This window comes from Canis lupus, chromosome 1 (genome assembly GCF_011100685.1).
Source record: "Canis lupus familiaris isolate Mischka breed German Shepherd chromosome 1, alternate assembly UU_Cfam_GSD_1.0, whole genome shotgun sequence".
In the NCBI taxonomy this organism is placed as follows: domain Eukaryota; kingdom Metazoa; phylum Chordata; class Mammalia; order Carnivora; family Canidae; genus Canis; species Canis lupus.
Genome location: NC_049222.1, coordinates 102,531,472 through 102,660,707, shown reverse-complemented (window position 1 = coordinate 102,660,707; position 129,236 = coordinate 102,531,472). Strand labels below are relative to the sequence as shown.

Sequence of the window (129,236 nt, the reverse complement as noted above, 5' to 3'; positions counted from 1 at the left end):
TGTGGAAATATATTATGGCAGCTCTAGAAAAGAGCATATAATCCTGATGTATTATGTGGCTCAGCATCGATTTATATCCAGGACACTGAAAATTGATTGCTCCACGAAAATAATTGGGGGAGAGAGGTATTTGCCTACCATGACGATTGAAAAACCAAGAGGTTGCAGTGTTAATCCCTTTTGAGCATAGGAATAGTGAAAGTGGCAGCTTAGAGTGGCGTATAGTTGCTTCTACAGAACAGAACTCAAGAGTTGAGAAATGGATTGATGTTTTTCATTACAAGATTTAGGTTTCTATGATTCTTTCTGGATTATACACTAGTACGAATATTGGAAAAAACCAAACCCGTTCCACAGCTGCATGTATAACTTTGTCAACATGGAAATCTCCAGCAGTCAACTGGTACAAAAAAGTTACCTATTAATGCAACAAAATCATAAAGTCCAGAAACAGATACTATAATCTAAGAACAGAGTAGAGTCAGAGAAATTATCCAGGTTACAGTAACTTATTATTCAACAAGCAGCAGTGGAAGAACAGGTTGGGAATGGTATAATTTCCTGAATGCTATAAACTGAAGAAAATTTCAGAGGTGGTGGCAGTTATAGATCCAATAAAAGGATGCCCCATGAAGCAATCTGTCTGTGATCACCATAAAGTATCATACAAACCTTTTTCTTCCTCTGGCATCTCTGCTGCTTCTTGGTTTGGATCTTGGGGTCCCAATGCCTGTTCCATCTCTGAAACAAACAGTGATGGGATATTGAGATACCTAGGCTGAAAATGGCCAATGATACTCTCTACAGAGCCAACTATCACTCTGACAAGCTTAAGACTGAAGAGACAAAGGAATCACGTCTTCAGGTCCATCAACTCAGGTGCTCTGAACCCAGCCATCCCCTGTCAGGAATGCTCTCTCCCCATACCCATATGGCTCACTGCTTGACCTCCAAGTCTTTGCTCAATTTTAGCTTGATGGTGCTAGGCAGTCCTGATTAATACTGTACCTGATCCCTACAGTACATACCCAAGACTCTCCCCACTCACCTTTCTCTCTTGCCATTGCATTTGTCACCTCCTAACACACCACGTAGTATATGTATTTCTCACATTCAGTACCTCTCTTCCCACCCCACCCCCCACTGAAGGAGGGGCACAAATGAGTAGCCTCTGTTTGCTTACTTATCCCAAGCATGTAGAACAGTGCCCAGCTCATAGAAGCCACTTTAATATTTCTGTATACCAGAATACTAGAGAAATAAAAGCACCAATTGGGTTCTTTTTTTTTTAATTTTTAATTTATTTATGATAGGCACACAGTGAGAGAGAGAGAGAGGCAGAGACACAGGCAGAGGGAGAAGCAGGCTCCATGCATTGGAAGCCCGACGTGGGATTCGATCCCGGGTCTCCAGGATCGTGCCCTGGGCCAAAGGCAGGCGCTAAACCGCTGCGCCACCCAGGGATCCCCACCAATTGGGTTCTAACTCAAGCCTCACTCTGTATGTTTCACAAAACCACTCTGAATGTTCCATTCTTCATGAGCTACAAGGGCCCCTTCCAGGTCTAACTCACACAGCAATAATTCCTATTCCACTGCCCAGTGCTTAGCTGCTATGAGCCAATGTCCTGTAAGAGATAATAACTCTAAAGGAGACATGGCTCTTAACATTTATAATTCCATTGGTTGTCAAGGTTTGCAGGACTTGATCTGCATAGCTAGCTGGATCCTGGGCTTCCTCCTCATGCCCCAAGCTCCTTTTATCTGTACACCTTCTACATGGCACGTTGCATTCCTCTGTTGCACATAAACCCAGTGATGAGACCCCTCCAGATTACAGCTTTGCTACCACAAACCATAGCTTAACACATTAAATCGAAGGCTTTAGATATAGCTGGGGCTGCCTGTCAAAAGAGCCAGCATGACAGCCTAGAATTTAAGTCCAATTCCTTAAAAAAAAAAAAAAAAAATTCCCAGTTCTGACTTCCCTTCGTCTGTCTAGGAAAGTTTACTGAACTACAGATTTACCTACCCAAAGTCTGTTGAGGTAGTCCTGGGTAGGGTGGAAGGTACATGCAGTGAGAGGACAAAGACATTCTCAGTTGTGATACTACCCATCTGGCATTGTCCTCAGAGTAGCACCTGGAACCCAGAAAGAACTACCCTAAAGATAAATGAACATGTGAGAGCCTCTGGAGACCTGCTACCTGGATTCAAGTCACCTTGAGCAACTTGAGCTCTGGGTCCCCGTTTCCTTGTCTACAATACTGGAATAACAGGACCTCCTTCTTATGAGTGCAGTTAAAGACTACATTCAAATGCATAGGAGTCCGGATCCCTGGGTGGCGCAGCGGTTTGGCGCCTGCCTTTGGCCCAGGGCACGATCCTGGAGACCCGGGATCGAATCCCACGTCGGGCTTCCAATGCATGGAGCCTGCTTCTCTCTCTGCCTGTGTCTCTGCCCCTCTCTCTCTCTCTGTGACTATCATGAATAAATAAATAAAATCTTTAAAAAAAATGCATAGGAGTCATCAGGATCAATGCCTAGCTCTGAACAAGTACCAGCAAAAGTTAGGATGATTTTCCCCATGTCTTAGAGACAACTGGTTCCGCCATAAAGTCGCATATACACTCCTAAGGCTCACCAGATAAAAATCACATGGGTCTTTATTTTATAGGAAAATGGATCAGTAAAAAAAAAAAAAAAAAAAAAAAAAAAAAAAAAAAAAAAAAGAAAATGGATCAGTGATACATTAAAAAAAATGATGGAAACAAAACCAGTAGCACAGTTTTACCCTTATTCACTGGTTATGAAACACATCACCACTACAATACTACACAATACAACAGCACACCAGGTAGGTAGCTAACTACTGCAACGCCACCATAAACAGCATGCACTTTTTTTTTTTTTTTTGCACTTTACTTTTTAAAAATATTTTTAAAGGTCTGATGCTTGCTTGTGGATGTGGGAAGGGTTATAGCTTGTGAGGTTTTATAAAGTGGAAGGAGAGGATCTAAAATTAGTACATTTTGGGTGGGTGTGGCTCACGCTAGGGTAGCTGGTAGTTGTTTGAAGTATGTATGTGCATGTGTGCATTTTGTATATTCCTTCATGGCTTGGCTTAGCTGGGTCCAGTTTTGTTGGCATTTCCCTAGTGTTTCCCTTGCAGGAAAAAAAATCCTACATAAGCAAACATGAAACTCCTGTTATACTCAAATTACTAATACTACAGCGCATTGGAAGAAATGCACTGTACTTTTTTTAAAAAAAGATTTTATTTATTCATGAGAGAGAGAGAGGCAGAGACATAAGCAGAGGGAGAAGCAGGCTCCCTCCCTGTGGGGAGCCTGATACAGGACTCAATCCTGGGACTCCAGGATCACGCCCTGGGCCGAAGGCAGGCGCTAAACTGTTGAGCTACCCAGGGATCCCCGCACTGTACTTTCAAAAGATGATTTGCAACACAACTGAGTGTACCTCTTAGTTTCCTGTTTTTGCTTTGGATCACCATTCCTTCCCAGGATGGAACTCCAAATCTTTGTAGCTTTATACCTTTACCTTAAACTTTCATAGCCCACCAGGGAGATTCTTTTTTAGGTATAGCTAGCAATTTGGTATGACTCCATAAAAATCCAGCAGCAATCTCTTTGCTCCTATGAGCTCCAGGCAGATGTCTCTTTGTGCCCCTGTTCATCTGTCCATCCATCCCTCATGTGGACCCACTCACCATTCATCGTTGCTCCAATTTCCATACACAACGAAGTCAGATTCATGTTCTCAAAGATGCTGAGAGTCACTTCCCACATCTGTTTTTCTGAAAAGTATTCACTCAACAGACATAACAGATTAATGGGATCAATGGCTTTCAAGTTTGCCCAGGGGATCTTCCGGAAGTTCTCAAGCAGCAGCTGTGGGGACTGGAGACACAGCTTGAATTCCTCCAGCTGAGACTGATCCAGGCCCATCAAGTAAGACAGGAGCTTGTCATAGGAACCCTTGTCAACATAGATGTTCGCAGAGGAGCTCATCTTGCTCAACACACAAGATTTCTAGCTTTGCCCAAGAACTGTCACATCCACAAAACTGAGCCTGTAGAGAATAGAGTTGAAACCATAAGTCAGATTTCACCTCCTCCAAAAGAAACCTACATCCTTTTTCTACTTTCTCCCATAGCACTTCCTGCTACCTGTGTTTGTATACTTCTCTCTCAATGCTGCAAGAGTGTAAACTCCCTCGGGACACATGGTCTGTTGTGGCCTGCACCTCTGGTGCCTAGAGCAGTATCTGGCACACAGGACAGAATAGGAGATAGTGAACACATACTCTACACTATGATCCATCACCCTTGTTTCATTCTCTAAAACACCAGTGACACAATTATCACCAGTGACATGCCAATTATCTCTATTGTATAAAAGTAAAAATGAAATGACATCTTTGAATTACTATAAAGAAAAGAAACCCCACACTGCCATCTAGATTATATGTCCAATGAAAATATTTAAAAATGAAGGCAAAGGGGGCACCTGGGTGGCTCAGTGGTTGAGCATCTGCCTTTGGCTCAGGTCATGATCCCAGGGTCCTGGGATTGAGCCCCATATCAGGCTCTGCTCAGTGGAGAGTCTGCTTCTCCCTCTCCCCACTGCTCCACATGCTTGTACTCTCTTTGTCAAATTAATGAAGTCTTTTTTAAAAAAATTAAGGTAAAATACAGACTCTTAACTATTGAGAACAGATGATAGTGACCAGAAGGGAGATGTGTGGGGAATGGGGAAAACAGGTGATGGGGATGAAGGACACTCATTGTGATGAGCACCAGGTGATATAGGGAAGTGTTGAATGACTAATATGGATCTGAAACTAATATTACTGTATATTAATTGGAATTTGAATAAAAACTTTAAAAATGGGGATCCCTGGGTGGCTCAGGGGTTCAGTGCCTGCCTTTGGCCCAGGGCATGATCCTGGAGTCCTGGGATCAAGTCCCATGTCAGGCTCCTTGCGTGGAGCCTGCTTCTCCCTCTGCCTGTGTCTCTGCCTCTCTTTCTCTCTCTCTTTCTCTCTCTCTCTCTATATATATGTATAGATAGAGAGATATATATATATATAGAGAGAGAGAGAGATAGAGAGAGAGAGAGAGAGAGATATATATAGAGAGAGAGATATAGAGAGAGAGAGAGAGATATAGAGAGAGAGAGAGAGATAGAGAGAGAGAGAGATATAGAGAGAGAGAGATATAGAGGAGAGATAGAGATATATATATATAGAGATAGCTATATATCTCTATCTCTCGCCGCGCGCTCTCTCTCTCTCTCGCGCGCGCTCTCGCGCTGCTCTCGCGCGCTCTCGCGCGCTCTCGCGCGCTCTCGCGCGCTCTCGCGCGCTCTCGCGCGCTCTCGCGGCGCTCTCGCGCGCTCTCGCGCGCTCTCGCGCGCTCTCGCGCGCTCTCGCGCGCTCTCGCGCGCTCTCGCGCGCTCTCGCGCGCTCTCGCGCGCTCTCGCGCGCTCTCGCGCGCTCTCGCGCGCGCGCGCGCGCGCGCGCGCGCCTCTCGCGCGCTTCGCTAGCGCGCTCTTCTCAGCGCGCGCGCGCGCTCTCGCGCGCGCGCGCGCGCTCTCTCTCTCTAGCGCGCGCGCTCTCGCGCGCGCGCCGCGCTCTCGCGCGCGCGCGCGCTCTCTCTCTCTCTCGCGCGCGCTCTCGGCGCTCTCGCGCGCTCTCGCGCGCTCTCTCGCGCGCTCTCGCGCGCTCTCGCGCGCTCTCGCGCGCTCTCGCGCGCTCTCGCGCGCTCTCGCGCGCTCTCGCGCGCTCTCGCGCGCTCTCGCGCGCTCTCGCGCGCTCTCGCGCGCTCTCGCGCGCTCTCGCGCGCTCTCGCGCGCTCTCGCGCGCTCTCGCGCGCTCTCGCGCGCTCTCGCGCGCTCGCGCGCGCTCGCGCGCGCTCGCGCGCTCTCGCGCGCTCTCGCGCGCGCGCGCTCTCGCGCGCGCGCGCGCGCTCGCGCGCGCTCTCGCGCGCGCGCGCGCGCTCGCGCGCGCTCTCGCGCGCGCGCGCTCTAGCGCGCGCTCTCGCGCCGCGCGCGCTCTCGCGCGCTCTCGCGCGCGCGCGCGCTCTCGCGCGCGCGCGCGCGCGCTCTCGCGCTCTCGCGCGCGCGCTCTCGCGCTCTCGCGCTCTCGCGCGCTCGCGCGCTCGCGCGCGCGCGCGCGCGCGCGCGCGCGCGCGCGCGCGCGCGCTCGCGCGCTCGCGCGCTCGCGCGCTCGCGCGCGCGCGCGCGCGCGCGCGCGCGCGCGCGCGCGCGCGCGCGCGCGCCTCGCGCGCTCGCGCGCTCGCGCGCTCGCGCGCTCGCGCGCTCGCGCGCTCGCGCGCTCGCGCGCTCGCGCGCTCGCGCGCTCGCGCGCTCGCGCGCTCGCGCGCTCGCGCGCTCGCGCGCTCGCGCGCTCGCGCCGCTCGCGCGCTCGCGCGCTCGCGCGCTCGCGCGCTCGCGCGCTCGCGCGCTCGCGCGCTCGCGCGCTCGCGCGCTCGCGCGCTCGCGCGCTCGCGCGCTCGCGCGCTCGCGCGCTCGCGCGCTCGCGCGCTCGCGCGCTCGCGCGCTCGCGCGCTCGCGCGCTCGCGCGCTCGCGCGCTCGCGCGCTCGCGCGCTCGCGCTCGCTCGCGCGCGCGCGCTCGCGCGCGCTCGCGCTCGCTCTCGCGCTCGCGCTCGCCGCTCCTCGCGCTCTCGCGCTCGCTCTCGCGCTCTCGCGCTCGCTCTCGCGCTCTGCGCTCGCTCTCGCTCTCTCTCGCTCTCTCGCTCTCGCTCTCTCGCTCTCCTGCCTCCCTCCCCTCTTCCCCCCCCCCTTTAAAAATGAAGGTAAAACAAAGATGTTTCCAATCAAATACCGAGTTGCCAGGGGCTGGTGAGATGTTGGTCAAAGGTTACAAGTTTTCAACATGAATGGAACTGGAGAGTATTATGCTGAGTAAATTAAGCCCATTAGAAAGACAATCATCATATGATTTCACTCATACGTGGAATTTAAGAAATAGCACAGACGATCATAGGGGAAGTGAGGGAAAGCTGAATGGGAAGTCATCAGAGGGTGAAAAGTCATGAGAAACTCTTAACCATAGAAAACAAACAGAGGTGCCTGGGTGGATCAGTCTGTTTAGCATCTGCCTTCAGCTCAGATCATGATCCCAGGGTCCTGGATTTGAGCCCCACATGCGACTCTGTGCAGCAGGGAGCCCACTTCTCCCTCTTCCTCTACCACTGTGCCCCCTGCCTACTGTTCCCCTGCCTGTGCTCTCTTCTCCATCAAATAAATAAAATCTTAAAAACAAAACAAAACAGGTTTGCTGAAGGGAATGTGGATGGGGGGATGGGGTAACTGGGTGATGGGCATTAAGGACAACACATGATAGGATGAGCACTGGGTGTTCTACACAACTGATAGATTATTGAACATTACATCTGAGACTAATGATGTTAGTTCAGATAGCTTGGCTAACTGAATTTTTTTAAAAAAGAAAAAAGCTGGGCAGCCCCTGTGGCTCAGCGGTTTAGCGCTGCCTTCAGCCCAGGGTGTGATCCTGGAGACCTGGGATCGAGTCCCGCATCGGGCTCCCTGCGTGGAGCCTGTTTCTCCTTCTGCCTGTGTCTCTGCCTCTCTCTCTCTCTGTGTGTGTCTCTCATGAATAAGTAAATAAATATAATCTTTAAAAAAAAAAAGAAAAAGAAAAAAGCTGACGTGTGCTCCCCAAACAGAAAAAGGAAATAAAGCTGATGTTTCAAAAAAGAGGAATACAGAAGTGGTCACTGTGTGGATAAATGTGTAAGAATATTAACCCTTGACAACATATTGTGTTATATCAAAATAATAAATACATTAACACATTATAACATACATGGTAAAACAGAAACTGTGATAAGGATGAGAAGTAAAGGAAATGCAGATACTCCATGGTTCTTGTTATGATCAGTCATGACCTCGCAGGCAAACCACTAATCAGAGGTAAATACTGAACTCTCTACAGTAACCACTGTAACAAGAGAATGTGTAACAAAATATTCCTTCAGAAAATTAAGAATAAAAACACAGAAAACAAAGAGCAAGAGGACATACCAAAACCACAATGTGTTGGCAATCATAAAAACATAAATAAGATAAATACTGATTCAAGAAAACTACCTGTCAAACTGGATTAAAAACAAATGGCCAACAGACACATGAAAAAATGTTCCACATTACTTGGCATCAGGGAAATACAAATCAAAACCACAGTGAGATATCACTTTACACCAGTGAGAATGGCTAAGATGAACAAGACAGGAAACAGCAAATGTTGGAGAGGATGTGGAGAAAGGGGAACCATCTTGCACTGTTGGTGGGAATGCAAACTGGAGCAGCCACTCTGGATAACAGTGTGGAGGTTCCTCAAGACGTTAAAAAATAGAACTACCCTATGACCCAGGAATTGCACTAAGTATTTACTGCAAAGATACAGATACAGTAAAATGAAGGGCTAAATACCCAGTATATAAAAAGCACATAAGTATCAGAGCATAGAACATTTAAAGTAAGTTACTGTGAAAAAATGCAGTGTTCACACCTAACCAGAACTAGCAAATCTATAATATTATCTAAGTACATTTAAAGGTAAAATTATCACTAAACACATTTTATAACAGAACCAGTCCAGCAGGAAGATAGAGCAGTTCTAATTTTGTATGTACCTAATAATATAGCTTCAGTTACATAAAGCAAAAATATAAATAAAATGATTAATTGGGGGTTTAAACACAGATCTCAATAACTAAGGGAACAGGCAGGAGAAAAGATATAGAACATTTGAACCACATCATTAACCAATCCGACCTGATATATGCATATAGAACACTACCCCCAACAACTGTGATAAAAACATTCTAATTTTACTAATGGTCAGAACACTTCAAGATCCATGTCACAGGTGAGGTTATCCAAATGACTGACCCATGAACAGGACTCATCAGAAAATTTCCATTAGATCCACAAGAATTCTAAACCCCCAACTGGAGGAGTTAAAATGGGGAAGGGCTGACATCCAGTGTTGTCACTAATGTGGAGCTGGAGCAACCATGCCTTGCTTGTGGGAGCGTAAAATGATATGGCCATTTTGTACAACACCCTGGCAGCAAATCCTAGAGCTACATGTGCATAGATCCCGCAATTGCCCTCCCAGGCACATGTCCGAAAGACACGAACAAGAATGTTTACAGCAAAAAAAAAAAAAAAAAAGAATATTTACAGCAACTCTAGCTGGTAATAATCAAACACTTGGAAGAAGCCAAACATCCACCGATGTCGGAATGTCTTACATCCATACAGTGGTATTCTTTAGAGCAATAAATAAAAACAAACAACTGACAAATACAACAGCATGAATCAACCTCACATTACGTGGAGAAGAGATCAGATCACAAAAGGTACACACTGCATAATATCTTTATATGAAGCTCAGAAATTAATCCACCATGATAAAGTTTAGAATAGCTGTTAACTCTGGGGGAGCTTGGGAGGGACACAGGGAGGCATTCTAGGGTACTGGAAATATTCAGGGTTGTATGGGGGCAGGGTGCATTACAGTATATGTAAAAGGCATTAAGCTGCTATAAACGCAAATAAAATCAAAAGTTAACATTATTCTCACTCATGTAAAAGAGGGAAAGGACTTTCCTCATTTTTAAATTTCAGTCTTATTGAGGTATAATTTACAGAACTGTAAGATATTCAAGGTATATACTGTAGTGACTAATAATGTATACATTGTGAAGGATTCTCCCCATCAAGTGAATTAACACATCCATCTTGCTTATATTTTGTACATGTGAAAACATTCAAGTTTTACTCAGCAAATTTCAATTATACAATATGTTGTTATCAAGCGCAGTCATCATGTTTTACATTAGATCCTCAGACCTTATTCATCTTACAGCTGAAAGTTGAAGTCTTTACTATCTCCTTGCATTTTTTCCCATCCTCCAATCCCCTGCCACATGATGAACCTGGAAAACATTTTGCTAAGTGGAATAAGCTAGACAAATACTGCATGGCATCACTTACCTGTGTAATCTTAAACTTAAAAATAAGTCAAAAATAATAGAAACAGGAAGTAGACAAGTGATTGCCCCTTCCTTTCCTTAGGGCGTCTCTTTAGCAAATCTGTCATTGTAAATTCTTTCTCTACCTCTTCGAGATGCATGGAAAGGTCTTAAAAATCTAACTTGCCTCTTGCTGGCATTATCCCCTCTGAGCTGTAAATGCCAAGGAAGATAGCACCCCTATCCTTTGGTCTCCGGGACACTTTAATTTAGGTCCTGGTTCCAAGTTGTGATTACCTGCCTGTCCTAGAGAAGCTACACATTCTGTTACTTTTTTGGTGAAAGACCATTGACTCACACAAATGACCACCCCAATTACCAGGTACATTTAGGATGAAACACATGTATCAAATGTTGTCAACTCTTGTGCAAGTCCTGGTACTTAAAGACTAGTTATTGTTTATCTTGAAAACATGTATGTAACTGGCTGTATCTGCCCGGCTTTATGAGAAGGGCAAAATATCTATCTGCCTTTGTGTTCTCTTCAGTGAATTGCCTGTGACACACTTTGCAGTCTGACTTAATGCTTATCAATAATAAAACTTTTTTCTCTTTTAATTTTGTGCAGCAGTTTTCTGGGTTGGCAGGAGCTTTTAATTGTTTCCCCCAATGCTGTATACTCGTGATGTCTGTGCTTTACCTTTGATGAGTAATTGGTGAAGTTAAGGGTAGAATCACTAAATTGTACACCTGAAACTAGTATTACACTGTGTGTTAACTGGAATTTAAATAAAAACCTTTAAAAAGTCTGTGCTTTATCCACATTACATTTCAATAAAGAACCAAAGAAACCCAAGATTGCAAGAAGTTTAAGATCATTGTGTGTAACTGAAGAACCACACAGTAAGTCAGGAATAGCCTTGTGCATCTGAGCTTCTCCTCTGCTTTGCAGAATTACTTAATTACCAGGCTGTACCATGTACAGGTTGCCAAGATTCCCACAATTTCATATCTACACAGACGGAAAGTTTGTAACGTTCAACCTAATATTTGAGTGCCTACTTCATGCCAGTTCTGGGAGGCAAAATAAAAGCCCTGGTGCAAGCTCTCTAGTCTACAAAGGAAAACACTAAGATTTTGTCCTGCTCACCATTTTATTGCAACAGTGCCCAATGTACTACAGGCACCCAAATATTTGTTGAACAATGGTTAACACAAGGGGGAAAATATTCAACCTAACTTAGCTTGAATAGTCAAGAAAAGTAGGCAGTTACTCTATAATGCAGCCATTCCACTCCTGGCTATCCACCCCACAGACATGAAGACAGATGCTCAAACACTTGTACACATGTTCATAGCAGCACTACTCACAATACTCAGAACGGGGAAACAACTGTCTATCGACATGTAATGAGTGAAATGTGGTATATTCATTCAATGGAATATTATTCAATCAAAAAAAAAAAAGAAAAAAAAGAAGGTATCACGGGCAGCCCGGGTTGCTCAGCAGTTTAGCGCCGCCTTCAGCCCAGGGTGGGATCCTGGGGACCCGGGATGTAGTCCAACATTGGGCTCCCTGCATGGAGCCTGCTTCTCTCTCTGCCTCTCTGTGTAGGTGTGTCTCTCATGAATAAGTAAATAAAATCTTAAAAAAAAAAAAAAAAAGGAAGGTATCAGGTTCAGATACATGCTTCCATGTGAATGAACCTCAACAAACATTATGTTCAATGAAAGAAGTCAGACATTAAAAGACTACACGTTGGGATGCCTGGGTAGTTCAGAGGTTGAGCATCTGCCTTTGGCTCAGGGTGTGATCCCCCGTCTGCAGATCAAGTCCCTGCATCGGGCTCCCCACAGGGAGCCAGCTTCTCCTTCTGCCTGTCTCTCTCTCTAGGTCCCATCATGAAAAAAAAAAAAAATAAGTAAAATCTTAAAAAAAAAAAAAAAAAAAAGACATGTTATATGCTTCCATTTATACAAAATACACAGAATAGGTAAATCCATACAGACAAATCAGAGGGCCTGGGGCTGCAGGATAGGAAAACATGGGGTGACTGCCTAGTGGGTTCACATTCCATTTGGGAGTGATGAACAGGTTTAGGGGACCAAGGGGGATGGTTGCACAATGGTGAATGTACTAAATACCACAGAAATGAACACATTAAAATGGTTAATTGAAAATAAATAAATAAATAATAAAATAAAATGGTTAATTGTAGTGTGAATTTCAGTTCAATTAGAAAAAAAACTACAAGAAAAGTTTGATAGAAAGCATTTCGGATTAGACATTTAAGATGTATTAGTGGAAAAGTGGAGGGTGTGTGGAATAAGGAGGGGGTTCTAAGGCTGAAGAAATGCCCCCGGAGTAAGAATGTGCCAACAAAAGGGCGTGCAAACTACACTTGAATTTATTGAATTTAAAGGAACTTAAATTCACATGCATATTAAGATCACATGAGCAACTTTAAAAAGACAAGATTAGGGCAGCCCGGGTGGCTCAGTGGTTTAGTGCCGCTCTCAGCCCAGGGTGTGATCCTGGAGACGGGGGATCGAGCCCCATGTCAGGCTCCCTGCATGGAGCCTGCTTCTCCTTCTGCCTGTGTCTGTGCCTCTCTCATGAATAAATAAAATCTTTTAAAAAAAAAATAAAAAGACAAGATTAAGGTCTGTTCTGCCCCCACATCCTCAGGAATGCAGATGAAATCGGTCAGGAATGGGGCCCTACTGACAATATTCTCAGACGTTCCCCCCATGAACCAAAGATGCTGCCAGGCCTAAGGGAAGGGCTCTTTGTTGTTCAAATATCTGCTCCCTGAGCACAGGGGAGCTGGAATCAAAAAGAACACTAGAAATGGAGAAGCCACTTGATCTACTCGTCCTCAGTGGTTCATTCCCCAGATGTGAAAAAAGAAAACCATTAGGAATTTCTAAGTCTGTCTCTACCCTGTGAAAGACCCTTGGAACACCCTGAGTAGCAAACCTCAAGGACCCTCGGCTCTGCTTAAAGTTCACTGTCATCCCCTCAACCAGATGACAACCCCTGGGATGTGCAGTGTCCCTAAGATCAGTGATCAGGAGGAAGGAGAGGAGACAAGAGATCTACACACACACACATACCTTTTGTCATTTAAGAAGCAGGCACCTATTTCTACAAGAAAACCAGTAAAATGTCGACAGTACTGGATAACCCAGGTTCCTGATAACCCAAGGACCAATAGCTTTCAACCTCCCACTTAGAACCCGGGAGAGAATTCTGGGCAAGAATAAAGACAGAAGCTCTTGTGGCAGAAGATACTAGACTAGCATTGCCAGATGCAGTAAATAAAAATACAGGACACATATTTAAATCCAAGTAAGTCTGAATTGCAGGTAAGTGAGGAAGAATACTTGGGACATACTTAAACAGAAAAAAACTTATGTGTTGTTTATCTCCAACATTAATTCCAACTGATGCTGATGGCAGTTGAATTTTCAGTTGAAATATTTTCACAAATATTTGGGATATACATACAGTAAAAAAAAATTGTTGATCTGAAATTCCAGATACTGCCATTTCCGATTAAATTTGAGAACAAATGCCTTCTGGAACATAGACAAAAATAAAATTTGTTTAGCTGAAATTCTAATTTAACTGGACATCTTGTGTTTTCTCTGGCAAACCTATGCCAGACTCATGATCTGTGCTCCCATCCCCTCCCAGAAATAAGGAAGTCATAAATACCTGATTTGTTCCCTTATTAAAATAGTTACTCTTGTCCTAGAAAAGGGAGATTCAAGACTGTACTTAAATTCATGAGGTTCACCCTAAATGTGAATTAAAAAACAACAACAACAACAACATTGAGGAGCACCTGGGTGGCTCAGTAATTGAGCTCAGAAGGGTGTGATCCCAGGGTCCTGGGATCGAGTCCCACATCGAGCTCCCTGCAGGAAGCCTGCTTCTCTCTCTGCCTATGTCTCTGCCTCTCTCTCTGGGTCTCTTATGAATAAATAAAATCTTAAAAAAACAAAAAAAACAAACATTGAAGTGAATGTCACAAAGACATTTGAGAGATGGTGGGGGATGGGAGGGAGAATAAGCAGGAAAGAAAAAAAAAATCAATGCTCAGTTACATCTATTGTGGCCATTGAACAATCACAGTAATTAAGGTCTGCATTAATCACAACAGCCAATAAATATCTTGGAACAAAAATATCAGTGAATGAAGTGTGAGATAAATATATAGATCTATCTATCTATATATATATATATATACACACACACACACACACACACGCACTGCAATATTACTCAGACTTAAGAAAATAAATAAATAAAAGGAAATCCTGCTATTTGTGAACCTGGAGAACCTTCCACTAAGTGAAATAAGCTAGACACAGAAAGACAAATACTGTGTGACCTCACTTATACATGGAATCCGAAACCGTGGAACTCAGCAGCAGAGAGTAGACTGGTGGTTTCCAGGGGCTAGGGGAGGGAGAAGGAAGGGTTGATGGTTGAAGGATACAAAGCTACAGTCATGCTGGATGAAGAAATTCTGGAGAGCTAATGTGCAGCCTAGCACCTATGGCTAACAATACTGTATTTTATGCTTACAATATGCTAAGAGAGTAGATCTTTTATTAAGCCTTCTTATCACAAAAATAAGAGGGTGGGAGGAAGCTTTGGGCAATGATGGATAGGGTTATGGCCTTGACAGTGGTAATCATTTTACAGGTGTATACCTGTACCCAAACGCATTGAATTCTACATATTAACAAGTATTTACACATCAAAAAATGCCAACATACAGAACAGTGATCACAAATCCAAGCAACAAAAAATAAAGTATCAAAAAAAGTAAAAAGGTTATCTATTGAGAAATCTCTCTAGTTCAATTTTGTCAATCTTATAAATGAACCCCCAAATATCTCGAAGCTTATACACATTTATGACAAAAAAAAAAAACAAAAACAAAAAACAAAGACAGATCTACTGGTATTCCCCTCAGAGCTTGGACAGCCAGCACACTGGTTATCTTAAGCCCCAGGGAGCACTGGAGGAAACAGAAGAGGCTTGAGGCTACTGGTCTGCGGATTTGCCTCTCCCAAAAGGACATCCTTCAGAATGTTATTAAAACCCATCCCAGCAGCTCAAATTCACAGGATTAGCACTGAATGTAGCTGGAAGGAAAAGAGGGAGAAGAGAATGCTGGGAAGGAATTGGGAGCTTCTGGGGAAAAGCCCTATGAGGTATTAATAGGCAGGAGAAAGATCAGCAGGAAATCGGAGCTTTGATCAGCATCAAACTATCATCAAACACCTACCAGGAGCCAGGGGACATGCTGCTGTGAATGAGCAGATTACCCGAGTTTACAAACTCACCATGAAGATGCATGTTTGCAAAGTCTTTGTGTAACTTGTCCACTTCTCCACTAACTCTATTAAACACATACCATCTGCTGTTGTAGGTATAGTCAGTTCTCATTCACAGTCCTTGTGTTCTATAAAGTCACCAAGAACACTGAATTAGCAAATACTAAAGCATTGCTCCTGTAGCAAATACAGGTTTAGCATCCTGTAAGCCTCTAGTCATGGTATTTTTGTCAACCCATCATCATGTAGCCTTCTTTTCTTGGGTGTCTATTTAGGACACCTTATTCAACACCTACCGTTGGTTGATTTATGCTGACCTCATGGCCCACAGTACTATTCCTCATGCCTGAAGGAAAACCACCTAACACAGGTGTTTCTCTGTAGGGTACACAGCAGAGCCATCTTGAGCTGAAGAATACCAGACAGCACTTTGGCACTACACACAGAGGTTATAATAAATAGTACCGTCATCCCAAAAGAAACGCACAAAAATGCAAAAGACATGGCACCAAACAGACCTGCTAAAAGGACATCTACATTGGGGAATAAAAGCTAAAACAAAAAGGCAGAGCACTGGCTTGTCCAACTCCAGCTTGGAGCATTTCTCAAATCTTTCACCGTTCTGTGCATGTCCAAGAATGACAAGGGAAGCAAGACAGGCATTGATTTAGGGGAGGAGGATTACAAATACACTTTAGCAAGTAGGTGAATTCACAGATACAGAATCCATGAATAATGAGGACTGACTGTAATTAGTATTACAGTGTACTGAGTCTTAAACAGGATCCTACAGGGTGCCATGAGATCACACAGCCAGTAGAACAAGCGAGAGAAAAGAGAATGCTCAGTTACATCTATTGTAGTATCATATCTACTGAAGCCTCCATCCTTCAAAGGAGGCTTGCAGAATATATCAGATTGAATCAAGGAGAATGGAAGATAAGGGGCAGTGGTCAGTGAAAACCACAGAGGCAAAAGCCCCTGAAGGGAGAAGATAAAAGGATGCAGGAACCCAGTGGAAGTTCTCCAGGAAAACGAAAAGCTGGACACAGGTGCAACAGATTCCTGGTGCTGAAAAAGAAAGTGCCAGCAGCAAAATACAAATCAAAACCACAATGAGATACCACCTCACACCAGTGAGAATGATGAAAATTAACAAGACAGGAAACAACAAATGTTGGAGAGGATGTGGAGGAAGGAGAACCCTCTTGCATTGTTGGTGGGAATATGAACTGGTGCAGCCACTCTGGAAAACTACGTGGAGGTTCCTCAAAGAGTTAAAAATAGATCTGCCCTATGACCCAGCAATTGCACTGCTGGGGATTTACCCCAAAGATACAGATGCAGTGAAAATACGAGGCACCTACACTCCAATGTTTATAGCAGCAATGTCCACGATAGCCAAACTGTGGAAGGAGCCTCAGTGTCCATCGAAAGATGAATGGATAAAGAAGATGTGGTCTATATATACAATGGAATATTACTCAGCCATTAGAAACGACAAATACCCACCATTTGCTTCAACGTGGATAGAACTAGAGGGTATTATGCTAAGTGAAATAAATCAATCGGGGAAGGACAAACATTATATTATTTCATTCATTTGGGGAATATAAAAAATAGTGAAAGGGAATAAAGGGGAAAAGAGAGAAAAGGAGTGGGAAATATCAGAAAGGGTAACAGAACATGAGAGACACCTAACTCTGGGAAACAAACAAGGAGTGGTGGAAAGGAGGTGGACGGGGGGACTAGGTGACCGGCACTGAGGGAGGCACTTGACAGGATGAGCACTGGGTGCTATGCTATATGTTGGCAAATTGAACTCCAATTAAAAAAATATACCAAAAAAAAGGACAAACATTATATGGTTTCATTCATACGGGGAATATAAAAAATAGTGAAAGGGAATAAAGGGGAAAGGAGAGAAAAGGAGTGGAAAATATCAGAGAGGGTAACAGAACATGAGAAACACCTAATTCTGGGAAATGAACAAGGGGTGGTGGAAAGGGAGGTGGGCGGGGGGACGGGGTGACTGGGTGACCGGCACTGAGGGGGGCACTTGACGGGATGAGCACTGGGTGTTATACTATATGTTGGCAAATCGAACGAACCGCAATAAAAAAAAAAGAAAAAGAAATTAACTATATTTTTAAGGAAAAAGAAAAAAAAGTGCCAGCAACAAACTCTACCCAGCTCCTGGTAAACCACCATTCTCATTCTAGTATCTGCTTCTGTAAGTTTGATTCTTTTAGATACTTCTTAGAAGTGGAATCACGCAGCGTTTGTCTTTCTAGGAGGGGGAGAGACACTAGAGAAGGAAAATTTTGGAGTCACAGAGAGAAGAGACATCACTTACCAATCAGACTCCTAAGCTCATGCAACTTCCCAAGTGCTCAGATTCAGGGAACCTCCAAGAAGTAGCCAGCTGCACCTCCTCCGCAGCCTGTGATAGGTCCTCAGGCCCCTCCTCAGCCTATCAGGTCTCTCTCCAAGCTCCTAGATTATGGCTCACTTCTGACTCCTTCTAGCTAGGTTGAGAAGCCACCCAGGACCCAGCTGCCACACATAATCTCTGACAACTTCTCCAGGTGTAAATCATCACTAGTTGGGAAAGGGGAGGTACAGGTGGGTTTCTAATTAAAACTCATGCTGTCTTGGGGCACCTGGGTGGCTCAGTGGTTGAGCATCTACCTTTGGGCCAGGTTGTGATCTTTGGGTCCTGGGATCAAGTCCCACATTAGGCTCCCTTTGGGGATCCTGATTCTCCCTCTGCTTATGTCTCTGCCTCTCTCTGTGTGTCTCTCATGAATAAATAAATAAAATATTTTTTAAAGTGCTATCCTGACTTGAAGGGAATCTTCCACTCTAGCCAAAGGTCATTAATGTACCTCTTCTACCACCTGAGAGATCATGCAGCACAGTGAAAGAGGAATAAAGAGCCTGGGAGGGCCTAAAATAAAACCACAGACAGAACCACATCTAGTGGTCACTTCTCCCAATGCCAAGAAAACCACCTATGACACCATTCCATCACACATGTGAAGGCTTTTCCGCTGGAGTCAGGAACACGATGGGACAGTTTTAATGCCACTGTTACTTAAGTGTCTGTGGTATTAGCAAATTGAATCAGTGATTTTAACCAACTATTTTAAATTTAAATTAGCAATTTTAAATTGGAAATTAGGAAGCACTTGTAGAAAGGTATAAGAATTGGAAAGGAACAGGTAAAACCATATGTACAGATAACTTTACTGCATATCAGAACACTCAAAAGACTCAATGGAAAAAACTACTTCCAACATATATATTTATGTCATTTTCCTACATGCTGTGTCTCTGGGTCTGTGACAGGATCTGTTGTTTTCGGACCCAAACTGGGTCCTGGAGAAACTGAGACTCCCCTTTTATTTGGTAATATTATACTCCAGGTAGAGGAGATGGAAAATGTACAACGTCATCCAATAAATTGCTCTAGATGTCTTCAAGTGGGAGGTAACATGCTGGGACTGTTTACATGCCCTCTGTGAGTTTGGGAAGCTCTCTAAAACCATAATTTTCTAAGGTTGCTTATTCTTCTGAGTCTAAGAGGTAGGGGGCTATTTCCTTCTCAGATTGAAAGCACCTTCAGGGAACAAGTCTTGTAGCCTATTACCTTGGACCTGGGATGCTAAATGCTTTCAAACCTGTGTGTTGCAGGAGGATGATAGGATGATCATGTACTAGCCAATGGGAGAGAAGATGTTAACTGCCCTGATCACCAGAGCCTATTAGCTTTGGGGGCACGGCAAACCAAGTGCTTTTCTTTCTGTTTTGGGAGGTATACTTGACAGGAAGGAGCCAGGAGCCAAGGAGCCTAATTCCCTTGGGGTGAGTTGTATTTTTTTTTTTCTCTCCTGCCCTTACCTTCTGCATCATTTCACTTTCTTTTTTTTTTTTTTAATTTTTATTTATGATAGAGAGAGAGTGAGAGAGGGAGGGAGAGAGAGAGAGAGAGAGAGAGAGAGAGAGAGAGGCAGAGACACAGGCAGAAGCAGGCTCCATGCACCAGGAGCCCAATGTGGGATTCGATCCCGGGTCTCCAGGATCGCGCCCTGGGCCAAAGGCAAGCGCTAAACCGCTGCGCCACCCAGGGATCCCTGCATCATTTCACTTTCTACAAGGGCACACTCAAATTCACCAAGTCCTGTTGGCCCATATCTAAAAAGCAAAGCAAAGCTAGAGACTCACCTTTAAAAAACGATCAGCTCTGTCATTGATAAAATCCTTACTAATCTCTGAAGCCTTCCTGTCCCTCAAGTCCCCTCAATCTTTTTTTCCCAGCTCTCAGCATCTGAGGCCAAGAGACTGTCAGAGCTAGCACAATCCTGAGACCTGAGAGAAATATCAGAGGGTGTCCAGGGGCTCCAAGGTCTACGGTGGCCATTAGCTGATAAGATTTTTAAAAAATCACTCTTGTGACATTTAAAAAACAAAGCAGATAAACATAGGGGAAGGGAAGGAAAAATAAAATAAGACAAAATCAGAGAGACAAACCATAAAAGGCTCAACTCTAGGAAACAAACTGAGGGTTGATGGAGGGGAGGTGGGTGGGGGATGGGGTAACTGGATGATGGGCGTTAAGGAGGGCCCTTGGAATGAGCACTGGGTGTTATATGCAACTGAATCACTAAATTCTACCTCAAACTAATAATATGCTATATATTTATTTTAAATTTTAAAAGTTAAAAAATCAAGAAAGCTCTCATGAAGGAGAAAGATTGAGGCAGAGGAGTACAGGAGACAGCTACAATTAAGAAATGCTCTGACGCCACTTCACTCCAAGTATTCCTTTTTGATGCAGATAATTATCAGTTCAGCCACGTGGTCAGCACACAGGGCTCGGAATGAGACATGGCTCCAACTGCTGGTCTGTGTCACAGCTTTGGCTGAATTTAGTTAACCTACATAAACTTCACTTTTCTCCTTTGTAAAATGGAGGAGTAAGGATCTATGTGATGTACTATAGTCACCAGGCTGTGTGTTAGATTCCCCAGAACTTATTAATCTTTTTTTTTTTAACTTATTAATCTTAAAAAAAAACACAAAGATTTTATTTATTCACAAGAGACGCAGAGAGAGAGGCAGGCTCCCTCTGGGGAGCCTGATGCGGGACTCTGTCTCAGGACCCTGGGATCACGACCTGAGCCAAAGGCAGATGCTCAGCCACTGAGCCACCCAGGTACCCCTTATAACTGAAAATTGGTATCCTTTGACCAAAATCTCCCCATTTCCCGTAACCCCAACCCCAGGTAACTCCCATTCTACTCTATGCTTTTATGAGTCCAACACTTTAGATCCCACAGATAAGTGAGATCCTACAATTTTTACCTTTCTGTATCTGGTTCATCTGTATTGTTGCAAATGGCAGGACTTCCTTCTTTTTAATGGCTGAATGATAATCCATTGTATATATACCACATTTTCTTCATTCATCCATTGATGGGCACTTAGATTGTTTCCAGATCTCGGCAATTGTCAATAATGCTGCAATGAGTACGGGGATACAGATATATCTTCAAGACACTGATTTCATTTCCTTTGGATGTGTACCCAGAAGTGGGATTGCTGGATCAGAAAGTAGTTCTATTTTTAATTTTTCAAGGAAACTCCATACTGTTCTTTATACTGGCTGTACCAATTTACATTTCCACCAACAGTGCACCAGGGTTCCTTTTTCTCCACATTGTCGCCAACATGTGTTGTCTTTTGTCTTTCTGATGATAGTCATCTTAACAGGTGTGAGATAACATCTCATAGTATTGTTAACATTTCCCTAGTGAGTAGTGATGTTGAGCATCTTCACATATCTTTTGGTCATTTGTACATCTTCTTTGGGAAAATGTCTTCTTAGGGCCTTTGCTCATCTTTTAAAGAAAAAAAGATTTTATTTATTTATTCATGGGAGACACAGAGAGATAGGCAGAGGGAGAAGCAGTCTCCCTGTAGGGAGCCCAATATGTAACCCAATCCCAGGACCCCGGGATCACACCTGGAGCTGAAGGCAGACACTCAACTGCTGAGCTATCCAGGTGTCCCACCTTTGCTCATCTTAATGGAGTTTTTGGTTGGGGTTTTTGTTGTTGCTGTTTGGTGGGTTTTTTTGTTTGTTTTTTCATGATTGAGTTGTATGCTTTCCTTATATATTTTTTATGTTAAACCTTATCACATATGTGATCTGCAAATACTTTCACCTATTCTGTAGGTTGCCTTTTTGTTTTGTCAGTTGTTACTTTGCTGCACAGAAGCTTTTTATTTAATATAGTCCCACTCGTTTGTTTTTGCTTGCCTGAGATTTTGGTGTTATGTGCTCTAAATCATTGCCAAGATTAATATTAAGGAGACTTTCCCATATGTTTTCTTCTCAGAGCTTTACAGTTTCAGGTAATACATTTAACTGTTTAATCCATTTAGAGATAATTTTTGCCTATAATGTAAGATAAGAGTCCAATTCCATTCTTTTGCATGTGGGTATCTAATTTTCCCAACATTCATTAAAGAGATTATTCTTTCCCCATTAAATGTTCTTGGCTCCATTTTCAATTATTAATTGACCATATATGCACGGATTTATTTCTGGACTCTTGATTCTCTTCCACTGGGCTCTGGGTCTGTGTTTATACCAGTACCACACTGTTTTGATTACCATAGCTCTATAGTATAGCTTGAAATGAAGAAGTGTGATGTCTCCACTTTGTTGTTCTTTGTCAAGATTGTGTTAGCTATTTAGGATTTTTTGTGGTTCCATACAAATTTTGGTATTGTTATTTCTATTTCTGTGAAAAACACCATTGGAATTATGATAAAATTGCATTGAATCCATAGATTGCTTTGGGTAGTTTGGACATTTTAATAATATTGAGTATTCCAATCCAAGAACATGGGATCTTTTCATGTATTTGTGCTTTCAGTTTTTTTTCAATGCTTTTTCAAATGCTTTTTCTGCATCTATTTGAATAATCATATGGGTTTTACACTTCATTCTGTTGGCGTATTTTATCACGTTTATTGATTTATGTCGAACCATCATTGCATACTCAGAGATAAATCCCATTTTTTCATGGGGTATGATTGCTTTAATTTGCTGTTAAATTCAAGGGACACCTGGGTGGCTCAGTTGGTTAAGCGTCTGCTTTCAGCTCAGTTCTTTTCTTTTGGGGGAGGTTTTTGGTTGCTGATTTGATCTCTTCAGTTGTTCATGTATTCCATTTCTCCATGATTCAATCTTGGTAGTTTGTATGTTTATAGAAATGTATCTATTTCTTCATTATCCAATTTGTTGCTGTGTAATTATTGATATTGATTATCAGTTATTGTAATTGATAGTCTCTCATGATTCTTTGTATTTCTATGGTATCAGTTATAATATCTCCTGTTTTATTTCTGATTTTGAGTCTCTTGTCTTTCATGGTTAGTCTAGTGGAAGGTTTGTCAATTTGTTTATTTAAAAAAACAACAGGGCAGCCCAGGTGGCTCAGTGGTTTAGTGCCGCCTTCAGCCCAGGGTTTGATCCTGGAGACCCAGGATCGAGTCCCACGTCAGGCTCCCTGCATGGAGCCTGCTTCTCCCTCTGCCTGTGTCTCTGCCTCTCTCTCTCTCTCTAATGAATAAATAAATAAAATCTTAAAAAATAAAAAAAACAATAATAAACCAACTCTTAGTTTAATTGATCTTTTATAATGTCTTTCTGGTCTTTATTTCATTTATTTTTCTAGCTCCTTGAAGTGTAAAGTTGGGTCGAGATCTTTCTTTTTTTTCCTTAAAGTAGGGGTTTTTTTTTGTTTGTTTTTTGTTTTTTTTTTTTGGTTCACACACCAGGAATAACAGAATCCAAGAGTGGAGGTGAAGGTTGAGTGCTTACTTAAGTGGTGGTTGTCATCCACACACGGACCTTGCAATTATCCAAAGCATTGCAATAAGTCGAAGGAGATAAAACTTTAAGCCAGTGTCCAATACGTGATGACTTAAGGGAGGTATACAGGAAGTTCTCAGATGATGGAGATGAGAATTAAAAGATGGTAACAACAAAAAACTCAGGGAAGCAATTGTATGTGAACAGCAGGTTGACCAAAAAGTGAGACCCTCTGCTGCCAGTGACATCATTGTTTTCTTTCTTCTTCTCCACATTCCATTTCTTGCCCATGATAATCATGATGGAAGACAAAGGAAGGATGAGACAGTGGAGGGGATGGATGAAAAGGAATAATAAGCCTTTGATTCCAAGCACTTTTATAAATTCCCATTGAGTCTTTAAAATAACTGTGGTATAGATGTAAGCCCCAAATAATTGTTAGCTATGATATGCCAGGCATAGGTCCAAATGTACCTGTAGATTTGTCTCTGAGAAACCTCACACTCCCATCAACAGGTATGCTCTGATCCCAGGATCAAAGATGAGAAGAGAGGCACAAAGAGGTGCTGTGATTTGCCTATCTACCTTGCTAATACATGGCAACAATTATAGAAACGACAAAATGGATTTGAGTCCAAACACTAAGCCTGAATACTAGACAGGTCCCTTGGTTTTTCCATAAGGGAAAGAACATCATGGGGGAGGGGGGAAAGGAGCTAAAGAGAGTATCTGATACATTATATGCTATATCAAATATTAATTAAATAAATCTGTCCTCTTGGGTGAGTTTTCATTTTCTTATATCTTCATGCCTTCACAGGTCTGGTCTGTTCTCTTCTAATTGGTTGTCTTGATCACTGGCACTAAGGTTCTAGGTCTTGAGTGAAGATAAGTGAAATGAATCAGAAATCTGGCCCTTCTCCATCCGGCTCTCCTTCCAGATCTTCCTCCTGTTCTTCCTCTTGCTCTTCTTGCTCTTCTTCTTCTCCTTGTTATTTAATCTCATCCTTGATGTCCTCTGCCTCCTCCACATCCCCTTTTGAAAATGGGGTCATGCTGTACATGGTCTATTTAAGCAAGGAGGAGCTACAAACATTCAAGCAGCTTTTAGTGGATGAGAGACCCAGACCTGGCTCTGTCCAGATCACCTGGGACCAGGTGAAGACTGCCAGATGGGGGGAGGTGGTTCATCTCTTAATGGAATACTTCCCTGGACGACTAGCTTGGGATGTGACTCATGACATCTTTGCCAAGATGAACCAGATGGAACTGTGTCTTCGGGTGCAAATGGAGCTAAATGGTGAGTAATAATCTAATATACAAAATGGGGATGGGTTTGAGTGTTAAAGAACTAAATACTTTACTGGCCACCCATGTTAGTCTCCTGAACAAGAAGGTAAATAGTAGAGTGTGATGATACCTCTGACCCCAAAAGGCAAAGACCATCATGTTAGCATGGTTTAAAAAACTTAACCAGATACTGCTTATCTGCTATCTCTATATAGTCTATCTTCATTAATTATGGATTCCATGTTTGAGAATCTGCCTATTCACTAAACCTTACTTGTAACTCCAAAATCAGTGATTGTGGCACTTTCATAGTCATTTATAGACATGAAGGGTAGAGAAAAATTGAACACAGATGTTCCCAGCTGCAATTTAACAAAGCAGTGCTCTGCCTTCTTAACTGTGCACTCATCCTATAAACAAGTGTCCTTTCCACGGTCTATTTGGTGCCACTTTTTTTTGTGTTTTTGTGTATCTTGTTGATGACATTGCTATTTAACCTGCCTCCAAGTGAAGTGGTGAAGGGCTGTTTAGTGTTGGAGGCACAAAAGAGCTATGCTGTGCCTTACAGGGAAAATATATGTGTTGGGTAGGCTTCATTCAGGCCTGACTTATAGTGCTGTTGATTGTGAGTTCAGTGTTCATGAATCAACAATATATAATGAATAAGATTTCTTTAAACGAAAACACACATGGACCATGGTTATGTATTGAAGATTTGAAAATGTAAGCAGAGGCTACAGGAACCTAACCCTGTATTCATGGGGGAGCAGAACTGGCTAATTGAATATTCACAGTAATTTTAGAGAACATAAATAACATGAGTAAGAAGAATCAATGATTACATGTGTATGTGTATACACATTATTTTCATATACATATAAATTTGCACATAAATAGATATATACATGTACACAGATATGTGCACATGCATAGATATTAAAGTCTGTATATATTTTACAAATATATATGCATGTGTGAGTTTGTATATATTGCTACCTCTGTGTCCAGATGAGCTATCAATTTGTATTATTGAATATTCAGTACATTCCTAAAAGAGCACCATTTTCTCACTTCCTAACATGATGGAGTCTAGACAATTTTCTTCTCCCTGGACTAAGGTGGTGAGAGAATGGGACTCTTGGATGGTGTGGCTGCTCCTATCCTGAAACAATCATCCCAGTGGAACAGTCTCCTTTCCTGTCTATTCCAGACATTCTACCCAGCCTGGAGCTAGAGGACTCAAACCCAAGAGAAATGCCAGTGAGTTTGGAGGAAGGAGAATCTGGTATGTGCTGGCATTGTGACAAAACCTGGAAGAAAGTGGGCTGTGGGTTGGGGTGAGAAGCTCAATTCCTGAGGCAAGGCAGATTATAAATTACTATGTCAGCATCTCTTTTATGAATCAGAATTTAAGAAAAAAAAGAGTTGTTGTAGATGTACCTAACTCAGAAGTCCAGCCACCAACCCAGCTGGCAGCATCAAGTGATATCAAGACATCACTTCTGTCCTTCTCCTGGCTCCCTTTTCTTCTGTAGGACTCAGTCTTGAGTGGTCTCCCCTGCCACACTGACCATCTTGACCACCAGCTACCCTACATATACATTGTACCTGCTTAGCATCATCAGCAGAAAGAGTATTTTGTCATTTCTCTAGCATTCGTCCTAGAACTGATTCAGCTGAATGAACTGAGGTCACAAGTTCAACAATGAATGAAATGATGGAGTGCTCTGGTTGGTTAAGACTGGCCCATGCATACTTCAAAGAGAGCTTGGTGGTAGGCCAGCCATAGTTCAATTTAAAAACCAAGGCCTAGGGCAGCCCCGGTGGCTTAGCGGTTTGGCACTGTCTTTGGCCTAGGGCGTGATCCTGGAGACCAGGGATCGAGTCCCATGTCGGGCTCCCTGCATGGAGCCTGCTTCTCCCTCTGCCTGTGTCTCCGCCTCTCTTTCTCTCTGTGTCTCTCTTGAATAAATAAATAAAATCTTAAAAACAAGGCCTGGCAAGGGGTAGTTCGCCAAAGAATCACTGGAGTGCTATGCCAGAATGGGAATGGTTAGTAAGCAGGCAAATACAACAGATACCTTAATCCATCCTCTTCCCTGCTCTACCTCCTGGAACATCAAAAATTGGATTCTAGAAAGAACTCAAATTATGTTCATGTGAACTGAGTTTGCATTTCCCAGTCAGGTTGTGTGAAGAGATAAGGTCAAAAGGAGCCAAGAGCCCAAGGGCAACACTCAAATTTGTTGTGAAAGCACACAGGAAGTGGGATGTGGGATCCCCAGTTCCAGCCTTAGCACAGTTAGATTTCACCTGTTCAATAAATACTGGAGGGCTGATGGTTCTGACACCATAGTCTCAGCCAGAGTCATAAACCCCGCTTTATTTTGGAGATGGCAGGCTGGAGGCTTAGAGGTTCTATGACTTGCTTACCCTCATGAAGCTAATAAGTAAGTTGATCTTGAACTTGTAGTAAGCACCCTTCTACTTATCAGCTAGAGGTGGAGCAAATAAAGTTGGAGCCAGTCATCATGTCTAATTTGCAGTTTCCTGTTGAGGGGAGGGTGTAGTGGATCACAGGTTGAGATGAAGGTCATGACCGTTCCTTTTAACTCCCTACTCCATATCTCATGTGCTGACAGAATCCAATTTATTTAGGGGTAAAATTTACATGGCCCTAAGTGAAATACTTTTTTCCTAGGTTTCCTTAAAGTTGGGATTAACCATCTGATGGCTCTAGACCATCGGATATAAGTAGAAGTCTCCTGAGTGCTTCAGTTTGTACTGATGGAAGTAGACATGAGCTCTGAGCATGTCCCTCCTCCCCACTATTTCTGCTCTGAATACAAATATAACTTACTACGTAACAATAACATAACTACAACAACAATCTCCTATTCATGAGGCAATAAGCATAAAGAACAGACTTATAGAAATGTGTTAATTTTTACATGTCCCTCCCCATATTTCTTTTTTTTTTTAAGATTTTATTTATTTATTCATATGAGAGAGAGAGAGAGGGGCAGGCTCCACTCAGGGACCCCAATGCAGGACTCGATCCTGGGACTCCAGGATCCTACCCTGAGCTGAAGGCAGGCACCCAACCACCAAGCCACCCAGGTGTCCCTTTCCTCCCCATATTTCTTAAGTCAAAAGTAGACCTTCTCTGTTTAAACCACTTCAAGCTGACTTCTCTGTTTACTCACAGCTTCTTAATTGGTGCAGAGCTGTCTGGAAAAGTGCATAATGCATGCAGGTGTGTCGTGGGGCCTAATGTAGACATCAGGGCTAGTTTTCCTTTTGTTTGACTGGTTCTTACAAATAACTCTGACACTGTACCCTGTATTTCTCCCACCTTGCTAATCTAGATAAAATACAGGAGTACAAACTGTATATGATAGATGAATATTCCATGATACGGAGCAAGACCACTTGGCCTGGGAACCATATGGACTTCTTCTACCAAGACATAGAGAGACACGAGAGATTCTTACCATGTATTTTTCTTCCCAAAAGACCTCAAGGTAGACAACCCAAGACTGTGGTCCTACAGGGAGTGTCTGGAGTTGGTAAATCAAGCTTGGCCGGAAAGGTGATGTTGGAGTGGGCAAAAAACAAGTTCTACAGCCACAAGTTCTGGTATGCTTTCTACTTCCATTGCCGGGAAGTGGCCCAGGTAGATGAGCAGAGCTTGTCAGAGCTGATTGCTCATAAATGGCCCAGGGCACAGGCTCTCATGTCCAAGATTATGTCCAAACCAGACCAACTTCTGCTCCTCTTTGATGGCTTTGAGGAAGTAACATTGACCCTCACGGATAGACCAACTGACCTGAGTGAGGACTGGAGCCAGAAATTGCCTGGGTCTGTCCTTCTGACCAGTTTGCTGAGCAAAATAATGCTTCCTGAGGCCACCCTACTGATCACCCTGAGGTTCACATCTTGGAGGAAACTTAAGCCCTTCCTAAAACATCCCTCTTTTATAACACTTACAGGGTTTAGTATGGTGGAAAAAGTCAAGTATTTCAGAACATATTTCAGAAACAAGAGGGAGGCTGATGAAGCCTTGAGTTTTGTCATGGGAAACACGATTCTCTTCTCCATGTGCCAGGTCCCTGTGATTTGCTGGATGGTGTGTTCTTGTCTGAGACAGCAGATGGAGAAAGGAGTAGATCTTGTGCAGGCGTATCCAAATGCCACAGCTGTATTCGTCCAGTATCTGTCTAGCTTATTTCCAACCAAGGCTGGAAGCCTTCCCAGTAACACTCACCAAGAACAACTGAGAGGTCTGTGTTACTTGGCTGCAGAAGGTATGTGGAACATGCGATGGGTGTTTGACATGAAAGACTTTGAGCAGGCCAAGCTGGATGAGACCGCTGTTGCTACTTTTCTCCATGTGAATATTTTTCGAAGGGTTGCAGGTGACAAAGACTACTATGCTTTTGCCGACTTGAGCTTCCAGGAGTTTTTTGCTGCCTTGTTGTATGTTCTCTGCTTCCCACAAAGACTAAGAAATTTCTGGGTGTTGGACCGTGTTCAAATCATATGCCTCATAGCATATCCTGGAAGAAAGAAAAACCATCTTGCTCAGATGGGGCTTTTCTTATTTGGCCTTTTAAATGAGAAGTGCAGTTTAGCCGCAGAGAAGTCCTTCCGATGCAAGCTGTCCTTGGGTAATAAGAAGAAACTGCTGAAAGTTGCAGCCTTGCCATATGAATGTGGCCCACCAACCCTGCACCATGGCATCCCACAGCTATTCTACTGTCTGCATGAAATCCAGGAGGAGGCATTTGTGAGTCAGATCCTAAGTGATTGTCAGAAAGCTGCTTTGATCATCAGCAGGAACAAAGACATGCAAGCATCTGCTTTTTGTCTTAAACACTGTCGACATTTGCGGAATCTAGAACTGACTATTACCCTGACCATCACTCAACTGTATGCACTCAACCCGGATCCCCTCCAGTCCACTGAGTGAGTGCTTGCATCCCTCCTTGGGCAGCCTATCCTTCCCAGGAACCTTGTCTACCATTCCCCCAGGCATCCAGGATGGCCAGCTGTCCTGAGGTAGTCCCTTACAGAGAACACTTTCAGTTTTAAAACCAGGACGGGGGGTGCTCCTAGGATACAGAGTTTCATGCTAAAGCTGGGAGAATCCTGGAAAAGCAAAATGATTTGTTTACCTTCCTTATCTCTCTTCTGCATGCCCTCCCTTCCCTTAAATGAGGGGACCTTGCTTCACTTGTCACCCCCACTTCTGTGTATCACCAGCTTGTTAGTCTCTAGGGAAGTGCTGTCCAATGGGACTTGCTGTGATGGTGGAAATCCATTAGCTACATGTGACTGCTGAACACTTGAGAATATGGTTAGTGTGACTGAGGCACTACATTTTAAACTTTATTTAACTTTAATTAATTTAAGTTTGGATAGCCACGTATAGCTGTGGTCACCATATTGGGCAGCACAACTCCAGGGGAGCTTTCCTTTCAGTGTAAAAACATCACTTCCATCTTTAATTAGGGGGAAAAAAACTGAAAACTACATGGCCTCATGAAGGGACTATTACATCTCCCTCCTTGTTTTCCTAACAAACATCTTGAAATCACCGTTTCTGTTCACTGTTTCTTCCCTGTTCCCCATTGTGATCTGAAGTGGGTGTTCTGGCTTCCTGGGCAAGAGTTTGGTCCAGCTCTTCCAGGGACCAAACTGTGTGTCTTTGGACAATTCCTAAATTTTCTGGGTCTCTGCTTCTTCATGAGTAAATAATTTTTAAAAAATAGTACATGCCCCACAAGGTTTTTATGAAGGTTAAATAAGACCATATGTATGACACACCAAACATGTCCCAGCCTTTAGTTCCTACCAATAAATATGGCTAGAATTACTATATTATTCCCACCACCCAACTGAAACTCTCTCAGAAGATCTATACTTAAATATAGTGGATGTACTTTTCTTAAGTGACAGTACTGACTACTCACTTTTTCAGACAGTTTTCATACTGGTTAATATTTGTTTAGCTTTTTCCCTGTGCCAGACACAGTGCCAGGTATGTTTACTTGATGCGAATTGTGGCTTTCAACATGGCTATTGGACACCACGAAGCACTGGAGGTCAGATAGATTCATAAGTTGTCCAAGGTCACACAGCTGGTTGAAGCTAACACTTAAACTGAAATGGGACCTCTGCTGGCTGTGATGAACAGCCAGAAAACTAGACTGACCCCTGGGATTGGAGGCATGGGAAAGAGCACACTTTTTTGCTACAAACTTAGAGTGCTCCCCTCATTCCTTCATTTCTCTGTATAAAGGAGCCACAATCTCTTCCAGCTGCATTTTTTTCCCCATGAAAGATGGCATAAGTCTTAAGCATGTTGATGGGTTGTTGTCAGGTTCCTTTGAAATGTCATACGTCAGTCTGATGTATGGCTATATAAATAAAGGGACCTCTTCTGAAGTTAGGCAACATCTCGGTTCTATGTGATGCGTCATCACATCAAACAATGCCCATCTTTCTCCAGCACATGTGAGTTTCTCCAGGGCAGAGGTAAGCAAACGCAGCTTGCTGTTCATTATTGTAAATAAATTTCAATCAGATCTCAGCCACGCTTGCTTGTGACATTGTTTCAACTGCTACCATACTGCTGTGGCCAAGTTGGGATATATCCACAAATTGTTTGATCTATGAAAGCTGAATATTTGCTAGCTGACCACTTACAGAAAAAAATTGCCTAGTGCTGTGCTAGGGTATGTTTTTAGAAAAGGAATTGCCAGATCACAAGGTGGACACATCACATCTTAACTTTGTATCACAGATAGCACCAAATTGCTCTCCAGGGATTCTTAGTATTTTATGGATGAGATGACTACATAGGACAGGCAATTCTATGTCTACTTCCAACTTATAAGAGCAGCTCCAAACAGCTCCACAACATCACATCTGACTGGCCCCTTTGCCCCCGAGTACTTTCAACTGGGGAGGAGAATGCATGCCAAGAGCTTGATATCTAACTTGCTATTATTACATATTGGTCTTCCCAACAAAGACCTCAAAAGTCTAACCATAATGTCTTGATCTAAATCTGAATTAATCATAAAACTTAAAATTAGCAGAACTCTTAAAAGATGAGAAATTTCTTTTGTGTTGGTCAGTCTGTGTTGATAACTTCTGTGGCAGTTCTTGAAGAGAGTTGGTATGTTTAGCCCAGCTTTTTTGGAGCTATAATTGATGTATAACATTGTGTATGTTTAAGGAATACAACGTAGTGATTTTGTTTTAAGATTTTATTTATTTATTCAGAGAGAGAGAGAGGCAGAGTCACAGGCAGAGGGAGGAGCAGGCTCCATGCAGGGAGCCTGACGTGGGACTCGATCCCTGGTCTCCAGGATCACACCCCGGGCTGCAGGCGGCGCTAAACCGCTGCACCACCGGGGCTGCCCCAATGTAGTGATTTTATATATGTATACATTACAAAATGCTTACCATGATAAGGTAATTTAATATATCCATCACCTCACCTAGTTACAATCTGTGTGTCTGTGAGTGATGAGATCTTTTACTCTCAGTGACTTTCAGGTATAGTATTGTTATTGATAGTCATCCAGCTGGACATTACATCCCCAGAATCTATTCATCTATAACTGGAGGTTTGTATCCTTTGACCACCTGTATCCATTTCCCCCACTCCAAATGGAGTTGGTATTATTTTTATGTGTTTGCATTTAAAATGGGTGTGAAAAGCACATGGTTTTATTATATGGGATTTCATTTTAAACAAAAATAACATGCTAGCATAAGTATTCTGAAATTTTCCTTTTTATTCTATGTCTTAGAAATATTTTAATGCTTGTGTACACCTTCTTCAATGAGGTCTACTAAAGTCTTCTAAATATAGGTGTACTGGAGATTATGAAATCAGTTCTCCCTTCATATGCTTTTGAGTTATTTCCAACTATCTAATACAAATAGTATGAAACAAAAAAACTCATGGGAGTCTCTTGATGAGCCTCTTTGAAAAGATTGCACAGGGGAAAATCAGCAGGTGCTTCCCGAGTCAAATTATATCACATATTGGTCCAGCTGTGGATTTTTTTTTCCTGCACTCACTATGCCGAAGGAGATTAAATTTTCCCTTATTTTGCTTCTGTATAGAGTTTTTTATTTTTAATAACAATTTTATAAGCAAAGACTAAAAATATAGGCTACAGATATAATTTAATCTCTTTCCCCATATAAATCCTAAGTGATTAAAACAATTTTCTTTCTTCCAAAGTCATAAGAAAATCTAGGTGTCCTTCCCAAAGGTCATAAGTCTTCCTGAATTAAAATGAGAAATCTTGCAGTAGTTCTCCTGGGCATTTTTTTTTTCAATGGGGGAGTCTTACTGGATCATTGTGATCACAACCAGGGTCAGGAACACCAGCCCTGAGTTTCCAAGTGGATTTTCTCAAGTTTAATCTCTGATGACAAGCCATGTTCTCTTTTCTCCCTTGCACACAGACCAGGAAGCAGCAATCAGTGTTTTCTCTGGTGGCAAGACTTCTGCTCCGTGGTTAGGACCCATGAGAATTTGGAAGTCCTGGCTGTGACAAACACTGTTATGGAAGCTGATTCAGTGAAGGTCCTTTCTGCGGCTCTGAGACATCCTGGGTGTAAACTGCAAAAACTAATGTGCGAATAAAACAGACACTGGTTGGAAAGGATTCTGTGGAAATAGTCTATTTCCCATCCCGTTTTTCTACCCCCCTCTCTGCTCATGTACACTTGCAGAAAGCATCCATGTTTATCATTTCCCCTCCTTCTAGTCTTATTGAGAAAGAATAGATAAACATTACTGTGTATGTATAAGGTGTTATAGCATCATGACTTGATATACATATATTGCAAAATGATCACCTCAGTAACTTTAGCTAATATTCATCATCTCCTAGAGCTACCAAATGTTTGTCTTCCCTGTGGTGAGAAAGATCTACTCTCTTGGCAACTTTCAAATACACCATCCAGCCATGTTGACTGCAGTCCTCAGGCTATGCATCACATCCCCAGTACTTTTGCATCTTTTTTTTTTTTTTTTTTTTTTTTTTTTTTACTTTACTTTTGCATCTTCTACCTGGAAGCATGTACCTCTTGACCACCCTCACCCGATTCCCATCTCCTACCTCTGATGACAAACAAAACAAAAAAACCTGATCTATTTTTCTGAGTTTGTGGGTGTTTTTTGTTTGGTTTTTTTTTTTTTTTTTTTTTTTTTTTTTTTTAGATTCCACATATTAGGGAGATCATTTTTCCAAAGAGGACATACAGGGATGCCTGGGTGGCTCAGCAGTTGAGCATCTGCCTTTGGCCCAAGGTGTGATCCTGGAGTCCCCGGATCGAGTCCCACATCGGGCTCCCTGCATGGAGCCTGCTTCTCCCTCTGCCTGTGTCTCTGCCTCTCTGTCTCTCTCATGAATAAATTAATAAAATCTTAAAAAAAAAAAACCAGAGGACATACAAATGGAGTAGGTTTCCCCATTTCATGGATGAACAAACTAGAACAAACTGGATATGCACTTAAAATACAGATTTTAACTGAACATCTTGGCTCTAGAGTCTGTTCTTAAAGCCACTCCACTATACTCTCGCTCCCTGTGGATTTTAAGATCCAGAAACCCAATAACCAAAATTCCTTGAAATAGCACACCAGACATCATGTGGCCCCCTAGCCAGTGTCTGACCTATTTTTTTCTCCTGTTATTATGGTGACTGTTATTAGCTCCCACTTGTTGGGTGACTATTGTACATCAAGCACTATGCAGAGCCAGTTATAGGTGTCCTGTACATTAATTCCCACACCCATCTTAAGGAGAAGGCATCATGCTTTCTCGTGGACTCGGAACTGAATTTTGGAAGGTAAGTGACCTACGTTAAGTCACCCAACTGGGGAGGCCAGGCTGAGCTGAGAACCCATTTTAGACCTCACAGAAAGGCTCTCATGTATTCAAAGATTAATCGAATCTAGAACTGATTAGCAAATAGGCAGATATTGGTCAAAAGATACGAACTTCCAGGTAGAAGGCGAGTAAGTTCTGGGGATCTAATATGCAGCATTGGGACTGTAGTCAACAATACTATATGGTATACGCCAAAGTTGCTGAGAGTCCGTCTTCAGTGTTTCCATCACAAAAAATGATAATTTTGTAATGGGGTGAAGGTGTTACCCAATGCCTAGGCAGTAATCATTTTGCAATATATTGGAGTATCAAATCAACATGTCGTACGCCTTAAACTTAGATGTTGTTATGTGTCAATCACATCTCAGTAAAGCTGGAGGACTAATTAGCCACTTTGTGGCAATGGTTTCATGGGTATATGCATATGTCCAAACTCACCAAGTTGTGATCATTAAAATGATAGATGCATTTATTGATATCTTATTTATACCTCGATTAAGCTGTTTTTGAAAAAAGAACTTATTGGCTGATGAGATCTTATCGTAACGAGGCACTGCTTACCTCTCTAGCTTTAGACGTGTGAATACTTCCATGTTGAATGAAGACTTACTCCAAGTTTTGATGGAAAACTGGTATCTGAGATGCTTGGAAATACAAGGCACAGAAGTGAGGTGTGAGGCCATGGAGTTTCTGTGCACAGCCTTAAAATACCCACAGTGCTATCTCCAGTGTCTGAGGTAAGATGGGCCTGAGATTGAGAAAAGATCCTGGCAACCAGACTGTTCTTTCAGAGGTAGGATTACATGTGCAGTCTGCCTGTTATCTTTTTTTTTTTTTTTTGGTCTCATTATTGTTCATTTTATATGGCTTTTTTTAAGGTGTTAAATGTGATGATTTGATGTACATACACATTGAGAAATAATCATCACCATCAAGCTAATGAACACATATACTACCTCACGTAGTTGCCATTTATGGGGAGGAACACTTAAGACCCACTCTCTTGGCAAATTTATATATTTATATATATACTACAGTATTGTCAACCACAGCCACCAAACTGTACATCAGTTCCCCAGAATTCATGCATCTTACAACTGGAAGACCATCCTCTCACCATTTCCCCCACATTCCTGCCCTTGGCAACCACCATTCTACTCCCTGGTTCTAAATATCACCTTTTCATGCTCTACAACTTGTTTGGTTTCTTTTTAAATATTTTATTTATTTGTGAGAGACAGAGAGAGAGGGGCAGAGACACAGAGGAGAAGCAGGCTCCATGCAGGAAGCCCGATGTGGGACTGTATCCTGGGACTCCAGGATCACACCCTGAGCTGAAGGCAGGTTCCAAACCGCTGCCACCCAGGGATTTCCTTCATGCTCTACAATTTGGCTGTGTCCTAGATGTGTCTGAGATAGAGAAACTAGAGCCTCGATGGTGACTTTGACCTACCTCACACCGGCTCACAAGAAGCGATTGCTAAGAATGCAGGAGTTTGTGAGCCGATTGTCAAACAGCATTATTGAAAAGTTAAATTGTACAGACTTAAATAAACCATATGAGAAAACAAAATCTGATAGATTATATATATATATTTTTTTTTTTAACACCTGTGTCTCCCATATCTGCTGTGTCCTGGTTTTCTTTTTTTTTTTTAATATATATATATATATATTTTATTGGAGTTCAATTTGCCAACATATAGCATAATGCCCAGTGCTCATCCTATCAAGTGCCCCCCTCAGTGCCTGATACTCAGTCACCGCATCCCTCTGCCCACCTCCCCTTCCAGTACCCCTTGTTTGTCTCCCAAAGTTAGGAGTCTCTCATGTTCTGTCACCCTCTCTGATATTTCCCACTCATTTTCTCTCCTTTTCCCTTTATTCACTTTCACTATTTTTTATATTCCCCAAATGAATGAAACCATATAATGTTTGTCCTTCTCCAATTGACTTCCTAATTTATTTTGATGCCAGGGGTGCAGCAAACTTTTTCTATGAAGGGCCAGATAAGAATTTTCAGCTCTGTGGGCTATTCAGTCTTTGTCGTGACTTTTCAATTCTGCCATTATATGGCTAAATTTTCCATCAGTATGTAAATGAACATATGTGGCTGTGTTCCGATAAAACTGTATTAATTTATTGAGCACCCACTAATAATACAACTTATTAATATCTATTATTAATAATTAAGAAATATACAATTTGTTAATAACTCTACTGTATAATTTGCTGATTTAAAAATATATATTTTATTATTTATTTGAGAGAGAGACAGAGACAGAGCACAGTGGGGGAGAGGAAGAGGAAGAAGCAGGCTCCCCATTGTGTAGGGAGCCTGATGCAGAACTCAATCCCAGGACCCTGGGATCATGACCTGAGCCAAAGGCAGATACTTAGCCAACTGAGCCACTCGGGTGCCCCTAATTTGCTGATTTTTATTATGAGCATTGGGATTTGAATTTCATTTAATTTTCATGTGCTACAAAATATTCTTCTGATTTTTTTAACCATTTAAAACTTTTTTAAAGATTTTATTTATTTACTCAGGAGAAACACAAAGAGACAGAAGCAGAGACAGAGGCAGAGCGAGAAACAGGCTCCATGCAGGGAGCCAGATGTGAGACTCAATCCCAGGACCATGGGATCACACCCTGAGCCAAAGGCAGACGCTCAACCTCTGAGCCACCCAGGCATCCCCATTTAAAACATTTTTAAAATTCTTAGTTCACAGGTTATACAAAACCAGGTGCCAAACAGACTTGGCCCACAGCTATAGTTTGCCAACTTCCATTGTGTGTTCCTATAGTTGTTGCATTGGTGAGGTGCAGTGCTTCTGCTGTGCATTCAACAACCTCACATCATAAATCAACCACCGGAGGAGGATTCACACTAGACATTGGCAAACACTGCACATCAGGGCATTCTTCTCCAGAGTCCATAAACATTTACCAGCACCCAAGTGCTTAGCATCCCCAAAGGACTTTCCGTGGGTTCCGTTGTGGCAACAAAACTTGCGCAGCCTCTTGTTCCTGCCAGCTCTGCTCCTTCACATGGGTCAGAGCTGAGTGGAGCCTGGAAGGTTCAAGTGGCCAGACCTGGAGGTGGAGCAACATGGTAGTTGGCTAAAGGTCAACTTCAGATGGAAACCTAACTTGACAAGACAATAGCTGTGACATGTGACTGAAATCTCAGTTCTTTGTCATGAAGATTGCTTGGCAGATAAATGTAAAATGAAGTTATATTTATTTCAAGGGCTGAATTGAGTTCTTGGTTCATAGTTAGAGCCCAGTTGTAAACCCATGCCAGTTGGTCATTGATACTATTGATACTTTGGGACTAAGATGCTGAATTTGATGCAAGATTACCAGCTGGAGAAGATGGAAATCTCCCCTGGAGTCATTCTTGTGTGAAGAACAAGGATGTTGGGACAGTAGATGGGATCTATGTGGCTACACAGGTACCATTTTCCCCAGGAGCTCAGGCTCGGCATTTTTATGTGGCCTCCATAGGTTGGAAGACTGCGCAGTTACCCCTAAAAGTTGGGTTGAACTTGCCAGGGATCTTGGAAGTAACAGACACTTGAAGACACTAATGCTGAGAAGTAGCTGCCTGGAGACATTTGGGGCATATTACCTGTCACTGGCCCAACTGGAAAGGCTGTTGTAAGTCTTGTTGTTGTTGTTGTTGTTGTTGTTGTTATCATGACTTTGTTTGTTTGGTGAACTGAGTGCTTCTGGGAGGAGAGCAATAATGGAGGAAAGTGTGCCAACTTAAGTCTTGTGGCTGGTATGATTACCTAGATGGGTCCATGGAATACAATGAGCCCAATGCATCTGTCCTCCAGCTGATGACCTAGAACCTCACCAACAGTTTTCTTTCCTCATAGGTTGTAATTGATCCCTGCCCCACCCCTCACGATAGCCAGCTTAAAAGAGCATCACACAGTTTTGCATTGATTTGAATTTCACATAAGTGGCCTTAGCTAGTTCTTTTTCTGATCAACTAACATTTTCCTACTTAGTTGGTTCAGAAGCCCATTCCTTTTCACTGATGAATGATCACAGTTGTATGAATATGCAACAATGTAAGTATCCATCCTACCTGCCACTGAGGTTTAGGCTGTCTATACGCACACACATGCACGCAGCCACATGCTGTGATGAACACTCCAATAGTGGGATCTCTGAGTATAGAGAGCACCCATCTTCCATTTTACCAGCTTGTGGCCAGCATATTTTAAAAAATATTTTATTTATTTATTCACGAGACATAGAGAAAGAAAGAGAGAGGCAGAGACACAGGTAGGGGAGAAGCAGGCTCCATGCAGGGAGCCTGATGCAGGACTCGATCCTGGGACTCCAGGATCATGTCCTGGACCAAAGGCAGGTGCCAAACCACTGAGCCACCCAGGGATCCCCAGTGGCCAGCATCTTTGCACCAGTTTGCAGTCCCACCAACGGGTGGATACCAATTCCCATAACTCTGAGTCCCCATCTGGGCGTTGTTACTGGCCGTATTCTCACTACTCTTTTTGCCAGTCTACTGAACAGGTGATGGTATCTCATTATTTTAAAGTGTATTTTCTTCATTACTAGGAAAATGTTTTCATGACCTTACTATTCATTTTGGTTTCTCCACTATAAATGCCTGTTCCTGTCTTTAATGCATCTTTTTAATAGATATCTATAGATAGATAATTTGAGTCTTTATTAAGCTTGTGAAAGGCTATCTTTCTTGGGCCACCCAGATGTCTGTTATATATTCTTTAGCCTTTGGTGGTCTCTTTCCTTCTAACCCCTATAACTGTCTTCTTGACCCACATCTTCTCCACTCCCCTAGCCTCACAGGAAGACTGCTACTTTCTTCTTTAGGACTTGGAAGCCCTAAGAGATGATAACAAGGGTGTGATGAGGCTTTGACACTGAAAAAGAAATCCCAGATGGCAATGTTCATCTCTCAGTATGAAACAAAGAAAATCTGGTCATGGGCATGAATTTAAATGCATCCCATCTGTGTGTTTCTGTCCACCAGATTGGAGAATTGTGGCCTCACGGTGCTTTCCTGTAAAAGTCTTATGTCTTCCCTCATGAGTAATAAGATGCTGACCCATCTGAGCTTGGCAGAGAATGCCTTGAAGGACGAAGGAGCAAAACAGCTTTGTAGTGCCTTACAGCATCCTATGTGTCCTCTACAGAGGCTGGTGTGAGTTCCAAAATGCCCTCTTCTTGGGGGCTCCCTAGAGTAGAATAGAGTGTTTGAGGAAACCTACTGTATGTGCATATGTGTGTGTGCGTGCGTGTACACTGATCTCTATTATGAATTCTTTATTTTTTTAAAAGATTTATTTATTCATGAGAGACACAGAGAGGCAGAGACACAGGCATAGGGAGAAGCAGGCTCCATGCAGGGAGCCCAATGTGGGACTCGATCCTGGATCCTGGGGTCATGCCCTGAGCCTAAGGCAGAAAGCAGATGGCAGACGCTCAACCACTGAGCAACCCAGGCATCCCTATTATGAATTCTTTAAATGGTTTCCCTTAGGTGTCAGGATGTGTGATATTATGATTTATAACATAAATATGTATTTGGTCTTGCTGTTTCTGGCACAGAGCTCCCTAAACCCTTGGAAATACCTAAGTGGTGAGAGCTATAAAGGTGTTTTTGTTATGTTAATGAGGTGACTTTTGGAAAGCACCCAAGATTGGGTGCTTGTAGCCCCAAGAACCAGCTTTGGGATTAAAGGGTTAGAAGTGTAAGTCCTTCCCCCTAACTTCTGGGAAGGAGACAGGGGCTGAAGATGGAGCCAATCACCCATAATCAATGATTTAATTAATCATACCTGTGTAATGAAGCTACCTATAAACTCCGAAGGACAGTATTTGAGAGCTTTTGGATGGGTAAACACATAAAGATGCAGGGAGAGCAGCTCATGTGGAGAGGACTTGGAAATTCTGTGTCTTCTCCCCATACTTGGCTCTATGCATCTTTCATCTGTTGTTCCTGAGTTCTATCCTTTTATAATAAAATGGTGAAGAGTAAATGGGTTTCCTGAGTTCTACGAGCCACTCTAGCAAATTAATGGAATCCAAGGAGGGGGTCATGAGAACCTGACTGGTGATTGGCTTCCTGGGTTGGAGGAGGCACTGGAAGCTCCAGGTTATAGAAGCACAGCCGGAGCTTGCAGCTAGTGTCTAAGGGGAGTGAGGTGGGAGGAGTCTTGTAGGACTGAGCCCTTAACCTGCACAATCTGATGATCTGTAGGTATCAGTAGAATTGAGTTGAATTCTCAGATCCTATTGGTGTCTGAGAATTGTTTCTTAGTGTGGGGGACCACCCCATTTATGATGAAACTGGTCTCAGAGCACAAATGTAAGGTGCTTTTATCTATCATTAACAGAAAATAAACTCAGATGGTTTTAAACCATAAAGTTGCTGACTCATAAAACCAGAAATGAGAAAGTGGCACAAAATATCCCCTGAAGAGAAGAAATGTGTGGGAAATATCAGAAAGGGAGACAGAACATAAAGACTCCTAACTCTGGGAAACGAACTAGGGGTGATGGAAGGGGAGGGGGGTGAATGGGTGACAGGCACTGAGGGGGGCACTTTACAGGATGAGCACTGGGTGTTATTCTGTATATTGGTAAATTGAACACCAATAAAAAATAAATTTATTATTAAAAAAAATCCCCTGAACCCATTATACTTTTAGCTTCCCAAAGTTAAGCAGGAAGTGGTCCAGGTGCTTTGGAAAACAGTCTAGCTGCTCCTTAAAAGGTTAAATGTAGACCTAACATATAAATCAGCAATTCCACTGCTAGATACATACACAACAGAAATAAAAACACTCTCACTAGAAAGTTGTACACAGATGTTCATGGCGGCATTATTTATAACAGCCAAAAAATTGGAAATACATCAAGTGTTGATAAACTGATGCATGAATGAAGAATGTGTGGTGTATCCATATGATGGAATATTATTCAACCATAGAAAGAGTCAATATATTGATACACACTACAATATGGATGAACCTTGAAAATATTATGGTAAATGAAAGACACCGTTTTTTTTTTTTTTTTAGATCTGTTTGAGATCCTGATTTCAGTTCCTTTGGATTAATATCCAAAACCAGATAGTGGTTGCTGGAGTTGGGGGTGGGCTGAGGAACAAAATTGGGAATTAGAAGAATACAGGGTTTTCATTTTGGGGGTGATGAAAATGTCCTAAAATTGTGGCAAATGTGCACCTCTGTAAATATACTAAAAGACATTGATTTGTACAATCTAAATGGACAAATGATAGGGTATGTTAGTAATATCTCTAACCCTGTTATGCCAAAAAAAAAAGGGGGGGGGGCAGGAAAGGAGTAAAAATCTAAGGGTTTTTGGTTGGTTTTCTTGACACATGTTTCTTTGCAGGCTAAGAAACTGTGCCCTCACCTCGGACTGCTGTCAAGACATGGCCTCTGCTCTGGGTAAAAATAAAAATTTAAGAAGCCTGGACCTTGGCTTTAATAGCCTGAAGGATGATGGAGTTACTCTGCTCTTTGAGGCCCTCAAGAAGTCTGAGTCTGGCCTCCAGATCCTGGAGTAAGTTACTCATGCTCCTCTTGCAACAATGGTATGTAAAATTCTCTGAGCAGAATATGGGAAAGGATTTTTGCACTTCCAGGTTTTTCCCTCCATTTAGTTGGAGGACTGGATAGTTTCAGTGCAGTGGTTCAGAAAGTGGTTCCTCAGATTGGGAACTTCTTTCTCCCAGGAGTTGTTAGAGATGCAAATTACTGCAGTGTTTGCCTTTCTATGTCTAGCTTATTTCATTCAGCATAATGCCCTCAAGATGCATTTATGATGTCACAAATGGCAGGATTTCCTTCTTTCTTACAACTGGATAATATTCCATTGTGTGTAAATACGTTTTCTTTATCCATTCATCTGCTGTGGGCATGAAAGCTGTTTCTGTGTGGTAGCTATGGGGGTAATGCTGTGGGGAATAAGAGTGCAGGTGTCTCTTGGAGATCCTGGTTCCAGTTCCTTGTATGGGGACACAAAGGTGGTGCTGCTGGGTCATGTGGTGCTCTAGGGGTGAGCCCACAGACCACTCAACCTGCATGTCCAGGTGGCTCCCATGTATGCTGCACTTGAGGACTACAGTTCTAGGGAAGAGTCTTCCATTCAGTAAAAGACAGAAGAGTTTATTTGTTAGCTATGGAATGATGACTGAGATAGCTGGTCTTCTGAAATAGATGTTTGTACTTAGGGATTCTTTTTTACATATAATTTTCTTCTTCTTCTCCTAAATGGTCTCTATGCCAACATGTATGCTAGCCAGCAATTTGAGAAGCATCATCCTATTTTTAATTCATATTATGGTTTCATTGAGTATTTGGGAAAGATTTGGAAACAGCTCTGGATGTTGTGGATCCAACATGTGTGGATGAAATGGTTTTGCCTCTTTTCTGCCCACATTTTCTCCTTTCTATTAGTATAATCTGGGTTTGAAGTCTAGGTAATTAAAATCATTGCTTTATGTTACATCTCTAATTTCTTAGGATTAGTCTTGATAATGGACTTAATTTTTGTTGATAATTAGCTAGTCCAAGGAAATTTAGTGTTCATTATAATCCATGGTTGGTTGGTTGGTTGGTTTGTTTGTTTGTTTGTTTGTTTGTTTGTTTGTTTTTTAAGGCACCTGGCTGACTCAGTCAGTTAAGCACCCAAATCTTGATTTCAGCTCAGGTCATGATCTCAGAGTCATGAGATCAAGCCCCATGTCAGGCTCCATGCTGGGTATGGAGCCTGCTTGAGATTCTCTCTCCCTCTCCATCTGTCCCTCCTTACATGCTCTCTCTCTCTAAAAAATATCTTTAAAAAAGAATTTTTATTTTAAATAATCTCTACACTCAACATGGGGCTCAAACCCATAACCCTGAGATCAAGAGTCACATACTCTACCAGTTGCGCCAGCTAGGAGCCCGAGCTCCTAATTCTTTTTCTCCAGAAATTTAATCTTGGCTTTAAACATTGATTTATCTCTTAGACTGAGCAAAATATATTTTCAAGAATTAAACAAATTTCCAGATGAGAATTTATGTAGTGTTCTGAAAGCCTTTGCATGTGTGAGACTACTTTTTTTAAATCTACTTTCACAGATGAGCAGCAACTTGGCTGAGTATAAAATTCATGGACCACCCCATCCCAAACTTCTTAATCTAAAAATCCCCTAGATTTAATTCTGTGGCATTAATATCTTTATTTTTCCCAAGAAGAACCCAGACTTCTATTGCTTATTCTCTTCATTAAAAAAAAAAGTCCTCACATACCTGTGAGTCTTATTTATAATTAGAATTATTTTAGAACAACTCTCCTTCTATTGTTGAAAGGAAATTATTTATGTCACTGTAACCAAGGTTAAGGAATGTTTTGGTTGGTGCACTAAGGGAGCACCAGGTGCCTCCCTGATGAAAACAGCATCGGTATTTTATAAACCAATGCAAAGCTGAATGCATGCCCTTGTACTTTTGGCTTGAACAGCAGTTTCCAGCTTGTCATTTATCAGCTAGTGGAAGTTCACAGGGCAGGGGAGGCAAGCCATCAGAAAGAAAACAGAGGATGCACAGGTAGGAGACATAGGGCCCCCCATGGCTCTCTGTCCTGTCTCTTTTGCCTTGCTCCAGGGGAGATTCTACTCTTCATTCAAAATTGGGACCCTGGGAGGCCTGGGTGGCTCAGCGGTTTGGCGCCTGCCTTTGGCCTAGGGCGTGATCCTGGAGACCTGGGATCGGGTCCTGTGTCAGGCTCCCTGCATGAAGCTTCTCTCTGCCTGTGTCTCTGCCTCTGTCTTTCATGAATAAATAAATAAAATCTTTTTAAAAAATGGGACCCTGGGGCTCAGTCAGTTAAGCATCTGACTTCAGCTCAGATCATGATCCCAGGGTCCTGGGATCAAGCCCCCCATCAGGCTCCCTGCTCAGTGGGGAGTCTGCTTTTTCCTCTCCCTCTGCCCCTCCCCCTGCTTGTGCTCTGGCTCTCTCTCTCAAATAAAAAATTTTTTAAAAATGGGACCCAAGGGCAGCCCCGATGGCCCAGCCTTTTGGCACCACCTTCAGTCCAGGGTATGATCCTACAGTTCCGGGATTGAGTCCCATGTCAGGCTCCCCGCATGGAGCCTGCTTCTCCCTCTGCCTGTGTCTCTGCCTCTGTGTGTGTGTGTGTGTGTGTGTGTGTGTGTGTGTGTGTCTGTCATGAATAAATAAATAAAATCTTTAAAAATAAAAAAATAAAAATGGGACCCCCAAATCACCCCCTTTCTGCACCTTTTGCTCACCTACACAGTACTACTTCTTTTATGCCTGTTCTAAATTTATGATAGGCATCCCTTCTATGATGCAGCTCCTTTCTAGAACTTCCTCTCCAGCTTTGCCATAAACACTGTGGGGGCAGAGGGATCTATTTATGGAGGAACCAGAATGCTGGCACACTGAAATAGTGAAACCATGCTCTTCTTTTTTTTTTTTTTTAATTTTTATTTATTTATGATAGTCACACAGAGAGAGAGAGAGACGCAGAGACACAGGCAGAGGGAGAAGCAGGCTCCATGCACCGGGAGCCCGACGTGGGATTCGATCCCAGGTCTCCAGGATCGTGCCCTGGGCCAAAGGCAGGCGCCAAACCGCTGCGCCACCCAGGGATCCCAACCATGCTCTTCAAATACATTTATTTGGGGACTTGCCTCCTCCCCTATCCCCAATCGACTATGAGTACCAGGAAGCCAGAGATGCTGTCTTCCTCAGTGTTGTGTCAACAATGCCCAGGGCAGTGCCTGGTACACAGGTGGTGCTAAATAAATAGTGTTTGAATGAACAAAGCTAATCCACTGTGACAATCCGTTTCTGAAAGAGGTTATATATCTCATAACTTCTTAGAGTTAGGACCTACAGCCTACCCTGGACAGTCGCCTGAAATGACACAAAGAATCTGATGCACACATAGCAGGTTCTTAAAAACATGTTTAGAATAAAATGCCTCATTCCAGTGGGTACGATTTCTGGGGTTAGGATTGGCTGAGCTCTCCGGTGTGGGGCATGGTGACTTGTCTCCTGTCTGCTTCCACCCTGCAGGCTGGAAAGGTGCCTATTCACCTCTCTCTGCTGCCAGGCTATGGCTTCCATGCTCCTCCACAACCAGAGCCTGAGGTACCTAGACGTGAGCAAGAATGACATTGGGCTCAGGGGCATATTGCTCCTGCGGGAGGCCTTCCAGCAGCACAAGTGGAAAAAGAAGGTTGTTTTGTAAGTTTCTACTGAATTCCCATGCAGAAACAGCAGCCCAAGCAAGGCTTTTTGTAAAGAGGGAGACTCTAGACCCAAAAAGCAAGTGCAGATATTGCTAATGTCCATCTCTCATTTCCTGAGGACTTATACTCACCTTAATGTGACTGATCATACCCCTAGGCCCTGCCTGTGCCTAATGGGAAAACTGACCTAGAGTCTCCCATCTGATTTTAACTTCTTTCTATCCTTCACCTTCTACCCCGGTTCTAACTGATTAATCACCACTTACCAGCTGTATGACTGTGAACAAGTTCTCTTACCTTGTTGAGTCTGTTTCCCCATCTGTGAAATGGGATGGCAGCTTCCTCCATGGAGGTGTTATGAGGATAGAAGGAAGTTTGTCTGTGAGGACGTGGCACAGTGCCTGACACCACGATGTCCTTGGTCAACAGTGGGTTCTGGGTGGAGGTTGTAATATGAATTTCTTTATAAAATTTCTGAAGGTCAGAAATCTGGGAGCAGCTTGGCTGGCTCTAGTTCATGGTCTCTCCTGAGGCAGACCAGAGAGAATGCCTCAGACCTGAGGCAGAGAATGGCCACTCATCAGATGAACCACCAACTAGAGTTTGACGGAGACTAGATCGGTTTCGATGCTGAAACCATGTGGCTGTTGGCAGGTCACCCCAATGCTCCCTGTAGAGCTGCTTATGACAGAGCACCTGGCTTTCTCCAAGAGAGAGAGAGAGAACCCAAAAAAGACTCCCTAGTCTTTGATTACTTCGTGTAGAAAGTGGCATCTACCACTTCTGCCTTACTCTCTTGGTCACGTAGACCAACCATAGTGAGGGAGAAGACTCCACCAGAGTATGAGTAACAGGGCACAGAATCACTGGGCTGGTTGAGGCTTCATACCACACTCAGTAAGTGGTTGAACTGCAGCCCTCGGACTCCATCTGTGACTCCCAGGAGCAGCACCATTGATCTCAGTCTGCTGTATGGGACCAGAGTAGTCTCCAGGGTGGGGAATTTCTGTCCTCGAGGTTCTACATAATTCTCTAGAACCTCAGAAGAAAACCAAACATGAGAGAACAAAACCTAACTCTTACTATTCACAGGGAGACGAAACAGAATTATGCCCCAGACATGGTGATGAGGCTGGAGGGCCCAGCTGTGAAGAATGAAAGCCTGAGGATCATACAAGACTGGAGTGCTGACTGCTGGGATGAAGCAAGATGGATGGAGTGATCTGGTGCCCCCCTGGCTGTTTTATTCCTTGGGAAATGTTGGCGTATTGTGGACCATTCTCAGTCTGGAATGGCCCAGTTGGTTCTGGAAAATGGTTGGGGCATGACCTCTAAGCATCTCTCTGAGATGTTGAGGCCATGTGTTAGGTGCAGATTAGTTATTGAGTTGGGAGCGCCAGCCCATCTCCATCCCTGGCTTCCAGATATCTCTGAATCTGTCATGCTAATATTGTCTCTGGGAAATATCTGACTGGCCTATGAAGATATTGGAATAATTTAATTAAAAATGTATACATGAATGCAATCTGAAAACTTTTCAAGTGTTATTTATTTACCTGTAGACTAGTATATCAAACTGTTTAGAAGGAAGGATCTCAGGGGCACCAGGCTGGCTCCATTGGTGGAATATGCAACTCATGATCTCAGGGTTGTGGGTTTGAGCCCCATGTTGGGTGTAGAGATTACTAAAATCTTAAAAAAAAAAAAAAAAAAAAAAAGAACTCTGTTCCTTGTCTGAAAAAAGTGTCCAGGGGACATTTCCAAGGAAGATACTACAGCAAGAAATGGAAAAGGAAAAGCACCTCATTTTTTAAAAAGATTTTATTTACTTCCTGAGGGAGAGAGAGTGCACTTGAGGGAAAGAATCTGAAGCAAGCTCTGTGCTGAGTGCAAAGCCTGACGGGGCTCAGTTTCATCACCCCAAGATCACGGTCTTAGCCAAAACCAAGATTTGGCCATTCAACCAACTGAGCCATCCAGGTACCCCTCATTTCATATTTAAAGAACTCTCTTTAAAAATTAAATATGACTCCTAGCTTTTTTTTAATGAGTTTAGTGCATTAATGCAATAGAATAAGTTCAAGGAGAGGTTTCTTGGACACACAGGAGGCTGAACTAGAGCCTTGCTATGGAGATTGGTCCACGGGATGTCAAGAAGCTATAGGAACATGCAAGTGATCTCCCCTCCAACCTCATGGGGAGGGATTGTACATCACAGACTAAACTCTTTCAGGTCTAAACTATGCCATTCATGATTGAAGTAGTTAGAACAGCATTTGGAACTCAAAGATCTAGAAGCAGTCATATAATCGTTTTTCTTTTGAAAAATCATCTTTTTCTATGCTGTATAATGATCAGGTATCACCTGTGTTGGTTTATCTGCTCTCCAAAAGGGTTTCATTACAAAAGTCAGAGCAGTTGGGATCCTCAACCCCTCACCCACCCCTATGTCAGGAGTAGAGAAAAATAAAGGTCCATCAATGTCAAACAGCTGGAGCCAATGGTGAGCTACCACCACTACAGTCTACAGTGAATGAGGCTCAGAGATGGGCAATAGAAAGCCAGAGAATCCACTCACTGACACGTACCCCATAAGGCCCTGGAGACACTCCTTTGCTAAAGCAATAGGGGAATGTACCTTGGGAAGAGCCGGGCTTGAAGGTATGACAGTGTCCCCAGGCTTTGTGGTACGGTACAGTGTCTTAGCTGGGGAATGGGGGCTTCACACCTCCAGACTCAATTGGAATAGTGTGTGGCTTAGGCAACGGGTTTTAAAAATTCCCCCTGGGATTCTAACCTGGGGTGAAGTTTGGGAACAGCTGAAGTAGGAGCTATCTGTTAGCATAGCTGGGAATCACTTTGCAATGAATCAATGTCTCAATATGTTCTCTAGCTTAAACTTACAGTGTTGTCAATCATATCTCAATAAAGCTGCGGGGGAGAGGAAAAACTCTAGGAGACCACCATTAATGTGGAGACTCATGGCACAAAGTGGCTCATATTTCTGTCACCCAAGATGGACACTTTTGAAGGCAAGAACATTGTTTCAGAAAACGTTATTCTGACAACAGACAGGAATGCTTACTATGAGTTCACAGGGAATCCAGATAAAAGTTCTATGGAGAAAGTAGATTAAACAAAAAATGGCAGTGTGGCATCAGACTGTGGTCAGTAAATGCAGACTGTGTAAAATAAGGACACACGCACAATTATCATTGTGGGACAGCCTGCTGAAGGCTGGGCGCAGGTGTGCTACGGGGAGGCAGCATCTTCACCAGTAGCATAAAGATAGGCACAGAAAGCAGCTGTTCCACATTGTACGCTGGGCCTGGCCATTCCAAGCCCAGGGCAGCCAATGGGAAGCAACAACGTCACTGGCCCAGGATTCCCAAAAGACCATCACTAGCTTGTGGTTGCCCGTGAGCCAGGGAGCAGGCTCTGGTTTGGGAGGCAACTCGGTGAGTTGGTGAGTATTTTATCCCATCTTGTTTCTAGTGCCTTCCTCTCTCCTTTCCCTGTGACTGATTAGGATCTATTATTTGAGCTTTGCTCTGTTCCCCCACACTCACCATTTTGACTAGCCAGAGCCCAAGGACCAAAGACCCTTTTTGAAAGAATGATGTGTCCCATTGCACCCATTTGAATAAAGTGTTTTTCACATTTGCTTATGGTACGTTCCTCAATCCTTTCCAGTCTCTAGGTCTAAAATAAAGAACAGAGTCAAGAATGCTATGGTTTCAAGTTCAAGACTGGCTGATGTCTGGGGGGACACCTGGGTGGCTCAGCAATTGAGCAACTGCCTTCAGCTCAAGGCGTGATCCTAGGTTCAGGGATCAAGTCCCACATCAGGCTCCCTGCGGGTAGCCTGCTTCTCACTCTGTCTGTGTCTCTGCCTCTCTGTGTGTGTGTCTCTCATGAATAAACAAAATCTTTTTAAAAAGTCTGGCTGAGGGATCCCTGGGTGGCGCAGTGGTTTGGCGCCTGCCTTTGACCCAGGGCGTGATCCTGGAGACCCGGGATCGAATCCCACGTCGGGCTCCCGGTGCATGGAGCCTGCTTCTCCCTCTGCCTGTGTGCCTCTCCCTCTCTCTGTGTGACTATCATAAATAAATTTTTTAAAAAATTAAAAAAAAAAGTCTGGCTGATGTCTGGACTTGGGGAAGTTCAGGGGTATTGCTGTGTTCATCGTGCTAATTCTGTGTTATAGGTTATGGTTATTGAAATGCTATACGGTCCTTATGATCTTTGTCAAGTGAGGAAACTGAGTCACAGATTAATTAAATGGCTTTGCCTGGGGTAGCAAGGGAGGAATTCCTATTCAGGACTGCATGTGACTAATCCCCAGCCCTGTAATCTTGACTGCTTCTATGGCATCATTCAAGACCCCTGTGCAGAAAGCTATTGCAGGTAGAGGTTATAAAAGATAGAGACTAGAGGGCGAGCACTTTGGTTAGTCTTTCATTTCCAGAAAATAACCTTAACCACCACTCTTAATTTACAACCTTCCAACCTACAATCTTGCCTCTCTGAGAATAATGTCCTTACCTTCTCCCCAAACCCTCTTCAGGTTTATAGGAGAAGGTGTCCATCTGCCTATCCGAGGCGAGTCCTTCCAGCTGGGCTCCTCCCTACTCAGTTGGGTTTGATTATCAGCTCCCTCTCTGGGGTGTATTGGAAGAGGTGGAGCATTATGATCAGGTGTGCATTAGGACGCTTTTTCCTAACAGCTGTTCAATTTTACAGAACCTCAGCTTTCAACTCTGTAAAGCGAACGTAATAATACTCTTGGTATGTTGACATTACTTATGGGAAGTTCAAAGGAGTTGCTATGAGGTATCTAAGAACGGATTTAGGGAAGTACTCATTTAATTTTTTGGTTTGCGACTTGTAGTTTTACTTACTCTTTGCTCTGAACATATAAACTTTGTCAGTCATCTCATCCTAAAGATAATCTTCCTGAGACCACTGTGATTTTTGTGGATGTTTTTTACAACCTTGATTCTCTTGTTTATCTAATCCCTCTAGTGATTGCTTTGTGCCATATAGCAAATGTTGAATTCAAATTGTGTCTGTATCAGTGTTCAAGTATGGCAATCTGAAGTTCATTCTCTTTTCATTGAGCTTCCCATATTCATTTAATCATTTAACCAAACAGTTGGGAGATTTGGGGTGGGGGGTTATTTTGTTTGGTTTTCAATCCCTATGTATCCAGGTTGTTTTATGTTGGGAGGGAAAACTAGGAATTTTTTGTTTAAAATTGCAATTTCTCTGTGGTTAGGATGTAACTGTTTTTTAAGGATTTATCTATTTGAGAGATCACCCCTGAGCAGGAAGGAGGGGCAGGGAGAAGCAACTCCTCACTGAGCCTGGAGCCCCAAGAAGCGGGGGGGGAGAGGCTCCATCCAAGGACCCTAGGATCGTGACCTGAAATCAAAGGCAGACACTTAACCGACTGAGCCATGCAGGCACCCCAGGATGTAACCTCTTTAGCATGTTCTTAGAAATAAGTATTTTTCCCTTTTTCCACCAATATGGTCAGTATTCTTCATAAATATTATATACGAATGTGCAGAAAAGTGGATGTTCTTTAAAGTAATCACATAAACTTCTCCCATTGTCAGTAATGTTTACCTGGCTCACTCTCTCCCTAGTCTTTTTTTTTTTTTTTTTTTTCTTTTTTGGCCCTTCATAGATGGGTTATGGTAAGAACTGTGTTGTTAAAATACATTTCTACTAGCTTCTAAAATTCTTTTTTTTGGGATCCCTGGGTGGCGCAGCGGTTTGGCGCCTGCCTTTGGCCCAGGGCGCGATCCTGGAGACCCGGGATCGAATCCCACGTCGGGCTCCCGGTGCATGGAGCCTGCTTCTCCTTCTGCCTATGTCTCTGCCTCTCTCTCTCTCTCTCTCTCTCTGTGTGTGTGACTATCATAAATAAATAAAAATTAAAAAATAAAATAAAATTCTTTTTTTTCTAAAATTATTTCTAATGGTGGTAGTATTTTGAAAATGCAAACCGTATGAGAAGGCATAAAGTGACAGGTTTAGGGTTTTTTAATGAGCTTTTTTGCAGAACTATCTTAGCAATCAGACTGGTGAGTCATGTCAATCAGAGCTTTAGTGACGTATCTACCTATTAGGTTACTGTCTACATGCTGATGGTCTTTTTTTAAAATAATTTATTTTTATTGGTGTTCAATTTGCCAACATACAGTGCGCATCCCGTCAAGTGCCCCCTTCAGTGCCCGTCACCCATTCACCCCCACCCCCCCGGCCCTCCTCTCCTTCCACCACCCCTAGTCCGTTTCCCAGAGTTAGGAGTCTTTATGTTCTGTCTCCCTTTCTGATATTTCCCACACACTTCTTCTCCCTTCCCTTATATTCCCTTTCACTATTATTTATATTCCCCAAATGAATGAGAACATATAATGTTTGTCCTTCTCCGATTGACTTACTTCACTCAGCATAATACCCTCCAGTTCCATCCACGTTGAAGCAAATGGTGGGTATTTGTCATTTCTAATGGCTGCGTAATATTCCATTGTATACATAAACCACATCTTCTTTATCCATTCATCTTTCGATGGACATCGAGGCTGCTTCCACAGTTTGGCTATTGTGGACATTGCTGCTATAAACATTGGGATGCAGGTGTCCTGGCGTTTCATTGCATCTGTATCTTTGGGGTAAATCCCCAGCAGTGCAATTACTGGGTCGTAGGGCAGGTCTATTTTTAACTCTTTGAGGACCCTCCACACAGTTCTCCAGAGTGGCTGCACCAGTTCACATTCCCACCAACAGTGTAAGAGGGTTCCCTTTTCTCCGCATCCTCTCTAACATAACATTTGTGGTTTCCTGCCTTGTTAATTTTCCCCATTCTCACGGGTGTGAGGTGGTATCTCATTGTGGTTTTGATTTGTATTTCCCTGATGGCAAGTGATGCAGAGCATTTTCTCATATGCATGTTGGCCATGTCTATGTCTTCCTCTGTGAGATTTCTGCTCATGTCTTTGGCCCATTTCATGATTGGATTGTTTGTTTCTTTGCTGTTGAGTTTAATAAGTTCTTTATAGATCTTGGAAACTAGCCCTTTATCTGATACGTCATTTGCAAATATCTTCTCCCATTCTGTAGGTTGTCTTTTGGTTTTGTTGACTGTATCCTTTGCTGTGCAAAAACTTCTTATCTTGATGAAGTCCCAATAGTTCATTTTTGCTTTTGCTTCTTTTGCCTTCGTGGATGTATCTTGCAAGAAGTTACTGTGGCCGAGTTCAAAAAGGGTGTTGCCTGTGTTCTCCTCTAGGATTTTGATGGAATCTTGTCTCACATTTAGATGTTTCATCCATTTTGAGTTTATCTTTGTGTATGGTGTAAGAGTTGTCTAGTTTCATTCTTCTGCATGTGGATGTCCAATTTTCCCAGCACCATTTATTGAAGAGACTGTCTTCCAGTGGATAGTCTTTCCTCCTTTATCGAATATTAGTTGACCATAAAGTTGAGGGTCCACTTCTGGATTCTCTATTCTGTTCCACTGATCTATGTGTCTGTTTTTGTGCCAGTACCACACTGTTTTGATGACCACAGCTTTGTAGTACAACCTGAAATCTGGCATTGTGATGCCCCCAGCTATGGTTTTCTTTTTTAAAATTCCCCTGGCTATTCGGAGTCTTTTCTGATTCCACACAAATCTTAAAACGATTTGTTCTAACTCTCTGAAGAAAGTCCATAGTATTTTGATAGGGATTGCATTAAACGTGTAAATTGCCCTGGGTAGCATGGACATTTTCACAATGTTAATTCTTCCAATCCGTGAGCATGGAATATTTTTCCATCTCTTTGTGTCTTCCTCAATCTCTTTCAGAAGTGTTCTGTAGTTTTTAGGGTATAGATCCTTTACCTCTTTGGTTAGGTTTATTCCTAGGTATCTTATGCTTTTGGGTGCAATTGTAAATGGCATTGACTCCTTAATTTCTCTTTCTTCAGTCTCATTGTTAGTGTATATAAATACCACTGACTTCTGGGCATTGATTTTTGTATCCTGCCACGCTGCCAAATTGCTGTATGAGTTCTAGCAATCTTGGGGTGGAGGCTTTTGGGTTTTCTATGTAGAGTATCATGTCAGCTGATGGTCAGTTTTGGCTGACCTCTGGGGGCTTATGTCTTAAGTGCTCCTTCCCCATGATAGTGACAAATGCTTTGTGGTTGACTTGTCTTAATTTAGGACATTTTGCAAGAAGTCATTTTTGCAAAGGCTATAAAGCCATGTTAGTGAAGTCCTGTCTAAGCTGCAAAACAGGATGTCAGTGCTGTTTTAGCTGTCCTGAATCCCACATTTACTTGTTGGGGAACCCTGGCCCTGACTACCGAACTGTCCACCTAATTCCTAACACTTCCCATGATCCGGTGAGATTACCCTCCCCAGCACAACGCACTTTCTGCTCATCCCCCAAAATCCTGTGTGTGGATTGTGTTAATGTCCTACAGACCAGGGCACCATTTTGTGCTGACTGAGCATTTTTAAGGATGCAGAAAGCTTAATTGCTTAAATTAACCCACCTGTTATGGATCAGTGGTCTTTGGTCTTGCTGTTACAAGCCTTTGTCTACTAACATTTGCATTTAAAAAATAAAAATCAAAAAATGCACAGATCTTGCCAAATTGTCCCCCCAGAGAGATGGCTCAAGTTTATACTTCCACCAAAAATGTAGGAGTACCTTTTTCCTACACTGTATGGAAGCAGTGCAATGATGAAACATTATGGGCACTGCCATAACGTCAAACATGGGACAACATTGAAATTTTTATTGATCATATTATACCATTGATTTCAAGTACATTTAAAAGCCATATCCAGTTTTTTAAGCTATTCATATCCTTTGCTCATTTTTAATAAATTGAGCTATTGATCATTTCCACTGACCAGAGAGCACTCTCTATAGAAACACATGACAATGGTTTCTTTGTCATGTGTTTCATATTTATTTATACCAGTTCATTTCTTAGATGAGCTTTAAAATGGCTTTTTTCACTGAGTGTCATAGGTAATTGATGAATTATTGAAAACTACATCTGAAACTAATATGTTGGCTAACTGAATTTAAAATAACCAAGTGGCTTTTTGGTGGGGGGGGGGGGGTAGGGAGGTAAGTGAGTTGAATGAATTTTTGTCATCTTATTTGTCTTATTTTTACTCTTAAGAACTTCTGTTCCATCTGCAAATTATTTTGTTTTAGGAATTCACAAACCTATACATTTTAAGATGTAGCATAACTTGTACTGTCTTAGACCTTAGGAAACCATAACCTCTCATGGAGGTCCCCACCTAGCTGAGACATCAATGAAGTAATTTTCCCCAAAAATGTTCTTATCCATTTTTGGCTGCTTCTAAGAACTTTAATGAGTGTCTATTACCATAAATATATCAGAACTTCTGGGGTGATATATTGATGACTTTCAGAAGTGGTATTCTGAAAATATACAGTCTGTCTTTTCCCATCAAGGGTTTTATCATGAACATGCTAAAGCTTTCAAAACAGACACTTCACTTTCCTAAATAATACTCGTTTTTATCTCTGTAGCTAATCTGATGGTTCATTGTTTCCTGACTGGCTATTAAGATTAGGATGAGGTTCTAGTGCTCCTTCAATAGCACATACACTAAAAATAGGATTAGGGTGGGGATTTATATCTCGGATTGAATACCAACTCAATTCAATGATATGATTTATGGTGGTTTTTCAACCCACCTGCAATGGTTACTATTTTACCTTTCTTTGCCACTTTTATACTTCCGTAGCAAAGCAATTGGATAAAGAAAGGAGAATATAGTAAATGCTAGGGGAGAGTAGAAAACTGAGGAGAAATGCTCAATCTCCCTCCCTGGGAATCAGTGAACTGCATGCCACCTGAGAGCCAAATCCAGCCCATCACCTGTTTTATTGGAAACAGCTTTCCCACTTATCTATCGTCAATGGCAGCCAAACTGAGTGATTGAGACCGAGAGCTAATGGCCCACAAAGCCAAAAAGAGCCAGCCCTTTGCAGAAAGTCTGCTGACTTCTGCTCTGACTTTTTAGGTTTCACCAATAATATTTGCTGGAGCTTTTACTAGCAGAAAATAGTTTGAAGGATGTCTAGTTCTAGTTTGCAAAGTGTGTCTTCATACTACTTATGCATTTACGAGACCATGTGATTTTTGCTGCTTAATTGCTTAATTTTTCTGGGAATGTGGAACTCTGTTGTTAAACTAACATTATCGCTCAGTTTCATCAGGATTGAGCTTCGTTCGCCTATGTTTGGCTCTTTGTCTCTACTCTGCCCTAAATAGAATCTGTTTTCGAGTGCATGTGTGTGGTGGGTTTTTTATCCTTTTTCCAAATCCTAATTCTCACTACTCATGCTCACCCCTTTATAGAATAAAGCCTTTCTACTAGGGGATGATAGTTGATTTCCCCAAATAAAGGAGTGTTTTCCTCATGCCACAAAATACTGGTAAAAATTGATTACAGTGTAAAGAGATGCTACAAATATTTCAAACCTGAGGTTGCTCAGATATGCGAAGAGTGGTACAAACACAAATGAAACTTCCTTAGTAAAAACTGTAGGATATTGGGCATCTGTTGGCCACCCATATCTTTGGAGAAATGTCTGTTCAGGTCTTCTGCCATTTTTTAATTGGATTATTTGGAATTTTTTTGTGTTGAGTTGTATCAGTTCTTTATATATTTTGGATACTAACCCTTTATCTGATGTCATTTTCAAATATCTTCTCCATTCCTAGGTTAGTCTTTTAGTTTTGCTGATTGTTTCCTTTGCTGTGCAGAAACTTAACTATACTGAAATTAAAATTTAAAACAAACTGTAGGCATTTATTCTGTCTATAGAACTAAGGTTTCTGTTCCAGACTAGGAAAGGGAGTGATTACTAATCACTCTTATAAAGGTTTTAATTGTGTGAATAACAAACATAGTAGCACAAAAAAAAATTTTCCCCAGAAGGTAAGTAGGTTAATAGAAATCTTGCCTCATTTGACAAAATCAGGAATTCCAAAGACTGGATTAGAGTAGCCTTAAGTGTCCTATGTCCTAATCTCTAGACATTCTGAAATTACCAAAGGATAAAGCTATTTTAGCCTCACTCACATGCACAAATAAACAATTAAATCCTAAATCTAACTGCCCTGAGCAGTTGTTAACATATACTACTTTGTTGGGGACGTCTTGTTCCCAGCATGGGATAATTAGAGCAGATGGTACTCAGGATTTCAGCGCATGCTCTTGGCTGGTCCTTATGCTGACTCCCCACTTGTGTCACTTCACAGAAACACCCAGGAATATGGGTACCAATTCCTATCTTCCAGGGGAGACAGTAACCACTCTGAGGCTGTTACTTGCCCCAGGAGACACCTCATGAATGTCATGGAAGCAGAAATTAAAGTTGGAGCTCTCACTTCATCTGGGAGCCTGTACTCATAATCACAGAAGTATACACTTTTTAAAAAAATATTCATGAGAGACAGCAAGAGAGAGGGGTACAGAGACACAGGCAGAGGGAGAAGCAGGCTCCATGCAGGGATCCCGATGTGGGACTTGATCCTGGGACTCCAGGATCATGCCCTGGGCCGAAGGCAGGCGCTAAACCGCCGAGCCACCCAGGGATCCCCCAAGTAATCACACTCTTAACATCTAATTACCTACATGGACTCTTCCTCATCTTTATGGAGATATGAACAAATTAAAATTATATATCTAAGTTATCTAATGTTTTAATACAGTATACATTGTACAATAATCACCAAAATCAAACTGATTAACCTATCCATCACCTGTGTGTGGTGAGAACATTTAAGATCTAATCTCAGCAAATTTCTATTCTACAATACAGCACTGGTATCTATCATTACCATGATGTGCATTAGATTCCCCAGGACTTATTCACCCTGTAGCTGGAAGTTTGCCCTCTGCAAACCACCACATTTCCCCCACACCCAGCTGCTGGCAACCACCTCTCTACTCTGCTTCTGTGAGTTCTGCTTTCTTTCTTTCTTAAGATTTTATTTGCCATCACAAGCAGGGAGAGTGGCTGACAGAAGGAAAGGAATAAGTAGGCTCCCCACTGAGCAAGGAGCCCGATGCACACTTGATCCCAGGAGCTGAAGGCAGATGCTTCACTGACTGAGCCACCCAGGCACCCTGAGTCCTACTTCCTTAGATGCTTCCTCTGTGCCAGCTGACCCTTCAGACTTGGCACACGAATATACAGATCTAGTCAAGTCCATTAGCTGCCCTCTGCCACAATATTATCATTAGCAATTCATCGTAGCAGAACTCTCTCTGGGATATAAAGGGAAAATTGGAGAATGCAAGAGGGGAAAACCTGTATTAGCTTCTCTAGGCAGCTGGTCAATTCATGATAATGGTCTGAGGGGTGCTACCTCTGAACTGTTTTTGAGAGGCACTTCCCATAAATCGGGCATTTGTGATAACCTATCTCCTGTATACTGAGGAAAAGCTTGTGCCCATGTAGGCCACTTCATCTCTGAAAGCAGTGTTTGAAATACTCAAGAAATCTAAATTGTCACAATGGCATCTCTATGTCCCCCTCTTCCACCAGCACAGAGCCCTTCTGAGTTTCCTTCCATGTATTTTACAATCTTCAATTTCTTTAACCTCTCTCACACAGTAAATTGAAATAATCTTAGCAACCCCTCCCTTAAAATTACATGTAGAAAACAGCAGGTGGAGGGACAGAGAGGAACTAATTACCAGGAACCAGTGTGTGGGTCAAAGGAGCAAAGAGCAGATGCCCTTATTCTTTCACAGGCACCATTTGCTCCATATTTTAAAGAATCCACTCTTCCATCAAAACTCGAGCCCTCAGCCTTGTACTAAGATGAGAGAAGCCAAATTACCCTGTTTTTCCAACTACGGACTGCAGTGGTATTTCAAGCAGCTAAGCAAGGAAGAGTTTCAGACATTTAAGGAATTGCTCATGGAAAAAGCTTCAGAATTGGCAGTGTGCTCCTTTCCATGGGTTGAAGTGAGCAACGCCAATGTGGAACATCTAGCCTCCCTCTTGCATGAGCATTATAAAGAATCTCTTGCCTGGAAAATATCCATTCACATCTTTGAAGAGATGAACCTGTCCACGCTCTCTGAGAAGGCAAGGAAAGAAATGAAAAGTGAGTAAGATTGGGGGCAAATATGGGGGTGGGAAAGAAGGGAGGTGACTTCAAGTTTACATGGGAATGGGGAAGTTATCCTTGTTCCCTAGTTGGGTCCACTTCCATGGCATGAGTCTGAAATGTGAGAAGTCACTTGTTTGTTTTCCTTCCTGGCTGGAAATTAGAGTAGTCTCCAGCCTGTGGAACAGTGAAGGAGAAGAAATGAGTAGATGGACCCTCTACCTGGACAAAATTTCATTGAAGTTTGCAGACAGAATTTGGAGTCATAAGTGCTAAGCTTGAGCTCTGGACTTCAACTTGTTCTATGTGTGACTTTGGGCAAATCCCTTTTTACTCTGACCCTCGGATCCATATCTTAGAACAGTAACTGTGATGCTTACCTGTGCTGTTGCAGAGGTTCAGTAAAATAATGTATATAAAGTGGTTAACAAAACTTCATTCGTTTATTGAGAATACTATGGTGGTTGTATGGTGGGTGTCTCCCATATTTCTCACCCCAGCTCAAGGAACCCTTCTAAAGACTGACCTGGGGAAGTAAGAGCCGCGGGTGGGGAACATGTCGATTCAGAGCTCGGCAGGAAGTGGGACTGGTGCATGGCGGATGCAGTCATGAAGATAGGCACTGGTTTTGGATTAGGACTTGTTTTCTCACTTACCTTCTTTAAAGAAGAATGTGGCCATTAGCCTTTGGTTCTGGCATGGGATTGGGAATGGCCTACTCCAACTGTCAGCATGATTTCCAGGCTCCATATCTTCTACATGGAAAATATGTCAAAGAGCAGGAGCAGTGACTTACACCTGAGAACATCCTAGTGGGAGGAAAAGAAAAATCCTGTTTATTACTCAGGAATACTGAAGTACCCTGGAGTAAGCTGACATTCTTCTGTAACAATGTTATCAGTAATGCTTTAAACTCCAGCACATTGTTTATGTATTTGAAATGAAGTCTGTTTCTTTTTTAAAAATTTTTTTTATTTATTTATGATAGAGAGAGAGAGCCCCACGTGGGATTCGATCCTGGGTCTCTAGGATTGCGCCCTGGGCCAAAGGCAGGCGCCAAACCGCTGCGCCACCCAGGGATCCCCCGAAGTCTGTTTCTTGTTTTGTATTTTCTCTCTGGAAATTGCAAGGAGGTGGTCTTAAAGGAAATAAAAATAGGCAGCCCCCCCCCCCCAAAAAAGACTGATCTTGTCAGACTGCCGGTGTCCCTATTATAGCAATGTACTCAGATCAAATTGGGTATGTGATGAGCTTAGGGTAAGTAGGAGAAAGGTAGTGTGGGGAAAATAGCTCTCTTTTATCAGGAGAAATTCTCCTGTTCAACTGTGGACAGAAAATTTAGAGTCCCAAGGGTGAGCAGTCAGACTGGCCCCAAAGACTACAGGTATGACATTCCTAGATGTAACTCAGCATCTACAGCTGCAAGGGACCATAAGAGAAGCCATCTCTTCTGAGCTTTTTTTTTTTTTTTTTAAAAAAAAAAAAAAAAAAAAACCTGTATGGGGAACATGTTGATATTACTCACAGGAAATGAGGGTTATAAAATTAAAATGATAGCTGATATTTACTGAGTCAGTACTCTAGGTGAGGTACTATGTTGAAACTGCTGCAATGAAGTCCCAAACCCAGCCAATGAAATAGGTTCCCTACGGCAGAACTAAAACAGAGGCTCTACCAAGTTATAAAACTTAACCAAGTTCATGAGCTAGTGGGTGACAAAGATGAGATTCACTATTTAACATATATTTACATTTTCATGGGTAATGTACCAAAGATTTCTAGCTCCCAGTGCAGAAGGGAAGAGGGATTGATGGCAATTTTCTTTTTAAATGGTGTAGATAAACAATTTCCTCTTTAAGTGGTCCCTATTCCAGACCAGAGTGAAGACTAGACTCCCTTTCTAGAAGAAGTGAAGTTCAATCGAACAAATATTAAACAAAGAAGCTAGCCATGCTAACTGGACATGGTAGAGAATAACATGATGAGCAGCAGAAATAGCTTTATGAAGGCTTTTAGCAGAGAGTATGGTTAGACCATGGAGAACAGGAGGGAACAAGTCAAGAGATTTTTTTTGGGGGGGGGGGGACTACAAAGCCAACAACACAGAATCTTAATAACTTTAATAGAAAAGGATAAACAATTCATTTAAAAAGGGGTGGGGGATAAAAATAATCTAGTTGGCATTTCAGCATTGTTGCTGAAGTGCTGTGTGGTCCAGAAAGAGTCTTGAGTAGAAGTGAAAAGACAAGCTATGAAGCCATTCTAGTATCCCACGGAGAAATAGAGGTGTCTTGGGCCAGGGTGGCAGTGGCCATTAGAAATGTAATTGGAATAGGTTTCAAAAGCAGACACAACAGTTTTATAGGACTTAATGCAGAGAGAGGATAGACCATCAGCGATGGCGCCCGTGATTCTGGCATGAAAAACTGGGTGGATGAGGTTCTACTATCTCACCCCAGGAAATACAGGAAGAAATGTTTTGCAACAACTAGACGAGAGAAAGAATGATTAGTGTTAGAACTCATGAGTTGAACACCTCTATTTGGATAATTCACAGGCCTCTAGTGAGTACTTAACTAGTTGAAGTTCCAAGAAAGGCACTGAGAATGACTCTTGAAAATGAACTCCTGATAACTGTAATATACTGCCTCGTCATGTGAATTACCCAAGGTCATATAGCAAAAATGGGACTAGAATTTACCAGTTCAAGCTCCAAGCACACTTTATGACAAATCTTTGCTGCTTCTCTGTACTGATGGTACTGGAGGATCTGACTCTACTCTCTCCATTATCAGCTAGTCATGGAATTAACTGTGCGATCCTGAGGCTTTCTTGATTCCCCTCAGTAATTTGGCCAGGAGATGTTCTCATCCCTAGTCTCAGTAACTGTTACGCCTTTATTGAGACTAATATGTCCTCTCCTTGTTTTTGCAGAATATTCACTGACTGAAATACCAGAAAATTCTACACCAAAGAAGAATGACCAAGAACCAAACATGAAAGAAGGGCCAGGTCAGTGTGAATGCGTTGGAAAAATGGATGTGTTGAAAGCCACATGGGACTAGTTAGTGACATGTCCAGGACTGGAACTTGACACCTGATAATCCAGTGTTCTTTCTAGTTTAGCATCCTGTTGTTAGCTGGTTGTATGGGTTCTGAGTACCTAGTAATCAGTCTTTCTTATTCTAAGTCCAAGAGAGTTCTGTGATCTTAAAGCTTTCTTACAACTTTGGGTTCCCATCTTCAGTTTGGGCATCTTCAAGACCTTAAAACTTATACTTCAGTGGAAGAAAAGGGAGAGCAACAAAAGGGGTCAAAGCAGTGAAGCCAAAACATAGAAGGAAAGATGTAGGTTTGCATAGTCGGCATGCATTCCCCACTGTTACTCACGCTACCGCTTGTATATTGCTAATCTTCCGGCATGGGCATTGACCATGAAGTCTAATACCTCAAAAGAATCAGGGTCAACTTTGTGTTGGGCAGCTTGGTCCAGGCTGTGGATAGGATATTTTCTTTCTCTACTTTCCAGGCTATTTCAAAACTAAAGTCTGAAATAGCCAAACTGTGGAAGAAGCCTTGGTGTCCATCGAAAGATGAATGGATAAAGATGTGGTCTATATATACAATGGAATATTACTCAGCCATTAGAAACAACAAATACCCACCATTTGCTTCAATGTGGATAGAACTGGAGGGTATTATGCTGAGTAAAGTAAATCAATTGGAGAAGGACAAATATTATATGGTCTCATTCATTTGGGGAATATAAAAAATAGTGAAAGGGAATAAAGGGGAAAGGAGAGAAAATGAGTGGGAAATATCAGAGAGAGCGACAGAACATGAGAGACTCCTAAGTCTGGGAAATGAACAAGGGGTAGTGGAAGGGGAGGTGGGCGGGAAGATGGGGTGACTGGGTGACGGGCACTGAGGGGGGCACTTGACAGGATGAACACTGGGTGTTATGCTTTATGTTGGTAAATCAAACTCCAATAAAAAATATACAAAAAAATAAAGTCTGAGAAATTGATGAGTCAGTCTCATACTACCAGAAGTTATAAATTGTTCCAATTTTAATGTAAATGTGGGCTTAGCGGGGTAGTCCTATATATCATCTTTCCGTGGATACAATTATGTCTTATGCATTTATAGATCACTAAATAGGAATGTAGCAAAGGTATGAAATAAAGACACTGCCCGGCTAATCTTGGTAGTAGGACCAAAACTGACAACAGCAGGGGTCTTACCCTGCCACATTGGGGAAACTCCTCTAAATTACCATTGTACACAAGAACTACCACTTGTAGAGACCTTATGGGTCAAGCATAGTGCCATATGCTTTAATCTCCTAAATCTCTGGTGTGATGAGCACTGGGTACTATACTATATGTTGGGTAATTGAATTAAAGAAAAAAAGAATAATCTCAGAAATCTCATCAGGATCCTGTGTGGTAGTAACTGTAATTCCAATTGTCCAGCAACAAAACAGATCCAGAGGCTAAAGAATATGCCCAAACCCTATGGGTGTAGACACACTAAGCACTGCTTTATCTGTATGCCAGAAGTTTTGGGATGTTGTTAAATCCTCACATTATGTCTTGTGGCCCATCTTGGAGAAAGTTACATGTGCGTTCCAGGAGACCATGCATTTTTGTGTTATTGGTGTTATTGGTTTTCTATATCTGTTTTCAATATTTTCTATTTCAGTAAATGGCACTGTTATCCACTGGGTTATTCATTCCAAAAGCCTAGTCCCTTTTTAATCTGACTTAGACTTTTTCTTTCTCTACTTTCCATCCAATGAATCAAAATCCTATAGCTCTACATCTAAAGTATGACCCATTTCTATGCTTTTCTATCCATATCCTGTATGCAAGAATCATTACCTTTGAAGCTCTTATCTGTTTCTGCTCTGCTTATATGCAATCCATTTGCCACACAATAACCAAAGTGATCTTTTAGAAATTTACATCTAATAACTTCTTTGCTTCAAAATGCTTAAGTCGTTTTCTGTTATATTTTTGTTCATTTATTGTTCATTTATTGTATTATTTTTTTTAATTTGCAACAAACACCACCTTATGACTATTCCTTAAATACCATAAGGTCATTCTCACATCCCCTAAGTCAAATATGTACTTAGTCATGTTAAGGAACTAATTTTTATTTTTTATTTATTTATTTATTTTAATAATAAATTTCTTTTTTTTATTGGTGTTCAATTTGCCAACATACAGGATAACACCCAGTACTCATCCCGTCAAGTGCCCACTTCAGTTTCTGTCACCCATTCACACCTACCCCCCGCCCTCCTCCCTTTCTACCACCCCTAGGTCGTTTCCCAGAGTTAGGAGTCTTTATGTTCTGTCTCCCTTTCTGATATTTTCTACCCATTTCTTCTCCCTTCCCTTATATTCCCTTTCACTATTATTTATATTCCCCAAATGAATGAGAACTAATTTTTAATAAGCAGACACCATGGTTATTCTTGATAAGTTGTACACACCAGAGGCTGTGCTGTTTCTCTACCAAAACACCCAATTTTATCTTCAAAGCAACTCCACAACATAAGAACCATTATCCCAGTTTTATAGATGAACATACAGAAGCCTGTAAACTCAGCAAGTTAACTAAGACCTCACAAGCAGAAAGCGACAGAATTCCCACTTAAATCCTGTGTCTAACTCCAGACCCTTGGTTCTTATCCACCACGTTCTATCCCTCATTTTAATGACTGCCTAAAGGTCTCCAAAGAATTAAAAGCAAAAATGAGACCAGAACCTCATATCTTCTGACTTTTGAATCAAGTGCTCATTTTATAGTTAATCTCTCTAGCTGAGCCAGCGACTGCCATGTTTCAAACTGGTCCTGAGATGTGGGTCTGTACCATCTCTGATTCACATACTCCTATATGAGTGGGGGAGTTTATTCTTCCCTCTCTTCTTTACAGAAATTTCTCAAGCTATAGAACAAGATGGTGCCAGAGCAGCAGAGACAAAAGAACAAGGTAAAGAAAACTGATTCACTTTGTTTTTTTTCATCCTGGAATAGAACTTGGTGAAAACCAGTCTATGGAGTTTGCCTGGCAGAGGAGTCCACTGCCCCTTTGCTAATCCACATTTGTCTCTGATGCATCAGCCTCTTCCCCAAGAGCTCCTAGAATCATCACCAAGGACAGAGTCATGTATGCTCACTGTGATCATCTACAGTCACTGGGTATGAAGATAAATTCCAAAGACCTGTGATTCCAGTGAACTTGGGCATCAAGCACAAGCTCATTTGATAGGCACTAAATATAGAGATGAGTAGTCAAGCACTTTGTTCAAAATTACTTGGCTAGTGGTGATCTTTTTTTCTCCATTCTGTCAACCTTTGTTTCGTGAATACGTACCATTTAAAGAACTGTGACAGGAACACAGTGGTAAAATATCTATATATGGCCATGTAGAATTATATGTTAACTAAAAATACAAAATGAAGATGAGATACCAGGTGCCATGATTATATGACATGGCAAACAGCCTGTCAAGGAGGTGACAGTAGGCTTTCCTGAGGAATATTACTTGTGTCTTTTTTATTGAGCTATAATTCATGTTCCAAAAAGCTCACCCTTTTAAAGTGTACAGTGGGGTTTTTTTTGTATGTTCACATAGTTATGCAACTATCATCATTCTCTTATTCTCTTCCCAAATAAGAAATTCCAAATTTTTCTCTTCCTGAAAGAAATTCAAAACCCATTATCACTTTACATCTCTAATTCCCCAAGCCTATGCAACCACTAATAGACTTTCTGCCTCTACAAATTGGCCTAATCTGGACTTTTATATATGGATGATAGATAGATGATAGATAGATGGCATCCTACAAATGTGGCCTTTCATGACTGGCTCCTTTCATTTAGTATAATGTTCATCCATGTTGTAGCGCATACCAGCACTTGGCTCATTTCTACTATCCTATTGTGTAGATAGACCACATTTTCTTTATCTGTGCATCAGACAATGGACATTTAGGCTCTCTCTGCTCTCTGGCTATCATGAATAATGCCACTATGAACATTCATGTACAAGGAAGTGCTGATGGACAGAAGTGCTTTGATTTCATTTTTTAAAAATTTTATTTATTCATGAGAGACAGAGAGAGAGAGGTAGAGACATAGTCAGAGGGAGAAGCAGGCTCCAGGCAGTGAGCTCGATGTGGGACTTGATCCAAGAACTCCAGGATCTCACCCTAAGCTGCAGGCAGACGCTCAACCACTGAGCCACCCAGGCATCCCTAGTGCTTTGATTTCTGAGATATTTAATACAAGTTGGTGTTTGGGGTTTCAGAGGGGGAAAAAAGGTTCAGGAATGCTTCCTGCCCTTCTAATTAGACAACCTGAAGGATGGTGATGCCCAGAGTCAGTGATTTATGTGCCTTTCAAGCTAGGCTTTTATTCTACCTCTACGACCCAACCTATGTTAGCCTTAGGTGTGTTATGTAATCTTTCACTGGACAAAAGCTTGAAGACCTAGTGGTTGCCAGAATTGTCCATTTTCATTTGGGATGAGTAATAATAAATGCCAGTATTAACGACCTCTCAAGAATAATTGCCACAGACCAGGTGCTGTTCTCCACATCTTACAACTATGCTGTGGCATCCTACAGCAGTCTCATAGGGGAGGTATTAATATCCCCATTTTGTAGATGAACAAACCACCATTGAGGGCGAGATGGGGCTAAAATTAGGCTTATGGAGAAAGCAATAAGCAAACATCAGTTCAAAGGAAGTTCATGAAGAGAAACTTTTGTAATTATCACTTATAGGAAATGTATAAGAAGGAGTTTCTGGTTGGAGGTAAAACATGAGTTTTTGATGCATTGAATTTGAGGTTCCTGTGACATGTTAAGGTGATGAGTTTGACACATGAGCCTGGGACCTTGGGAAAGAAGTCAGCACCACAGACAGAGATTTGAAACTCTTGGTCACAGGTGTGACACTTGAGTCCGTGGGAGGAGAAGTGGCCAAGGAAGACCTGAATTCAACTGCAGGCTTACCTTTCTGGGGCTGCCTTACCTCTCTGAAAACCCACAGCCCAGGAACATAGTCTGTCCTTTGAGGGTAATGTATTGGTTTGAGCTCAGCAAAAAGAAGTTGTTCATATCTCAAGATCTTCTTCCTGTGGTTTTGATACAGGTCTCTTAATATCTGTCTCTGATACAGGATAATGGAGTTTAAGATTTAGAACTTCTCTGTAGAGATTTTATGTACAGATAGCAATTGCCTTATACACAAGAGAATCTTGCTGACTTTTAAAATATATATATATTAATAGTACTACCAGCAAATGTAAGGACCCAGGATTGGAGGGTTGGGTTTTTTTTTTCCCCCATATTATTGAGTACCTAGCAGATGTCAGAGATTATTGAAGAGAGGCTGGAGGTATGGAGGTAAAGTGCTTTCATAGGACTTAAATCACAATCTAGGAACTAGACAATAATATGCATAAAAGAATTACTGTTTATGACAAGTGCTATGATTAAAATAATGTGAAAGAATTATGGTTTGTAATGACGATAGTGGCTATTGATCATTTTTGCTAGGCCCCATGCTAATGAATTTTGAAGGCACATTCTCCCTTAAAGGTTTATGGCAACACTTTAAGATATGATGTTAATCCCATCTCAGAGACAGGGAAACTGAGGCTCAACTGACCCTGTACAGTAGAACTTGGAATTTCAAGTAGGATCTGGCTGACTTAAAAGGCCAGGATTGCCTTTTTATGCAGAGCTGGATTCCCCATGACTGGAGGTGTTTCTCCACAGCAGCCTAGAGATGCCCACCTGTCCTGCAAGCCTAGAATTCAGGGCCACAGTGCACACATCCTCAGCTTCCCTAAGCCTATCTGTCTTTCAGAGACCACATAGGAGTGTTTGTTATATATTATTCATTTAACAAATACTGGAGTGTCCACAGAGTGCCAGGCATTATCATAAATAATGAAGACATGACAGTAAATAACAAAGTCCCTGCATAGTCTACTGAGGGGAGTAGGATAGTAAGCCAAAAAAAATGTAATGTGTCAAGTAGGTAGTAAATGCTGAGAATAAAGATCAGGCTAAAGTGACAAATACTTATTTTGTAGGATATTCATAAGCATTGCGGAAGTGACCTTTGAAGGATGGAACTTGTTATCAGTACATTGCTAGGAAGGAACAAAAGAACCATGTGGGTAGCCTGTCTGACTTAGGATCCTCTGATTCTACATCCAGGATTTGGGGTTTGTTCTGTTTGGGTTTTTTTCCCTAAATTCCAGACTTTCTTCAAACATTGTCTCCTGTTTTTCTTCTCCCTTCCCCTGTCCAACTTGGGCCGTGGAGGTAACACATGGAACTACAAGGACTATGTGATGACAAAATTTGCTACAAAGTTAGATGAATACCATGGTTCTGAAAACTTTGCCTCAGACTATCCAGAAATGCAAACATTGCTTGGTGCTTTTAATCCAGACCAGAGGGGCTTCCAGCCTCGCACTGTGGTTTTGCACGGAAAATCAGGAATTGGGAAATCAGATTTGGCCAGAAGGGTCCTGCTGTCCTGGGCACAGGGTAAACTCTACCAGGGCATGTTTTCCTATGTCTTCTTCCTCGGTGCCAGAGAAATGCATTGCATGAAGGAGGGCAGTTTTGCAGAGTTGATTTCCAGGGAATGGCCAGACTACCAGGTCCCAATGATGGATATCATGTCCCAACCAGAAAGGCTCTTGTTTGTTGTTGATGGCTTTGATGACCTGGACTTTGCCTTCAAAGACAATGACCCGAATCTCTGTGAAGACTGGACAGACAAACAACCCACATCTGTTCTGATGCATAGTCTGCTGAAGAAAGTCTTGCTCCCGGAGTCCTCCCTGATGATCACTGTCAGAGACACGGGCATAGAGAAGTTAAAATCCATGCTCACATCCCCCCGTTACCTATTAGTCAGGGGCATCTCAGTGGAGAAAAGGATTCAGTTGCTTTGTCAGCACACAAAGAATGAGCATCTAAAGACACAAGTCTTGCATTCAGTGGTAGACAACCATCTGCTATTTGAGGAGTGCCAGGCTCCCATCTTGGGGTCACTCATCTGTGAGGCTCTGAATCTGCAGGAGGCATCAGGAAAGAGCCTTCCCCCTACCTGCCAAACTCTCACGGGCTTGTATGCCACTTTTGTGTTCCATCAGCTCACTCCACGAGATGCATCCCGGCGCTGTCTCAACCAGGAAGAGAGGGCCATCTTGAAGAACCTGTGCCTAATGGCTATGCGGGGAGTGTGGAATAGGAAGTTTGTGTTTTACAGAGATGACCTGAGTGTTCACAGGCTCAGGAAGTCGGAGCTCTCTGCTCTGTTTCAGACAAACATCCTCCTCCAAGATGGCAGCCATGAAAGGTGCTACACGTTCCTGCATGTCAGCCTCCAAGACTTCTGTGCTGCCCTGTACTATATTCTAGAAGGACTAGAAACGGAGTGGGATCCCTACCCTGTGTTCATGGAGAACATGAGGAGTTTGGTGGAGCTCAAACAGATCAGCTCCAATGCCCACTTGTTCCAGATGAAGCGTTTCTTGTTTGGCCTCATGAGCAAAGAGGTGATGGGAGCCCTAGAGGTCCTGCTTGGATGTCCTGTCCCCCTGGTGATGAAGCAGGGGCTTCTGTGCTGGATCTCTTTACTGGGTCAGCAGGCCAGCACTGCCACCCCACCAGACTCCCTAGATGCCTTCCACTGTCTTTTTGAGACTCAGGATGATGAATTTGTTCTCTTGGCATTGAACAGCTTCCAGGAAGTGTGGCTTCCAATAAACCGGCGTATGGACTTGATGGTGTCCTCTTTCTGCCTTCAGCGTTGCCAGTATTTGCAGAAAATTCGGATGGATGTCTGTGAAAGCTTCTTAAAGGATGAATTCACTGAGGCACATCCCCTAGCTCCCCAAGGGTGAGTCCTTTACCTCTGTCATTTTATTCTTTTTTCTTCCCGTCTTTATGGAGTTATAATCAAATAAAAACTACGTATTTAAGATGTACAACTTGGTAAAAACAATCCCCACGATTAAGCTAATTAGCATATCCATCACCTCACCTACACCTCACATTTTCGTGTGTGTTGCTAGTACTTAAGACCTATCCTTCTAGCAAATCATAAATATACGATACAGGATTGTTAACTGCAATCACATTGCTGTACATTAGATAACCATCTTGAGTAACTGAAACTCTGTACCCTTTGACCAACATTGCTGCTTTCCTGCTTCCCAGCCACGGGCAAACCACTGTCTTCTGCCTCCATGAGTTGGCCTATTTTAGATTCTGTGAGATCATATGCGTCTTCGTGTTACTGGCTTATTTCACTTAGTATAATGTCCTTTAGGTTCATTCATGCTGTTTCAAATGGCAGGATTTCCTTATTTTTAAAGCTGAGTATGGGCAGCCCGGGTGGCTCAGTGGTTTAGTGCTGCCTTCATCCCAGGGTGTGATCCTGGAGACCCAGGATCGAGTCCCATGTCAGGCTCCCTGCATGGAGCCTGTTTCTCCCTCTGTGTCTTTGCCTCCGTGTGTGTGTGTGTGTGTGTGTGTGTGTGTGTGTGTGTGTCTCATGAATAAATAAATAAAATCTTTTTAAAAAGAAAGCTGAGTAATATTTGCTGACATGTGTGTGTCACATTTTCCTTATTCACGCTTTAGCCATCAGTGGACACTTAGGTTGTTTCCATATCTTGGCTGTTGTGAATGACAGTGCACACATCTCTTCAGGATCCTGATTTCAGTTCTTTTGTATAAATGCAATTATTAGATCCTGTGGTAGCCCTATTTTTAATTTTTTGAGGAACTTCCATACTGTTTTCTATAGTGGCTGCACCATTTTACATTCAAGGGAGAGCTAGAATTGCAAGGCAAACCTGATCCAAGAGCTGGTGGCTCTATATCATCTTCATACATTCCCCCTGGCATAAAAAAAAATATTCAGGAGACAAGGTGGGTGTGAGAGTGCACAGTCCCAGCACAAAGCGACAATATTAAATTGTCCGGAGAACCTCTAAAGCCATCCCTATCTTGCCATAATAGACTTATTTTTCTCTTCTGACACTGCTACGGCAGTTGCTTCTGTTAAACTCCATCCTGTGGAAGTGTTTTTCCTTCTCCAATATAGGATGCCGATTAAGACCCTTGCTGATGAGTGGTGGGAAAGTCTCTGCTTGGTGCTTAGCACCCACCCGAGTCTGCAGCAGCTCGACCTGAGTGGCAGCACCCTGAATGAATGGGCCATGAAGACCCTCTGCATCAAGCTGAGACAGCCAACCTGTAAAATACAGAATCTGATGTAAGGCTGCCCTGGTACATGCCCCTTTGCATGGCTATGTTACCACGCTCCTCTCCCACCTATGAGAAAATATCCATCTAAGCATTTGGAATCAGAGGGGATAAGTGCTGTGGAAGATACAGGAGATAAATTCCCAAAAGCATGCAATAGGGAGTAACCAAAGACCCTGTGAAGGGATTATTGAGGTGGGTTCATTTACTCTAGGTATTGAAGGATGAATAGGAGTGCTAGCAGGGTTTTACTCTGGGTATTGAAGGATGAATAGGAGTGCTAGTAGGGGCAAAGGTAAGGGGGGCTCATTACAGGCAAATGGGTAGAGCATGAAGCCATTGCAAGATCAAAGTGCTAGACTTTGGCTTTAAATCAGTTCTTAATGCTTTCTGGTTCATTAACGTAACAAATATTTGAATTCACAGTAGGTGCCTGGGTCTGTGAGAGACCTCAGGAGTAGATGAAGGGCTAGTTCTGCAGACAAAGCTTCTATTCTGGACTCTTTCCTACAAGACCAAGAGAGAAGCACATGTGACACCCAAGACTAGGGCAAGTCAACTTCTCCATGCAAACATCTTCCCTTTCTTGCCACTTCCATCTCCTAAGTAGTTTTCATAAGCTGCACCGTGCCAGGGAGCCTGGCAAGGCCAGAGTCTTTGCAATGTTCTGTTCTCCTCCATCCTGCCCCAAACCCCTCTGTCGGCTTTACCTTAGCATTTCCCCCCAGGAACCCCCCTTCCCATCAGCTGTCCCTGCTCTCAGCTCCTGCTACACAGTGAGGAAACTGAGTCTGTGTCATCACTATATCGTAATACAGCAGTAAGGCATCATAATGGTCACAAGATTCGGACATTGTAAGGGTTTTAAGTAAATTCTCTAATGCCTCTTCAACTTCCTAAACTTCCTATTTCCCTAATTAGCTTTCACATCTCCTAAACTTTCCATGCCATTATATCTATATATTGGCAAATAACTTTTTTTTCCATCCAAGTGGTGTTACATTATACACAGTCTTCTGACATTTGACTTTCTTCAGCCTGAACTTAACCACATCTGTTTATAGTTCTGTTTTTTTTTTTTTTTTTTTTTTTTAGTTCTGTTATTTTTTTTTTTTTTAAGTAATCTCTACACTCAGCATTGGGCTCAAACTCATGACCCCTGAGATCAAGAGTTGCATGCCTGGGGCATCTGGGTGGCTCAGTGGTTGAGTATCTGTCTTTGGCTTAGGCCATGATCCCTGGATCCTGGGATGGAGTCCTGCATCAGGCTTCCCACAGGGAGCCTGCTTCTCCTTCTGCCCATGTCTCTGCCTCTCTCTCTCTCTGTGTCCCTCATGAATAAATAAATATATTTTTAAAAAGTTGCATGCTCTTCAGAATGAGCCAGCCAGGTGCCCCTATAGCTCTGTTCTTAATGGACTGACCATATTTCATTCTCCAGCATAACTCTCTTATTCAGCTCTTTAAGTGTCTCCCCATAAGATCAGGCTCTATGAGAATATGTAGCATCAGTGTCACTTAATACTATTTCCAGTGCCTGATGCATCATAGATGCTCAAGTATTTGTTGCTTTAAAATTAAATAACTGTAGAGTGTCTGGCTGGCTCAGTTGGTGGAGCATGCAACTCTTGATCTCGGGGTCATGGGTTTGAGCCCCCATGTTGGGTGTAAAGATCACTTTCAAAATTTTTAAAAATCTTTAAATAAATGGGGGATCCCTGGGTGGTGCAGCGGTTTGGCGCCTGCCTTTGGCCCAGGGCGCGATCCTGGAGACCCGGGATCAAATCCCACGTCAGGCTCCCGGTGCATGGAGCCTGCTTCTCCCTCTGCCTATGTCCCTGCCTCTCTCTCTCTCTCTCTCTCTCTCTCTCTGTATGACTATCATAAATAAATAAAAATTTTTAAAAATCTTTAAATAAATGCAAATAGTGAAAATAAGAGATTTGGGATGGGAGAAGAGGGGAAAAGAAAAAACTGGGATACAGCTATCACCTGTGTCTCATGCATATTTTCTGCTTTCTCTTGTGTAGATTTAAAGGTGCACAGGTTACCCTGGGTCTTCGTCATCTCTGGATGACTCTCATCACCAACCGCAATATTAAATGCCTTAACTTGGAAAGCACTCACCTAAAGGATGAAGATCTGATGATGGTGTGTGAAGCATTAAGACACCCAAACTGCTTGCTGGAATCTCTGAGGTATGTTCTGCTTATGGCTTTTATGGCTTTGGTTTTTCCTTTCTTGTCTTTCCTTTTTAAAGAATTGTTCACAGCAAGTTGCAAATGTATCAGAGAAGAGGACAATCTGGAGATGGTGGTGGTGGTTGTACAGCAGCGTGTATGTACTTCATGCCACCCTTCTGGGTACTTATAAATGATCAAGGTGGTAAACTTTGTTATGCATATTTTACTACAAAAAAAGTAAATTTCAAAAAGGTATTCAAATTGGCAAAGAAGAAGTCAAACTCTCCCTCTCCACAGATGACATAATACTGTATGTAGAATACCCAAAAGACTCCACCCCAAGATTGCTAGAACTCATACAGCAATTCGGCAATATGGCAGGATACAAAATCAATGCCCAGAAATCAGTAGCATTTCTATACACTAACAATGAGACTGAAGAAAGAGAAATTAAGGAGTCAATGCCATTTACAATTGCACCCAGAACCATAAGATACCTAGGAATAGACCTAACTAAAGAGGTAAAGGATCTATACCCTAAAAACTACAGAACACTTCTGAAAGAGATTGAGGAAGACACAAAGAGATGGAAAAATATTCCATGCCTATGGTTGGAGGAATTAATATTGTGAAAATGTCTATGCTACCCAGGGCAATTTACACATTCAATGCAATCTCTATCAAAATATCATGGACTTTCTTCAAAGAGTTGGAACAAATCACCTTAAGATTTGTGTGAAATCAGAAAAGACCCTGAATAGTCAGGAAAATATTGAAAAAGAGAACCAGAGCCAGGGGCATCACAATGCTGGATTTCAAGTTATACTACAAAGCTGTGGTCATCAAGACAGTGTGGTCCTGGCACAAAAACAGACACATAAATCAATGAAACAGAATAGAGAACCCAGAAATGGGCCCTCAACTCTATGGTCAACTAATATTCGACAAAGCAGGAAAGACTATCCACTGGAAAAAGGACAGTCTCTTCAATAAATGGTGCTGGGAAAATTGGACAACCACGTGCAGAAGAATGAAACTGGACCGTTCCCTTACACCATACACAAAGATAAACTCAAAATGGATGAAATACTAAATGTGAGACAAGAATCCATCAAAATAAAAAACAAACAAAAAAGAATCCATCAAAATCCTAGAGGAGAACACAGGCAACACCCTTCTTGAACTTGGCCACAACAACTTCTTGCAAGAAACATCTATGAAGGCAAGGGAAACAAAAGCAAAAGTGAACTATTGGGACTTCATCAAGATAAGAAGCTACTGCACAGCAAAAGAAACAGTCAACAAAACTAAAAGACAACCTACAGAATGGGAGAAGATATTTGCAAATGACATATCAGATAAAGGGCTAGTATCTAAGATCTATAAAGAACTTGTTAAACTCAACAGCAAAGAAACAATCCAGTCATGAAATGGGCAGAAGACATGAACAGAAATTTCACAGAGGAAGACATAGACATGACAACAAGCACATGAGAAAATGCTCTGCACCACTTGCCATCAGGGAAATACAAATAAAAACCACAAGGGGTAGTGGAAAGGGAGGTGGGCGGTGGATTGGGGTGACTGAGTGATGGGCACTGAGCGGAGGGCACTTGGCGGGATGAGCACTGAGTGTTATGCTAAATGTTGGCAAATTGAACTCCAATAAAAAAATTTAAAAACACACACAATGAGATATCACCTCACACCAGTGAGAATGGGGAAAATTAACAAGACGGGAACCAAGAAACGTTGGAGAGGATGTGAGGAAAGGGGAACCCTCTTGCACTGTTGATGGGAATGTGAACTGGTACAGCCACTCTGGAAAATTGTGTGGAGGTTCCTCAAAGAGTTAAAAATAGACCTGCCCTACAACCCAGCAATTGCACTGCTGGGGATTTACCCCAAATATACAGATGCAGTGAAAAGCCAAGACACCTGCACCCCAATGTTTATAGCAGTAATGTCCACAATAGCCAAACTGTGGATGGAGCCTCAGTGTCCATCGAAAGATGAATGGATAAAGAAGATGTGGTCTATGTATACAATGGAATATTACTCAGCCATTAGAAATGACAAATACCCATCATTTGCTTCGACACGGATGGAACTGGAGGGTATTATGCTGAGTGAAGTAAGTCAATCGGAGAAGGACAAACATTATTTGGTTTCACTCATATGGGGAATATAAAACATAGTGAAAGGGATTATAGGGAAAGGAGAGAAAATGGGGAAAATCAGAGAGGATGACAGAACATGAGAGACTCCTAACTCTGGGAAACGAATAAGGGGTAGTGGAAGGGGAGGTGGGCAGGGGGAATGGAGTGACTGGGTGATGGGCACTTGATGGGATGAGCACTGGGTGTTACTATATGTTGACAAATCGAACTCCAATAATGGAGTGTAATGGACAGTATATGTAACTATAGTATAGTGTCAAACTGTGGACACTAACCAACATGTGGATGTCCTCCTGTGTCGTTTATCACATGTGCAGGTTCATAAAAGCATGCCATCCCCAAGATCCAGAAGTGCCACCACTCTGTTCCCTTTTCCAGCCACACCATCCCTAATCACTGAAAGTAACTGAGGTTTCCCATCTCCATAATTTTGTCATGTGGACAATGCTTTATCAGTGGAATCACACAGTATGTCACTACCCTCAGATTGGCTTGTTTCCCTTTTTATTTTTTTTAAGATTTTATTTATCTGACAGTACAAAAAGGGGAGCAGCAGGCAGAGGGAGAAGGAGAAGCAGGCTCCCCAGTGATCAAGGAGCCTGACTCAAGGCCCGACTTGAGCCAAAGGCAGATGCTTAACCTACTCAACCACCCAGGTGCCCCTCTCTATTTTTTTTAATTTGTATTTTTTGAGAGAGCACAGCAGGAATGGGGGGAAGTGAGGGAAAGGGAGAGAATCTTAAGCAGAGTCCATGCTTAGTGTGGAGCCTGACATGGAGCTCAATCTCATGACCCTAAGGGCATGACCTGAGCCAAAGAGTCAGATGCTTAACAAACTGAGCCACCCAGACACCATGAGATTGGCGGTTTTCAATCAGCAAATGCCCTCAGATCTATCATCTGTCCTGTTCTGTGTATCACATTCATTTTTAGTGCTGAGTACTATTCAATAGGACGGATACACCACATTTGGTATAGCCATTCACCTGTCCAGGGATGTTTTGGTCCTTTCCAGTTTGGGGCTATTACCACAGTTCTGTAGATCCTAAGCATGTGTTTTGCCAATTAGATTAACTTGGGCTAAAGACACTGCTACTGGATGCTTTTGGTATGCTGAGACAGAGAAACATGAGCTCTGTTTTAAGCTTTAATTGACACACAGCAACTGTGGAAGAGTATTTTGCTTTGCACCACATGAATATTTTTGCTCTGTAACCTGTGAGCTGCCATCCCAAGCCAGGTGCCTACCCTCATCGAGATGACAAGATGACTTTCTAGAGAACAAAACAAATACCATATGGCCTCACATACGGAATTAAAAAAAAAAAAAGCTGAACTCATGCCTGGGTGGCTCAATTGGTTAAGCATCTGCCTTCAGCTCAGGTCATGGTCCCAGGGCCCTGGGGATTGAGCCCCACGTCAGGCTCCCGGCTCAGTGAGGAGCCTGCTCCTCCCTTTCTATCTGCTTCCCTCCCCGCTGCCCCTTGCTTGTGATCTCACTCTCTGTCTCTCTCATTCTCTCTGTCTCTCAAAATTTTTAAAAAGCTAAACTCAAAAACAGTAAAATGGTGGTTATCTGGGACTAGAGGAGTGGGGGAAAATAGAAATATACTGTTGAAAGGTACAAACTTGCAACTAGTAGGTAAATAGATCCTGGAGACCTAGCACACAGTATATATATAGACAAAGATACTGTGTTACAAAACTCAAACTTGCTAAGAAACTAGATCTTAATTATTCCCACCACAAAAAAGAAATAATTATGTGACCCAATAGAGGTGCTTGAGAATACTACAATGGCGATCATACTGCAGTATATAAATGTTTCAAATCAATGTGCTTATACCTTAAATGTATACAGTTTATAGGTCAGATATATTTCAAGTTTTTAAGTGCAAATGTGTGAAATATTGGCTGGTGATCATTGTTATGCATAAAATAATGCTGGAGACCATTGCTACGCACAAAATAACGCTGGAGGAACACATGTACAAGGGAAATTCATGCCTTGTTTTTAGGCAGATAGGGATTTGGGTAAAATGGGGGTGGGGCAGGCACAGTTAGGTAAGGTTTTGAGACTGGCTAACTCAGAAGAGGGGATATTCCAGAGACTTAAATGAAAAACTGAACCACATAAAGATATGGGGCTGGGGATGAGGAGGGATGTTACAAACAGAACAACTAGCAAATGCTCAGACCTTGAGCCTGGAGCAGTGTCCAGAAATCAGCAAAAGGGCCAGAGTAGCTGGAGCACAGGGAAATGGGTTGCTCTGGGGAAGAGAGGAGAATGTATTTCACATTGTTTATCTCTGCAGGTTGGATCACTGTGGACTAACCCCAGCTTGTTGCCTGGTGATCTCCCAAATCCTTGTTACATCCATCAGCCTAAAATCTCTCAGCCTGGTAGGAAATAAGGTGACAAACCAGGGCATAAAGCCTCTCTGTGACGCCTTGACAGCCTCACAGTGCACGCTGCAGAAAATGATGTGAGTTGCACTTCTTTCCACCCAGGGTTCCTTTCTCTTAACTGACATGGTCCAAGTGGTGGGGAAGGAGAGAGTGGAATCATTGGGTACCTAAGCCAAGGGTTAGAACGGGAGTTCTGACCCTATGGGAGTACCCCAATATTGAGGCATAAAAAAAGACCAGTAAATAACATCTGTGTCTTTGCTACCAAACTCTGAACAATATATAAAAGTCTAGGAGAGAACCCAAACTCATAGAACCAGAGAGTAGAATGGTGGCTGCCAGGGGCTGGCAGTTAGGAAAAGAAATAGGGAGAAGTTGGTTAAAGGGTACAGATGTACAGTTAAAGAACTCCTGGGGATCTAATATACAGCATTCTGCTTATAGTTAGCAATGCTGTGTTGTATACTGGAAAGTTTCACCAATGCCCAAATCCCGGAGAGTCTTAGCTTATGGTTGGAGTTGCCATCCCTGGCGTCCTTGAGCACCAAGCTCTGTGCTGTTTATTCCCATTAATGCCAACTTTACAAACAACCTGCTAGGTAGGAATTATTTTTACCTCATTTTCTGATAAGGAAAACAGAATCCAGAAGAAAGGAAATCTCTTATCTAAGGCCATATAGGGAATAAGAGACAAAGCTAAAATATGACCCCTGGCTTGATAACTAAGGCTTAGAAATCTCCCCCTTGATGACCTACAATCTGGGCAAAGTTGCTTCCCCCACTATTCCCAAAACGTGTCTTGTCAATAACCTACCTCTTTCATGAGGAGTTTGATTCTAAAGTCATAACAAAAATTGAAAACAAAATGGCACAAATTACCCTTTAAAGTCCTGAGGTGGAGGGTTGGAGGCAGGAAATCGCATTAGAAGCCAACATATCTTCTCTCCCTCAGTCTATAGGAGAGGGGGAAAACTTTCCCTCTATCCTCTTAGGTTAAATATCTGAGGCCTGCAAATTAAATTGATGATTGACAGGAGAAAAGGCACACATATTTTATGGGTACTACTTTTTTTTTTTTTTTAATGCATGGAAGCTTCACAGAAAAGATGTGAGAAACCCTAAAAGTGGTTAGAATCAAGCTTCTATATCATTTTAACAAAGTTATGCTAAACTGTGGAGAAGTAACTAGACAAAAGGAGTTTGAGGCTTTTAGGGACTGATAAATTGTGGGTAGGCAACTAGGAAATATGAGGGGTAAAAGTTATATGCTAATTCATCTCCATGTCATGTCCATTTCCAGTGACAAAAGTCATTCTCTTGTACCAAAGGGGGGGATACATGTACAAGGGTAGTTCATGCCCTGTTTTTAGACAGATGGGAAAAAGCAGAGAGCCCTTCCTGTGTCTGTTTTTCCTTAGTTGCTTTCAGCTCAAGATAATCCTTACACTAAAATGGCGTATTTCGGGCTTACATATCCTGACCCCCTTCTAATCTGACCCAGCCAGTATTTCTTCATCCAAACATCTCCATCAGTAAATGGAGTAAATGGTTGCTATATGCACTTCTCTATGCACTTAGATGGAGTTAATTTATTTAACTTTGTCACAATGAGAGTAGTACTATTAGGCTCTTAATTTCAAGTGCTATTGCATATTAATCTTTGAAAAACAGGTGGAAGGTCACCTTCTAAATAGGAAGGTCCCTAATCTTGGCAACACCTCACACCATAGTACACACGAGGAGCAAAGATACCTGGATGGAGAACAGGTTGACTTTGTCCATGTGTTTCCCATTATGGGTGATGGCTAATCTAGTCACCTACACCATTTAGACTATTAGGGTTGGGTTTGCAAGTTCAATGCAGACACAGTGTGACCTCAGCATATGTCTGCAAGACCATGGTCAGCCATGGGGGTGGTATTTCTTTCCCGTCCTTACAAGGAGGGAGGGGTAGAACCTTAGGAATAGACCTTCATCCTTTCTTTCCTGGGGGCTCTCTCCTTGCAGACTGGGGAAGTGTGGCCTCAAGGCTCCCGACTGCCAGGACCTGGCCTCAGCCCTCATCAGCAACCAGAGTTTGACACACCTGTGCCTGTCAAGCAACAGCCTGGGGAGCGAAGGCATGAATCTGTTGGGTCGAGCCATAAAATTCCCCAACTGTGGACTACAGAGGCTGATGTGAGTCCAGCTCACTTCCCTGGGTGGACTGCATTGTTTTGTTACAAACAGTATGTACCACTTGCCACACACAAAGTAGCAGGAACAAAGCTGTCATGATGAAGGTAGCTGATAGGAGCTGCATTTTGTCCCCGCCCATTTCTTCCTTCCGTGGAAAATTCTATCTCTGTTCCCATCTTCTTACAGTGAGAAGTCATCCTTCATCCAGATACAGACGTTTCTCGTTGTTTCCTGCAGTTATGTTCTGTAAAGTCACCACAAACACTGAACCACTTCTCCCTGGGTAAACACAGCATTAGGTTCCTGTGAGCCCCTGGTCACATTTTCAACCAACCAGAACCTAATCTTACTTTGTGCGTTTCTGTTTAAAGACTCCGTATTTAATACATAGTGTTGATTTATTGACATTGAACTCGCGGCCAACAGCACCACGACTCATGCCTGAATGAAGCTCATCTATGACGGATCTTCTCCATCTACACAGCACTGCCTTCTTGCACATGGAAACACTGGACAGCACTCCAGCTCTGCACATTAGTGCCACATTTTATTTTTATTTATTTATGATAGACACACACACACACACACACACACACACAGAGGCAGAGACACAGGCAGAGGGAGAAGCAGGCTCCATGCACATGGGACGTGGGACTCGATCCCGGGTCTCCAGGATCGCACCCTGGGCCAAAGGCAGGCGCCAAACGGCTGCGCCACCCAGGGATCCCTAGCGCCACATTTTAAACAGCAAAGTCATCAACAAAAACCACAAAAATGCAGAAAACGTGGCAATAACTGGACCATGAAAAGGATACTTATTTATGATGAATTTGAAATGAGGCCAGCCTCAGCTGGGAACGTGTGCATTGGGGAGCTCAAATATTTCTCTGCTCTGCCCGTGCACGCATGTCCATGAACAGTCATGAGCACAAGTATGGATTTGGAGGGCAGCAAATAAATTTTAGCAAGCAGACAAATGTGCAAACACAGAATCCATGAATGAGGATCAACCATACTCACTGAACACCTAATGTAGGCAAACACATAGTTGGTAGGGATGCACAGGCAACCAATGTGGTCTCTGAGTTTACAGAGCTTAGGTTTTGGTAGGGAGAGCTGGGTAATTGAGATTTTTAGATGATGGTAATGGTGACACAGGGTTGGTAGCCACAGGGGTGATGCTCCACTACTCCAGACAGTACCATGCACATGGCTAGGGGATGCTGTGTACTCTAGCATACAGCAAGATGTTTCAGTAAGTTCTTTAAAAGTACCCCATCGCCAGATTACCCTTCTAGCCTACATCTTTCATCTTTCATCTGAGATCAAAGGATTATTACATCTGTTCCACACTGTCAGCTTGCCTTGCTGGGGCCACTTTGCTTTCAGCCATTTTACCCCGTTGACCAATTAGTTCACCAATAACCCTATAAATAATTTTTAAAATCAACATATGTTAATGGTATACCTGTAGCCAGAAATTCTGTTAAAGAATATAACTTTAATATACATGTCTACTTTGTGAGTTGCAAGGTGCCTCAGTGAATAAGTGATGAGAAGAGTCTGAACTCTTCCTCCTTCCCACTTTGGGGAGGGAGTATAGTGAACCCTCCCCAAAATGTTCATGTCCTAATCCCTGTAAATATGTAAACTCACATGGCAAAAGGGACTTTGCAGGTGTGATCAAGTTAAGGATCTTGAGATGGGGAAATTATCTTGGATTATCTGAGTAGTCCTAATGTAATGAAAGGGGGCATTATAAGGGAAAGAGAAGCAGGAGAAGGAGGTGTGATAACAGAGGGTAGATATAATTGCTGACTGAAGACCAGGAGTTAAAGACTATGCGCTGCCTACTATAAAAGCTAGAAAAGGCAAGAAAACCAATTCTCCCCTGGAGCCTCCAGAAGGAACACAACACTGCTGACCTTTTGATTTTTACCCCAGTAAGATACTGAACTCCATAACAGTAAGATCATAAATGTGTATCTTAAGCCACTAAGTTTGTGGTATTTGTTACAGCAGGAATAGGAAAATAACACCTCAAATATGAAGAAAAATTAAAAAGTGACAATATCCTTTTCATGGTCCAGTTAGTATCACATTTTCCACATTCTTTGGTTTTCATTGGTGATCTTGCTGTTTAGCACATTTTTTTTTAGCACGATATTTTAATGTGTAGAGCTGTAGCGCTGTCCAGTGTTCCAATGCACAAGAAAGCCATGCTGTGTGGGTAGAGAAGATGCTTCATAAATGAGCTTCATTCAGGGACAAGTTATGGTGCTATTGACCCCAAGTTCAATGTTAATGAATCAACAATATGTATTGAATAAAGAAATGCATAAAGCAAGGTTAGGTACTGAACAGCATTCAGCCACGTGCATTATGTCAGGCATTGTGCTAAGCACTCCATGGTTGTCCTATTACCCAAGCCAAAACCTTCTTAAAGTCCTCCTTAAATAATCCTCTCCCAAAGGAGGAGCAAACTGAAGCTAGCAGAAGTGGCTTACCTGAGGTTACACCAAGTCATGAATATGACCTCTTTCCCTTGTGTGTGCCCCACAGACTAAACGAATGCAACCTGGATGTTGCTGGCTGTGGCTTTCTTGCATTTGCACTTATGGGCAACAGACATCTGACACATCTGAGCCTTAGCATGAATCCCTTGGAAGATGATGGGATGAACCTTCTGTGTGAAGTCATCATGGAACCATCTTGTCACCTCCAGGACCTAGAGTAAGTTTCAATGGTTGTTGGGGGTCAGCTCTACTATATAGGGGTTTGGAGTTCCTAGAAAATCCAGAGATGTGAGCAGGAAGACTGGTACCCAAGATTAGTTCTTAGGTCAGATGATGCTCGTGTTTTCCAGGGGACACTGCAATGAGTGTGGGTAGAACACGAAATGAGTCCACACAGGAGCCCCGTGGCAGGATTTTTGGAGCTTAGGTCACTCTTGATTTCTAAAACCTGTTCACTTCTCAGAAGACCTCTTTTTGCCCTGAGTTACTCTTCAGCTGTTCATTCTATACAGAATGAGGGTAGAGATGGAGGGGCGCTTTCCTGACACCTTTTCCCTCTGAGGCTCAAATTTCTTTACCTTTTATTGGACTGTTCTACTCAATAAGAGTATTCCATCATTGAACAGACTATAGGAAAGTTAACAAATATCAATGAGCAGAAATAAATCTCCAATCTAACAACCAATCCATAAATGCTGTTAATACTTTGACAAATTCCTCCTGCAGTTCCACTGAAAGCATTCTTGCCACATGGCAGGCACAGGACTTTAAATATTTTACACGTTTAGACTCATGTAGTTCCCTACCAATCATTTCCAGGGGAAACCAGAACTCCCTAGAACCCAAAACCTTGCCTTTGGTCTCACGTTCTGTCCCTTAAGGATCGCAGACCATAACAGTAAACAAAGTATGGCATGGTATTCCACTTAATGATGCATGGTAACTTTAAAAATCCCCTAAAACTAGACACTGAGCTTGTGCCCAATGGTTTGGTCATGTGTACCTTGTAAATATTTGTGTACTTGGTACCCCAAACCCATCTAGCATTTCAGCACCTTCTGTCATCTTTCCTCACCCTCTCAGGAACTCTATCAACTTCTCTCGTGTGTGTGTGTGTGTGTGTGTGTGTGTGTGTGTGTGTGTGTGTGTTTCTTTCTGTTCGTCCACTAAGGAGAATCTTTATCCCATCTCCAGGTGGGAAGCAAGCTCTGATGTGCTTATTTCTTTTTCTAAAGATACCTCCAGCCACATCACATGCTTTCCCCACCTACCACTATCATCCCTCCTCACCTGAACCACTGGATGCTGCACAGCCTAAGCCATTCCCAGGGATAGACAAAAAGGTTATCAGTGAGGAAAGAGTCAAGGAAAGCCCCACCGATGTTTCTGGGCACCATCCCCCTCTGGCACTCTCCTCAAATGACACAGGTTCTCCTCTTGCAGATTGGTTAAGTGTCATCTCACTGCCGGCTGCTGCAAGAAACTGTCCCATGTGATTGTGAGGAACAAACACCTGAAGAGCCTGGATCTGGCCGTGAATGCCCTGGGTGATGATGGCGTCACAGCCCTGTGTGAGGGGCTGAAGCACAGGAAGGCTTCTCTGAAGAGGCTTGGGTGAGTTCCCGGGGTCCCCTGTATGAGGCCTGGGTGACAAGGGAGATCAGAGCATGAAGTTGCTGAACAAAACAGCGTTCCAACTCTCACACCTCCATTTGAACCTGCCTTTGTTCCTCCTGGTGCTTAAGAAAGGACCTCCCCCCCCGCCCCCGCCCCACTTCTAATCAACCTTAAGACATTGCATAGGATAGCTCTGGGCTTTCTACTGTGAAACCACTTATATATTCCTTCTGAATATTCCCTTCCTTCTGAAACAATAAAGGAAGAATCCCTACATCTATCAGATTAACCTCATTCATGTTGGGAATCTATGAACTGCCTTACACTATCACTGAATTACTTCCCCTTGCCTCTTTCCACAGCCTCCCTAATAGAGACTTCCTGTTTTCATAGATGCTTAGATATTATTTTAGAAGCAAAACCAATAATAATGTTTATTCAATCCCACCTTACCACCTAACTATAGGCAGTTATACCTACTTGAGCTATGTCCCACGACTTTTTACTCTATCACAAGAAATTCCCAAATACACAAAATCTAGAACAATTGGGGCACTGAAAATCTTATGCTTACCACCAGGTTTAAATGATTCTCAATATTTTGCTCTATGGCGTGAACCATTTCATAGTGAGTTATAGTTGTTCTGCCTCTGAATACCTCAACATGCATCTCCAACATAGGGGAACATGGCTACCATCCAATTACTACATCTAACAATATTGTTTCGCCCTCAGTGCTCTTAGGCTAAAATCCTAAATCTTAATGTGACCTAAAGTGGCTAGCCTCCTCTCACATGATGGCCTCTGGCTCCCCTGTAGCCATCTGGTTCACTCTCCGTGTCTCATATATGACCCACTCTTCCTTCCACAAGAGCCAAGTACGTGCAATTTCCTAAGCCCTCCTTGCTACTTCCTGCCCTGGTTCCTTTTTCTCTTGGGTTTCGGGTGAAATGCAGGTTCTCAGCAAGTCTTCCTCCATGTGCCTTCTCTTGTTCCCTGGTTACAGGCTCTCTCACCTTTGATCTTTTATTCTTTTCACAACTGGAATTAAGTTACCCAGCAGCTCTTAACAGGAGAACCAGCAGCAGTGGTAGCACCATCCTTTGGGAATCTGTTAGAAATGCAAATGTCCTGGTTCCTCCCCAGAATTGCTGAACCAGAAATGCCAGGGGTAGAGCCCACCACTCCATTTTAAGCATTAATGTGAAAGTCCAATGAGTTGAGGGGTCAGTCACTGAACTTTGGAGGCATTTCTTGTGTTGACCCTGCAGGTTGGAGGCATGTGGACTGACTTCCGGCTGCTGTGAGGTCCTTGCCTCGGCTCTCCTCTGCAGCCAGCGCCTGACCAGCCTGAATCTGATGCGGAATGATTTCAGCCCCATGGGAATGACGAAGCTGTGCCCAGCCTTTGCACAACCCACATCCAACCTGCAAATAATCGGGTGAGTACCTGGCGATTGTCTTCCAAGATGCAAACCACCTTCTGCTACAGGCATGCTGGTTGGTGGAGAAACCCAGAAGCTGATATGGTGGCTTAGCAACTAGGTCCTTGTTTCAACCACTAAGTGCCCACTGTGCTCCGGGCACTGTGCTGGGGATACAGGGATAGAGATGGAGGTGTGAGGTTCCTGATATCATGGGGCTTACTTTTGGATGGATTTAGGAAGAATGGAGAGACCACATACACATCAGATGTTTATCCTTAAAAAGCTAATAATAGAATTGCTATATAATCCAACAATTCTACTTCTGGGTACCTACCCAAAAGAATGGAAACCAGGATCTAGAAGAATTATTTGTAGACCTGTGTTTATAGCAGCACTATTCACAGTAGTCAAAAAGTAGAAGCAACCTAGGCATCTGTTGTCAGGTGAAAGGGTAAATGAAATGTGGTATATCCACACAGTCCAATCTCATTCAGCATTGGAACAAAAGGAAGTTCTGATACATGTTACAACCTGGATGAACCTTAAGGACGGTTATGCTCAGTGAAGTAAGTCTGATGCAAGAAGACAAATACTGTGATTCTACTTAAGTGGGGTTCCTAGAGCATCCAAATACATACAGACAGAAGGTAGATGGTGTGGCACCAGGTGCTGTGGGAGAGGGATGGGAAGTTGGTGTTTAATGGGCAGAGTCTTAGTTGGGAAAGATGAAAAGTTTACAAGGATAGATGGTGGAGGTGGCTGCACAGCAGTGTGAGTATGATAAATGCCACCAAACTACACACTGAAAAACGGTTAAGACGGACAGCACATTGAGGTTGGTTTTCCCATATTTATTTCAATAGCAAACTTCCCTGAGAAACTCTTCTATGTGACCCAGCTTCCAGTGGTTGGGTTTGTGCAGGAGCCAAGTGTCAGTATATAGATGTAACAGGGTGGTTGTAGTGTGGGATCTGAGGAGCAAAATGGATTGGAAGGCATGGCTCAGTGGATTTGGAGATCCCAACATGGCCAAGGAGAACTGTCACAGTGATCTATTTTGCAAATGAGCTAGAAGGGCAGAAGATTGGGTTGAAAGAGCATGTTTGGACAAGTTCAGCCTGTGACCATGGAACTTAGCACTTGAACCTGCAAAGAGGAATCAGACCTTGATTTTACTAATGGACCTTTCAGAAGCCTATTTCCCTATCCACAAAATGGAGATGATTCTGTGTATCTATTTGAATACCTGTTTCTCTCTCTTGTCCTAGAATATAAGCTTCATGAGGTTTAGGGACTTTGGCTTGCTCATCACTGCCTCAAAACACTATTATAGGGCCTGGCACAAAGTAGGTTCTCAGGAAAGAGTTCATGGATAGATGAATTATCACACCTGCCTTTTAGGACCATGGTGAGGGGCAGATGCCTATAAAAGCTCAGTGTAGCACCTAATACATCTAAGCGTGCTTTTACAGGTAGGGATTTACTCTTATTCTATGGAGCACCTCAAGAGTACAAGAAGAGGTTTTAGATCCTTGATGCACTAAGGAAATTTTAAGGAAAGGAGAAGTAGTCAGAAGCAAATTCCCAGAGTAATGTATCTCTCTTCTCCAGGCTGTGGAAATGGGAGTATCCCACTCAAATAAGGAAGCTGCTGAAGGAAGTCCAGCTAGTCAAGCCACAGATTGTCATTGGTGATGATTGGTATTCTTTTGACGAAGATGACCGGTACTGGTGGAAAAGCTGAAGACTCCTCCCACCCCACCCACTCTGATGGAAGAACATTAAAAATAGTCTTCTGGGGTAAGCTGTCCCAGAAACTCCCTCTTGGGGATAGAATATTAGTTCTGGTTCTCACAAAGCCCTCAGTGACATAGGCTGTGACTTTCAAATCCTAGGATCTCAGTATCTGTGAAATGTCTGTCCTATCTTGGAGCATATAGAGAAAATTGAATAAACATGGAGAGCATTCAAGGAATAATTACAATGTGACCTTCTTGGGTAGTTCCAAGAGAAGAGTGGGAGGGCTTAGTCCTAAAAGTGGCCCCCAAATGTTGATGACACAACTCTGCTGGTGTTAAAAAAAAAAAAATCAAAGTACAATCTGAAAGTCAAAGGATGGTGTGACTATCATTATCTAAATATAAACACAGGGATAGGGATCCCTGGGTGGCGCAGCGGTTTGGCGCCTGCCTTTGGCCCAGGGCGCGATCCTGGAGACCCGGGATCGAATCCCACGTCGGGCTCCCGGTGCATGGAGCCTGCTTCTCCCTCTGCCTGTGTCTCTGCCTCTCTCTCTCTCTGTGACTATCATAAATAAATAAATTAAAAAAAATAAATAAATAAACACAGGGATACCTGGGTGGCTCAGTGGTTGAACCTTTGGCTCAGGTCCTGATCCTGGGGGCCTGGGATTGAGCCCTGCATCAGGCTCCCCCACGAGAAGCCTGCTTCTCCCTCTGCCTATGTCTCTGCCTCTCTGTGTGTCTCTCATAAAAAAATATTTAAAACATGTATAGAAACACAAACTGAACATGTTTCTTAGTGTAGTTAATGAACTGCTCTACCACCATCGCTGAGAAGAGCAGACTGCTGATCTTATGTAGGTAGGGATGTGGGAGAAGCATGGAGTTCAGGGATTGGTGAATCTTCGGAATGAGTTGATCTGTAGTCTCTTCAGTAAGGCTGCTTAGCAGTCACAGGTGTGTTTACTGGGGTGAATCTCTTCCTGATTGGCTGAATCTCAGAAGCTGAGGGGAGTCCTTCGTTGGCTTGTCAAAGCATGTTCACTGGGGTAAATTGTCTTGGATCCAGTTCATGGGTTTACACCTGGTTGGTTAACTACTCTTTACTATGACTACAGAACCATCAGTCTCCTTCTAGGAAAGAGGGAACACAAATTCTTGTGTTCTCACCAATGTGTACTTTTTATTAGTCCTTCCATTTATTTCTCTAGTCTATGATAATGATAGCTAACACCGCCCTTACTGTGTGCCAGGCTCTACTCTAAGCACAATCTACAAATTAACTCACTTGGACTTCAAATTAAAGCATTTTTCAAACCTGGAAATGTTTTCATTCTCTGATCTGCCTGCCTCCTCTTTACCCCTGTAATGTGCTGCTTGAAAAGTTTATGCCAGGCATGGGGAAATGCCAGCCCTGTAGTTTCATTGGCCTTATGTTACTAGCATCATCTTCAATCTTTGGTGTCTCTGAAGGAATACTTTTTTAAACCCATGTTCTGGGAGTATTCACCTTACATAATGCTTGTGCATTGGACCAGTGGGGCATGGTGTGTGTGATGTGAATGGGGCAGAGGTGTCACAGTTACACCTCCTAAATTAGAGATCTCAGTCTTCAGAATACCTGTTCTCTGGACAGCCTGGGTGGCTCAGTAGTTTAGCGCTGCCTTCGGCCCAGGGTGTGATCCTGGAGACCCAGGATCGAGTCGCAGGTTGGGCTCCCTGCATGGAGCCTACTTCTCCCTCTGCCTCTCCCTCATGTGTGTCTCTCATGAATAAATAAAATCTTTAAAAAAAAAAAAAAAAACTGTTCTCCCACATGGGGCACATGACCATCTGGTCCGGTGAGGCAGCACCACTGATGTGTGTGTTAAATACTAATAAAGCATTACTATTTTAGTCTTTTTAAAAGGATATCACCTTACATAGAGCTAAAAATACCTAATCCCTTCCTTCTGTGTTTCATGGAGTCTCTTGAACACTACATGTCCCCCATCTCCCCTGACAGTACATATGTCCCATTTTGGAAAATTGCTGCCTGAAAAGGAAGATCAAAGAGAAGGCACTGTCTTTTTTATTCAGATCGGTTGGTGTCCTGGCCCTCTTAAATGATTTTTATGTGACATGAGACAAATGTCAACCTCCATCAGCCTTTATTTCCTTATCTGTAAAATAAGGAAAATACCTACTTCTTATGGGCAGTTTGAAAAGATGAATTCCTGGAAAGCTCTCAAAGCTAGAATATTCATTCCACAAATATGTTCTTGGATACCTATTTATCTGTGGCAGTCCACGATATTGTCACAAACTCAGCAACTTAAAACACATTCCCTCACAGTTTCTGTGGGTCAGGAGTCTGGGTGCGGTTTAGCTGGGTCCTCCACCTCAGTGTCTCACAAAGTCACGATGTGTCCTGTAGGGCCATGGTCTCATTGGGGATTCAACTGGGGGAAAGAACCTCTTTCAAACTCGTGGTTCCTGGAACCGTTCATTTCTTTGCAGGCTATTAGATGGAGGGCTTCAGATTCTTGTCGGTTGTCAGCCAGAGGGTATTCCCAGCTACTTGTGCTGCCGCTCTATATAACAGGTTGCTTCTTCAAAGCTAGCAAGAAAGAGAGTCTCACTGCAAAGCAAACTTACAACTCCATGTTACACAGAAGTGAGATCCCACCATCTTTGCCATATTCTATTTGGCTGTAAGTCACAAGTCCTGCTCACATTTGAGGGGAGTAGACCCCACAAGCGCATGAACACCAGGATGAAGGGATCATGGGGCCACGTTATAGTCTGATGCTCTGCTCTGAGCTCTAGCTCTAGAGGGAAACTTCTCTCAACTCCTCCATGTTGGAAAGGGCAGCTAATGTCTTGTTCCCCCAGCTATCTCCAAGCCTACAAAAGAATTTACCAAGTTGATGAGGCCAGAAGGAAGACCCCAGGCCTGTGTGGCTTAGCGCCTCTGGGCACTCCTTCTAAGCAGCCTATCCTTAGGACATGTGTACTCTTTCCTCCTCCATGCCACATGCTTCCTGGGGCTCTGATGAAGGCAAAGTGTTAGGAATCTGCAAATACAAGGGCACCTGGGTGACTCGGTGGGCTAAACTACTGCCTTCAGCTCAGGTCATGATCTCAGGGTCCTGGAATCCAACCCCACGTCAGGCTCCCTGCTCAGAGGGGAGTCTGCTTCTCCCTCTACCCTCCCCTCTGCTTCTTGCTCTCTCAAAATCTTTATTTAAAAAAAAAAGGAACCTGCAAATACAGGCCATAGGACCAATGAAGCTTTGAGTAATAGAGGCAACATCTTGATCTATATCTAACTCCTGATTTCTCATTTGATTCCAAGTTCCAAAAGGAGGCGATGAGGTGCTTATTATTCTTAGAAATGTGCAGCCCCCATGCACTGGCTGCTGGGCCAGAGCTGACAGTTCAGCACACAACACCATATGTTGGCAAATTAACTTTTTTATTAAATTCAATCTAAAGAAGAAAAAAAAAATGCCCAGCCCTTGCCAGGCCAGAGCTGGCAGTTCAACAGCACACAAGACCAGCAATGTCCTTGCTCTCTCAGAGCTTATTACATTCTTGTGGTGGGGTGGTTTCAAGTACGAGCTGCAAATGTCCAGTCAATACATCCTACAAAGAGTATGTTAGCAAGAGAGGGCCAGCTGCTTTTAAATTTGGAGCATGAGAAGGCTACGTTTTTTCTGCATCGTTTGTAATTTTCAAGTTGGTTCTCAGATATGATTTACATACAGTAAAAATTTCCCTTTGTTCAGTGTACAGTTCTGAGTTTTGACAAGCAGTTGGATAGCCATCACCAAAATATACAGAACACTTCGTCCTCCAAAACAAAATCCCTCATGCCCATTTGTACCCCCACACTTCTTCCCCACAACCTCCCGGCATTGCTGAATTCACTAAACATGAATTAGCTAACCGCCAAGTCATTATTGAGTGCATCCTAAAGCATCACAATGGATACAGCTTGGGGTGGGGATGCCCCACCTGCCTTTCTGCGGCTGTGCAATGCCCTCCAATGTCCCTCTGATGCTCACTAGATGGCAGTAGAGCACCATCCTTTCCTTTATACAGCTAAACCAGCCAGTAGGATCTGCTCACACCTCCCAATACTGCATTTTCATCCTCAGTATTGTTAGCGTTGTTGTGGGAGAGGGAGCTGTCCTGTGCATGCTAGCATGTTGAGCAGCATCCCTGGCATCTACCCACTAAGACGTCAGGAGAACCCGCCTGCCCCCCAGTCATGACAACTAAAAATGGCTCCAGACACTGCCAGATGTCACCTGGGGCACAAATGCCCTCATCTGAAGACCACCACTCTACATTACACAGGGAAACCTCCTTCATTGGCATCCCCTGAACCCCGATGCATCTGACTGATCCATAGGCAATCCAATGTCAGCATGCAGTGCCGAGACTACCACCACTTTTGGCTGCTTCTATCAGAGAGGGACAGCCATGGACTGGACACCCAAGAGGGCAGCTGCATTATCCACAGTTGCCAAAACTGCAGAAGCAATCAAGATGCCCTTCAGGAGTTAAATGCATAAATGAACTGTGGTTGGTCCAGATAATGGAATATTCTCAGCACCAGAAAAAAAAAAAAAAAAAAAAAAAGCTATCAAGCCAAGACTTAGAGGAAACTTAAATGCCTTCACTATTCTGTGTGAGGCTAGAATGATAGATACATTATATGTTTGCCAAAACCAGTAGAATATAAATACCAAGAATGGACCCTAATGTAACCTATAGGCTTGGATGATAATGATGTGTCTTGCAGGTTCATCAAAGGTGACAAATGTACCACTCTGGGAGGGGGGATGTTGGTAGTGGAGAAGGCTGTGCATGTGAGCAGGTCAGGCAGTAAGTGGGAAATCTATGCCTTCCACAAATTGTGTGAACCCAAAACTGGGTTCACAGGGATCCCTGTGATCACAACCTAAGCTAAGGCAGACGCTCAACCACTGAGCCACCCAGGTGTCCCAAGAGACTCTTAATCATAGGTAACAAACTGAGGGGTGCTGGAGGGGTGAGGTGTGGGAGATGGGGTAACTGGGTGATGGGCATGAAGGAAGGCACCTGATGGAATAAGCATTGGAGGTTGTATAAGACATGAATCGCTGAACTCTACATCTGAAATCAATAATACATTACATATTAATTGAATTTAAATAAAATTTTAAAATAAAAGATTTTTTTTAAGTTGAAGGGAGAGAGGAGAGACAAAAATCCAGAAAACTTTTTATTAAAAAAAAAAAGAACTTCTATAGCTGTTATGGACTGAATGTCTAGGTCCTCCCCACCCAAATTCAGATGTTGAAACTCCCAATGTGATGGTATTAGGAGGTGGGGTCTTTGGGAGGTGATTAGGATATATGAGGTTATGATGAGGTCATGTACACATTTTATAAAGTGAAATTAATATGGTTTAGGATATTTTGTTCATCTTTTGGTTAAACAATTTTACCAAGTTTTAGAAAATTGGTTAGTTTTGGGTTATGTGCATTTTGCCTCAATAAACCAAACAAGGTCCGTCTAACTCAGACTCATGCATTTAAATGATGTGACATAGGGGCGCCTGGGTGGTTCAGCTGGTTAAGCCTCTGATTCTTGATTTTGGCTCAGGTCATGATCTCAGGGTCGTGATCTCAGGGTCATGAGATCCAACCCCATATCAAGCCCCAGGTTGGGTTCCCCACTCAGCAGGAAGTCTGCTTGATATCTTCTCTCTCCCTCTGACCTCCCTCCCCATCCCCCATCATGCTCTCTCTTGCTCTAAAACAAATAAATCTTTTTTAAAAATCAAAAAATAGGGCAGCCCCAGTGGCTTAGCTGTTTGGTGCCACCTTCAGCCCAGGGCGTGATCCTGGAGACCTGGGATCGAGTCCCATGTCGGGGCTCCCTGCATGGAGCCTGCTTCTCCCTCTGCCTGTGACTCTGCCTCTCTCTCTCTAATAAATAATAAAATCTTTTTTAAAAATCAAAAAATAAATGATGTGACATAAAATAACACTCTACTGCTCTTCATCCTGGAGCCCATCTTTTCATTATTTCACAGACACTGTGCTGTTCTCAAGAATCCAGACAGTGGCAGCAGAGACCAGCGTTTTCCTCGAGGACCCTAGGAAGCCTTGCCAGATTGCGCAGAGCATTTCTGCAGTGTGGAAGCCTATTGTTAAATTGTTCTGAGGGCGCCAGGGTGGCTCACTCCATTAAGCATCAGAGCCTTGGTCTGGCTCAGGTCATGATCTCCCAGTTGTGGGATAGAGCCCACCCTCATACCCCCTACCCAGGCCAGGGCTCCGTGCTCAGCCAGAGTCGGCTTCAGATTCTCTCTTTTCCTCTGCCCCTCCTCGCCTGCTGCCCCTCCCCCCTCTCGCGCAGTGTTCTCTCCCCCTCTCTCTCTTTCTCTCTCTCGCTCTCTCGCTCTCTCCAATAAATAAATAAAAATCAATTGTTCTGGATTTATTCACAGCAGTGATCGCAGCTAAGAAGAAGGAGGAGCCTCTGAGGTCCAGGACAAGAGGGGCAGGATGGAGGAAGCTGCCAAACTAGGTGGAGTTCTGGGCAGTATTTCCACCCCACCGGGAATGATAATGGATCACCAGATCTTGGACCAGTGGATTCACTTAACAGTAACAAAATCTAGCTGCGTCTGTGTGGGGCATGGCAGAACCCAGTGACTGACACCCAGTGTTACTACGTCTCCTTATAAATTTTAGGATATGTCACCTTACCTCTCTGAGGCTGCTTCTCTGTCAAGTGGAAAAACTAGCTCCTGCTTCCTAGTGTCCCTGTGAACATTAGGCAAGATGATACCTAAGAAGCACCAGTTGCACAGTAGGTGCACCTGAAATTGTATCTCCCTAGTATCTCTCAGATAATGGCCATCTCTAAACCCTCACCCATGTGTTCCCTTGATGAGGGAGGAGAAGGCCAATTGAGGGCCAAGCACAAGCTGACACCCCCACAAACCACCCCCCTGGCCCTCAGGGATGTGTGTGACGTTCCTCAGGCACTCCTGGCTGCCCTAAAACTAAGGGAAGAAAAAAAAAAACAAATGGTTAACTCATAGAGATCACTATCCTGTAGGACAAGAGTCTCCATCAGTTTACAAATGTCTTAGTGATTTACAAGAAAAAAAGCATTCTTACCACTAGCCTAACTTCCCATAGAAACCCATAGACTCCATTTCTTGGAGCCCTTACATCACCTGCCTCTCCATAGTGATGTAAGAAACAAAGACAGAAAGGAATGTAAATAAAACTAAATTCCCTTAAAACCTGCAGCCCATTGATAAATACTTGAGATAGGCAGAGTATAACATTCCTCCAGGAAACTCCCGACTGTCTCAATGCCTTATTAGAGGGAAAAACAACCTTCTTTTGATCATAACCAGGCCTCCAGTATCCGGCAAGTCTCTAGCATGTCAAAGTCCTCTTGGACACCTCCTCCATCTCCCAATGTATAATCAGTCACCCCTCACACTTATAACGCAGCTCTTTCAGTCCATGGGTCCTGTCCCTGTGCTTTAATAAAACCACCTTTTTTTTTTGCATCAAAAACCTCTTAGGAGTTCTTTCTTGGTGATTGGCTCTGGACCCCAACATCCCAAACCACATCACCCTTACTGGGGAGGGCAGGCAGAAAGAGTCACTTGGTACACTGTTGAGGACACAATCATCAAACCTCTGAGGGGACGCTGCAGCTGACAAAATTCACACATTCCCCTTCATGCTATTCCTGGATGTCAGGAGAGGAGAAGTGACTTTTGCTGGCACATTGTTATAGCAGAAGACAAGAGACACTCTAACTGAACTACTAGGTAATAAAATGTGAAAATATTGAAAGGAATGAGATGATCTATATAGGCCTCTCTGGAACAATCTTGGATACATAGGTAGGTAGGTAGTAGTGGATAGATAGATGACAGACACATACATACATAGATATATAGATACAAGGATAGATACATAGCTGATAGAAACATAGATACACGGAGTAGATGCATAGGTAGAAAGATATATCATTTATACATACATAGGCAAGTGGCATAATAGTATGCATGATGTGCTCCCATTTCATAAAATATTTTTTAAACATTTGTATATTCATTGAGTATCCCAGAAAATAATATAGGAAAGGAATGAGGAATCTAGGAATTGGTGTAAAAGAGACTTGTGGGGGCAGTGCCTGGATGGCTCAGCTGGTTAAGCATCTGCCTTCAGCTCAGACCATGACCTCTGGGTCCTGGGATTGAGCCCCACGTCGAGGTCACTGATCAGTGGGGAACCTGCTTCTCCCTCTTCCTCTGCCACTCCCCTGCTTGTGTGCTTGCTTGCTCTCAAATAAATAAAAACTTTAAAAAATAATAAAGACACTTGCTATTTTTCCTCCAAGTATCCATTTTTTTAAAGATTTTGTGATCAAACATATATCAATTCCTGACCCAAATTCCTTAGGTGTAGCCCCCAGTAGCCATAACTGCCCATCGACATATTCATTGCTTTGCTAGCTGATGACCACATCTATTTCACAAATATTGCATGAAGTATAGATCACTGTGAGTATGGGTATTCAATTTGGACTAGTAAGTTCTGCTACTTACTAGCTGGGAGAGTCTGGGTAAAATACCCCCCTGAACCTCTCCTTATCTGTAAAATGGGAATGATACTTCCTCATTAGGTGGTTAGGAAGCCTGAGGAGATGATGCATGTGGATTAAGCTGAGCTCCAACACCCTAGACCCGCAATGGGGCCCTGTCCGTGGTGCTGAAGGATCTAGCCGAGAGATAACAATGAGGTTTTGTGGATAGACTTCTTTGTCCATTGAGGCCGGAGAGGAGGCGAAATCGATGCAGTCAGAAACAATCCCCTCCCACCTATAGCCCCTTTGGAAGGTAAGTGGAAGAGAAAAGATGAGGGACACCTGGGTGCCTCAGCAGTTGAGCGTCTCCTTCGGCTCAGGGCGTGATCCCAGAGTTCCGGGATCAAGTCCCACATTGGGCTACCTGTGAGGAGCCTGCTTCTCCCTCTGCCTATGTCTCTGCCTTCTCTCTGTATCTCTCATGAATAAATAAATAAAAAAAAAGAAAAGATGAGTGGATGTATGTATGATACACACACAAATACATAGAGACACAGACACATACAGATACACAAACACACATGCATATACAATAACACACACAATGACACAGACATGCAGAGATAAAGACACACAAGGACACACATACATGTGCATATACACGCACACACTTACACACAGCACCCACCTCTCTAACGATGGCTTGGAGCACACTAGCCCCCAAGATGCTCTATTAGTGGAAGGTTTCATGATCAAACATGTTCAGAAAAGACAGCATAGCACCTACCATGTACCCAGCACTGCTCTATGTGTTAGAAAATTCAAATACTGGGGCACCTGGGGGGCTCAGTCCATTAAGCGTCTGACACTTGATTTCGGCTCAGGTCATGATCTCAGGGTTCTGGCATTGAGCCCCATAGTCTCTCCTCTCCACAGGGAGTCTGCTTGTCTCCCTCTCCTCTGCCCCTTCCCCACCTCTCTCTCTCTCGTTCTCTAAAATAGATAAATCTTTTTTTAAAATTCAAATACAACATTTTCCTGAATTACTTGAACATAGGATCCTGTTTTCTCCAAACACCTCATCAACATTCCCTGGAACCTATTCCCCAGGGCACATTTTGGAAAGGGTGGTTCCAGACCTTAGCTAAGACTGGTCCATGAAATTGTTGCCTCAGCATCCCTTCTGTGTAGCCACGTGGCCTGTGGGAGCAAACCTGACATTCGCCCCTCCCTTGAGCACATGTCCTAGTGTCATACGCAAAGGCAAGTCCTGGTAACTCCCACAACCACCCTTGTGAGTAAGTCTCCCCGGCCTCCTAGCACTTATATCCCTTATATACCCCCTCGGTTAAGACCCCTGGGGGGCTCCCCAAAACCCTACTCCTTTGGTTTGAATTGGCCACTCCAGCCCCAGCCCAGGAACCCCAGGGCACTCCACCCACAGACACCAATAAAGGCAAATGCCCCAGGTCCTGCCTCTGCACTCTGCCTTGACCTCCCCATGTGGCCCCTTCAGGAATGCGTTATCCTTCCTCCAGGACCCGTAAGTAATAAACTTCTCTATTTCAGTTTGTCTTGTGATCTGTTGAGTCACAGCTCACCTTCTGTGCTCAACTTAATAAATATTCATGTAACAGTCCTGATGTAGGGATACATGGAGCACACATTCCCAGATCATTGCATTCACAGAGGGAAGTTGGACATAGTCATCTCATAATAGTCTGACTTCCACATGTTGAGACCTCACCTCTCCAGACAGCCTCCTATTCCACCTTCCTGACCCCAGGACCTTCTCCACATCAATCCTTGCCTGTGTGTCACTCCCCTCCCCACCACACACATACTAGAAGGTAGCTCCGAGGGGCAGAGTGTGCCTGTCACATTCACTGACAAGGCTCCAGCGTTTGGCAGGGTCCCAGACAAGGAATAAGTGCTCGGAAAACATGAACAAGGAAGGAGACATGGACACAGTAGGAGTGTGAAGTTTGGGGCTTTGGGCTCAGATCTCAGTTATACTGCTTTACAGACCATGATCTGGTAGCAGTTCCATCACCAACAAGGGAGAAGTAATCCCAACCACATGGGCCTTTGTGAGGATTGGGTTAAGTGAAGGACAGGAAGTCAGCCTTGCACCAAAGTGGGTGCTAAACTACATGGTAGCAAATGTGATTTGAACCCACTAGGGTTCATGTGATTGGAAAGGCTGCCCAAATTCACCTGCCCCTGATTTCTTCAACTTTGCCGTGGGTGAATGGCTGCAATGTAGGCTTAGCGTGAGGACTACATGGCAAGACCCATGAGAAGAGAACAGGCATTTCTTTCTTTACCCGAGCACCCAAAGCAGTGCCTGACAGTTTTGGTAAATACTTTCTGGGTAAGTGAAGGGGTGAGTAAATACATGCGTGCACTGACAGATAGATAAGCAGCACAACTGGCGTGAAAGCATAGGTCAGGTGCCCGGTGCTGGGGAGGCCAATGCCACCCACCGATTTGGCTGGAAATCCAGGACTTGTGGGTTATCAAGCCCTGGGGTGCAGACACTGAATACAAACCCCCAGGGACAGGTCCCAGGCATCTGCCTGATCAGCAACACCCCTCCACACCATACGCCTGTCAAAGCTCAAGGACAGCAGACACAGACAAAGACAAGTGTTCCTTCCCAGTGGAGAATGTCTGAGTTTCTTCTGGGGCAGGCAGCTTCCCTACTAGGGCAGCCATCAAAAGCACCCACAAAGCTCATTAAGCACAGTCCCGGGGCAACATGGCCACCATAGCTGTCCCCAGTTGCAATGCAGAGTGTTTAACCCAGAGTCAAAATCTTTGATCTCCAGAACCAATTCCACTGGCTCAAAAGGAAACTGAAACATATGGGTCAGTACACTATAAGGACCTGCCCAGGGATCCAGTGACCAAGCACAAAGGCTGTCCCTAACCCTGGGTTTTGGGTGTGCAAAGGTGTGTATCATACACACACTACACATATACCCACACCTCCAGCCAACCATCTCCACACAACATTAAGACCTGGTGTTGCCAGAACTTCCAAGAGAAGCCAGAAAGCCATTGTTTTTACATGATATGTTCCAATTTAAAATTCTGGCTCAAGATCATGAAAAACGAGACAAAGGTTGCTGATATAGGACTCCAAAATCTTAATTCCCCCTTAAAAAAATTTGTTTCCAGCTCTTAGGTAAAATTGACAAGTTGTAAGATGTTTGAAGTGTGCATCCTGATTTGATACACATGTACACTGTCAAAGAGTTCCCACCACCTCTTAACACATCCCTCACCTCTCCCGGTTACCTCTTTTTTGTTTGGGGGCTTGTTTTGTTTTGTGTTTGGTGAGAACTAAATTCTTTTGAGTCGATGCTAAAGAGAGGATTAGAAACTGAAGCCTTTAAACCCAAATTGGCCACCAATGTTTTTAGGTTGGTTTACGCTGGGTTTTATTTTTTTTAATTAGTTGCTAACATTTAAAAAAAATGGAGTTCCCTTTTTAAAAAATCCTAATTCTGATCTCTCCTGGAAAATCAGGCCTGGCCAAGCCAGATCCACATTCCACAGGGCACATGCCAGCTGAGCTGAGAGGCGGCTGCCCACTCTGGACTGGGGACAGGCTCTCTGGGGGACTGTCTTCCCAAAGCCCTTTCTCACTTCTGTCCCCTGCCTGGCCCCTACAAGAATCTTGGCCCCTACAAGAATCTAAGCTTGCAGCTCGCAGGTGAACCTTTTAGGAGACTAGGAGAATGGAAACACACTGGCCCTAGCATGACCTGAAGCCGAGACATCAAGCATGTGGTACAAGAGGCAAGAAAGGCAGTGTTGGCTGCAGGAAAGAAGGGGGTGGAGTGTTCCCTCCATGGGAGGAAAAAGCTGCTAAGGGCTGTGAGGTTTCTTTAATTCAGTGATTTTCAACAAGGGATGACTGTGCCCCACAACCAGAGGACCTCTGGCAATGTCTAGAGGTATGTTTCACTGACACAGGTAGGGGGAGCTACCGGCATCGATTGGGTGGAGCCCAGAGAGGCTGCTCAACACCCTACAGGGCACGAGACGGCCCCACCACAAAGCATGCCCCCAAAAAACAAAATGTCATCAGTGCCAAAGCTGAGAGGGCCTGATCCACTTGGTGCAGGGCATTAGTTCTCCACATGGGCAGAGCTACACCAGTGTTCACATCTGACAGAGCGTGTGCACACGGAACAGATGAGGGTGACATGAATGAGCACTTACATTGTCTTTTGGGATGAACAGACGTTGAACCAATGGCTTGAGATGCAGCCCTCAACCGCTGAGCCACCCAGGTGCCCTGATGATAATATCAATATCGAAGGGACACATGTCTAAGTACATAGTCATGTTAGCTCACCAAGTTTGGCATTAAGTAAAAAGAGTGGAGTCTCAGAGCAAAGCAAGTAACATTCCTAGGGAGAACCCAGATGTGAACCTTGGCTTCTAGACATTGCAGTAAGCTCCTTTCCAGGAAAGGTACTGTCAGTGAGTCTGCACCAGGCTTGGACAGATGCCCCCAGGTATCCCTTCCAGTGAGACAGTCAAGATCTTTGCAGAGGAACCGGAGGGTCAGAGTTCACTTGCCCAGGGTCACACGGCCTGTAGGTGACAGAGTGGAAACTAACGTTTAATTTTTCTTGCCCTAGGTGTCAGCTCCTGCCCCACCTCCTGGGGTAGGGAGCAGAAGAGGCAGGCCCGAGAGGATAATACCTACCCTAAACTGGTACAAGAAACTCAACTGCTGGGAGGTCTGGGTGGCTCAGGGGTTGAGTGACTCAGAGTGTCACCCCTGAGTGGGGTGCTCAGGTAGTGATCCCGCTCAGATGGAGTCCCGCTCAGGCTCCCCACAGGGAGCCTGATTCTCCTCTGCCTATGTCTCTGCCTCTCTGTCTCTCATGAATAAATAGATTAAATCTAAAAAAAAAAAAAAAAAAAAGGAAGGAAGGAAGAAACCCAACTGCTTACCTCCACCCGAGTGACGGGGCACCTGCCACCACTCAGGCTCCCACAGCTCCTTTCCCTCCCACCCCTGCCTCCCAAGGCACCCAAGGTTAGCACCTCACAGAAGGGACCCAAGAGCGTTAGGCAATGTTTTCTCAACTCTGCTTATGTATGTGCTCTCTGAACAAACAAGAGCTTCACACCTCTCCCTCTTAAAGTGATCTGAGATTTCAAACCAAATTGAACCACATTAACCAATTTCCAAGGAAACGCCACTTGAGAACATGCTCATCTGACCTGCAATCACAACCAAGAAGGTCTAAAGGATCCTCCCAGGAGGAAGATTCCCACATCCATGACCTTGGTTTTGCACCCCTCATCCTCCAGATAAGGACCTGAGGCTGGGGTGGGGTGTGGAGGAGCATGACCTGCTCAAGGACAGGGGAGCACCTAGTGGCAGACTGAAGGCAGATTTCACACTGGAAACCTCGCTTCCTCCTTCAGCTCCCTGATGCTAATAAGCTCTTTCCCCAGAGGTAAAAGGACAGAGTCCAGCCGTGGCCAAACAGCCAGGCCAAAAATACCCCTTGGTGGGGATCTTTCTTCCTCAGGAACCCCCCTGCAGCCTCTCACAAACCCAGGGACAGGGGCACCCAGGACTCTGGCCATGGATCCCAGGAAACAGGAGCTGGCATTGGGGACCCTATCCTGATGGGCCGCCTCCCAGCAGGCCTCACCTCACAAGACTGTTGCAATGATTCTGTCTAGTGTCTGTCAGTGCCTAGGGCGTGGGAAGCACCCCAAAACTGTCAATATCCTGGTCTTCATCCACCCAGCCCCTCAGCTGGCTCCTGTACATGGACCCCCATAGGCAAGACAGTTACCCACCAGTCCCTCTTCCACCCCCCACAGTAGAGTTCTGTCACTGGGAAGTAGTGGTCTGGCCAGGGACATTTCCAGCCTCCTCTGCAGTGGGACATGACCCTGTGACGCCCCCTCCCCCACCCCGCCCACACACACACACACACATATACATACACTCAATGAGATATGAGCAGGGGAAGACATGTGTCATCTCCAGACCAAGTTTTCCAAGAAGCTGGATGCAGGAAGGGGCTTCAGGTGCTGGTGGCAGAAGCCACAGTTGGAGCACCAGCACCTCATTTGCTGTGTAAGACCACCCACCATCCCAGGAGTGCAGAACGGCCCTGTTACCCAAGACAATGAGATTCCTCCTAAAAACAGCAGGAAGCAGGTCCTGCCCTGAGCCACCCCCCCAGTTCCTCACAAGCTGGTGGAACATTCCCAGTGTGGTGATCTTCTGTCTGGAAAGCCCACAGCCCATGCAGGTGACCAAGTGGGGTCACTCTTTAGGACCACACCATCTACACCCTGGCGAGGGGTGGGAGGCTGCTCAGCCCCAAGCGGCTCTCCTGGGGCCCAGCCCAGGGCTGGTGTCCCCTCCAGGACTGCAGGGTGGGGGCCCTGCATTCTTGCTCTAGCCAATCTCCCTCCCAACTCAAGAAACACGCATAGCAGAGATAGTCAGATAGTGCCATTTATTGCCCCCACACCCTTCCTTGGCAGAGTCCAGGCCAGGAACAGACAGGACCCCAGTCTCCAAGGGGTACACTAGAACTCCTCCATGACCCCAAATCCAGGGAAGGGCAAGGACGAGGGCCACGAAAAATAACAGGACCCGCAGGAAGAAGACAAAATAATGGAAAGGTGCAGTCGGGAGGTGGTGTGATTAAAAGAAAACTCTAAAGGAGAAAGGGCTGTCTCCCCCTCCCTCCCTGCAGCCCTCCTAAAGAAGAGCCAGGCTGCTCATTCCTCCCAAGCACCCAGGGTGGGCGGCAAGAGAAAAGGGGGCCGGAGGCCGGTCTCTCAGTTGTGGGCTCCGTCCTCTCTCTGGCTCCCCGAGGCTCTCCAAGAACCAGGGGGGCAGGCCAGGCCAAGGACAGGGGGCAGGGGTATGGCGGGGCGCAGGAGGGCCCCGGCGGGCCGCCGCCTCTGCACCTCGCGGACCATGGGAACCATGTGGCGGCGCAGGGGAGATGATGAGGCCGGCACCGGCCGTCGTGCCCCTGTCCGTCCCTCTCTGGGTCTCTCTGGTCCGGGTCTCTCTGGTCCAAGTCTCTCCGGCGTCAGGGTCCTGCGCCATCCTCCCCGCCAAGCCCGAGGGGCCCTGCCCGCACCCCCCCCCCCCCGGGCCTCCGCCCCTACCGGCCCTCTCCACCGCGGCATTCGCTGCAGCGCCCACCAGCTGCCTCATCATCATCGTCCTTGTCGTCCTCCCCGCCTGCCCCCGCCCGGTAGTAGCTCTGTCCGCAGTGGCTGCAGACCGACGGCGCGCCCACGGCGTGCACCTTCTTGTGTCTCCGCAGCGCCGCGCCCTGCACGAAGCCCTCGCCGCATTCCACACAGATATGTGCGGGCTCCTCGCCCCCCGCCGCCCCAAGCCCGTCCCCGTGCTGGGCGCGCTGGTGGGCCAAGAGCCCCGCCCCATGCCCGAAGCCCTTCCCGCACTCCACGCACACGTACGGCTTGGGGGCCGGGGCACGCCGCGAGCGGGGCCCCGGAGCCTTGGCCCCCGTGCCCGCCATGGCTGCAGCTGCCGCGGCCCCCTCACCTGGTGCGCCCACCACAATGATGCCCTCGCCATCGCCCACCGGGATGGCAATATCGCCGTCCGCCGCCGCCGCCTCCTCGGGCGCCTTGGCCCGGCGCACGCTGGCCGCCAGCACCTTGGCCGCCACACCAGGGCCCGACAGCTCAGGGTGCAGCCGCAGGTGGCGCGCCAGGCTCTTGGGTTGGCTGAAGCCGCGGCCACAGCGCGGGCACACGAAGGGCTTGAGGCCGCTATGCGAGCGCCGGTGCTTGGCCAGACTCTTGCTCTGCGTGAAGCTGCGGCCGCAGTCGGGGCAGGCATACGGCTTCTCACCCGTGTGGATGCGCTGGTGCTGCATGAGGTTGGAGCTCCAGCTGAAACGCTTGCCGCATTCGGAGCAGGCGTAGGGCTTCTCGCCCGTGTGGATGCGCCGGTGCTGCACCAGGTGCGAGCTCTGTGAGAAGGTCTTGCCGCAGTCGGCGCACGCGTTGGGCCGCTCGCCCGTGTGCGTGCGTTGGTGCCGCGTCAGCTTGGACCAGTGACTGAAGCTCTTGCCACACTCGTTGCAGATGTAAGGTGCCGGTGGCCTAGGCCGGGGTGGGGGGCCAGCCGGGGGCGCCGACTGGGGCGGGGACAGCTTGGTTGGGGGCCAGCTGGGGACGTCGTCATCATCCATGATGAGGATGTCCACTAGAAGGCAAAAGGGCAGGAGAGGAGGAGAGTCAGAGAAGCCCTGGCTGCACACAGTGCCAGGAGCTTTGAGCCAGCCCTGCCACTTGTCACCTGCCACATTCCACAGGGTGTGTGCACAAAGCCTTGGGCATCTCACACAGCCCTGCCCCCTTAGGGTCCCCTGTGGCACCCACCTAGGAGGACAGCTAGGTCAGGTCAGCGTGAAGCCCTTACACAGACAGGCAGTCTGCAGATGCACCTGTCTCTCCATCTCTTCACCTGCCCCGTTTTCCTCAAAGCATTGCTCACTCCCTGGCATTTTACTGAACATTCATGTGGTCATTACCCACCCCTCAAGACTTTTTCCTACCCAGATGCTGCCCCCCACACCTGTTACAATGCCTGGGACATAGCAGGGACTCCAAAAATGTCTGGGAAATAAACAGCATCAACATAAATGAACACAACACAGATGCGAGCTTAGGAAAGCTTGGAGCCCAAGGCACCAGGGTGGGGCAGGGAGGGTCCAGGGAGAACTCCACTGGTGGGGACAGGCCGCTCACACCCTGGCCCAGGAGCAAAGACAAGCCCAGGAGTGATGGCATCACACCTGGGCTCCAGAAAGGCTATCTTAGTGCAGGTGGAGAGGAGGAGAGGAAGGAGGAATGGGACTCGTTAATGGGATCACCGGCTGGCACTGGATCCCACCTGCCCCAATAACTGGGAGTGCGACCCCCACATTGTGGAGCCTCTGTTACAGACATCCTCAAACCTGTCCCTGGTCCCTGTCTGCCCAGTGCAGATAACAGAGGATCATGTGGCCCAGTCTCACCAGCTATGAGATGAGGATTCAGCCACATGCTGGCTGCCCTCAAAGCCTGTCCGGCATCTGCACCACACTTGGCCCTAAGTCATCTCCCAGGGTAAATGAGCGACGCACTGCCCCCCAGCCTACTCAGCTCAGACTAGCCTGTGTGCACCTGGCTCCCCCAATCTGGCAGGGCCTGAGCCTCAGCTGGGAACTGCTTCATGTTGCCCAACGGCCCAGGGTGGCCCCCCATGGGTGCCCACAGCTTCCCTTCAACACATGCAGAAGCCAGGCCCAAAACACTCACACTGACCCAGGTAACACAAATACGCAGAGGTGTTAGGATGTGCACCAAGGTTGGCACTGAGTAGTTAAGCCTCAATGTGTTTACATCCTGTCAGAGTGGTGCTTTGGAACTCGGGTCTTTACAGCACAGAACCCCAGGCACCAGAAGATGAATCACAACCTGGGAGAGGCAAAGCCATGAGCTACACAGCAGTATGGGTCTCAAACCAGCCACCCCGAGCCACCCCACAGCACCTTACACTAACGGAACACTCCTCCAAGAGGCCCAACCATCAGCATCAGAATCCTCAGGGAACTTGGAAACGCTCTTGCTTGGCTCCCCAGACCCATCCAGTCAGTAGCTCTAGGGCCGGAGACCAGGACTCATAAGAACCACCACTCAGAGGGAAGACTACTGAAGAGTGGCCTGTACTGGATATGGAATCACCTGGAGCAAAACTACACGGGGAGGAAATCAGGCAGGTGCAGGGCTTCGGAGGAACTGGCTTGGAGCCCATCTGGGGTCAGCATAAACCAAGAAAGCAAAGAGAAAAATAAAACAGACCTGGAAAGTGATATGCCCTGGGTGGCAGGGTAGGGAAATAAGCCTCATCACCCCACTCACCACCAGTGCTCACACTCCTTTCATGAAAATAGTTTTGTTGAGGATCCCTGAGTGGCTCAGTGGTTTAGTGCCTGCCTTTGGCCCAGGGCATGATCCTGGAGTCCTGGGATCAAGTCCCACATCAGGCTCCTTGCATGAAGCCTGCTTCTCCCTCTGCCTGTGTCCCTGCCTCCTCATTCCTCCTCTCTCTCTCTCTCTCTGTGTGTCTCTCGTGAATAAATAAATAAAATATTTTAAAAAGAAAATAGTTTTGTTTTCAAAGTTGTCAAGAAAATTAACAACAGACTGTGTTCACTACCACTTGTCAGCCAGGAAGAACATTTACACAGTTGCCATGTGAAGTGGTACCACCAAAGCTCCAGAGACCCAGGGAACCCATTCAGGGCACATCCTCCCCTCCACCCCAACCCCCACAGCAGCAAATGGCTGCATCACTTGGAGCCAGAGGCCTGGGTGCCTGGTCTAGGATCAGGGAGAGGGATCCAGACAGGTGATGGGAACTGCCTGGGGTAGGGGGGCAGCTGGGCTGGGGACACCTCATGCTATTCCACCAGGCCTGTGTCTGGTCCACCATGTGTACTACTACTTTTTAAGCAGGTGCTACACAAACTGCTAAGTGGAGGTGGTTTCCTGGCCCTCCACAGACCTTCAGGGCTCCAGGTCTCTGCTTCCAAGCACTGGTTGGCTCTGGGCTTGGTGGAGATGGAGAAGGGCCGGCCTCCTGCTCAGGCAGGCAGGCAGTCAGCAGCTTCCCTGTGGCCGGCCCCTTCCTCACAGGGGAGACAAGGCTAGGGACCTTTCTGCCTCACGGTGTTAGCACTCAAAGGGTTCAAGGAACTGCTGCAGAGAGGAGCCCAGTGACCATGAGCACAAAGCCTTGACTCAACAGAAACAAGAGTAACTGCCCTTCAAGGAGGAGGGAGGGGGTCCCCTGGCACTCTCATGCTGGGCAGGAGGGGCTCCCCACCGCACTCTCACTGTCCTCTCACTCAGGGTGGGCCCAGCTCCAGGGTTCCCACCACAGAGCCCCTCGAGCTGAACTTCTGAAGCTAAACAGGAATATGGTTTAATTCCACGTTAGCCCTTCTGTTGCAAAATACATGACAGGTTCAGAAAGCCCCAGGTGGAATGCAAAGCCGGCCGTGGTAAATAGAATCCACCCAGATGGAGACCCAGAACCTAACCACCCACCAGGTAGCCCCTCCTCCCATCCACCCTCCCTCCCCCCGCCACCCTGCACGCCCCTTCCCTGGGTTCTGGTGCCCACAGGCACACCCCCAGATGCTACGGGGTGGCCCTGGTCCGTTACTTTTTCATTCAGGGTGTCTGAAAGTCTCTTTTCATCCAGATTTCCCTGTGCCTTGCCAGTCCACCTGGCCTCTGCCCGCTGCATGTGGTTTGGGGGATGCCTCTGTGTCCGCACCGGCAGCCAGTGTGCAGCTGGGCCTCAAGGCAACATCAGGCTCTTGCTCCATCGATGGGACACACATGGTGGCCATCATGCCTCTTTCCGTGGTGCTTACGCTGGCTGATCCCAAGGGGCGCAGGACGGAGCTGCCCATGGCCCTGGCAGCTGGAAGGGTCCCCAAACACTCCCCATCACCACAGCAAACACATGTGGCCATGGCAGAATACACGCTCACTTCCCCTCATGGGTCCAGTTTTCAAAATAATGAACTGGTCCTCTATCATACTCCAAATACTGTCCCCTTTCTTAACATCGCTCTGAACTCCTGGATTTAAACATATTTGGTGGGTCTCGGTCCACTGCTGTCATTATGGTTACTGGAGCTGCAGGGGTCCCATCACTTCCATTTCAGGCCCCCCTCTGCCCTCCGCATCCTTGGGGCAGGACCCTGGTGCTCCTGGAGGCTTCCCCACTATCCAGCCTCAGGATGCTCCAGGTGCACCTACATGGGCTGCCCAGACGTGCAATCACCCCTTCCAGGAGGCCCTGGTTTCTTCTGGTAAAAAGTACTTCAAGACCAAAATCTGGAAATGGTCACTGTTTTTTTTATTATTATTATTAATAAAATTGCTCCAAGTTCACTCTGACACTTCCCAGACAAATCCAGGCCTACAGGTTTTTTCTTGAGTCCTTTGTATGTGACGTCTGCCATCTCCCCTCTAGGAAAGGAAGAGAATTTGAATACCCTGTAATTATTCATCTGCGGACTCCCGTAACAGGTTTGAGATAAGCACCCTAACACCACGACTGCCAGCTACAATTTCTGAAAACACAAAGCATGGCTTTGTGCACGCTTTGCATGCACTAGTCCATTCACTGCAGGACCCCCACGGGCTGCATGCAGTCTAACCTATGGAATCTCCCGTGGCCCCACAAGGCCCCACTCTGCTCACCCACTAACAGACCCCTGGGAATGATTAATGTGCCCCGATCACCCCCTCTCCTGGCATTAAGCATGGCTGACACCATGTCTGCCTACTTGCCCCAAAGATCGGCTTCCTTCCTCACTGTCCAGTGACCCGGACAAAACATGGCTTGTTCATCTGAGATATTTTCATTGGTGATTTGCTCTTTCAAGACCTAATTTTTACATTTCAGGAAGGTCTTTTTGGCATGGAGTGTTTACTGTTTGTTCTCCTCCTTTGCTCTGGATTTCTTGCAAGGGCTTCCCGGTCTACATGGAAAAAAAACTTGAAAAAAAATTTAACTCTGTTTTAACCTTTCTTTCATTTCTTTTTGATTTTATTTTATTTTTTTTTTCTTTTTGATTTTAAACATCCCTCCTTGATACCTCCAACTTTCCTTAGGGAATGTGTTCTTTTTATTCCCTCTGGAATTTTTGCCTTCAGCTTTCACTGGAAAGTGACTTTGCTCCAATTTTTGCTGAGCCCCACACACCCTAGCTCCTTGCTGTGCTGCTTCTGTGCTCCCTCCCTCTCTCTGACCTGGCCTCCCTGTTGGGGGTAGCTGTTATCTGCCCATTTTCTCTTTTATTCTAATAGCTTTCAGGGTGGGGGAACACGGTGTCGAGCAAGCTTGTTCCTGTTGCTTGGTTTCGTGGGCAAGTGATCCCCAGTTCCCGGGGCACAAGGTTTGCAGAGCTCCCTCCTTGACATTCTCACATCATAGCTGAGAGTCCGTGACACTCTCCCAAGAATCCTGGCTCTGCAGCCACTCTGTTTTTATCTGTACCTGCTCCTTCCTTCCTCCCTGTGGTCAAGGACAGGGGTCCCATTCAGTTTGGAGTTCCCTCCTGGAAGATTTTGCTCAGAGTGTGTCCTGTCCTGGCAGAACGCTTGACCTGGTTGGCACCAGAGCCCACTCCAGCCCCAGATCTTCCTGTGGCCCTAAGCTCCCTGCTCCCAGTCTGGACAGAACACCTCCAATCTCAGACGGTGGCCTCAGTGGGAACCTCAAGTGAACCCGAGGGCTATTTGGGTCTCTTCTTGCTTCCTTCCCTCCAGCACAATGCCAACACCACAGAGGCCTGTGGCCATTGGTTTGTCCCCATCCGACTGTATCTTGGGGTCACAGGGGCACCATCACACCTACAGTGTATGGTCATCCGTGTGGCCCTAGGGATCTGGGTTTTTACATAGGGATCTGGGGAGGTTTAAGGGCTGCCATCATTCTGGATGAGTTCTCCATAATGACTTGAGAGCCAGAGCCTGGCAGAGGGAGGTCAGAACCCTGTCCTCCAGGGAGTGACTTCCAGGACCCCAGCTGACTATTTCCTGTGGGGAGAGCTACCTCCTGAGCATCACGATGTCATTTTTATTTATGTATTAATTTTTTGGATTGCTTCCCTTTCAGAGTACCCTGTACCTAAAGCCCCAACACAGGCCTAGATAGCTCTCCCACCTCGCCACCGCCTGACCCCAGGCCTCTGACCGCTCCATCTGGCCGGCCAGCCTGGGGCCGTCAGGAGCCACACACAGCAGGGTGGGAAGGGCCACCCTTGCCTGGGGACAGTGCAGAGCCTGGCTGTCCTCCCACAGCCACCTTGGCCCATATGGGTGGCCTGGCCTCTCCACTCCAGCTCTCTGACCGGCAACCCAGCCGCACAGGATGGCCCAGTGGCTGGAGAGGAGCATGGGGCAGCCAGGAAGTGCTTCTGAAGCACCCGCCACTGCCAACAGCAGCACCAGCTCGGTTTGCACACCATTCCCCAAAACATCCAAGCACAGGGGGAAAATGAGAAAGTTCCTGAGGTTTCACAAAGGCACTGGAAAGGAAACATGACTCTCTGGGTCTCTTTAGTCCCAGGTATGTAGAGCCACCTGCTCTCTGCAGCCGCGTGCTTCCCACTGGGTCACAGCCTGGCAGGGTCAGTTCGCCACAGAGGAGGCAGGGCAGTTGCCAAACCAACAGGCAGCAGAAGCAACCACAGAGCAGGTGCTGCCAGCAGGGACAATGGGTCTGAGACTTTGACCTCAGTCCCCCATAACACATGCGGGGCAGGGGGCATATTAGTGACAATGCAGGCCCTGATAGCAGTCAGAAAACAGGTCACCCTCTGCCATATGTCTCAGGGTATGTCTTCATCGTGGGGTGGCAGGAAGGCTAATGCTCAGGGGACAGAGAGGGCTGGAGTGTCCGTTAGACAACATCCTATACCAGGGCCCACCACCCAACCTGTGCAGTCCACGGGACTCAGGGAAGGAAGGAGCCTCGGGCCACAGCCACCAGAGCTTCTAGGAGTTCGCTGCCTCAGGGAAACAGAGTGCCACGGGGCTTGGGGCTACTGCCCCCATAACAGGCCCCAGAAAGCTTTCCAACATACCCGAGCCCCAAAGGAACGCTTTGTCCCTGGGGTGACATTGCCGGGGGCTGCCCAGTCAGTGCCCTCTCCCTCGCCAGAAAATCCCAAGCACAGGACTGAGCTGGGACACAGCAGACATGGTGAGCCTGAAGCCACCTCCTACATCATACGCCCCCAACCAGGCCAGCAGGACCCAAACACAGCTGCCAGGCAGAAACGCCAGAGGAGCCAGTTTGGCCTCAGCCCCACCCCCTTCCCTGACCTGCAATCCCTGGCAGGTGCCTGGGAGGACTCAAGGGCCAGAGCGGATATACCACCTCAGGAGTGCAGGGATGGCCAGGACAGCACACAGAAGGCCACCAAGAACCAGAAGGTTGGTGGCTCACAGAGAAATGGCTGCACTAACCAGCCCTGGAACCACCATGCCTGCAGCCCGCTGTCCCAGGTAAGGCTGCTGTCAAGAGGGCTCTTCTAGTCCAGCCTCACTGCCCCAGCCCCTGCCTCCAGCTGTCCACAGGGCCCCTGCTCCACAGCCAGCTGCCCTCAGTGGGCAGGCCCTTCCTTGGTGAAGCCAGCCCTGCCCCCATCAGACAGGCCCTCTGGCAAGGTGGTCTCTAATGGAGTCCTCTCCATGACAACTGGCAGCCTACGGGCCTCATGGAGGCAGGGACCTCAGGCATACAGTCCTAGCCCCCAATCTAGCCCCCCCACCAACAGAAGCGGTGACCCAGGGGCACCTGAACAGAGCTGAATGCAAGGCGGGAGCAGCTATGGGAAGAAGGCTCTGGGGCAAGGGCATGAGGCAGGCTCCCAGAGGGCATAGCTTGCATCCGCGCTGCAGACGGCGGGCCAGCTAACTCCAGGCAATGTATGTGGTGCAGGATGTGGGACCACTCTGGGCAAGCCAGGACCTCACATCCATCTCAAGAAGTTGGTGGCTGTGGACAAGGAGGGATGCAGGAACCATGTGGAGGTCAGTGGCAATCCAGGTGCCAGGCAGTGGTGGTGGTTGTGACTGCTAGGGCCGGGAAGGCTCTGTGGCCACATCCAGAATGTATTTTGTGAGTGGGTGCTCAACACACCAAAAGTCAAAAAGGGGATGGGGCAGACCCTAGGGAGCCTCCATGGTCGCCTGTGCCATGTGGATGCAAGTCAGGGCTCCAAAAGCACCTTCTGTCCGCCATCTTCAGACCCTGGGTCAGGTGGATAAGCCCATCCTGCCTGCCTCCCCACTCTGCCCCACTCTCAGGGGGTCAGCACAGACATCAGCCCTTGCCCTGCAGGCCAGAGCTACCAGGGCATCAGCCCAGGGTCCCAGGGCAGGAGTCTAGCACAGTCACCCCACAGGCAGGCAGGACCTACAGTGGCAGGCCCAGAACAACGGGACACACAGCAGCTTAGAAGCTCCAGGCACACGGCCTGTGAACCGAGTGAAGGGGTGTCACCATGTGGTGGCTCCACAGCAGTGGTGGCTGGAGCAGGAACTTCCAGTAGATTCCCATGAGGAAGAACAGGTCAGGACAGTGGGCTGGACAAAGAGGCCATGAGCACTCACCCATACATTTTACAGGTTTTCTAAAGAGAACAAGTTAGCAGAGGACTCGTTAAGATTAAACCTGACTTACTCCATGGCAGATGTATGTTTTGAAGAAAACTGGGGTTGTTAAGGTAGCCTGGATGTTTTGTTGGGTGAAGTAATAAGCATTTTGTAGTTGTTGTTTCGTGTGGAGGACCTAGGAGTACAATGACACAAATCTGAGATGTTCTTTAAACTCTCTGGGAGGAGAAGAAGGCATGAGTGGGAAGGAGGACTGGTGAGGTGTCTCTAACCCCAAAGCTGAGGGCAGAATCATGACATTACCGAGGTCTGACATTCCCACAATGACACAGGATTTTAAGTTAATTCTAAAAGGCCTGGGAGGCCAAGGACGTGTGTCAGAGGGAGGGGATAGCGGGAGCAGCAGGGAAGGACGGTCATGGTCCCCCTGCACAAAGCCCTCAGTTCTCAGTTCCCTCCTCTGTAACCAAGGCTTCATAAACTACCCCCATCACCATGCAGATCCCATGGGCCTTCTTAAGGAGGACTATGGCATGCTGGCCTTGGGGCTGAACCCAGCAACTGTTCTGTACGTCAATTTTTGCTGGCACATGGTCGCACCCATTCACTTCCATCCTGTCTGGCTGCCTTCCTGCTGTAAGGGCACATGGTCTGCAAACCAGAAGTATCTCCCTTCTGGCCCCTTACAAAAAAAAAAAAAAATGTGCTGATTCCATACTGGCATAATGCCTGGCACAAAAACACACCAAGAGCAGCATGAAAGCCAAGTCCATGCTTTATTTCTCGAGTGCCATATGGGAAAGTAGAGTCTCGGCAAGCAAACCCCGGCCCCATGAGATAAAGGTGAATTTTATTTAGCCCAAGGAATGCTTTATTCAACCCAAGGAATGCTTTATTCAACAAAACAGAGCACCAATACTTAAAATGTGAAAGATTTCCCCTGAAAACCCAGATGCAGGCTTTCCCCACAAAACTGGCACATGCATGGGCAGCCCCGGTGGCCCAGCGGTTTAGCGCTGCCTTCAGCCCAGGGCGTGATCCTGGAGACCCGGGATCGAGTCCCACGTCGGGCTCCCTGCATGGAGCCTGCTTCTCCCTCTGCCTGTGTCTCTGCCTCTCTCTCTCTCTGTCTCTCATGAATAAATAAATAAAATCTTTAAAAAAAAAAAAAAAAACTGGCACATGCCACACCGTCCTATCGTGCTGTCTCCCCAGCCCTGGGATGCCCACCCCACTCTATGGCTTCTTGCTTGAGAATGCGGACTGCCTAGAAATAGGGCAGGGGGCCCAGGACGCTGGGGAGCGAGGGCCTGGGCCAGGAGTTGGGGGAACAGAGAGACAGAAGCGACCCCCAAGGGCACCCACAACCCTCTGGAGGAAGGACACATCAACCCTGAGCCATGGGACAGGGAGGAGAAGCAAGCTGGGGTCCAGGGCTATGGGATCAGCTAAGCCCCGCCGCCCAAGGTCACCTCACCTGGGTTCTCATGACTGGCCATCTGCTGGTCCTCAGAGTCCAGCGGCCCCGGAGACCAGGCCTCCTCCCGCAGCTCCATGTCTGGGTCCCTGTTAGAACGGGAGGAAATGGAAATACAGAGTTTATAGGATGCCAGACTCAACGGAGGGCCCCAGGAAGGCAGGTCCCACGTTGGCAACCATCGGTGCCCAAGCTCCGAGCTCCCAGCTTGGCCCTGGTAGGCAGACGGTCATGGCAGGTACCTGAGGGACAAAGGCGAAATGGCCCTCACCTTCCCCCTGGATGGGGGACCAGCCCAAGGTCATGCACAGTCTGGGCAAGGAGAAAGCACTGGGGAGCAGCCACCCAGGTATGGATCCTAGCTAGAGCCCGGGGAGAGACTCCATGTCCCTGCCTCATCTTCCACAGCCACCGCCTGGCACCTGGATTGTCCGATGTGCCATGAGATCGAACAACAAAGCACAGCAGCAGCTCCAGCCCCGGAGCAAGGAAACCGACCCAGCTCCTCCTGCCAGTGCCCTGGAAGCCCACCCCCACGGAATGATGCAGCAGACAGACAGGCACACAGGTCACCTATGGGGTTCACGCTTTCAGGTCTCCTCAAGCATGCGTGAACTGAACAATTCCCTGAATCAGGGTCCTGGGGGACAAAGGCGCTGATCGCTGACCCTCCAGAGTGCCTGTACAAAAGGGGTGGCCAGACAACCCTGGCATTTGGGGATGGAGGGCCATCCATTCTGCTCTCTGCAATCCTGGCCCTCTCACTGTCTCTAAGGGGCTGCCCATTCTGGAGGTCTCGTTACCGGCACACTACATTCCTGGGGGCCGTGTCTGCGTCTTCTCTCCCTCAGCGTAACGTTTTCAAGGCTCGTCCACACCTTGGCATGTGTCCAAGCTTCCTTCCTTCTCGTGGCTGAACAACACTCCACCATACGGAAGGATCGAACACCTTGTATGCCAGCCCACCAGCCGACACTGACAGGCGTCTGGATTGGGGCCAAGGAGTAAAGCCACAATGTGCATCTGAGGGCATGTACTGTAGGGGACGTGTTTTCACCTTGCCCAGAGAGGAGCTGTTGCACAGCCCACACTCACCCCATGCCTACCCCATGCTCACCCCATGCAACAGGCCATGCTGGGGAGAAATCCTCCACCTCCTGACTGGCCTCCATCCACTCTGCCCCATGTTTGGAGTCGGCTGGCAGGGGAGGGAGAACCGGGCAGGCCCTGGGCCCAGGCGGGCTCGTCAGTCCTGTGCTGCACCAACACCCAGCACTGGGGGAACCTGTCCCTTGGTGGGACAGCACTCCCTGACAGGAAGCCTGCAGGTGGGCCAGATTTCTGACAGGAGGTGGTGCAGACTTCTGATAGGAGGTGGTGCGACCTGGTCCCCCTGCCCTATTTCTAGGCCTCACACTATCAACCTGGTCCCTTGAGTTGAGTGCTTACAGCTCTAAGCAAATCTCCAGAGTCCCTCCCCCCTCACTGCATATGTGGACCTCACCATAGCACCTGTGAATCATGGCCAACTGCCCCCTGGCACAACATGCCAAGCCCACTTCTCTTGAATCCCCCAATGAGAGGGGGTCACCACCATCCAGGGACCAAATGGAACCCATTCCACTGCTGGGAAGCATGAGGCCGCCCCTCCATAATCTCTACTAACCTCTGTGAGGAACTCCAAGAACCCATGAAAAGTTAACAAACATTTGCAGATACAGTAAGCAGTTCCTTCAGCCAACATTCCCCGGGTCTAGACCCTGCTCTACGTGGTTTAGATGCCATTACCGTAGCCTTCGATTCTGGCACAGCCCTCTGAGCGGGCGATATTGTCACTCAGGCTCCAATCACCTTCTGTCTTCTGCCCTAGCCTCACCCTGCATTACCCTGCACTGACATGCTCTGAACGGCCCCCATGTCACAGCAGAGGACATGAGGTCATCAAGGAGCAGGGATAGGACACCAACGGTGTCACTGCAGAGTCCTCACTCCCAAACGCTCTGCCATCCTGACACCTAACAAGGACACAACCAAAGACAAAGACTAGGGGATCCCTGGGTGGCGCAGCGGTTTAGCGCCTGCCTTTGGCCCAGGGCGCGATCCTGGAGACCCAGGATCGAATCCCACGTCGGGCTCCCGGTGCATGGAGCCTGCTTCTCCCTCTGCCTGTGTCTCTGCCTCTCTCTCTCTCTGTGACTATCATAAGTAAATAAATAAAAATTTAAAAAAAAAAAAAAAAGGCCAAAGACTAGCCTGTCTAGGGGGCCAGGAGGCCAAGATGGGGTACACTGAACAGGAAATGGAAAGCGGCCATCTCAGAGGCGCTGCTGAGTGGACTGGAGGAAAGCAGGGCTGGGGGGGGAAGGCTGGCTGGAGGCTACAGCCAAGGCCAGGTCTCCTCACCACCCACCCTGCCACCAACCTCAGCAGGGAGCTACCACGGGGTCAGGCCAGGTCAGTGAGGAAAGCATGCAGAGGGTGCCCTGTGCAGGTTCTCACTCACAGACATCATCACAGCACCCGCTATGAAATGGAAGTACCCACCACATCACAAGCTCCCCCTCTACACATGGCCCCTGTCTCACTGGATCCTCACTTGGCCTAACGAGAAGATAAGGCAGGAATGTCAGCAGCTGCCCAGGTGCTGGTGTGTGCTCAATGGCACACGCCTTTCCTCCCCACCTGCCCCCGTCACCGGTACCCCACAGGCGTGGGTCTCCCCAAGGGGCAGATGTTGCTCTGACACGGGCGGATGTTATAGTGAATGGCCACAGCTCCAGCCACATAGGAGAGCCCTGCCAGTGATGAATGAGCACCTGAATGAAAAAGGTGATTTCAGACAATGAATTCTGTGAAGATTCGTGTGGGGGGTGAGGGGGGAGCCAGAGATCTCCCAGGAGGAGGAGCCACAGGAACCAAGAGTGGCCCTCATGAGAAGTGTGGAGAGGGAAGGATGCAGGCAGCAGGGAGAGCAAGTGCAAAGGCCCTGAGGAGAGGCTAGAGATGCAGGAGTGGGAGGGCTCTCTTGCAGGGCTTCTAAGGCCAGACCTAGCATTGAGGAGTTGTCTGAAATGCGGTGACCTCTTTGAGGTGGGCCCCAACACAACACATGTTTTATAGAGGACATGGGCTCACAAACATGGGTGAGGCCACATCCTAGAGGGGCCCAGCACCAACAGCAAGGTGCATCGGATAGCAGCAGCAATGGCGGGCAGCCGCAGCAACGCCCAGAAGCTAGGAGGGCAGAGCAGTCTTCATCTCTGTCTGCCTGAGGCATCACCCCCTCAGAGGCCTCCCAGCCCCCAATCAGCCTGACCCTGGGACCACTAGGTACACAGCACCCACACCAGCGCTCAGCACCCACAGGGCCTATGATGGGCATGTGATGCCTGCATGAAGGGTCTGAACAGAACAGCGGCTCAAGAGATAAATGCAACGCAACTCTGTCCCCCCTGCCCACCCACACTTTCGGACCCCCAGGAAGCCCGAAGAGCCCCAAGCCACAAGGTGGTGCCACACACAGTCCACACAGAACCTGACAGCCCGGGCTACTCAGGCACAATCTGGCCACACAGTTGTGGAGCCGCAAACAGGTGCTCAGGGCTCTGACCAGGCCACCCCCTTCTCCAGAAGCTCATCTGAGGGGAAACCCAAACCTCAGAAAATATTTCTTATGGGAAAAAAAGAAGTTCATCACAGCCAGATTTAGAGCAGGGAAAAAACTGGAAAGAAGCCGTCAGCACCACGTGGTAGAAAGCCTAAGAAAATCCCACAGAAGCGACAGCCTCAGAAACAGGGGTCATAACGCCCCCTGCTGATAGCAGGAAGAATGCTTTTAACTTTTCTTCTCGTTTATCCTCATTTTCTCAACTTATTAATTTTTCAGAATAAGTAATTACTTCTGTAATAAGGGAAAAAAGACTACACGTTGATTCTTTCTTGGATCGCCATAAGGACTGTGCACTGCGATGGGAAAATCACTGTGTTAAGGGGGCAAGGCAGGGACACCATCATTTGGCCCTCGGGTCACACACAGTAACCGTGAGGCACAGAACCCCCAGTGCACAGCTGACGAGCATGTGGAACGAGCCGAGCAGCCGCGGCTTCTCACACGATAAACAGACCTACCTTGTGACCCGGGAATCCACTCCCAGGTACACAGCCAAGGGACATGTACCCAAGAACAAGTGTCCACAAACAGGTTCAATCTCGAATGTTTCCAGCAGAGCTGCTCACAGTGCAAACACCAGAGGGAGAAGGCAGTCACAAAGGGCCGCAGAGAGCAGATTCCATCTCTGTGAAACGTCCAGAAACGTCCAGGACAGAGACGGTGGCTGCCAGGGGCTAGAAGAGGGGATGGTGAGGGACTGCAAATGGGTGCGGAGGTTCTTTTGGAACAATGAGAGTATCATGGGATCAGATGGTGGTGATAGTTGCACAACGTTGTTGATGTGTTAAAAACCACTAAATTGAACACGTTAAGAGAGTGGACCTCACGACATGTAAGTTACATCTCAATTAAAAAGTAAACAGACGGGGATCCCTGGGTGGCTCAGCGGCTTAGTGCCTGCCTTCGGCCCAGGTGTGATCCTGGAGTTCCCAGATCAAGTCCCACATCAGGCTCCCTGCATAGAGCCTGCTTCTCCCTCTGCCTGTGTCTCTGCCTCTCTCTCTCTCTGTGTCTCTCATGAATAAATAAATAAAATATTAAAAAAGAATAAAGGTAGAATGCTTTAAAAAAGATACAAGTAAATTAAAAAAACTGACTTAAAAAAAAGTAAACAGACTTTAAAAAATTGCATGGGGGCCCTCTGATTACAAGGCCACCAACACTGAAAATGAGGTGCGTTCCCCCATTCCCCCACTTAATAGAGCCAATTACATCTTCAAGGAAAACAAGAAGTGCCTGGACGGCTCAGTCGGTGAAGCATCTGGCTTCAGCTCTGGGTCCTGGGATGGAGCCCCATGTGGGGCTCCATGCTCAGTAGGGAGCCTGCTTCTCCATCTGCCCCTCCCCCACTCATGCACACATTCTCTCAAATATAAAAAACTTTTAAAAGAAAAAAAAAAGGAGACAGTGCTAACAGGGCTGTGGGACAGCGGGGCTAAGGAGGTGTGCTGGGAAAGCTGGCTCCCCTACCCTCCTCTGCGTGCGGAAACTTGTTTGCCAAGTGGGTGTGCTGTGCTTCCCCCACGGACATGGAAGTCACCGAAAGCAGGGACTTCCCAGACCCGAGTCTCCAGCTCAGACCAGTTTCCTGCAGGAGGGCCTTGGCCTTCACTCCATCACCACCACCCCCTTGTCCCTGTCCTCTCCTCAAAACACCCATGGCCAGGAGGCGGGGTGCAGGGGCACTCCTTAAACATCTGCAGCCAATGAGATTCCCACGTACCCAGCCTACCCAGCCGGCAGCTAACAACAGCCCCTACAGAGGCAAGTGAGAGGGCCCATGGCTGCAGAGCAGTGCCCGGTCTCTCTCAGGTCGCCTTTCTTCCTGAGAGCACATGAGAGCCACACAGCACAGGGCCCTCCCTGGACCTGGAGAAAGCCGCCTGCATGAACAGACCATCTCCTGTAGAGCCCCCAGGCCGCATCCACTTCACACTCCAGGTCAGAAGGGTCAGAAGCACTTCGTGAAGGTCTCTCTTGCTCAGGCTCCCATGTTTGTGGAAATACAATCTGTGTGCTTCCCTCCTGTTAATCTGTTTTAGTCAGTCCCAGCCGGAAACCCGAAGAGGGCACAGGAAAACCTGCCCTCCCCTCTGGGAACCAGCTGGAGCTGTGTAAGCCACCTCTGCTCAGAATCGGTTTCACCTGTGTGTTTAAACGGTCACACTTTAAAAGATAACTAGGTAGCTACACTAGATCCTCCGTTTTGCCCCCAGGCCCCTAAGGCCCAAAATACTTGCCTCCTGGCCTGTTACAGAAAACATATGCTGACCCTAACATAAAGCAGGAAGGGCTGCCAAGATGCAGGGGAAATGTCCCAGGCCAAGCAGACAGGAAAACCTGGAGGTGCTGAGCCTCCAATGGGCAGGAAGGGAGCAGAAGGAGCATGCACGGGGGTGGTGGGGGCCACAGCAGGGATGCCAGTCAGGAGGCAGCCCTGAGCCTGGGGGTCGGTGCCCTGCAGTCACCTCCTGAAACTCCCAGTAAAGTGACCTTCCATCTGTGTTCTGCACACAAAGTGTGACAGGACAAGGGGGCAGGCAGCGGGGCCTGGTGCCCAGCCATGCACAGTCCTTCCTCCCCCAGCATATGGCTCCCAGTACCTGAGCAGAGAGGGCCAGTGGCTCCATGGCAACCCTGGGGGCAGCCCCGCACCAACAAACCACAACATGAAACACTAAGCAAAATCACCCTAAAAAGATCACAAGAGACCCCAAAAGAAGAAAAGGGTTTTTTTCTTTCTTTTTGCACAAGGTGCTCACCTCTTCATTTTGCAGAGTCCGAAAAAATGAAGGCCCTGCGGGTCACAAATGAGGCGTAAGAGGCACTGGGTCCAGAGCACAAGGTCACAGAGGGCCCTGGCCAGAGTCTGCACGTGACTCCAAACACAGTGGCACTTTACAGAGGCCTTGGAAAGGCAGAGATGCATCCTTTCCTGTTTTGACCCTCGATGGGTCAGCAGGGTCTCCCACCAGAGCTACCAGGCAGGGGCCAGGTGGCATAGGGCACACTACCAGGTTACAGCACCTCCCAGGGAGATTTAAACCAACCATCTTGGTGAGACCTGCCCACAGCAGAGCTACCCTGGTTTGGAAGCTGGGCTCTGGCTTGGCAGTGGCTCCCCACAAAGCCCAGCAAGTACCAGGGCCCAGGGCCAGGGGACAGTCAGGAGAGCACTCTGGTCAGGGGTTAACCAGGGTCCTGATGAAGAGTTGGGAAGAGTGTTCCCAAAATGTTTCCCAGGTCCCTTCCTGTCCCATTACTCATTCACCACTCAAGAAGCTGCTGAGGCCTCCAGGCTAGCCCTGTGGGCCTCTGGGCCTTGCACCCAGGATCTCTGAGTTGTGGGGGAAGCACTGCAGGCCCCACTCCACAGAGGTGCGTGCAGAGAGGAAGCACAGTGGGGTGTGGCCTCAGACAGGCCCCCAACCATCTCCCACAACCAGGAGGCCCCATACTTGCTCTGGACCAAGCCTGACTTTCCATCCTACACATTCAGAGGCCCTACCTCCCCCCATCTTCCCTCCTGGCTCCTCCCCACCCTCCCCCCCACCTCACCCAGCTCTGACCTCCAGACCCCGAGATGAAGGGCAGGCCTCCCTCAGCCCACCCCAGCCAGGCCCTTGAGCGATCCAATTAGCAGAGGAGCTGACAAGGCCCGGCTGCTATTAAGCTGGAGACAAATTATTGTTATTATTGTTGTTATTAGATCCCGCCCACCTCCTCTGGATGCCAGCCCACCAATTAGCCCCTCTTTCTTCTGCTGCCAATCTCACTGCCTCCCCTCCCCCGCACCAGCAGCCAGATGCTCCAACAACTCCTGCAGAACAAAGGCCTCTCCTGAGCCCCTGCCCTAGGCCCTTCCCTCTAGGACACCCCTCCACGCTCTCTCTGCTCTGCCTAACTTCACCGTCGTGTCCTGTCCTGTCCTCTTCCCTCAGAGCTGAGCCTGTGCCTTCCACCTCCTGCCCTTACCTCCCACCCAGGCTCCAACTCCCCCCATCAAGCTCTTGATCACCCAGGGGTCTTTAATGCTGGCAGGAGTAGAGTCCAGCACACACTCCCCTCCCCGCCCACCCTTACTCTGCCTTCCTGTGCCCACCCCCTCCCAACAACCTCTGTAAAGTCTGTTCCCCACATCGCAGACCAACTCATCTCAAGTCACTCAATTTAAACAGCCCAACTAAAGATGGGCAAAGGATCAGAACAGACATTTCTCTAAAGAAAAGCTGATAAGCATGTACCAAGTTTCTTGACCTCATCTGCCATCAGGGAAATGTACGTCAAAACCACAATGAGATCCAGGGTATCAGGACGCATATAACAGAAAATACGAAACAGCACTGGCAAGGATGTGGAGAAAGTGAAACACCCATGTACTGCTGGTGGGGATGTGAAGTGGGGTGGCCACTGTGCAAGAGAGATGGCAGCTCCCCAGAAGGTCAAGTACAGAATCATCGTGGGACCCAACAACTCCACTTGTGGCTGTGTACCCAAGACAAATGAACACATGCCCGCGCAGATATCTGTACACACGTTCAGAGGCGTAAATCACCATAGCCAGAAACTGGAGACAACCCAAATGCCTATCAAATGGACAGACATATACATTGGCCCGATCATCGGACAGAATGTTACTCTGTCACACAGGGGATGAAACATGGACTCATGCCACATGGTGGACAAGCCCTGAGAACATCACACTGCATGAAATCAGACAGAGACAGAGACCGCATCAAGCATGACTCTGCATGAAATATTCAGAACGGCAAAGCCACAGAAACGAAATATAGATAAGTGACTCCCAGGGGCTAGGGGCAGGGAAGGGCAGTGGGTGCAGTCTATTCTGGGGGTGCTGCCAATATTCTTTGAGCACATCAACCACAGCTCCACATGCACTCTGAAGGGGGTGCTGTAGGCTAGGGGACTCACACCACCACCCTGCTGAACCCCAAATCCACACCCACTCTTATAACTTGTCCAGGCCCTCAATCCCACTGCCCACTTCTGACCTGCGGCCTATCCTCCAGCTGCCTAGTAGCACTTTCTCACCTGTCAAGGGTCCACTTACCTATCACACTCACCTATCACCTCAATGGCCCAGCTTCCTTCCTCCCCAGCACATATTGCCACCCAGCACCCACAGCTCACTAAAGGGAAGCAGCCTGGTGCCTGCAGGCTTGACTGGACAGGGGCCACTTAGACCTCAGACCCTTCTTTGGCCCACCGGGGTTGCAGGCAGACACCCGCCCCCTCCTCAGCAGCTTCTACCCACTTCCCTTTCTGTGGATGGCTTCATCCCTTGCTCCAGGCCTGAACACCCATCCGTTCCTTGCTCTGCTCCCCACCCAGACCATGTCCCGCACCCACAGCTGGTCCTGCCAGCTCTCACCTGTGCTTTCGACACTGAGGGCCAGTCTGCAACGCCATTGGAAGCTTAAGCCCTTTCTCAGGGGGGAAGGGGAGCCCTTTGTCAACTTATCTCACGTCTTCCATAATGATAGTGTGTTCAGATCTTTTCCATCTTACTGGGAGTCAGGTGGGTGGGTCATACCTCCCCAGAATGCAACCTATGCCTCACTCAGATTTTCCAGTGCACTGAAAAAGCTGAGCAAAGCAGTCCCTTATGATCCTGCTTCCCTGTGCCCCCAACCCCACTTTTCTTCCTCTTTTCCTTGACTAGGCTGCCTCAAAGTAAGCCTACTTCCTAACTTTCACTCTTCTGGCTGCCTCCCACCTGGCCAGGCATGCCTCAGCCACCCTCACCCTAGCCTCAGGGGCACTGCCCTCCTCCAGAGCCCAGGAGGTGGCAAACCTTAGACCCCACTCCCTGCCATCTCCAAGAGAAGCCAGTTTCTATAATTCCTGGAACCTCCCTATACTGTTATGGCTAAGGCATGGTGGACAGCGGGAAGACCACCTGCCACCATCCAGAAACACCCAGTGTCCAGATCTTCAGAGATGTCTGTGAAAACTCCCAATTCTTAAGTCTTGGCAAGTAACCGAAAATTGCTTCAACAAGCAAAAATATCCTCCAGGCCAAAAAAAAAAAACAGATGAAAGAACTCCTACAGGCCATCTACAGGTCACCCCTCAATCAGATCAACGGGCCAGACCCTCATTCAATGGTAGGTGTGTTCCCATCCTTCCACCTTGCCCATTCTCCCTGTAGACTTGCTGCCAGGGCCCAGTGAAAGTAGCACTTCCCCTAGGAAGCCTTCCCGACTTCTCCCTTCCCTCAGCTCAACTGTCCTCTTTTCAAATTAGTAACAGATCCCATTCATCAAGCACAGGCTACATCTCAGCCCCACGCATAGGGTGCCATGGCTTCATAATCCACACCCCCACAACCTCCGCCAGAGAAGAGAGGACAAGCTCTCTGGGCAGGCTGCCAGAGCCCAACTCAGCCCCACCACCCAGCAGCCATGTGACTTTGGACAAGGTGCTCTGGCCTTGGTGTCTCTTCACCCTCACGGGTCTGGCGTCACGATCAAAGGGCCAGCGCGTGTGTCCAGCAGAAGCCAGGCACCCAGAACAGGCCTGGTGACCCCTGATGAGGACTGTCAAAGCTGGGGCTCTGACAAGTTCGGTGGCTGACCCAACATCACAAAGCCACCCAGTAGATGAGCAGAGCCTCCAGCCAGGTCGGCCAGTCTCCAAGGTCGTTTCTTTCCTCCTCTCTTAGGATGCTGGCACTGGCACCCTAACTGCCATCATTACAGACCAGTCCTGCAGCCCCAGGGGCTGGGTGGAGCAGCACAGGGCCCTGATCCACCCACCCAGGCCCTGCTCGGCTGGCTGCTCTGTGATTATGAGGTCAGAGCTCTCTGCACTACAACAAAGCTACTGACACTATTAGCACGAGTCACACCTGAAATGAAAGGCTGGGTCTTAGAGCACCCCAAACCAATGACCCTTCATGACAATGCACCCCAAGCCGGGGGTGGGGGGGGCTCCAAGTCCCAAACCCAATGACAGACACCAAAGAGGCCTTCACAATAATTCCCATCTCCTCCCCACCCCTGGCCTTGACCAAAAGAAAGAAGTCAACAGAGACTGTGGCATTATGGCAAAGGGCCAAGCTCTGAAATCACATGCAGGCCCGTGTCCTCTGTACAGCTATGGGTTCTGGGGCTCAATGCCATGCCCCTGAACTGGGGGGTAACCACCCCGATCCCAGGACCTCTGAGAGCTCAGGACAGTGAAGACCAGGCACAGGACCAAGTGCTCAGGAAGCAAATGCCATCAAATTTATAGTCTGTAAGAACGCCTGGGTGGCTCAGCAGTTGGGTGCCTGCCTTTGGCCCAGGGCATGATCCTGGAGTCAAGATTGAGTCCCACATCACGCTCCCCACAGGGAGCCTGCTTTTCCCTCTGCCTGTGTCTCTGCTCTCTCTGTGTCTCTCATGAATGAATTAAAAAAAAGAAGAAGAAAAAGTCTTTTTTTTTTTTAAGATTATTTATTTATTTATTCATGAGAGACACACAGAGGCAGAGACACAGGCAGAAGGAGAAGCAGGCTCCATGCAGGGAGCCCGACGTGGGACTCGATCCTGGATCTCCAGGATCACACCCCGGGCTGCAGGCAGCGCTAAACCGCTGCGCCACCGGGGCTGCCCAAGAAGAAGAAGTCTTAAAAAAAAATCTAGTCTGTCACCACCAAGAGGCCAGAGCCACAGCTGACTCTCAGAGTCATGCAAGGCTTTGGGCAGCACAGAGAACAACTGAGCGAGGTCTGGGGGCTGAGACGTGTCTGACCACAGGTGCCCTGAGAGCTGTGTGCCCAGCAGTGACTCCTAAGGATCTTGGGCCAGCCAGACCATTGCTGGAGGCCACGGGCCAGAACTGCGAGTCACCCTCATCCTCCCCCACCTAGGCCCAGGGTCCTCTTAGCCAATCCTTCCCTGTCCTTTAAGACTCAGGACACACACACACACACACACCCAGGGACATGCTTCCGGGCTCCTATAGTCCCCGGAGGCTGTTCTGGAAATCCCCCCAGCCCTCTGCCTGGTGCTTCTGTGTGTATCTCCCCAACAGCCCTCCAAGCTGCTGCAGGATAGGAACTGCCACCCAGTGTTGCCCAGCTCTGAGTCTGGCCCAGAGGAGCCTCAAGAAACATGTGTCAAGAGACCCTCCTCTCACACCCCATGGCAGGGAACTGAGCCTGTGGGCCCAGCACATGGTAGGGAATGCTGGCTGTGCTCTCCACCTTAGGAGACTGAGGAGGAAAAGGGGAAGTGACAAGTCCAAGGTCACCATGCTGGAAGAGACAGGAGGCAAGGCCTGGCCTAGGAATGCTTGGCTACAGAGCCCTTCCCATATACCTTTGCTCACCTCTCTGAGACATGGTCTGGCTTTAAAAGCAAAGCATTAAGAGTTTCCCTACCAAGTCAAAACTATCATATTGTTCCATTTTACCCAGGCAAAAACGGAGATATCATGCTCATTTGTGCTGTAAGATCACAAAGTACCAGGTATGGAGCTTGGATCTGAATTCGATTCTGTCTGACCCCAGACACTCCACACTAACACACCACAGTGCTGCTCATGGGGCAGCATGGAGAATAGCCCTTAGAGTTCTGTGGCTCCTTAGCTCAACTGGGGTTGGGGTGGGAGTTAGATCTGGAAGGCCTCTAAGGGGGAAAAAAACTATGACAAGAAACAACGAAATAGGAATCTGATCTGAACGCTCTGGGGGCTGAGGCAGAAGCAGGAAGACCAGAGTAGGGTGCAGCAAGGGCAGCTGAATGCCAGCTGTACTCAGCCAAAGAGGCTTACACTCTCAGAGAGGAGATAAGCCCGGATCAACAGCAACTGTGCTTCCCCAGGGAGGAGGCCAGCTCCTTCCCAACTGGACCCGCGTCTGAAGCCCTCTGGACTGGGCTGTGTAGGGATGTCTTTCTTGGGCTCCCACAGTTTCCTGACCTCTGCACAAGGGCTCTGGGGGAGGGGAGGGGCTCTAGTGTCTGGGTCCGCATCTCTGCGCGCCTGCTCCGGGACTCTGCTCACGGGCGGGGCACAGGGAGAGCCTGCGAAGCCACCATCCGGAGCCTGCCTGACCCCCATCTACACGAACTGGGGGGTCCCCCCCTGGCGGCCAGGAATGGGAGCAGCCTCAGGTGGCCTTGGGGCCCGTCCGCCGTCGCCGTCCCGTACCCCCCCCCGCCCCCCGCGGCCTCGGGCCAAGCGGTGTCCGACCTTGGCCGAGTCACTCCTCCCTTCTCCCCCAGCCCCGCCCGGCGCACGCGCTTCCTGCCCGCAGCCCGCGCCGCGGCGAATGAATGAGCCTCCCGCCGACCCAAAGCCAGTCCTCGGCGGCCGGATGAAAGGCCGCACGCAGCCCGCCCGGGACGGCAGCGGAACCCGGGCTCCTCTGGAAAGGGGAAGGAGCGCTAAGGTTAGGGGGAGCAGGCCAGGAAACCAGACGCGCCCCCCAGGCCGCCGTTTCCGGCCAAGCCAGCCCTGCCCGCCTGTCCCTTTCCCCCACTGGGGCCTCAACTTCCCCCGGGAATCGCCACCACTTCCGGCCACGACCTGCCAGAAGACTGCGGCGGCCCCACCCCCGAGCCCCTGGCCCGAGCCCCAGCGCTGCGCACGCGCGCTCCCTCCCTGGCGCGGCCGCGCCGCGGCGCCGCGCACGCGCGCTCCCCGCGACTCCGCCTGGCGCGCCCTCGCCCGCCCGCGTCACCGGCCGCGCGCCCACTCACGCCCCCCCAGCACGCGCACGCGCACTCGCCCGCCCAGTCGCGCTCGCCCGCCCGCCTCCCCGCCCGCCCCCCGCCCGCAGCCGGGCTCCCCGAGGCGCGCACCCACCCCGGCCCCGTGTTCACGCCCCCCCGCCTCCGCGCCCTCCCCTCACCTCCTCGGCCCCGGGGCCGCCGCGCCGCACTCCTCCTCTTTCCTCCCTCGCGGATGGTGGCAGCGGCGGCAGCGGCGACTCAGACCCTGGGGTCAGGGGGACGGGCGCCCAGGCCGGAAGTGACCTTCCTGGCCGCTTCCGCCCGCGCTGCTCCCCCCTCCCCTTCTCACAGCCCCCCGGCCAGCCTCCACCCCGTCCTCGCCGCTCTAGGACGGCAAGCCCGGCGACCCCCTAGCCACCGCCCCCCCAGCTCTATGGTGCGGAGCGGGCGCCCCTGGGAGCTACTTCCGGACGCCTCTAGGACATAGGTCCTCCGTGCCCGCTCTATGGCGCCGCGCGCCGAGGGGCTTCGGGCCCCGCCCCCTTCCAGGACAGGAGGCGCGGGCCCGGCCCGTTAGGCGGAGACTTCCGGGTGTCTCGAGAAGTCCCCTACCCCGCGCCCGGCGCCCGGCGCTCGCGCCTGCGCGGTCAACGCTCCGCGCCAGCCTGAGGCGGAAAGGTGTGGGGGAGAGTGGCGGCGAGCGCCGCTCGTGCCACCTCAGGTCCTCCGGTCGTCTCTATCACCATAACCCCTTCGGTGCCGGGGCCCGTGGTGGGTGCGGCTTCCGCGCTCAGAGGCGACTCCGGGGCACAGCCCCGAGGAGCCCTGCCGGGTCCCGGAGTGAACTTTGAGGACGGGGATCCTGCCGCCCCCGAGGCAAGCCCCACAAGTGCCCTAGCCTGCTGCACCTGCCACCTGCCCTGCCGAACGGCCAGCCCCCTTCTGCCCTGGGTCCCTTCCCTCTAGGTCGGAGAGGGTCAAAGCCAGCCCTGGAGCTGGGAAGGCTCCCTGTCCCCGGGCCCCGAACAGAGCGAGTGCACCTCGGGCACTGACTCTCGGCCTCAGTGCTCTCCTTTTTCAGCAGGTAGTAGCATTTTGTGCACTTGCGAGGGCTTTGCATGCTCGAGGTCCCATTAATAACACATTCCCGGTTTGCAGATAACAAGGTACAGAAAGCTCAGCCCTTGCCGAAAGTCACACGCCCAGAACGCAGAGCCTGGACTCCAAGCGGTGGCTCCCTCCCGAGTCCTGTATTTGGCCACTGCCCCCCATCCGAGACCACTGATCCTAGCAGCTGGGGATTCACCTGCTTCCCTCCTGTGAGGCAGGCACCTGGGAAGCACTCCTGGAATGTTAGCTTTTATTTCAGTGTTCTCATAGAAAGTAGATATAATTGTTATTTACACCATAGTGACCTGAAAGGTTAAGTCCCTCCAGTCATTGCCCCTGTGCAGGTGACTGGCTCTCAGGTAAGTGGCAGATAACTTACCCTGATTATTCATCACCGTTTTATTATCGTCCTCATTGAAACGGTCACCAATAATAAATATAAACGATGCATTAAAAAAAGAATAGTCACCGAGTTTGGGAGTCAGGATGATGGGATGTACAATTCACTTGTTGAATGACACCTCTCAACCTTCAATTTAGTAAGATAATCTGTGCAAATTTGATTCATTCAGGACCTGACTTCTAGGAAGGTCTCAATAAAAGTGCTAGTAATTAGTACGACTTATTAGTGTTATTACTTCTGCTCTGACTGCTGTATACACTCACATCTCAGTCTGCATCCATCATGAGATGTGCATTGTTGATCTAATAATATCCTTTCAGGAAAAAAAAAAAAAAAAACGGGGCACCTAGGTGGCTCAGTGGTTGAGCATCTGCCTTCAGGGCCCTGGGATCGAGTATCGCCTCAGGCTCCCCATAGAGAGCCTGCTTCTTTCTCTGCCTGTGTCTCTGCCTCTCTGTGTCACTCATGAATAAATAAAATATTTAACAACAA

General features: G+C 46.0%; 3 protein-coding genes across 19 annotated transcripts; 2 read left to right on the top strand and 1 right to left on the bottom strand.

Annotated features, from left to right (window-relative positions):
• Positions 1-24,303: 24,303 nt before the first annotated feature.
• Positions 24,304-47,294, top strand: NLRP8 (NLR family pyrin domain containing 8). The gene is made up of 10 exons (XM_038525526.1): positions 24,304-24,592; positions 25,793-25,867; positions 27,951-29,550; positions 33,076-33,246; positions 35,078-35,245; positions 38,021-38,173; positions 39,543-39,713; positions 41,933-42,103; positions 45,634-45,804; positions 46,902-47,294. Exons 1-10 carry the CDS (start codon positions 24,304-24,306, stop codon positions 47,029-47,031), a joined length of 3,099 nt encoding a protein of 1,032 aa, XP_038381454.1. The 3' UTR covers positions 47,032-47,294.
• Positions 47,295-48,825: 1,531 nt separating this feature from the next.
• Positions 48,826-87,675, top strand: NLRP5 (NLR family pyrin domain containing 5). Its single transcript, XM_038525525.1, has 15 exons — positions 48,826-48,936; positions 50,017-50,061; positions 58,652-58,985; positions 61,923-62,000; positions 64,936-64,992; positions 66,584-66,648; positions 68,282-69,936; positions 71,149-71,319; positions 73,340-73,507; positions 77,988-78,158; positions 80,089-80,259; positions 82,822-82,992; positions 84,219-84,389; positions 85,664-85,834; positions 87,431-87,675. Exons 1-15 carry the CDS (start codon positions 48,826-48,828, stop codon positions 87,561-87,563), a joined length of 3,672 nt encoding a protein of 1,223 aa, XP_038381453.1. The 3' UTR covers positions 87,564-87,675.
• Positions 87,676-102,652: 14,977 nt separating this feature from the next.
• Positions 102,653-128,985, bottom strand: ZNF787 (zinc finger protein 787). 17 transcript variants are annotated; one of them, XM_038527653.1, is made up of 5 exons: positions 127,411-127,906; positions 114,682-114,864; positions 113,879-113,967; positions 112,469-112,576; positions 102,653-104,413 (listed from the first exon to the last, which is right to left on the bottom strand). In XM_038527653.1, exons 3-5 carry the CDS (start codon positions 113,955-113,957, stop codon positions 103,335-103,337), a joined length of 1,266 nt encoding a protein of 421 aa, XP_038383581.1. In that variant the 5' UTR covers positions 113,958-113,967; positions 114,682-114,864; positions 127,411-127,906; the 3' UTR covers positions 102,653-103,334. The 17 variants fall into 17 exon arrangements, 16 of the variants coding, with proteins under 16 accessions (XP_038383581.1, XP_038383580.1, XP_038383583.1 ...); XM_038527652.1 differs by lacking the exon at positions 127,411-127,906 and adding an exon at positions 122,941-123,994; XM_038527655.1 differs by lacking the exon at positions 127,411-127,906 and adding an exon at positions 114,996-116,416.
• Positions 128,986-129,236: the final 251 nt, after the last annotated feature.

Coding starts and splice junctions, on each gene's coding strand:
- NLRP8 (XM_038525526.1), top strand. CDS start 24,304: ATGTCCTCTGCCTCCTCCACATCCCCTTTTGAAAATGGGGTCATGCTG. Junction 35,246..38,020: donor TGCTATCTCCAGTGTCTGAG/GTAAGATGGGCC, acceptor TGGCCTCCATAG/GTTGGAAGACTGCGCAGTTA. Junction 45,805..46,901: donor TGGAAAAAGAAGGTTGTTTT/GTAAGTTTCTAC, acceptor TACTATTCACAG/GGAGACGAAACAGAATTATG.
- NLRP5 (XM_038525525.1), top strand. CDS start 48,826: ATGGACACTTTTGAAGGCAAGAACATTGTTTCAGAAAACGTTATTCTG. Junction 71,320..73,339: donor TGTAAAATACAGAATCTGAT/GTAAGGCTGCCC, acceptor TCTCTTGTGTAG/ATTTAAAGGTGCACAGGTTA. Junction 73,508..77,987: donor TGCTTGCTGGAATCTCTGAG/GTATGTTCTGCT, acceptor TTATCTCTGCAG/GTTGGATCACTGTGGACTAA.
- ZNF787 (XM_038527649.1), bottom strand. CDS start 122,978: ATGGCGTTGCAGACTGGCCCTCAGTGTCGAAAGCACAG. Junction 113,968..122,940: donor CCTCAGTGTCGAAAGCACAG/GTGAGAGCTGGC, acceptor CCGTTCTAACAG/GGACCCAGACATGGAGCTGC. Junction 112,577..113,878: donor GGCCAGTCATGAGAACCCAG/GTGAGGTGACCT, acceptor TTGTACTCCTAG/GTCCTCCACACGAAACAACA.